The sequence below is a fragment of the Nelusetta ayraudi genome, unplaced genomic scaffold (genome assembly GCF_046127955.1).
Source record: "Nelusetta ayraudi isolate G7.1 ecotype Tasmania unplaced genomic scaffold, CSIRO-AGI_Nayr_v1 ptg000016l, whole genome shotgun sequence".
NCBI lineage: Eukaryota > Metazoa > Chordata > Actinopteri > Tetraodontiformes > Monacanthidae > Nelusetta > Nelusetta ayraudi.
The window spans coordinates 3,935,053-4,076,709 of NW_027466066.1; the positions used below are offsets into that span (position 1 = coordinate 3,935,053).

At 46.8% G+C, this 141,657-nt stretch overlaps 5 protein-coding genes across 28 annotated transcripts; 3 read left to right on the plus strand and 2 right to left on the minus strand.

Annotated features, from left to right (window-relative positions):
• Positions 1-1,789: 1,789 nt before the first annotated feature.
• Positions 1,790-85,884, minus strand: cacna1aa (calcium channel, voltage-dependent, P/Q type, alpha 1A subunit, a). Of its 23 annotated transcripts, none has more exons than XM_076023966.1 (49): positions 83,887-85,877; positions 67,248-67,353; positions 66,545-66,684; positions 59,542-59,633; positions 58,433-58,585; positions 57,518-57,705; positions 54,741-54,844; positions 54,373-54,488; positions 53,383-53,427; positions 53,148-53,231; positions 52,493-52,699; positions 51,643-51,755; positions 51,419-51,531; positions 50,372-50,503; positions 49,973-50,045; positions 49,568-49,685; positions 48,786-48,853; positions 48,504-48,610; positions 44,630-44,680; positions 43,622-43,760; positions 42,685-43,388; positions 42,040-42,392; positions 41,460-41,595; positions 41,066-41,195; positions 40,569-40,628; positions 40,275-40,381; positions 34,550-34,649; positions 34,169-34,329; positions 33,585-33,725; positions 33,294-33,495; positions 33,007-33,171; positions 32,766-32,876; positions 30,567-30,650; positions 26,737-26,853; positions 26,473-26,538; positions 26,145-26,242; positions 25,879-26,029; positions 24,666-24,793; positions 23,060-23,156; positions 17,708-17,822; positions 16,363-16,470; positions 15,237-15,340; positions 13,146-13,255; positions 12,897-13,020; positions 10,652-10,765; positions 8,906-8,944; positions 5,370-5,586; positions 4,777-5,054; positions 1,790-2,992 (listed from the first exon to the last, which is right to left on the minus strand). In XM_076023966.1, the coding sequence occupies exons 1-49, from the start codon at positions 84,219-84,221 to the stop codon at positions 2,177-2,179; spliced, it is 7,620 nt and encodes a 2,539-aa protein (XP_075880081.1). In that variant the 5' UTR covers positions 84,222-85,877; the 3' UTR covers positions 1,790-2,176. The 23 variants fall into 23 exon arrangements, with proteins under 23 accessions (XP_075880081.1, XP_075880078.1, XP_075880076.1 ...); XM_076023963.1 differs by lacking the exon at positions 23,060-23,156 and adding an exon at positions 21,828-21,924 and having other exon boundaries at positions 15,237-15,337; positions 17,717-17,822; positions 43,592-43,760; XM_076023961.1 differs by lacking the exon at positions 23,060-23,156 and adding an exon at positions 21,828-21,924 and having other exon boundaries at positions 17,717-17,822; positions 43,592-43,760.
• Positions 85,885-93,830: 7,946 nt separating this feature from the next.
• On the plus strand, positions 93,831-96,325 carry alkbh7 (alkB homolog 7). Its single transcript, XM_076023980.1, has 4 exons — positions 93,831-94,232; positions 95,245-95,418; positions 95,514-95,638; positions 95,826-96,325. The coding sequence occupies exons 1-4, from the start codon at positions 93,960-93,962 to the stop codon at positions 95,944-95,946; spliced, it is 693 nt and encodes a 230-aa protein (XP_075880095.1). The 5' UTR covers positions 93,831-93,959; the 3' UTR covers positions 95,947-96,325.
• A 5,998-nt stretch (positions 96,326-102,323) lies between these two features.
• LOC142886802 (GDP-L-fucose synthase-like) lies at positions 102,324-108,812 on the plus strand. The gene is made up of 10 exons (XM_076023984.1): positions 102,324-102,515; positions 102,670-102,784; positions 102,856-102,984; positions 105,227-105,300; positions 105,537-105,670; positions 105,763-105,827; positions 105,954-106,020; positions 106,133-106,212; positions 106,515-106,614; positions 108,414-108,812. The coding sequence occupies exons 1-10, from the start codon at positions 102,361-102,363 to the stop codon at positions 108,467-108,469; spliced, it is 975 nt and encodes a 324-aa protein (XP_075880099.1). The 5' UTR covers positions 102,324-102,360; the 3' UTR covers positions 108,470-108,812.
• gtf2f1 (general transcription factor IIF, polypeptide 1) lies at positions 108,660-112,763 on the minus strand. Of its 2 annotated transcripts, none has more exons than XM_076023981.1 (14): positions 112,654-112,763; positions 112,172-112,249; positions 112,017-112,063; positions 111,798-111,870; positions 111,518-111,711; positions 111,215-111,385; positions 110,937-111,145; positions 110,703-110,853; positions 110,558-110,610; positions 110,272-110,403; positions 110,108-110,178; positions 109,852-110,005; positions 109,605-109,743; positions 108,660-109,288 (listed from the first exon to the last, which is right to left on the minus strand). In XM_076023981.1, the coding sequence occupies exons 2-14, from the start codon at positions 112,181-112,183 to the stop codon at positions 109,084-109,086; spliced, it is 1,611 nt and encodes a 536-aa protein (XP_075880096.1). In that variant the 5' UTR covers positions 112,184-112,249; positions 112,654-112,763; the 3' UTR covers positions 108,660-109,083. The 2 variants fall into 2 exon arrangements, with proteins under 2 accessions (XP_075880096.1, XP_075880097.1); XM_076023982.1 differs by having other exon boundaries at positions 112,674-112,739.
• Positions 112,764-114,581: 1,818 nt separating this feature from the next.
• LOC142886569 (adhesion G protein-coupled receptor E1-like) lies at positions 114,582-125,493 on the plus strand. The gene is made up of 23 exons (XM_076023580.1): positions 114,582-115,675; positions 116,035-116,070; positions 116,147-116,518; positions 116,678-116,809; positions 117,245-117,424; positions 118,133-118,258; positions 118,361-118,504; positions 119,174-119,320; positions 119,426-119,572; positions 119,669-119,706; positions 119,902-119,982; positions 120,307-120,336; positions 120,398-120,563; positions 120,651-120,779; positions 120,848-121,023; positions 121,927-122,106; positions 122,839-123,042; positions 123,123-123,364; positions 123,480-123,546; positions 124,420-124,511; positions 124,612-124,771; positions 124,893-124,949; positions 125,066-125,493. Exons 1-23 carry the CDS (start codon positions 115,645-115,647, stop codon positions 125,114-125,116), a joined length of 2,988 nt encoding a protein of 995 aa, XP_075879695.1. The 5' UTR covers positions 114,582-115,644; the 3' UTR covers positions 125,117-125,493.
• Positions 125,494-141,657: the final 16,164 nt, after the last annotated feature.

Below are 141,657 nucleotides of genomic sequence, written 5' to 3' on the forward strand. Positions count from 1 at the left end.
ACGAAACCATACACGGAGAACCTGTCTCATTGTTGCGATCAAGTTTTTCATTTTACATTTTTTCATTTTTTTTTTTTCACCGTCAAACATTTTTCAGTTGATCCATTATCACATTCAATAAAGTAAACAAACAAATAAAACAACAAGAGTTTCTCTCCTTTCTCCCAAACTTTCTATTGGTCTCTTTCTCTCTGCTGCCTCTGTCAGAACCACAATGAACCCTGGAAGACGACGAGATGCTGCTGATTTGTCAAGACTTTCGTCATCGGCCTTTTTTTTTTTTTTTTTTTTCGGAAACCCTGCTTCCCCGGCGCACCGTCACGGGACTATCACTTGAATTACAAAACGAGTTCACTTCCACGAGAAAAGAACAGGAAAGGGAGGGGGGGGGGGGGTGGAAAAAAGTGCAATTCCAGCTGTATCAGTGGCAGGCATCTGGCACAGAACATACAGACAAGCAAGCAAAAAGGTAATCATTTTTGTTCCATCGAGATATAGATACAGTAACATTCCAATCTCCCTATAGCCTCTTTTTTTTTTCTTCAAAGATTTGATTTTTAGTGTAAATGAAGGTACAAACTGCAACGCCATAAAGAGGAGAGAGAAAGAGAAACAGAAAGGCATTTTTTACTAAAAAGAGAGAAACCCCCTTTAGACCAAAAACAGAAATGACCAAGTATAGTTTTTCCCCCCAGCATACAGTAGATTCTCATTGTTGCTATTATTTATTTACTCATTTGTTTTTTTTTTCCATTTTGTTTTTTTTTATTCTTTTTTTTTGTATCATTCATGCAGGATTCCACAGGGTGTAACAACTCCGCAAGTCTAAAAAACGAAGCCGTGTCGGGTGCAACAGAAGATTCAAGCTTCGATGTTTCTGAAGAAGTAGAAGGAGAGAAGCAGGAAGAAGACGCAGGAGCAGAAGAAGAAATACTGCAGAAAAACAGTTATTGGTTTGTTTTTTGTGTTTTTGTTTTTGTTTTTTTTTCTCGTTTTCCTGAAACATCTCCGCTTTTTTTTTTTTTTTCCTCTCTCTCTCGTAGGTCGTAAGGTTGAGGTTGGTCAAGACGTTTTCTTTTTTTCCGCGGGACGGGGGGGGGGGGTGTGTCAAGGTTGTCGGACGGGGATGGGGATGGGGATGGGAGTGGGTGGGGGGGGGGGAGGGGGGGGGGAGGGTAAACATTCCCAACGCGCCCGTCCTGTCCTCTACGTTTGTTTGTTTAGTTTTGGGAGGCGGGGGATTGGTCAACCCCCTGCAACACACCCCAACTCTCCCACCCACCGCTCGCCGCCGCACCTCGTACAGGCGCAGGGCTGCTTTTTTCAGTTTTGCTCTTATTTAAAAACACAGATGATAAAACTCATCAATATTCAACTGGTGGCTGGGAGGGTTGGATTCGATTGGGTTTTTTTTTTTTTTTTTCCTTGTTTGTTTTGTTTTCCGAAGCCGACTGGCGTCGGCTCCCGAGAGGCAAGAGATAAATAAATAAATAGAAAATAAATAAAACTGTGGTTGTAGTTTTTTTTTCTTTTTTTTCTCATTTTTCTTTTTGTCTCTGACTGCAAAGTGTCTTTTTGTCGAGTCGCAACTCTTGACATCTTGTAAGTGGCTGTAGCTAATTGCAAGAGGCATCATTTTTAAGACACAGAGAGAGACTCGTGTCCCGCCGCGTCCTCCTCCGCCTCGCATCCCAACACGACGCAGTTCTGAGGTGGGGTCTCATTTGGCATCGAGAGATGAATGCAACAACAGTGCAAGCAGAACGTGAAGGTGTCTCGGTCCCCCCCCCCCCCCCCGCCGCCTCTCGCACCGCTCGCTCGCTCGCTCGTCCGTCCCTCCGGTTCCTGCCTTCCGCCATTTCTTTTGTTTGTCTATTTTTTCCCCCATTTTCCTTTCCATCCTTCCCCTTTCTTCCCGTCTCCTGTCCTCTTTTATGTATTTTTTCTTTCCCCAACCAGCCCATTGTCTGTGGGACATGCGGAGCGGCGAAGGAGAGGAAATAAATTAGCGGACGGGAAGGAAAGAAAGAAAGAAGGAAAGAACCGTGGCGCTCCTGTGGCAGTCGCGGTGGCTCCGTGTCAGAGCTCCCCAAGCGTCGTCTTTTCTTCCTTCTTTTTTCGTCTGTCGATCCGTTTCCCCCCCTCACTCACTCACCCCCCCCCCGTCCCCCGGAGGCTAGCACCAGTCGTCGTCCTCCGTCTCGCTGTAGGGTTCATGCAGGCCCTTGCGAGGGGCCCGGGGGTGACCGCCGGGAGGGGGCGCCTTGTGCAGCCCCGTGTGCGGGGGTCCGTGGAGGTGCGTGGACGGCGACGACGAGCGGTAGCCGTTGGGCAGGCGGCGCTGGGCGGCGCCGGGCGGCATCTGGCCCTGCAGGGGCCCGGTGAGGGCAGTGGTGGGCGGCGGCGGCGGCGGCACGTGGTGGACGGTCCTGGGCGAGGTGCGGCTCGGCTGCAGCGGCGCCATGGGGTGCGGGTGCGGGTGCGGGTTGCCGACGGGGTGCGGCGGCGGCAGCGGGTGCGGGTGCGGGTTGTGGGGCTGCGGGGGCGGCGGCAGCGGGTGGTTGGCCAGGGCGTGCGGGTGGGGGTTGACCACTTGCATGGGCGTCTGCTCGTAGGCGGGCGGCTCGTGGTGCGGGTCGAAGTCCTGGTACTCCTGGTTGTAGAAGCAGCCGTCGCCCTCCAGGGAGCCGCCGCCGCCGCCCGGCTCCCCCCAGCGGGGCGGCCCGTGCTGGCCGTGGCGCGGAGCGCCGTGGTGGGTCATGGGAAGGCCCAGGCCCGGGCCCGGCGGCGGCTCGGGGGAGAAGTGGCGCGGGGCCGGGACCGGCGGTCGGCTCCCCCCGGGCGGCGTGGGCATGGCCTTGCGGACCACGGGGGAGTAGGTGACGTGGGGTCGAGGCGTGGCGGGGGTCTGGGGCAACTGTCGGCGGCCGCGGCGCGGCGTGCTGGTCCCCGACGTGGAGGGGACGGGGCTGCCGCTGACCGAACTACTGCCCTACACGAAAAGTGAAATAAAGCAAATAAAAAGAACGAACCACGGAGTTCGACGACAGAACATGTAGGATGAGGGAGAGGATGTGGAGGGGGCGGGGTTTGGGGGAGAGGGAGGGGGAGGGGCGGGCAGAGCGCCCAACACAAAGGCAGAGAGGTGGGATATAGGAGTGGGAGGAGGAGGAGGAGGAGGAGGAGGAGGAGAACCGCCACAGGAGCAATACAGGAACAGAGCAGCGACCGGCCATGGTTGTGCGTGGAGAGGCAAAAGTATAAGAGTAATCAAAGTAAAGAAATCAAAGGGCATCGGAAAGGAACAGAGCAAAACGGGATGTGGGTGAGGAAAGAAAATGAGATTCCAAACGGCACCATACACAGAGAAGCGACATGTCACGCAGAGGAGAGAAAAACAAAAGACGACAGGGGAAAAGAAGAAGGGCAAAGGGTTGATTTCTGGAGCAACCAGTGTGGCAACAGGGTCAGTTCATGGCGACTAGAACGTACAGTGTGCACAAAAAGTGTATTCGCATGCAACTTTAGACTTCTTTTTTTTTTTGGGAACATAAAAAAAGAAGACACAGGATGGGGGGAATTCTGGGTCTTTGGAGGGTTTTTGCTGATCCAGCGTTTGTTTAACAGAATTAGAGGTATGTAGAGATCAATTCCCCACCCCCTCCTATTATACCAAATGTTACAAATAAAATGTTTCAGGGGGGAGAGTGATGCCGGAAAAAGGGGGAGGGCAGTGCAAGGGGGACAGGAGCGAGTGTGGGCAGTTTGAAAAAGAAGGAAGGTCAATAGGGCAGCAATCAGCTACTCAAATATACATGTTTCTGATGTATATTTGTGTGGGCTTTGGAAACGGGGTTGTAACAATAATCATGCAGACAATAAATGGCCAAGGATGTTTGTGTGCGTGTCGTCGAAGACGTGTAAACAAATGCACAGAGTGGGCCTGAATCACCTGCTGACATTTTCATTTTTCAAAAGGAGCATCAAATTCATTAAAAGTTAAACAAAGAAAAACACAAAAATAGACACATCCAAGCCTCTAATTTGAGCCCGGAATCTGGCAGCAGAAGCCTTGCGCAGCAGCTGCTGCGAAATTTTCATTCATCAGCCCTGCCAAACTCCGACAAAGAGCGTTTTTAATCGGAAACTTTCACGGATTCCAAAAGTGATTGCCTTTTTTTTTTTTTTTTCAATATAAACGAAGAGGCAGGGATGTGAAAGATTAACCTGGGTTGAAGAGAAGCTACTGTTGCTAAAAAAAAAAAAAAAAAAAGAATTAGCTTGGATGATGTTCCGGCCTTATGGACAAAAACTAGCGGTGAAGGCTTTTCTCGGGCCGAGCAGCCAGCCAGGGATGTTGGCTGACGGCCAGTGCCATCTGCCACCGCAGGAGCCCTCAAGCTGAAGCAACCTGGCGGAAGAAAATCCAATTGATCTACTTGAGTGTGACTGACAGAAAGTTCGGCCAATCACCCTCAAACTTTGCCTACGTTTTTTTTTTTCTTCTGAATTAATGGAATTTTCCATCTTTTTTTGCACTATACTGTTGCTGAAATCATGCACATTTCCCCACTGTGGGATTAATAAAGGCATTCTATTGTATTCTATTCTATTGTATTCTATTGGTCAAATTTTTATTCAAACCCCGCCTCCTGCAGGATCTCGACTGGTGATCCCTGAAAGACCCTGCGGGTGAATCAAACCAGAGGCTCGTGTCGCACGTCCCGAGTGCGCCTTGCAAGGCGCGCCACGTACGCGTGGCACCCAGACGCCCACCTGTCTGTGCGGCATGCAGTCGCGGCCCTCGCTGGGCGAGCGCGACCAACGCCGATCCCTCTCCCGCTCCTTCTCGCGGTCGTGCTCCCTGTCGCGGGAGTGCCTGTGTCCGTAGTCCCGCTCGGCCGCATAGCGCTCCTTGTCCACAGACCCGTGGTGGTGGTGGTGGTGGTGGTGGTGCTTGCGGTCTTTGGACCGGCCCCGGTCCCTGTCCCGGTCCCGGTCTTTGCACGGCAGGTCACCTGATTGGGCGGTCGGGCTCAGGTCAGTGCAGAGGCCTGAGACGGCAGTGTTATATGGAGAAACTGCTGAGGTTACGAGTGGTCGAGAGGCTTAAAGGTCCCATGTTGTGTGTTTTTTTTCTCGCATGATTAAGCATGCAAAAAAAAAAAAGAAGTTAGCCTTCTGTTTTTAGCCACCGACAAGAAAACAGCAGGATGTAGCTTCCTGCTAAAACTAATAATTGTGACGGAAAAAACGCAGCTAGTGCTAGGAAATAGTAGTAAAGTGAATTTTGCAACAATGGGACCTTTAAGATCACTGTGCCACTGAAAAAAAACAGAGTCTGCATGACTTCAGCCGCCCTTCCCCACCTGTGTCGGCCTCGTTGTAGCGACAGAGGGACCTCTCGGACGCCCGGTGGCCGCGGTCTTTTCGCCGGTGGCCGTGCCTGGAGCTCCGCCCCTCCTCGGGTATGACGCGCTCCAGGTTGTACTCGCCCATCCCGCCTCGGTCTCGGTGGCCGCGTCCGGACCTGCTGTGGCCGAGCGACGAGGCCGAGCGCTTCATGGGGCTGCTGTCGTTGATGGTCTGTGAGGGAGACGGATTGAGAGAGAGAGGGAGAGAGAGAGAGAGAGAGAGAGAGAGAGGGAGAGAAGAAGAGACACGGTGGATTTCTTTGGAGTTTACAGGTGGGGTTTCTCCGCTCTGGCTTACGAGAGACACTGTGCACGTGTGCGTCCGTGTGATTGCATGTTTGGGTGCGTGTGTGCATGCACTTGAAGGGACGGGCTCTGTTGTTGGGGGTCTCTTTGGTGAGTGATGGAATCCTACTCTTGACGACCCATTGTCATACGCTACCAAAATATTAGCAGTAACGGAATATAATGGCTGGGGTCAGTTCACAGGGGTCAAAGGTCGGCACATGTTGCCCCCTGCGGCCAAATCTGGCCAATATCAACACTGCCAAGATGATCTACCCCCCCGTGCATCTCATGTAGAATTTTCTTTTTGATGGAAATCACATTTAATCAATTCTGTCTACTTAAATTAAGCATCAGTCCTCGTACAGTAGCACGCAGTTGTCTCCTTGGACTGAGTGGAATAAAGGTTGCCAGATACTTTATAAAATGATTCAATATTTCGTTATTAGCAACCAAGTACATGGCCTGGCTTCAGGCGTACGACGCCACGCTCTGACTTCCCAAGGGTGGATCGATGTGTTTGTTTGTGATTTAGCCTTTAGCATGTGCCTTCACTGTGAAGGAAAGCTAACTGATGGGGGGGCGCATAATAGAATAGAAATAGAAACAAAAAAAATAGATACATAATAGAAACCAAAGAAAAGAGGACAGAAGAGAGTAAGAGGCAAACGGCCATGCCTTCCATGCGTCCGTCACTTGGAGAAAAAAATAAAGGAAACCAGGGGAGGGGGCAGGGGGGCGGGGCATCCATCCTCGCCGTAGACCCCAACCCCCCCCCCTCGCCCGCGCCCCCAAAAGTGGCACATGCCAGGCTGCGGTAAAATCCTCCAGTCCGCCCCCCCCGCCCCAACCCACCCCACCCCCTGCTTCAGCGTGCTTCTCCTTCAGCCATGCAGGAACGCAGGCGCTGCCCCGGACCCCCTGCTCTCCGGCAGGGTGCGCGGGGGAGGGGGGCGGAGCCTACGATGCCACAAGTTTCTGACTTGAGACCGTTGAGTTCTCCTTCAGTGCTACGTCCTCGAGGCCGTGGCTCCGGTTTTCCCTTTTGTCCGGTTAGGTTCGGGTTTTTTTTTGGGGGGGGGGGGGGGTTTCCTCCCCTGAATCGGGTCATTTGTCGAATTTTAATTTGAAATTTTGAAAGGCCTCGCACTGTCGGAGCAGCACCGAGAGATCCTCGCGACACGTTCATTCACGCGGCGCAACGCGTGGCGATCGCCCTGTTCCCTCTTGGGAGTTGTTGCACACACCCACGACGCAAAATAAAAAGAAGAAAGAAAGGAAGGACAGAAGGAAGAAGGGAAGGAAGGGAGGAAGGAACGGACAGTCTGGACAGGTTTCTCTCATGCCGGTGGGCAGTAGGATGAGGTGGGGCAACACTGAGCACGTCCGTAGAGGCGAGCGCACATGAATGAGGAGGTGGCCGACAACAAAGCACAAGCAGCAGCAGCAGCAGCAGCTGAAAGAGAGAGAGAGAGAGAGAGAGAGAGAGAGCGCGGGAGAGGAGGAGGGGAGACGGACGCCAGGGGACAGAGTGGCGTCACTCAGTACGTTGACATGCACACCGATGTTCCGCTGTTTTTCCAAATACGGGGCCACGCAAACAGAACATTGTGTCCAAAATTAGGCCTTTGTTCCAAATTTAGCATTTTCCCCATTGACCTACGTGGGATATTTTCGAGATGGCATTTCATGTAATTGGTGGAGCTGGAAAATTGCCTTTCATCTGTCTCACTCAGTCTACCGCATCCTCTGCATCTTCTCCTCTCTCACCCAGTGACTTCACTTCCTCCGTCACTCCATCCGTCTGTCGCCCCTGGGCTCCTCCTCCAGCAACCCGGCAGCGTCCCTCTCCCTTTCATCCCCTCATCTGGACACGTCCAAACCATCTCAGCCTGGCCTCTCTGGTTTTATCTCCAAAACATTTTCTGTCCCTCTGATGTCCTCATTCCTGAGCCTGTCCGTCCTGGTCGCTCCCAAAGAGAAGCTCGACATTTGGTTCTCTGCTCCCTCCAGCTCCGCTGCATGTCCTTCCCTCACTGCCACTAGCTGCGTTTCCACTACAGTTTTTCGCAAAGTAAACGCGATATTTCTAAAATTTCGACAAAGTGCAATTGCGATTTGCAGGTGTTTCCATTGAATGGTGTGAAGCGCATAAAAAAAGCGCTGTAATTCTCGCAAAATCTCGTCCCGCAAGGTTAACGAGAATTAAGTTTGCTTTCGTTTTTTTTTTACGATTGTTTGCTGTCGAGAATGTATTGTTGTATTTTTCTCTTTGATTACTTGTAAAAAAAAAAAGTATTCCGTCTGCGCCTCTGTGAAAACATAACGCACCATTTTCACCTGAGGTGAACTGGTCACGTGACCCCCCTAGGTCATGTCTGGCGACGTTTTTTTTTCTCAAAATGTAGGTGTTTCCATTACGACTTTTTTTTATTGCGATATTTAGGTTTTGTGCAATTGTAGGGGTCATGGAAACGCAGCTGGTGTCTCTAAATCGTACTACATCGCTAATCTCACTGCCGTGGAGGATAACTTTCCTTTAAATCTTGCTTTAATCACGTCTGACACTTCATTCAATTGTTTTTTTTTTTTCGTGGCACATTTGACAGTTTTCTCTCTTTATTCCTCATCTCTGAACTCAGATTTCAAGATTCTCTGTCTCTCTCACTCCCTCTCTCTCTCTCTCTCCTCTCCACCCGTCTTCGTTACAAATGCAAACACACGTCCAGAATCTCAGCACATTAAAGGCAGCAATTTTGCAGAAGAATAGAGAAGAAAACCACAGCGGAAGGTGATCAACATCCACATACAGTGGATTTTTTTTGTAATAATAAGGCGCCATCGAAACAGCAAATCGAATCTCCATGTGCATGTGAACGTAGCAACTGCTGAGAATGACAGGAGGGCGGCGTCGTGCAGAGTTCAGTTCAATTCTGTCTCATTTGGAGGGGGGGGGGTTCAGGATGCCGGGGTCAGTTTGGGGGCGGTTGGCATCTGGACTTGGTCATGCCAACGGAAAAGGAGATATGAAATGCAGTCCTGGTAAAGTCTGGAGCAGCCCCCTGCCGCAGGTGGACAAGGCATCGCGAGACACGGCAGATGGGGAGGAGGAAGAGGGGGAGGGGCCAGAAAGACAGCGAGAGGGAGAGAGAGAGAGAGAGAGAGAGAGAGAGAGAGAGTGGAGACAGGAAAGACAGGGTACATACACTGAGGGTACTGCAACGTTGTTTCCCTCTCCTCCGCTGCTGTATTAAGCACAGAGAAGACACACACACGCACACACACAAACACACAAAGTGCCACAAAACACACCAAAATTGTGGTCACAAACAAAACCAGGAAGGAGGGGGAGGTGGAAGGAGGCGGAAGATGGATATTTACACCATGGAAGGGGTAAAAAAGGGGGGAGACAGAGAGACAAAAGAAAAAAAGAGAGAAAATTCGGTGGAAAATGGATTTTAAAAAAGAAGTTGGGGGAGGGCGGGGTGTGTGGGGGGGGTCACGGTGGAGAGAAAAATACAGATAGAAGGAGAAGGAGGGACAGAGAGAGAGAGAGAGAGAGAGAGAGAGAGAGAGAGAGAGAGAGAGAGAGAGAGAGTCCGATTAGACACCGAAGCAGCAGTGAAGGTGGAAGAAAAGCACTTACCACTGACAGTGTGTGTGTGTGTGTGTGTGTGTGTGTGTGTAGGAGAGGGAGGAGGTAGTGGAGGTGGCGGGTGCCCAAACTGGGGGGGGGTTACACAGTAAAGACAAAGTCACCATGAATGTGCTGAAAACGGTGTAACGACAGCAGATGATGACAGTCGGCATAAAAAGGAAAAAAAATAAAAAAGGCACGTCTACAAATGGGCTGTGCCTCGTCACAGTCACGCACGCGCGCACTTAATGACGGTGGGACACAACAGCGCGACGGGAACAGTGTGAACCGCCGAGGACAGCGGGAGCAAAAAAAATAAAAAAAAAATAAAAAAAAAGGGGGGGGGGGAGAAAAAAAACCCAGCAGCGCACAAAAATTCAAAGAGGCCCCACAAAATTCAAACAGCTCGGCGGCGCAGCGAGACCTTTGGCGGGAAGGAAGAGACAGTTTAGTTCCAGGAAGAAGAAGAAGAAGAAGAAGAAGAAGAAGAAGGAAGGAGGAAAAAAAGGGCAGAGAAGTGTAGGCACGTAGACGAGGATCTTGAGGAAAAAGAAGATAAAGGAAAAAAAATAAACAACAATGGGAGGCAGAGGAGGAGTGTGTGAGCTCTGCGTGCGTGCGTGTCACGTGTCCAACGTACTGTACTGGCCTGGGCATGTCGATGTGCAATGTGACAACCAGGGGGTTATGAGACACTCCGAGGAATGGATGAGTGTGACGGACGTGAGTGGGGGGAGGAGGGGGAGGAGAGGGAGGGCGGGGCAACCACAGCCAAAATCGGGAAAATCTGACAACAACAACAAAAAGAAGAAAAAAACAAAAAACCCTACGTGCAGATGAGAGATGAGGAGGACAAATGGAAAAGAGGAGTGCGCAGGGTCTGACTCCACGCCGCCCACGGGCTTTAAAACAACAAAGTGTCTCATTGGAACACGGTGTCGCCAATTCGTTTTTTTTCGATCCACGTTTGCCTCTTCCCCACAGTTACATCACCGCCGTTGCCACGGCGACACGCCGGCCTCCGTCAGTGCTTGGCTTGCCGAGCGCAAGCCACCGGGGGGGCAGCGGCGCTGACGTCCGCGGGGCGAGTCAGACCCTCCGGTGGCGCGGCCCTTCCACAAAGAAAAAAACGACAACAAAAAAGAAAAAAAGAACACAAAAAAAAAACAGGGGGAGGGGGGTGGTGGTGGTGGTGGTCGGACGGAGGGGGACAGAGACGATGGAGGGGTGGGGGTGGGGTTGAGGGTGGGAGGAGAAGGGGGAAGGAGGGGGGAGCAAGGAGATAGAGTAGTGGAAAGGTGAGAATGCTGCTCACTTGGTTGTCGCCTGGTAGGCGGGGCATGGAAGCGGCCCTGCCGTGGCCTTCCATTGGTGGAAAGTGCTCAGTATCCGAGTAACCATCCTGCCCCATCTTTCTCATCTCTACCGTCTGTAAACATAGCAGGAGAGCAGGAGAGGGTGTAACGGCTGCCATGACAACTGACAGGGTGGGGTGGGTGGGAGGGGGGGGGGGGGGTAGGGAGAGGAAGAGGGGAGGAGGGAGGGGCGACACTGCTTCATCCGACGGGGACGACAGAAGTGAAAGGAGTCGTCGGCGTAGAGCGTCACCCGGCCGTTTAGGAGGAGTCGCAGCGGACGGAGAAGAGGGAGGGCGGGTTTGTTTGGAAAAAAATTTAAAAAAATCATACATATGTATATACTCTATAGATCTCCTGATAGAGGTGCGTTTTAGCCTTCTGTTTGCAGCCGGCAGCGGAAAAAAAAACAACCTTCGATATTAGCTTGCCTGCTACACCGCCGGGCAGGTGCGCTGTGACATCACAGGGATTAATTATAGGCACTTGTGTGTTTTAAAAGAAAAGTCAACGCCAAAGAAGCTTTTTCGGAAATTTTTAATTTCTGGGGTGCAATGCGCCACTTTATACACTTTTTTCAAATGAGATCCTTTTTTTCCTGCAAAAGCTGCCATTAAGAGTTTCAAATGTAAAGATTCTACGCCGGACCTCCCGACGAGTCGGTCTCTTCTGTGACTATAAAAACCTTGGTCAGACAAAATCTTCTCATCCTCTTTATTTTACAGACAATTTGAGTTGATTTATATCCCAGTAACGTCGCTTAAAAAGTCCAACTCGGCTCTCAAAGCTAGTGGCTGGACCGGCTCTTCACTTCTATCCCGCTCAACCTCTGCGGGCCAGGCGGGGAACACGCGACTGAGCAGCTGAGCTACAGGGCCGGCCGATACCGCTAGGGAGTTTGGCGGGGCGGGGCGGGGTGGGGTGGGGGAAGGGGAGGGGTTTTTCACAAGCAGAAAGGTTTCAACAGCATGACGACAGAGAAATGAACCGCCACGAAAAGACAGAGACCAGCCTCTGGGTGAAATGTGAAAACATCCGGTGAGGAAAGAAATTCACAAAGAGGAGACGGGATTGAGAGATGGGAGTAATTAAAGGGAGGCTAACGACATGTGTAAGTTGTCAGAGTCTGGGGCTTGGAGGATGGAATACGGACCTGCTGAGTGGAATAAGATAGAGGAAGAGCCATTGGGATGCTCGCGCTGAGGTGGCTTTGGTTTTTGGTGTGGTTGCACGTCGACTTTGAAGAGAGCGGCGATTGTTTTGGCCAGATAACACTCGTCGCAGTGGAATATTAAACAGAGAGCAGGGAGAATTTAGTTGCCCTTCTCCACATGAGCCTCAGTTATGACTGAAAGCCGGTGGGGAACAAAGACCTTGCCCACGCGTGGAGGGTATTTTTAAAAAAACACAACATTGTGCTTCCACCATCGGTTCAACAGAACAATCCTCGGATAGGCAGCAGCTGCATTTTGGACGCAGCACTACAAACCTGGACTGGCCATCCTATCCCAGAAAAAAGGTCTTTATTTTGAGTTTTCAAATGTAAACTAAAAACTTCAGAATAAACTAAGGGCAAAGCATTCAGAATTATAAACACAATGCCAGCATGAAGGGCCAACATTAATCCTCAAATTGCCTTTTCTTTTTTTTCTTGGATTTATTTTGCTCAAACATCTATGGGTTGAGCGATTTCTAAACAGTGTTACACCAGAATATAAAGTTAATAATAATAAAATTCAAAAAAATGCAATTCGCTTCCTTTTCGATCCTAATGAAGTTGGACTATAAAGGCACTTTATCAAGTCACATGGAAAAAGTCTGGCTGGACAACTTCAAATGGGCACTCCTTTGGTCGTGTCTGCCAACAGGCTGCTATAACTAGACCAGGGAGCACCAAAAATGGACAACAGAGGTTGAAAAAAGAAAAATGCCTGCTTTCTTTCGGAGTTTTCTCGAGACTCTCGTGGCTGCACCACGGCGGGGGGTTCATGTGGGAGCGATGGCAATGAGGTAGGAACTGATGTAGAATGGAGAAGTGTATGGCGACACTCTGGTGTGGAAATGTCTTTCTTCACGATTTCTTTCTTTTCTCCTCACGTGTACGTGTGCGTGCGTGTGCTCTTGTGCCGCTTTCTGGGTGTGTGTGTGTGTGTGTGTGAGTGTGTGTGTGTGCGCGCGCACGCGGGCGACAGGCCCTTTTTCTACCTGGGAGTTGGTGATGCTGCCATCCTCGGGATGGCCCTCCGGACTCCAGCCCACCTTCTGGGAAATCTCCTGCGCTCGGGGCGTCACCCAGGAGTGGCTCTCTGGGATGCCTCCCTCCACAGGCCTGCATGGACACGCGCAGTCATACAAAAAATGCTGTTCCCACTCCCTTTGCCCCCCACCCCCGACCTCGACGACGAAAGAAACCCTCTTTGGGGGGGCAGCGGAGAAAAAAAAAAAGTATCTCACAGGCCGTTGACGTCGTCAGCCATGTCGGGAGGAGGGAGGGCGTTGTTGAGTCCCGGACCTCCATCTTGGGACACCGGCTCCACGCGCTGAAACAGTAATGGCGTTCGATTCTGTGTGAGATATACAACATAGCGGTCGCCAGCTATCAGGCAGACTGATAGGAGAATGGAGGGAAAAGCGGCAGTGCAGGAACAGAGTGCATGTAACGGAGGGAGGCCGAGGGCGGGAAAAAATAAGGAGGGTAATGGAGGAGGGAGAAACACGGCCGGCGATGCTCGGGGGGGAGGAGGCTGCAGTGCACTCTGGGAACTGGCAACCACAAATGATGTGTTCCAACTCACATACTTTTGTAGTTAAATACTACATTTTTAATAGGGATTACACGTATGAAGACAGCTCAACCAAGGTCATGTCATTGGTGTGCTTGTATGAAAAGGTGGGTGGAGCTTCAGGAATCAAAAAAGAGGGAGGACCAAAAACCTGCATTCTATCATTTGGCCAGCAGGAACCTTTGGCTTGGCATCTGTTGTCTTTACTCTCTACCAACTGTTTGCAATTCGCCATTACAGGGGGAAAACGAAGAAGTGGCGATTAAAGGAGCAACAGGCAATATTGTTTCGCTCCTAGATGTTACAGTTTGCCACCACAACACACTGATTCCCTGCGCCCTCTGGTGTAGCGAGGACAAGGACATAAGGACCATTACAGCGCGGTGGACATAGTAGAGTGACAGAGTAAGTAAACAATATTTATGAGTGAGCACATATCCCTCTTGGTGTTTCTCCTTTGTCATATATTTTCATCTATGCTATGATTTGCCTTGGAGGTTGGGGGGGTATGCTGTTTGTTGACATGGCGTCAGAGTCAAACAAGCTGAATGTTGTATTTAGCTATTTTAAGACATTCGCCGCCACTTCCTGTAGGTGGAGAGCATGAGTGGGGAATAAACACAGTGAACGTAGTGCTCGACAGAAGTATGCAGTTTGGAACACAGCTGAATCTTCCTTCCAGCCACTTTCGCATCGTCAGCGCCAAGATTGAATCCATCCATCCATCCAACCGTCCATCCATCCATCCATCCATCCATCCATCCATCCATCACACCACTTATCTTATCCAGGTTTGATGGGTGCTGGAGCTGGAACCCCAGCGGAGGCATCAGGCAACAGGGAGGGCAACACCCTCGACAGGTCGCCATTTCCTCTCGGTCGGCCACACACACACAAAGAACCACTCTCCCAATTTGGAATAACCAATTGGGCCCCAATAAAGAAAATAAAAACAAAACAAAAACAAGGACACAAAGGCAGAAGCTTCCAGCTGTTTGGGTGACAGCGAACCCCAACGTATCAGGGTACTTTTTTGGGGGCGGAGGGGGAGTGGGCGGGTCACTGACATAGTCATCAAATCAATATAATGTTCAGGGCTATGAGAAGGGATGAAGGTAGGATGAATCCAGGATAATGTTGGCAGGCAAGATGCAGATAAAATCAAAGCGATGGCTCGTGCTGAGCAGCGACCCGAGGGACGAAAGGGATCCGCAACACTAACAAAAGGAAAAAAGAAAGAGGGAGGCTGACTGGTGACTGTCAGGGTGACCTGCTGATGATGTCTTATATGGATAATTTTATTATTTTTTTTTTATAAATCTATAATCTGAATTTTAGAGCAAAACACACCAATTATCTTAAAATCCTCAAAGACCGAATGGTTGCACAGAAGAAAAATAAACACGTGTGCAATTTGTTCCGCTGACTAACTGCAGTTTTCATTTGGTGAATCGTGTTTGCGTCATACCTGGCAGGCAAACACAGTAAAAGGGGAGACGGAAAACTCTCACTCTGCCCAGCTGAGGGCAGCATTGCGTCTTGAGAGGCGAGCCTGATTTGTAGAAATGTTTTTGTCTCCCCCTGCAGGCCTTTCCCCCCCCCCACCCACCCAGGTAAAACGAGGGCTCTTTCTTGGAAGAGGACCAGAGTGGCGGCAACTCAAAACGGCCAGCAGTCTTCGGGGCTGTGCGTCGGCCAGTGCTTCACTTTAAAAGGGTCGGATGCAGGTAGAGACTGAGTGCAACCCGGCGGACAGCAATACCTGCTCGTCGCGGAGGGCCTGCGAGCGCTTGATTTTGCTCTGCCGGTAGTACTCCATGATCATCATGGCCGCGTAGATTTTTCCCACCGTCAGGTCTGTCGCTGCTGAGAGAATGACAAGTTAACCTGCAAAGATTAGACCCTTTTGGAATGGACCCTGAGCGCAAGGAATGGGAGAAAGGGGTGAGGCATGCAAACACAGGAACAGAGAAACACACTTAAACACTCTTACAACACAGAAACACTGAGCAAATAGTCTTTTCACAAACAGATTCTTTTTTCTCTCTCTCTCTCTTAAATACATATAAATATATATGTAGCAGTGCAAGCTAACTTAGCCCTTTACTCTGTCTAAAAACGTGAAATCAGAATGTCTTATTTTGCTTGAGGTAAAGCAAAATAAGGTGGCTTGAATAATCTAGAATATTCTAATGGCAAAATAGCTAAATTTATGATTAAGAATAAACGGCGGGGTCTGATATGGACCTCGCCGGACTTCAAAACTTATCGCTAATGCTAACGTACATAGAATATTGCTTGCTCCTGGCCATTTTGACAGCATCTCTCATGCGTTCTACAGTAATTTAATTGAGGAAAGAAAAACAAAACCAAGAAGTGTCGTAATGCCACCAGTGTGTTAACGCCTGGGCATAAATGGGCTAAATAAATCATTTTTCTGCCGATCACCAATCGACAACACAGCCAGCCATCGACATGTCAAAGTTTTGACTGGAGTGAAAAGACGTCTATAGAGAGTTGATCTATAGTGGGGCACCCTCTGATCCCAGGTACGTGGAGTGTGTGTGTGTGTGTGTGTGTGTGTGTGTGTGTGTGTTTGTGCGTTTGTGTTCAGCCTCTGTTTGGTCCAGTTTCCTGTTGTGCGTGTGATTTGAGAGGATGTGTGGGGAGGTTTTTTTTTTTAGCTGTGCAGCGCTGCGGTGCCAGCTGTATCAGAGGGTGCAGCAGTGACAAGAGACTGGCTGAGAGAAGCGGTCCTTAGGTGGCGTGAAGAGAAACAACATCCGAGCACCGGGCGGAGCGCACGGTGGCGGCGGCGGCGGCGGCGGCGGCTGCGGCTTGCGTCCGGGTCCGAGCCGCCGCGCCTGTACCTACGCTCTGCAACTTACACTTGTGCGGCGTGACCAGCAAGTCCAGGGTCTTCTGGGAGAGATTGGGCCAGATTGCCATCATCTCCTTGCGCAGCTCGGCGTCCATCTGGTGCTTGTCGATGCCACCTGCGCAGACCAAGTGCATGCCGACACGCACGGGGCGGAAGCAACGTCCGCGCGGAACGTGCACGTGCAAAAATTGGCACACACGCGCACAGACAGACAGACAGACAGGCGCGCGCACAAGCGCACCACAGCCATCCAAGTTTGCACGTGATAACACAGAAAACAAAGAGCAGAAGAAGTCATTTCATTAGTGAGGTTTGCAAAAGTGCCAGCGATCAAAGTCAGAGCTGCACCATAAACTGTGTTCAGTCTGGAAGCCATAAAGGTGACAGTGACTCGTGCCGGCTGCGCACTGCACTGGTTCGTCCCGACTGGCAGCAGCTCCCTCCTGCTCACCGTTGTTTGCCTGCACCCTCCCACTAACACTCTGTCCAGTCGGAAGCGTTCGGCTTCGCTGCCAACAAAGGAGGTGGAGCCTCCCCGGACTTGATCATAAATACTAAATATCTTAGTCCGGCGACAACAAATAAGAAGAGAGCAGCCCAGGTATTGTGTACGTTCACAGCTGCAAACAAGGCAGCAAAGAAAAACAGAAGAGATTGTAAATCAGCATTATTCAAGTTATTGTTATCATTAGGGATGCATCTGCATTGTTGTATTGTGTCAGCACATGGGTCTGTGGCATTGTGAACCTTTTCCAAATTCATCAAGTTAAGAAGCCCACATTTCTAACAAACATCAACCCTTTTAAGACAAACGTCAAAACCACAAGATGTCACGAGTTGAAATGTGTTCCACTCGTTCACTTGGTCAACTTCCTTCTTCGTCAGCTTTTCTCTACTTGGCCATTTTGGGATTGTTTGTGGGTGTTTTTACGATGTCCACGCGTCGGAAAAAGGCCAAAGCAGATGTGGAAACTCTAGAATCTGGACGCTGTGGGTGGGCCTGGTGGGAGCCGGCGTACAATTCAGAGTGTGGTGTGTGGTTGTCTCGATTTATTTCGAGACAACCGCACAACCCAACAACGCTTGCCAGCTGGACAGACTGAGGCGGTGGGATTGACTCAGGTCTCACGCCACCTTCTACGCCAGGGCTTGGCCCTCAAGGCATTGATCGTTCTCCATATTTGTTTTTCTGAAGTCAGGCTTGACCATGTGATCAAGCCGACTGCAGCTCAAACTGCAGCGGGAGAAGCGTCGCAAAGGAACCCTGAAGGCTTTTCAAAGCTATGGGGCTAAACTACGTAATGAGGCGAATGTGAAAAGCGGTTTGAGAGGAAGAAGGAGGGATTCCAAACCTTCCGTACCCTTGGCGATCTTGATGTCCAACGCCGTGCGGATCAAGGCCATGAGGGTGGAGTTGAAGTGGACCGTGTTGTCGTCGGCCACGGGGAGGTCCATACGGAGCAGCCTCTGAGGGAGTCAACCAGGGCGAGCGGTGAGAAGAATTAGCGGGCGAGCAGGAGAGCCAAGGCATGTGGAACCTCCAGGTGACTAAAGGGGGCGCAGCAGGTCGTTGGGGGAACTGGAGGGATGTGGGGTTTTGGATAAAGGGCCTTACGGGGGCTGCACACAGCAAGTGTAGCAGTTGGTCTGTCAGCCAGTGACGGACGGCTCAGGCTCAGCTTCATTGTTAAAATCATTTAGGACCTGGCTTGGTGGCAGATTTTTCACATAAAGAACCTGTGAGTGCAACATCTTTATTTTTATTAAACTATAAAGCAAATTTAGTATTAGTTTTTAGGACGATCAAAAGACATGATCTGATTGAATTGAAAATCAAATTGCTAAAGGTCAACCCTGCATGTCTGTGCATGTGGAAAAGACCTCACAGGTTTGTTGAGACGGCAATCATCGGCCTTTAACAATGAAACCAAAGGGAAGGCAGAGGGAGGACAGGCTGAGCAGCGGCTACCATTATCCAGAGCTCCCCCTAGAGGTTTGGAGGTTCGCAGTAAAAACAACAAGGGCCTGGCGGACAAACCAATAAACCAAAAACGTAATAATAATAATAACAATAATAATAATAAAAAAAAAAAACAACCCATGGACTTTGAGGAAAAGGGAACATTTTGGCTTTTTTTTTTGTCCCGTTTATTGGTTTTATCCTTTTGAGGCCTTGTTGCTTTACGGTCAAAAGAGTCGGAGAGACACACACCAACACACACGGTGGCGCGTTCGTGTGTGTTCGGTGACAGGAGACGGCGACACACCCAGACATGCAGAACATCATGCCTCCCACCCACATCTGGATTAAAAGCCTTTCCTTTAATCCGTCTTTCAGCTGTTGTTGTCTTTTTTTTTTTTCCTTTACCCCCCAAAACCCGCCTTGCAGAACCCCAACCCCCATGCAACATGCTGTGCACACGCAATATGCCTCACAGGACAAGCAGCTGCGCAGCCTTACACAGAAAGCATCCTCTGTTGGCGACGTTAAAATGAGTTTTGTGAGTTTTTTTTTTTTTTTTTTTTTTTTTTAACGTGGCTGTTGCTGGGCGGAATAAGAGAGTCTGTACACAATGGGGTTAAGGCTGAGATGATAGAGCCGCTTGCTCTATCGCTACTTATCTGATGTCTATGTGTGATAAATGGGCACAGACTTGGAGGGTTAATAGGTGAGAGAGAGCAGCATATAATGAAGCGAGAGAGAGAGAGAGTGAGAGAGAGAGAGAGAGCAAGAGAGAGAGAGAGAGAGGGAACAAAAGGAAATGGCCACGATGAAAGTGCCGTTCATGGTGCGGCGGAACTGGATGGGCGCTTGCGTGGACATAATCCAGCTGTATGAATAAAAAATATGATGGCGGGTGAGGAGTTGGGAGAAAGGAGGGGGTATTTAAACTGTTTGAAAAAGCGGGGGGTAAAAAGACAAAACAAAAACGAAGGAGCTGAGAGGGAGAAAAAGTATCACGGCGGAACAGAGTGAAGCGTGTAGAGAGGAAAAAATAAATAAACTGGAAAGAAGCAAAGAGGAGACATGAACGCGCTCCGTTGGCAGCTGTCTGTGGGAAAGTGCCGCAGCCTGAAGGGCTCTGCTGCTTCTCTCAGGGGCGGCGGAAGGTTAAAGTTAGCGGAGCAGGGTGGGCCGCGGAGTCAAAACGCGAGGTTTCGGACTCCTCTGGGCGCTCTCGGGGGAGCGAGCTAAGAGAGCGAGGAGGGTGAAGTCAACACCTGTGGCAAATTATTCACAAGCTCCTTTAAGACGTCAGGGGAGTGGGGGATAGTTGGGGTTTGGGGGGCGGCGCTGGATATTTAGCAGTTAAATTCAGGGAGGAAGTGTCTGACCCCCCATTTCACACCAGAAGCGTCTGCAGTTAGTTAGTGCGTTAGCAGAACGCAGCCATTGAAGACAGCGTGCAGGCGCGGTGCGGCCGAGTTTCATAAGCGTCCCAGAAGCGTAAAAACGCGACGCCCTGGTCAAGAACAGCGTTGTTTATTTTTTGATGCTTCGCGGTGGGCCATCGCCTCAATCGAACGCACTGCTGACGCTTCTGGTGTGAACTGGGGCAGGGGTTGAAGGGTCTTACTCTTTGTTTGAAGGGCCGCGACAAATCAAAATCAACGTGGGGAGGACGGACGGGGGGGGGGTCAGGGCAGGAAGGCTGGCGTTTGGTTTGGAAGATGAATATGGTTTATTTAAGTGAAACAAAAAATAAAATGAGCGAAACACCAAAGTGAAGTGACAAACACCTGGGGGTCAATTAACACTTTGTGGGGGTCATCAATCAAGTTGCATTGAAAGACTAAATTGATACTGCACGAGCTGACGAGCTCTGACGACCCAGAGTCCAGTGTCGGGCTTGACCCCCAAGGTGGGTTTTTTTTTAGAGAGATAGAGAGAGATAGATAGATAGATAGAGAGACAGAGAGAGAGAGAGAGAGAGATGGGAACTGATGGGTGCTGATGATCTCCTGTGTCCGCAGGCTGTTTGGCTGGATGCCCCCCGAGGCACACAGTGATCCGCCGGTGACGCGTCGCTCACGAGGCGCTACTGGTGGTGGAGGGGGAGGTGGTCGGGGGTGGGAGGGTGGTCGGAGAGGTGTGTGTGGGGGTGGGGGGTTTGGGGTGTTGGTATTCCGATGACTTTTCTTTTTTTTTTTACTTTTTTTCTAGGCGCTGAGTGTTTGGCGTCAGGCGAGGACCTGGCGGTGAGTTAGTGGCGGAGGGGGAGGGGCCATGCAGGTGTCGCGTGATAGGTGGTAGAGGGGTGAGGGGAGGTGGTCGTGGGCGTGGCTAGCAATATGCAGAGATGAGGACGGGGGAGGAGGAGGAGGAGGTGGTGGTGGAGGGGGCGGGGCTGGAAACAGAATAGAACTGCATTGACAACAGAACCAAAGGACAAAGAGAAGATAGATAGATAGATAGATAGATAGATAGATAGATAGATAGGACTCGCAGATAGAGAAAGCCTGCTCGGAGGAAGGGGGGTAAGGGGGCGGGGGGAGGGGGGGAGGCTGCTATGTGAAGGGTAACGGAACAATAAAAGAAAAAAGAAAGAAAAGGAATTTTGCTTTATGGCAACCAAGGGCTCTCGGAGGAAAACACATCACTGACACAAGCTCTTCTGCTCTCTCTACCGTTGGAAGTAGCAAAGAATCTGTTGGTTGGTTGTCAGGGTGCACGTGTGTGCGTGCGTGTGCGTGTGCGTGCGTCTTTCCCCATCCACATGACGGAACGACTCCGAGGACTGAAGTCTAGCGGACCTTCCAAGCCCTGCTGCACACGCATGGTTCAGGTGCACCAGTGTGTGTGTGTGTGTGTGTGTGTGTGTGTGTGTGTGTGTGGTATTTGTGTGTTATGTGTGTGTTTGTGCTTGTTCAAATGAATGAAGCAGATATTGTGTAAGGGTGTGAGGTGTCGCTAATGGTCGTATTCACTTCCTGCCAGAATTTTATTTTGGTGATTCTGCTCATGTTGCGTGTTGCTCTGGTGTGTTTCCATGTGTGTGCATGTATGTATGTGTGCGTGCGTTTGTGCGTTAACACGGCGCAAACGAGCTGAGAAGGTCCCTCGTTCTCGTCCCCTCCTGTGGATACACACCTGGCCCCGCCCCCGCCCCGCCCCCAACCCCCGCCCCCGGCACCCCCCGCCGCATGTCCGCCCTGGGTTGATGTCTTGCTATGGCTCCACCCACCAAATCCCACAACCACCACCACCACCACCACCACCACCAGCACCACCACACAACGCCACAACACCAAAAAAAAACAGCCCACCCTCACTGGACCACCACGAAGGGAAAGAAAGAAAGAAAGAAACGGGAACAGGAACGAAAGAAACGGCGACACTGGAGTTTTACACCAGGGTGAGCGCTCAGAACCGCTGCCCCCCCCCACCCCCCCTCGAAAACGAACCCCTCCCCCGACCCCCGGCACCCGGCTGGGGGATACTCAGGTGACGGTGTGGGCGTCCTTTCTGACCTTGTAGGCCACCCGTGCTGGACACCTCTTCCCGAGGCCTAGTGGAGGACACATGTGCCTCAGCATGTCATACATTTCCCTGCAACTGATCCTGCCACTGCAACACCGGGCCAGTCAGTGCCACCACCACCACCCCGGTTAACAAAGGGGGCACATCGAGTGGGGACAGGCAGAGGAGGAGGAGGAGAAGGGAGGGGGGTGGGGGGTGGGGGGGAGGAGGTGGGAGAAGAAAAACAAAAAGATGAGCAATGAGGAGACAGTCGAATCGAGGAAACAGCAGAGACCGAGAGGAGGAGGAGGAGAGGGAGGAGAAAACAAACAAAGTGAAGGAAGAAAACAACAGGAAGACAAGGTTATATCCCCCCCCCCACCCCACCCCTCCCCCATCCCATCGGAAGACCCGTGGCCATGTGGCTTTCCTGTACTGTCGGCACAGTTTACCCAAAAATAACTAAAACGAAACAAATCAGAACACAGGGGTCAACGACAGAGGGAGCCATGAGGAAGGCGGGTCGGGCCCTGAACTAGGACGACTCGGCAACAGAGGGGGCGTGGCCGACTGGTGCTCGTGGCGCAAAGAGCAGGTTAGGATGACGACGGCGGAGCCCGCCGCCGCTGCCGCCCAGGCAGGTTGGTGGAGGGAGGGAGGGGGGAGGAGGAGGAGGATGGGGTGGGGGGGGGGAGTCAATGCAGTTTCTGTCTTTTCCCCCGACCCCCAAAAAAAACCAAAGAACAATGCAACACTACAGTTGGCGAACCGTAGCTTGCCACACCATAGCCACGGCTCCACAGCAAGCAAAACGTCAGTGACAAAAAGAAAAAAAGAAAAAAAATTCGGGAAAAGGAAAAAAAAAAGATCAAACAAAAAGTAAAAATTAAAAGAACTGAATTTACAGCGTGGCAGAAACATTTCAATGTGTCGTTGCTGTTTTTTTTTTTCATCATTTTTTTCCCCCCATTTCACGTAGTGCATTTCACATGCTTCTCTGGGTGTCTGCATTGTCCCGCACATTCTCTCAGCAGTTCAGAATGCAAGTCGATAATGGAGGAAAAGAAGTCGTAAAAAAAAAAAAAAATTTGAAATGAAAAAAAGAAATAAGACAGAGAGAAAAGAAATACGGAGAGAAAAAAAATATATAGATAGAGAGAGAAAAGCAGCATTCACTGCATTCCTTGGATGCTGTGGCTAGCACGTGTGATTTAAGAAGATTCAGTCTGAATGTAAGTCAAACCTTGCAGGCCACCCTATGGGGACATTTCTTGCCTAAGCCGAGAGGCGGGTCGATAACTCGCAATAAACTGTACATGTCCTTATAATGAATGCGCCCGCTGCAAGAAGAATACAAGGGGAGTTAAGAAACACACGCACACACACACACAGGAAAAAAACACACACACACACACACACACAGATCACACAGAAAGAAGAGAGAACATTGGGAGGGTAAGAGCACAGCAAGTGACACAGTAACACCGCATCTGAAAAACACTTGTTCTTCTTTTGGTTTTGTTTTTACAGCAGGTTGGATGTCAACGACACGCACACGACGAGAGAGAAGAAAAAAAAAAACAACGGAAACAAAATGGACGGGAGGAAAAAAAAAAAAAATCTCTTGGCACAGCTACACCCGAGTGCGCCGCGACACGCACGACACACAACTTGCCTGCATGCCGCACGTCCTTTAAACGTTGCTCCTCTCATCCCTCCTAGCGCTGGCTGGCTAGCTGGCTGGCTGGCTGTCTCCTCAGCTTGCCCCCCCCCCCCTCTTCCTTCCCTCCGCCCCCCCCCCCTCCTCTCCCCTCACTGTGTGTAATTAACGGACTTGACTGCAAGAGTGTGTGTTTGCCAGAGCGCCTAAATAGTTTAATAGCCGCCTGCCGCCGAGTCCCGCCTTTTAAAATGGCTGTTCGGCGAGAAAAAAACTAAACAAAAAATGCTGCGTCTCTCGTTTTTTGTTTGTTTGTTTGTTTGTTTGTTTGCTCCTACTACTCCCCCCCTCCAGCCCCACCTTTCTGTCGTGCCTGCGTGACAGCAGGCGATATGCGATGCTACCGAACGCGTAGCCTAGCATTTAGCGCTTCGCAAATACAAGTATTCTCGTCCCGCTAATGTGCCTCTCCTTTCCCTGAACGCTTCCTTTCCTTCCTTCCTTCCTTCCTCCCCCACTACTTACCACACTTCGAGCAGTCCATTTAGAGTCTACGGGGCAGCAAGGGGCAACAACACAGGCACTGGAATACAGATACCGTGAAACGTAGCATGTCCAGCAGCGGACATCGAGGCTACGTGGGGGAGGGGTTGTTGGGACTTCGGGGAGCGTCAGACGCTGCCCCGCTAGGTTGCTTTGAGCCAGTATGCAGATTCCAGGGGAGTCGGGGGGGGAGTCAAGGGGTTTGGGTGGGTATCGGGGACGGGGGGCTACAGAGAAAATGGGTGGAGGTAGATGTGGGAGGGAGGGGCTGTACGGCAAGAGGGAGGGAGATAACCAGATGCCTGATGAGGTTATGCTCCGGTCCGTAACAGCCCCTATGTTGCACAGTTGGCCGGGCCTGGCTGTTTGTTTCACACCATCAGAGGAAACAGCATTTGATGCTATTTTTCCTTTTTTTTCTTTGCACTTTCCTTCAAACCTAAACCGCATCCCCGGGCGAGCGCACCTAGAAGAACGGCTGACCTGCTCCGTCTCGGCAAACGCGCCAGTGAAGCTCCCTTTCATTCGCACTCATTAGCTGGCTGTTGTTATTTTTTTGCACACGGTTAAACAGTTTGTCAGGTGCAACGTGTTGGCATTGCGTGGTTTTGTCTGTCCGCGTGCTTGCGGGTATGTTACCACTCACCAGGCGGCGGGATCATACTCCGCCCATATCCTGACATACTCATCCAGGTGGTGAGGTCCCAGTATGGATGAATCTCGAGTCAGGTACTCAAAGTTGTCCATGATGACGGCGACAAAGAGATTCAGCATCTGAATGAACCCAAATGTGGACACGCAAAAAGGTTAAACATTGTCAGTAGCAAAAAAAATTATATAATTATAAAATGATAAATAAAAATAATAAATTCACACATCAATTAATAATAATAAATTGTCGAAGAGGATCAAATCTGAAACTGTATATATGATTTGTTTTATTTTTTGGGGTTTCAAATCAGGTTCTCAAGTCATTTGAGTCAGTGAGTGTGCGGAAATCCACATGCGTACAGAGTCTCCACCCACTCAAAGGACTCTCTATTTTTTGCTCAGGACCGGGACACCGTGAGCAATGGAGTGATTCATCCGTTCACGGCTGAGCCGGGAGGTAAAAGGGGAGGAGTTGAAACGAGAAACTGGAGTTGTTGCTTTTCCCAGCAGGCTGATGCAGCCATTCCCTCTGCATTCTTAACAAGCGCAGTATGAATTGGCAGTCGCGCAATGCAGACACGTTGCCCAGTATCCTTCTCGCTGTTAGCTAGCTAGCAGGAACAAATCAGTTTTACGAGTTGACGAGGAATCGTGACTTGGTAAAATGCAGTGTTGTAGTCAATACCGCACCAACCCGAGACGAAGACATTAGCTGCGTTTCCATTACAGTTTTTCGCAGAATAAAGGCGATACCTCTAAAATTTCGACAAAGTACAATTGCGATTTGCAGGTTTTTCTGTTGAATGGTGTGAAGCGCCTGAGCTGTAATTCTCGTAAAATCTCAACCCGCGAGAATGATAAGAATTCCAGAGTGATGTAATTCTCGTAAAATCTCATCCCATGAGATTTACCATAATTATTTTTGCGTTTTTTTGTTTCCCGCCACTTTCTATATTGTCATTTCCTTCCACAGATGTAATGAGCTCTCATTGGATTTCGTCTCTGGCAGACATTTTTGCCTCGTTTTTATTCGTTGACGAAATTGTCAATACACCTCGTCTTCGCCTTGGTCCTGTGAATGAATTTCTGTTCAGTTATCGATACAATCTACGATAACTATGACGAAAATTTTTCGTCAACAAAAAAAAATAACACCGGTGGGCGGAGCCTAGAACCGAGAGGCGCTCATGGGACGTCTGGCCACTCACCAAGAAGGAACAGAAGAAGATGAAGGAGACGAAGTAGAGGTAGGCAAACTGGCTGCCGCACTCTGGCTCCGTGTTCCCTGACATGGGGTCGCAGGGCTTCCCGCCCAGGCACGCCAGCATGATGTCGTGCCACGCCTCTCCCGTGGCGCTCCTGGGGGGAGACGGGAGGCCACATCTCAGTTCAAGTGTGCAATTTTTTTTTTTATTTTCAGACTCATTTGCACTCGGGATCAAGTCGCGGACAGGACTGCTGTGCGTGCGGTCACCTGAAGAGAAGCATGAGGGCCTGGATGAAGGTCTGAAAGTTGTTGTGTCCATTGATGGCAGGCTCCCCCTCCTCGTCCAGGGCGATGTTTCCGAACAGCTGCGGAGAGGCAACCACAGCCGCTCATTATTGACCTCTCTGTCCTTACACTCCATCCGCCCCCCCTCCCCCCCACACCCATCCCAGAACCAAACGCTGGCTACTATTACCGCCATCGCTCACATCCTCCCTCTCATCATCATCCTGACGCCATAAAAACTTTTTTAATGCATCCCGAAAGCACTATGATGAGGATTTTTTTTTTTTCCTAGCTTAAGGCTTTCACCCACCTGCATTCCGATGATGGCGTAGATGAAGAACAGCATGGCTATGAGGAGGCACACATAAGGCAGCGCCTGAGGGGAGACACATCCATCGTTCGGTGTGAGATTAAAACAGCAAAAACAACAACGAAAGAAAATAACGGAAAACTCATTTTTGCGCGCTACATGTTTTAGCATTGCGTCTTCATACATATTAGATTAGCGTTTTCATCATCCGATACAAGAGACAATTTCCGAGATGTGTGAGATGTGGTACAATTGTGTGCAAACCTTAAAGGACTGAACGAAGGTCCACAGCAAGATGCGGATGGTTTCTCCCTGCCTCAGTAGCTTGATGAGACGAGCTGCCCTGAACAGCCTCAGGAAACTTAGGTTGATGAAATTATTCTACAGCGCAGCCACAGCGTGAGTGCAGTGAGGGGAAGGCGGGGGTCGGGGGTGGCAGAGGGGATTAGGTAAAATGGGAGAAGGTTAGTGGGGAGTGGGAGGAGCGGGGAGAAAAGGGATTTGGGGTTTAAAAATAGAGGAAGAGATTCAGTGTTAGAGCCAAGTGTGCAAACTCATTTCCTTTTTTTGTCAAACAATAAGTAATCATGAGGAAAAAAAAAACAAAAATCGGTCAAACTCAGGAGAAGAAGGGAGATTCAAACTCAAACACAAATGAAACAAACAAACCAAAATCATAGGAAGAGTAAAGGTCAAACAAAGAGCCAGACCAGTCAAAGCAAACCAAACTCAAAATCAGCAAGGCTCCGACAAGCTTTTCATATCCATCAGGTTAGAGGAAAACCAAACCAGACTACACAGAGGAGAGGACATCATCCAAGTCTAAACTAGTTTCATCCAATTGGGTTGCTTAGTAATAAATTGTGGCAGGAATGGTGAGTAGTTAAAGTGCAGGGATGTCAAGACGCGTCCCAGGGAAAGACAACCAAATGCACTAATTCTCTCAAGGCAAAAAAAAAAAAAAAAAAAAAAAAGGGGGGGGGGGATTACAATACTTCGTCATGAAGCAAGCACAACGCATGCAAGATGTGCACTTTCTTTCGTTCTTTATTTTCTTCCAGAGAAACCAGGACACCTAAGTGGCTGGCGTTGCACCATCCAACAGGATTGGCTGCAAAAGTTCACGTGACATCCTGATGTGATGTCACAGCCATGTAAGTAGAAGGTGGATGGTTGAAGGACCAGTGAATAGGAGACTTGTGGCCACGTGACCCCGAGACTGCTTGGGATCACAGTTGTCGTTGACTCTGCCCTGCATGTCTGTCTGTCTGTCTGTCGGTCTGTCTGTCATTTGTAGTGCGAGTACCACGAACCAACCTGCATGCAGTGAATACAAACTTCCTTTCACGGGACAATAAAATAAAGCACTGCTTCAAATTAAAGGCATGTGGTTTAATCTTTATCAAGTTTACTTTGTCTAGTAGTAGTAGTAGTAGTAGTAGCAATTTTTTTTTCTTTCTACCGTCATATAAATGGGTTTCGACGTCAGCCGTCCACAGTTCTTCAACCATGTACCGGATTAAAGTAAAAAGGTTACGGTTGAAAATGCAATTAAAGTGACACGCAGGTGTTCCAAAAGGGACTGGCAGCAGTCACATGCAGGTTCCGTCGACAACAGAGAATGTGCTACATTGCTCTTTGTGCACGTGCACGTGCATTGTGTCAATGATTTTTTTGTTGTTGTTGTTCTTTCTCTCGTTGTTAAGCCATGCAAGGGGCTGCATGCGTCACTCGTTTCTCACAGCCAAGGGCAAAGCTTTGGATTTACTGTTTACTGTGTTTTGGTGGCAACACTCTCCCAGTCACTGTCACACATCCGGATGTGTCTACATACGTGTGTACACACACACACAATGGGCGGCTATAACATCCATGGATAGATATGGCAATCTATTCCCGTTTCAACACATCGGCCCTTTACAAAACCAACACTAGAGTTCTCGGTAAAGGATGTGTGCGGCATGGAATTTAATGGCGGATTGCAATTTTATAGATGAACAGTGACTGGTGGAAAGGTTGGTCAATAGCGAAAAAATAAATTCAAAATAAATTAAAAAATCTAGAGCCCTGTCATAGACTGTGGGGGTCATGCAGAAAAAAAAACCACATGCACATTGCGTTTAAAACAAATGCAGTAAAATAAGATCTCCAAAATATTACAAACCATCTACATGTAGATGTTGCAGACATATGGTTTATAGCAGCAAAATTTTGGGATTTTTGGTTGGTTTGAAGAGCAACCAGAGAGATTGACCAAGCCAGTTGTCATGGGTGGACACAGAGGATTCATAGTGCATTTTGATTGGACGAGATTGCAGGAGGTAGTAGTAGTAGTAGGAGGAGGAGTAGTAGACGTTGTGGGGGAGAAAAGGGTTGGACCAAGTGGATTACAGTAGAGCACCATTAGGTTTGTGGACGATTTAAAGAAAGCATGTAAAAAGATAAAAAACAAGAAAGAAATAAACAATCAATACAGAGGTAAGTTAGCATAACACAGCAAGTTTGTCTCTGCACAGGTTGTACAATCACAGTGCAGGTATAGCCATGATCAAAACAGCAGAAGATTGTTAATCAAGTGGAAAAAAACAGAGCAAAATTGTCAATGATCAAATCAAAAACAAAAATGAATGAGCACCAAAGGCGACACCAGGCGGTGGGGGATGTAACGGCATCGTCACGCTCGCGGCGTCTCGGCTGTCGGCAGGTGATGCTTTTCAATTACAGGACTTCCAGGGAAACGCAGATCAACGCTGAACCCCACTCGCTCATTAAGAGGGAAGTGGATCGGGGCAGCGGGGTATCACCAAAACGTGGACAGTTGGTGGCACCTTTCAACCCTGAAAGTTCAACGGTTGTTCGGACGTCCATTTCGCTCGTTTCTACAAATCTTTATTTGTCTTTTAAGAAAATAAACAGAAGAGCCACAGCGCAGAGGTGTTACTGTGCCATGACATTTCGATAGCGTTACATCCCCTTTAGCCAGCAGATGAAACATTTACAAGAATCTGTTTGAAGCATCAATTTAGAGGCTGCAAGACTTTGAGTCAGTGGTATTTCTCCATTTTAGTGTGAGCGCGACAGCTGGCTCTGCACAAGTGGAACGCATGTGAAATTATTTATGAAAAGTAGTCCGGTTTTCATTCGTATTTAGTTTTGTAATTAATAGTTTCATTCGTGCAAGAAGCTACAAACTGTTCAATGAGTGTATTAAGAGAAAAAACAACCTTATTATATTATATATATTTTGGTGATCTGAAGTGACGTGAAGTTTAAAGGTGGAAGTACGCCGTTTGTTGCGCAGCAATCGTTGCATTGTAGCTTTGCTAGCAAACCAACTTAGCGCTTGCTGCAAATCGTCGATGCAACTCGCAATGCAACCTTTGGCTGCAACTCATTCGAATTCCAATCGCATTATCTGGGTGTCTTAAGCAGAGATCTCCACCTCCAATTTTAGTCAGACTAACGCGTTTACATGCACTTCAGTTGCCCTATCATAGTTGGACTAAGACCATAATACGCTTTCCTCGAGTGTCATGTAAACGTAGCGACTGTGCTAATTATCATTCAAACGGCTCCAGTTGTTTTAGTTTTAGTGAGCAGTCTGCCGCTGCTGCTGCTGCCGCCGCTGCTGCTGCTGCTGCTGCTGCTGGCCAAGGCCTCAATGCGCAACACGCGACGCAATTTAACGATCCGATTGGTTAACAGCCGCCGCAGTCTGCTTCCTGCCTCGCAGTCAAGACGGCTCAGCGCAGGCCAGCTGGAGTCTGGTCCCTCCACGTCCCACCAACTGGGACAATTATATAAGACTTTCAGGGCACGTTCACGCATGACTGAACCGGTGGAAGACTCTAAACTCATGCTTTTCCCTCCCTGCCTCATCTCGACTGCTGCATGTCGCTGAGACAATGGCACAGAAGTACGAAAAAGGAAAACAAAGGAAAAGGAAAAGGAAAAGCCACACGCGCTTCAGATAATCTTAAAATGATGCTAAGCAAAACCATGTCAGCCTGCACAGTCTTTACTTGACAGTATAGATTTCTTTTTTTTTTTCCTTTTTTTAAAATGCAAATAAAAATAAACAAGGTTGTACTTACCCCAAGCTCCGTCACAAGGATGTCAGTAATGCTGCCCAGAACTGTCACACAGTCAAAAATATTCCAGGCATCTTTGAAATAATTCTGTTTGGTTTGCGTGGAAGTGAAGAAAAGGGCGGGGACAATAGAGCAATGGAGAGAATCAGGGAGAGGATGAGTAAGTTAGGATGACAGGGAAGTGAAATGAGGATAAAAAAGAGCAAAAAAGTGAGGGTAATGAGAAGAGGAAATGAGACGGGACCGGCAGGGGGGAGAGAGAGGGAAGCGAGACAGAGACAAAGAAGAGGGACGTCAGTTTTTGTGCTTTTCAACAGGGACCTGAGCAGTGATGACGTGATGGGCGGATGCCCGCCTGCGAGTTCGGCGAGAACTTTGCCAAACAGCAAACGGCCGCGGTCGACTTTTTTTTAGCCCCCCTGGTCGCACCGCCCGCAGGACAAACTGTGCATTACACAGGCGGGGAGCAGAAGGTGGGCGGCGACTATTAAAGTGAACCACTTTGACTGACAGATCACCCTTAGTGTCGGTCCGTCCGCGGGCGCGAGCGAAGACTTTCCGCAGGTTCAAAATCCCAGGCTGCCTAATCTCCGCCCTCTTTGTAATCTTCGATTAAGGTCCCGTATCCGCTCATGCTCCGCTAATTACTGTATTACCGTCCACCTCGTCTCCCCTGCAAAACCCCGACGACGTTTATCCCAAACCACCCCTCCTCTGATTCACCCCTCCGCAGTTCTATCCTCTCGCTCTCTGTGACAACTTGACCGACTTCTGGAAACTTCAGATAAAAGTTTATTTCATGAGCTTTCCCTATTAAATATGATTGGTCTAAGGATGTTAACAATTAATCGATGATAGATTAATTGTCGATAAAGAATTTAATCGATTAAATTAAATTCATCGATTAAACATTTTTTTAATCGATTAAACATTTTTTACACAGGTAGTTAATATCATGATAACAGTGTGGAGGAAAGAGCAATTCACCTGTAGATACTGTGATGATCATAATATACCTAGAGCAAATTACTTTTAAACAAGTTGAAATGTGACCCAATACAAGTCAACTTAAAGTCAGAGGACAAATGTGTTTTTTCTGTTCTCTAATGTAAAAATGGGTCACATTGGACCCTCAACATTATTTAAGGGTTAAATAATGTCATTGTGAAATGTAGGTTCTGAGGAAAAATCGCAGCTTATCACTTAATCGGGGGCGACACGGTGGCGCAGTGGTTAGTGCTGCCGCCTCACAGCAAGAAGGTCGTGGGTTAGATTCCGGGGCCTGGACCTGGGACCTTTCTGTGTGGAGTTTGCATGTTCTCCCCGTGTCTGCGTGGGTTCTCTCCGGGTTCTCCGGCTTCCTCCCACACTCCAAAAACATGCATGTGAGGTCAATTGAACATTCTAAATTGTCTGTAGGTGTGCATGTGAGTGTGAATGGTTGTCTGTTTCTACGTGGCCCTGCGATGAACTGGCGATTTGTCCAGGGTGTCCCCTGCCTTCGCCCTATGACAGCTGGGATAGGCTCCAGCAGACCCCCGTGACCCTGACCTCGGGACTAAGCGGGTATGGAAAATGGATGGATGGATCACTTAATCGTTAATCGATCGATAAGGTCAACCAACTAACGATGAACAAATTAATTGATCATTTGCATCCCTAGATTGGTCCGATTTGCATGACAGAAAAACAAAAAATCATCAATGACAGGTGCGGCGAGAGTCTGATGGAAGGAATCGTTCAGAACGCGTGAGTCACGATGCCTTGTGAATGCCCCTTTCGTGAATAAACAAATCACTTTGAAGCCGCAGCAGTGGGCAAGATGGAAGCAGATGGATTCGCGCACATTCTGGGTGACTGACTCCGTGACTCAAATGACTCAAAAACCCGATCTTCTGATTGGCCGAGTGACTCATATAGACTTGAGTCACTAAAAAAAAACACACTGGGTTAGTTTCATCAGATTCTTCATATTGCTTATTGTCTCGATATTGATTTGTTTGCTGTCCCTTTTTCACAGCTAACCCTAAGCCAAACCTAAGTTTGCGTTCACCCAAAAGTTGTTTCACAAAGTGGCGACCAGCCAAAATGTCACACTGGCCCAACATCGATTTAAACACCGCCGACTCCGTCGGCGAGACATGCATTGTGGTCCCCGCCGCATCATATTCACAGCAGTAAACAAAACATACGTTCACTCACCAGTGCTCCGAAGGCAATAATCTTGAGTACACACTCCATTGAGAAGAGGGAAGTAAACACTATGTTCAGGTTGGCTAACACTCCTTCATAGGCTTGGGTAGCCCCATCGTACTATAAAGCAAACAAACAGAGTGGGAGACGACAGAATGGGACAGTGAGTGAGTACTGCGTCAGTGGCGACCCCGCCATTTTCCAAGCGGAAATAGCAACAGTGTGTAGGGAGGGGACGTTCAAGCGTTACCTTCATCATCAGCACGATGGTGTTGAGCGCGATCATCGCCATGATTGTGTACTCAAACGGTGGCGACACCACAAACTCCCACATTTTGTACTGAAAGCTCTGCTTGTTCTGCGGCATGTGCCGTGTCAGGGGCCTGGCGTTGATGGCGAAGTCTATACAGGCTCTCTGCAAAGACACACACACAAACACACACACACACAAAGTGAGACGTTTGACACCGCTGCGATTTCCCCCCGGCAATCCGCTCTCTGCCGCCGTCGTCCTGCCCTCGGATTCTTGGTCCTCACCTCGTTCTTTTCTAAACTGTAGTCCTCCATCATCTTGTCGCCTTGCTCCTGGAAGGTGATGATGATGAGAGCCACGAAGATGTTGACGAAGAAGAAGGGGAAGACGACAAAGTACACCACGTAAAAGATGGACATCTCCATCCTGTAGCCTGGGCTCGGACCCTGGTTCTCGTAGGTCGCATCGACTGAATGCTTCAGCACCCTGACGGCAAAGAGGAAGAGGAGGAGAGAAGGCGGAGGGTCAGAAGAGGTTCGTCCGAGAGGTACGATTGCGCTTGAAAGTGAACTTACTGTGGCCACCCCTCTCCAGTGGAAACAGTGAAGAGGGTGAGAAGGGCCCAAGCCACGTTGTCATAGTGAAAATCGCGCTTCCTCCACTCTCGTTTCTGCGCCTTTACTTCGGTATCGCGTTCGTAGACTAGAAACTCGCCCCTGGAACACGAGAATCAGCAGGATGTGAATGAAATCAGACACGAACAGTGACGTAGAATATTACGCCTCTGTCAGTGTAGTTAAATGCACTCCACCTCAATGCAGTGCACTTGCTATGTGGCGCATTGTGGCCTCATCTTAATGTTCCGCTGGATATAAGCTAAACCAGCACAATTGTGACTGATTGGCTGATTGACATATCCATGTTAGCTAGCTAGCTAGCCAGCGAGAAATTCTGATGCTAGCCGGCAAACTACTAACATGTCTATCATTCCTCTTTCAATTTTGGACTGTTTTGACTGCATATACAATGCCTTTCTGGCATGCTTTTCAGTGTTAATTTGCACATTTTCCATTTCTGGACAAACGCACACGACCTTGAACACATCCAGCTTCACTATTTAGCGTTACTCAATCGGGGGGGGGGGGCATCAGTCGCTGACCTGCAGTCGCGCTCAAACTCTTTGGATTCGTCAGTGCAGAAAAAGAAGCGGCCCTTGAAGAGCTGCACGGCCACCACGGCGAAGATGAACATGAAGAGCAAGTAGACGATCAGGATGTTGAGCACATTCTTCAGAGAGTTCACCACGCAGTCAAACACAGCCTGAGGGGATGGCGCAAAGAGAAAAACGGAAGGCAAACGGCATTCAGATCCAAGAAAGGCTTTTTTTTTGTTGCAGATACACGTGTGGTTTAGCATCCAAGGCAATTTTCACTGTCTGCTAGTAGCTAAAGAATCCGCTAAAAAAAATATGACAACCACATTGAACGCTAAACCTCTTTTTTGGCCACGATTTGGACATTGGACAAAAAAAATAACATACCTTGAGTTTGGGAAGACGCTTGATGGTCTTAAGAGGTCGCAACACCCTCAGTACCCTCAGAGATTTGATGGTGCTAATGTCTTTTCCCTTGCTGCTCCCCCTACACACCGGCCACACACACAAACACGCAAAAAAAAGGACACACATGCACAAACATACATGGTCAGAGGGTTCAGGCAAACGCGTCAGGCTCGGTCCTTTTGGTTCCACAATGGCAGTGGGCAGCCATTCCTTGATGATATTTGTGTCCGAGTTAACTCAGAGCGAGTAACTGCGTCTGGATCAAAATACATAGCAACACATGCGGTATTGCTATCATATTACGCTTCAGCCTAATTTCTAGGTGTGAGCGTCGTAGCTACATGCTAGAGCTAGGTGGCATTTTTACTACATGCTATGGGAACAACTGATGCCATTCTGGTTAGGAGTACTACCTGAGTAGCTACGCTCGTTTCAACACTCTGTCACGCGTTTCAATGCCAGCGATGAAAGGTCTTCATGCGTCATTGAAACGTTGGTTTGCTGCGACATTTTTTTTTTTTTTTTTTTTCGGTCTCTTTTGTGCAGCAGTTTTAAGAGAGGCATTGGCAGAGAGAGTTTAGTCGTGGCGTAAACAAGCCCACAAATGTTGTGTTTGCGGCTAACTGAGAGCCTGGTGATGGCGTGCTGAGGTGCCCGCCTGTGTGTTTGTGAACATTGTCAGATCGCCGTCAGATTTTGTGCACATGTCACAATGTGCACTTGGGGTAAAAAAAAACAAACTAAAACTAAACTCTCTCTTTTGATGACTCAACCAGTGAAGGCCTGGAAACTACATTTAGGGTAAGCTGCATTTTACAGCATTGTTCAAACAGCATGGAATCTTGTCTTGTGTTGGTAAAGACAATGATACTTCAGCTTGCCTTTTCTGGCTAAACCCTGGGCCTGACCTCTTTGGTACTTCTGTCACTATTGCTTTTTTATAATCTAAGTAAATTAAGAAAAAAGAAGAAACTTCTTATTTTATGCCCGGTCCACACATAGACAGATATCTTTCTAAAGAAACATCTTTTTGCTCTTAGGTTTGTCTGGTCTGCAAAAGAGCGACTGACAAAAGAAATGCTTTCAGAAGTCCACCAGAAGTTCAATACTTACAGCATTTTTAGGAGCTACAAATTATTTTTTATTGTGTCGAGTTAAAGAGTTTTTTGGCTTTTTGCAAATACTTCCTATTTGCTCCCGTCTACAAGCATTTTTTTTGGAGAACAAAAAATACATGTATATGTGTGGATGTGGCCCAAGTTTCATTTTACTCAAGGAAAAGAATAATTTCCCAACAATATTATAGGCATTTCAGCTTAATACCATCTTTTATCTTTAAATGTCACCTATGTTTGCAGTCTAGCCTGAAGGCCTGGGTGAACATTACCAGGTCAAAGGTCACCGAGGGTGATCTTAGAAGGAAGCTGTACGTGCAGCTGGTTTTTCTCTTGCAGCTGCTGTGCCAGATGGCGGACTGCAGGTGGCTGCGTGCACATAGACTCGCCTGCAGGTGCGCACGTCCGCTCAGCTTATCGCTGTGTGTTGTTGTGCGCCTATGTGCGCATCTGTCTTTTTGTGCGTCTAGTCAATCCCACTGCATCCAAACTTCTTGGCAAAATCAGAAAGTTTGCCTGTGGCTTCTGTCTAGATAGTTTTTACATATACATATACATATACATATATACAAATACATATATATACACATACCCATATGTATACATATATATATAAATCAATGTGTATCTTGGCGATTTAGCTAATTCTGAACACGTAATTAGGTTGCGTTTGAGACAGAGCTGTTCCATGGTGAACAATGGCAAAAAAAAGGAGAAGAACAGACAAGTACAGGAGTCAACTGTGATGAGGGATGGCTTGGCAAGGAAAGAGTGACCAGAAGAACAGGCGCCGAGTGTGCAGAGGCAGAAAAATGAGGAGGAAAAGAGAGAGAACTTTACCCGCCGCCGCTGTTGGTGGTCCAAACGGAGTAATGAGAAAGGGGTGAGAGACAGTGAGACAGACAGAGATAGACATGGACACAGAGAGAGGGAGAGAGCGAGACAGGAGAGAGAGAGAGAGAGAGAGAGAGAGAGAGAGAGAGAGGAGGGATTTCCGAGGAGGAAAACATCCATATGAGAGAAAGAGAGAAAAAGAGAGAACACAAGGCCTGACTGTTGTTAGATCATTTCCTTAACTGGTCAACTTATTCAGTCTAGCACACACAAGCATATAAATGCACAGGAAAAGCTGATTTTCTTATTTTTAAAACTGGAGCGATCCCCAATAAATGTACTAAAAACTAAACCGTCTTTCACTGCAATCTTACACGTACGCCGGTGTCCATACTGGCTAATAAGCTGAAGCTTGATGAATAACGCTGTAAGAAAAAAAAGAAAAAAAAAAGAAAAACGTCAACAAGAACCTTTGGAGACGCACGGCCGACGAGTCTAATGTGATTTTAAACCGAGCAGAAAAGAAGCAGGCTGATGAAATAAACTGTAAATGCCAAGTTTTTTCCCTAAAAGCCAACCAAACCCATTCATGCAATGCTTAGCATGCAAGTTACTCTGCCGCCCCGAGGGGTGGGGTTGGGGCTGGGTGTGTGTGTGGGGGGGGTGCCCGTCGGCTCAGTTCTGCAACAGAAACGTGCAGGGTGTTGGGAGCAGGGATTTAAGACGATTAATTGAACTGAATGCTTGAACACACTGGCTGCAAAACTGGATAGAGGACAGAGAGGCTGCTGGCTAACGAGTTCAACTGATCCATGACACTTTGTATAATTTGCATTTGGTGCTGAGGTGGACAACCACCAGGTTTGCTTGGGTCAGGAGCAGGGGAAACGAGTGCTAGCAACACCGAGTTCAAAGACTGAACCGACAACTAATGGTAACTAATGAAGTCAACCCTCAGCAGATGACCTCGGCACTTCCTGATCCTAATCCTGAAAAACAAGCTGCTAATTTTAGCTAAAGAATCACAACACCTCCATCTCTGTCATCCTCAATCTAAAGACACATATTAGGCCTGATTAAAAGTGGCTACGGTCATTTTGACTGCTCTCACAAAAGGAATGGTGCATTTGTGTGGTAAATTAACCTCACTTCTGGCCCTGATTACCATTTCCTGGCAAAAGCACAGACTGGAGAAGACAGGAAATACATACACGTGTAAAGCTGATGCACACAGAAATATGTAGGACACAAGAGTTGAGAAGGGACAAGAGTTCAGGACAGAGGCACGGCGACAGAGGAGCACAGACAGGTTTGTGTGCACCACATACAGTACATACATCTAGAAGAGGAGGGTCAGTGAGGAAATATGTAAAGGTTATAAAGAAAAAGATGGGGCACCGCTAGAACCCTGGAGCACCCGACTCAAGTTTGCTGGACAGGATTAGCTAACATCTCCATTTTCATGCTGGCCACCTTGTAATTCTTGCCTTATTAATTACTGAAATATTCATTTATTTATTTATTTTTTATCTTCGATCTGCAGCTGTTGCTAATCTTTGAGCTCAGTCACAGAAATATGAAGGGTGGGTTAAAAGAATTTGGAAATTTGGAAATGTAAGATGAGCTAAAACTACGGGCAAAAATATGGCAGTATTATGTTAGATTGTCGGCATAAGAACGCAGATAATGTATTCTGGAAAATATGGGAATTCCAGCAGAAAACTGGTGAAAGCAATAAAAAGGGAGAAAAAAAAATCAACAACCATACTATAAATCATATCGTATTTTTCTTTCATTGCTTTGATCAAACTGATAATGTTCCAAACGAAGAAAATGGAAAAAAATGATTAGACATTAGAAGGAAGGTATATCCTCCTAGTCAGATTTTGCAAAAGACTCATATTTCTGTGCGGCTTCAAACATCTCTGTCTCAACTGTGTGAAGATCTTTTGAGGCCGGAGTGAAAAGGAGGAGGAAATAAGAGCTCCCGAGCGCTGCTATGGATGATAAAAAGAGGTGAGAGAACGGTCAAGATCAAAGCAGGAAGGGGAAAGTGGCTAAAGTCCGGCTGGCCAGAGCAGCTAGCAATTTCAATTCATTCTTCTGCACAGATTTAAATCAGAGTGTAGCGGTAGGGGTGCGGGGGCGGGGGCGGGGGAGGGGGTATACGGTCGATCATGTCAAGGTAGAAACAAAACATCACTAGAAACATGCATGTTGTTTTTTCAGAGGGTGAATCTCGGGGCCACGTCACTTGAACATGACACTAAACTCAACGGAAACGGCGTTAGCTTGTTTGCATTCGATGTCACTTCCCGGTGACACTGTGGCGCAAAAATCAGACAAAGGGCCGGAAGTGATTTTTCTACTGAGGAGGCAGCCTAACACACTCCTAAACAGTCGGCGTTGTGTTGTGTTGTTTATGCTCACTGCGATCGATCTGATCGAGACCCCAACAAGAGGTTTTAATCGTGCGTCCGCTAAAAAAAACAACACTTGGGGGGGAATAAAGGCTCTTTGACCTTCGTTTGCAGCTGGGAGAGGCTGAGAGGCAGCGCATCTGGGTCTAACCGCTTCATCAAAGGGAAACTCGTCAGAGTCCACTCTGCTACGCTGAAGTTTGAGCTCACGCGAGTCTAATTAGGGCAGCTTGTCGTTGCTGCCGTTGCCCCGGTCCTTCAAAAGGCCGTTGAGTCTTCAGAAATATTAATATAATATCACACATAATGTTTTAGCGTCCTTCACAAGCACCAAATGTAGTGCTATATTTAGCTTTGAGAGGACATTTCACAATGCACCTAACATGCCTCACTAGGTGATCTTGATTTGACTTTCTCTAATCTTGTGAATGCACATGTTCAGCTCTTTAGTGTTTCAGTGCATATTGCATAATGTTCTAACGCGGCGATTGACAGCAAAAAACAAATACGAGCGTGCCATACGCGCCTCGCCCGCTAAATGCAGATAAATAAATTGCACCCGAGGTATTTTAAACATGGCTTCCCCGTCACTTTCTGCCCTCCATCCGGATTTCGTCCTTCCAACCACGTGACTGCAAACAAGCTGCGACACATCAGGTTCAAACACGTCGGAGAACATTGACGCTAATTTCACTCTGCTTGATCCTCACGCTCATGCAGATCAAGTAAGACATCAGGTACCTGCTTCGCCTTGGAGACGGGGGCGCCGCGATTTGTGGAAGGCTGCTTGGGTTTTGGCATTTTTTTTATTTTTTTTTACTTTTACCTCTAGAACGCCCTGGGCACTAAAGGGTTACAGGTGCAAAGAGTGGTCCTCACCTCTCACCGTGAGAAGAGGAGGCGATGTGCAGGGGGGGAGGGGGGGGACTTTTCAAAATGTGGGATGGGGGGGGGACTCGAGGGGGGACTCGGGGATGGCCATGTTGAATGAGGAGAAAAGGCGATGGAAAGGGGCCACGCCTTTCCATGACTGGCTACGGCTGGCTGGTCGAGGGATTTGATGGGGAGGAGGAGGAGGGGATGAGAGGAGAGAAGTCAGAGAAATGGCAGCAGGAAGTGGATGAGAGGGTGACTTTGGCTCGGTGTTCGCACATAAGGAGGCCAGGTAGGGGATGGGGGATGGGGGGGGGGGGGGGTTGCCGTACTCCAAGGTGCCAGTGAGGCGGTAAAGAGACAGGGAAGGAAAAATAAAGAAAGAAAGAAATAAGGAGGGCAGCGAGGAGAGGAGGAGAGGAGGAGAGGAGAGGGTGGGGATGATGAGGGAGGGGAACTTACGTGAAGGCGAAGGCCACCAGAGCACCACTAACCACTATAAAGTCAAGGATGTTCCACAAGTCCCGGAAATAAGAGCCCTGGTGTAAAACCAAGCCCAAATCCACCATCTGGAGAGGGGGGGGAGAGAGAGAGAGAGAGAGGGGAGAAGAGGGGGGAAGGGAAGGAGGGACAGTTACGACCTGCGGAAGCCGGTGTGCGAAAGTGGTGAGGCATCACCACATCGTCTGACCGGACCAGCTCAGTCCGGATTCCGGTTTCTCAGCACCGCTGAGTTTCTCTCTCTCCACGGTTTACCTTGATCAGCATCTCAAAGGCGAACACGCCGGTGAAGACGTAGTCAAAGTAACGCAGCACCTGAGCAGAAGGAGAGAGGGGGGAAAAAATGTTACGCCGCGCTGCCCCTAGTGGCCAGAAAAAAACAAACAAGAAAGAGACTGGTATTTACTACGTTACAATCCATCAAATTCATCGCGTGTCACACTGTCTTGCCTTTGTGGCTCGACGTTTGTACAAAATGTCGACCACGGCAAAGAACAGAAACAAGCAGACGACGCTGCGGCGGACTCTCAACAGATTCCGCTTTCCCTTTCTGTCAGAATAATGGAATTACGGAGTATTTCATCAACTGGTTTATGCTTTATGTGATATTCATGTGACATTGCATTTCATCCATTGAAGTATCGCTCCAGATCCACGGGGGTAAAGTGATTTCAGCGATAAGCATCAGAGAAGGGGCAGCGGCCGCCGCGGGAAGACACACTGAGGTTGGCTTGGGGAATGGACTTCCTTACGTTGTTGCGAGGGGATTCGGGCCACACGGGGTCTTCGGCGGCCAGGGCGATGCTGCTCATGGCGATGACCAGCAGGATGCACATCTCAAAGTAACGCAGGGTGCAGATGTAGTGACACGCCCGACGGAACCTGGGGGCACATTGGAGCATTTTTATTTATAAATGCTTATTTTTAATGTTCCATTCACGCAAAAAAAAAAAAAAAAAAAAAATAGCAACCATTTGCAAAAAAGACAAATCCTGACTAAAACACATTTTCCATCACCAATTTTCTTCACTTAATTCCTGCATTTAAATCAATCGGGGTCAACCAAACAGAATTTCCATCAAGGTCGCGACACCATATTTCTGCTGTGCTGTAGGCCGGGTATGTGAAAGCTAGGACTCCACTCACGGGTTGGTGGTGGACAGGATGAACATGGAGCTGAAGGGAGGCATCGGCCTGGGTCCGCCTTCGCCTCCCTTGTCGTCGTCGTCGTCGTCCTTGTCCTCCTTGGCGGGCAGAGGCTCTGTGTTGGCGTTTTTATTGACTGAAGAAAAGCGGGGGATGGAAAGGGGCAATTAGAAATCACCTCTTTTACACTCAGGGATAGATAGCACCACTACTATCTATGTATTTTCCCTTTTAAACAGTGACAAGCCATAGTGCTAGATAAGATAAAGATATACAAGACAGATCTTTAATAAGAACACAATTAGTAGATCTTTGAAAATAAGTTAAAACAGCATCAAAGCCATAAAAAATGTGCATTAAACTCAACAGTGCTGTACTTATCATCCTGTTATTGCAAATGTCATTCTTTTATTTTCACTTTGCCAGCATTTCAATTGCAACTTTGATTATGTCTTGTTTTTGTTGACTCTTTGCGCTTGATTCCGCAAAAGCAAAAGTCAAATATTACAAATAAAAGAAAAATATCAGAACATAAAAAGCAAAAAAAAAAAAAAAAGCCCAGCATCAGCTCTCTGCCGACCTTGCAGTATGGCGTTGGTGGAGGGGAAAATGGGCATGTCCACTGCCATGTAGTCGGGGTGGGGCAGCCGGACCACGCTGTTAGCGCGGTGGTGCGCGATGCTGCCGTAGTTGTCCAGCGTGACCATGCTGCCATGAGTGCCGCTGGTGGCCAGGTGGAGGGCCGAGCCGAAGGCCGGCACGGCCGCCCGGTTGCCGGGCGGATTGGGGTGGAGCTCGCCGCCGGGTGGCGTGGACCCGGAGACCAGCTTGGTGTTCATGAGGTTGTCCATGTCCTCGCTGTACTGGCTGTCCTGCCTGGTCATGGTCTTCTGGATGGGCCGTGTGGTGGACAGGCCGGGGATGCTGCAGTCCCTGTGGGTGGAAGAGGGGGGGGGAAAAAAGTGATTGAAATGTAATTAAATGTAATTAGTTACATTACTTTGCTAAGGTTATTGAAATAGTTACACTACTGTAACAAATGACATTTACAAAGTATCTTCGCAACACTGCTTGTTAAAGTAAATAAAAGCACCACAGGAGGCTAAAACAACATCAACCAGACGCCCGCATGAGGACATACTGACGTTTTCATTTGCCTTTTCATTTCCGTCAAGCGAATAAAAGGGGCAAGTAAAAAATTTGAGTGAGCAAACAGTTGACTCACTTCCTCCTGTGCGGACACGTCCTCTTCCCCTCGCCGTCGGCCTGGTGGTGGCGGCTCCTCCTGGGCCTCCTCTCGCCGCCCTCGCCGCCCCCACCGCCGCCCTCCTGCTCTCCGCCCTCTCCCTCCACCCCTTTGCACCTGTGCCTCCCCGTTTTGGCCGCCGCTCCTCCGCCTCCGCCTCCGCTCTCCTCGCCCTCCTCGGCGCACTTCCTGTGCGAGCGGGACCTCCTGTGCTCCGACTGGCCGGCGCCGCCTCGGCTGCCGCTTCGCGTGTGGTGGTGGCGTCTGGCCGGCCGCTCCTCGTGGCCCGGCCCCGGGATGGCCGTGGCGTCCAGCCGGCCGTGGGAGCCGTGGTGGTGGTGGTGGTGGTGCTCGCTCTTGCGGCTCCGCCTGCTGTCCGTGGACTCGCCCCTCTCCAGCGGGGGGCGCACCTGAGCCGAGCTTCCTCCTCCTCCTGGTCCTCCACCCCCGCCTCCTCCTCCTCCGCCTCCTACTCCACCTCCCACCGCTTGGCCGCCGTGCTCGTGGAGTCGCGTTTGCCTGTGCAGCTCGTCCACCAGGTGGTTCTGGCTGAAGCAAAGGTCCGAGTTGCTGCCGGCCGTCATCTTGTTGGTGTTGTTGTTGCGGTTCTCATGCGGGTCGACCACGAGCGGCCGATCCAGGTGGGTCTTCATGTCCGGGCGGATGTGACGGGAATAGTTCACCTGCACCAGAAGGGACGGAGTGGAGGGGACCAAAAAAACCCAAAGCACATTAAACACAGTGTAGCGTGACGCCAAATTCACATGTTTACACATGAGCAGCAGGTAATTTTGGTGATTTGCGATTAATCTTTTTTGATTTGCCGTCACTTGTGTACACTGATAGCACAAGTCTAAGGGGCCGGTCGTTTTGCCTTGTCCTTTACATTGTTGTGCTCCTCCCTCCCTGTCCTTGCCTTCCAGCGGTCGTCGGGGTCCAGCTCATTGTATAGGGCCTCGCGGCTGGACACCAGCGTCTGCCTGCGGAGCTCCTTGGTGCGCTGCTCCCACACCGACTTGTTGATGCCCTTCGCGTTGTTCTTCTGCTGCTCCTTACTGCGAGAGAGAGAGAGAGGGAGAGAGAGCGAGAGAGAGAGAAAGAGAGAAAGAAAGAAAAAAAAGGCAGAGAGAGGGAAAAGAGGGCGTCAGGTCTGCTTGAAATCTGCTCCTGCTGTTGCAAATGTACACACACAAGAAGCCATGGAAATGATGCAAAAAACACCGAAAATAGAGGTATGTAAAGTAGCTGGGATGTAAAGACACACCAAAGGGGCCACAAACAATCAAGGGGACGTTTGATTGGGCCTGTGGGGCGGAGGAGGGGGCAAGGAAGCCAAACAGGTTCAGGGTGTTTATGCCGAGTACTGGAGTTTTTTTTTTGTTTTTTTTTTCAATTAGAAAAAAATTCATAACAGCCACAATTGTTTTCTTGTTTTCAAGCTTTCATGGGATATTGAATTGTCCTCTGACAGTATTTTACATATAGATTTGAACAAACAGACATGAGAGATAGCGGTGAATCCATCTAAATGGCACGAGAACAGGTGAGAAAATAACAAGAAACCTGATCGTCTCACACCGTGGACAACTTCTTGCCAGTAAATCAGAAAAAGATAAAATAAAGCAATCAAACTTGAACACCAGTTTGTTTCTCCAAATGGCGGGAAGCAGCAGCAGTAAGGCGACAAGCCCTACTGCCACCCCACAAAAAAATGGGAAGTGAGCTATTAAAATAAGCGCAGCGCACTTAATGTTTTTTTTCTTTTTTTTGGCCTGAATTTTTTCTTTTTTTTATTTCAATTTTTGAAAAAAAGTTTGGAACAAAAGTGCGAGGAGAGGATGGTGTTCTAAAGCGAAAGCAAGGGATGGCTGGAAGGTCAATTAACAGAAGGGGTTCAGAAATGAATAAACAAATAAATAAATACCAGTCCAGAAAGGGGTCGGTAGCGTTGTGACACTCACTGTGTACTTTGTTGCTGAGGAGGGAAACAGCTGGTGAGTGAGATGGCACGGAAGAACAGAAAGAGGATTTCATTCCAAAACGGGTCTTTCATTTTATTTTATTTTTTTAATTTACTTTTTCCTTTTTTTTAACGACTCTAAGCAAAGGAAGTGATCTGCCGGGATAAAAAATAAAAATTATAATAATGAAAAAAAAAATAAAATAAAGAGCCAATCCTGAAGAAAATTCTGAAGTGAAAGTCCAAAGATAAAGTTTCATTTTGGAATGCAACCCTTCACACATTCAAAAACACACACACACACACACACACACACACACACACACACACACACACACACACACACACACACACACACACACACACACACACACACCTGTATTTTGTCGCCTCTTTGAATTTAAGGCAATCACATCTATTTTCCACTGCACCCTTTGGGCAATATCACAAATTTCATCCTCTTTGCATCATTCCTGCAGATTATTCCTCTCATCTTTAATATCCTACCTCTAACGCAAAAAAAAAACAAAAATGTAAAAGAATTTTTTTCAACCGTGGTGCTGCTTTTTCTTCTGTCTCACGCTTATTTTTTTTTTTGTCCTTCTGTTCTGGTTATTCAAAATGGTCGACGGACCTCCGTTCAAAACGTGTTCCATTTGCAGCAGATTACAGCGCAGCGTTAGTTAGTTAGTCTTGACATACCGGAGCCCACTAATAAGGCGCGGGTGTTTACCGTGCTTTCAGACTCGCGCCCAGTCATTTTGAAAGCGCTGATTAGTTTTATGCGGCCCCGCGGCTGCTTCTCAAGGGCTTTCTTGGAGCTTTACACGGGAGCTTCCTCCCTGAACCTACCATGGAACATCGTCTTAAGAGATTAGTTCACGCGCCGCCGATGTTCCCGATTTTAAAATGGAAAAACTATCTTGACCGGAATTTGAAAGGGCCTTTCTTTTCTGCACCGCAGAATTCGGGCGGTTTGGATTTACATTGATCAGACATAATCTAAGAAGAAGAAGAAAAAAAAAAAGGAGGAAAAATTTTTCCCCCTAGTAAACCAGTGTTGACTTTGCTCCTTCCCTCTTTGAAGGTCCCATACGATAAATTCACTTCACATCCCTTACATGTGTAACCGGGTGGTAAACCTATTTGGTACTCAGTTATGTTTTATTACGGCGTTTATCGTTCTGCCGGGTGCGAGTCACGGAGTTCGCTGTGTTATTTTTTTCTTCTTTTGTTTTGTTTACACACGAACAAGAAAAAAAGTTTGGTCATGGACGTGCGGAATTGTGTTATGTGTTTGCCGAGTCGTGAGGATTTAAACTAAAGCCAGTACGGCCATCACGAGGTGGGGGGAAACGTTAAATATACAGGTGAGTGTGCGTTAGCCACGTGCATGAAAGCTAAAACGGCTAATCTAGGAAGCTAAGTGTGATTGAATATCACACAATATTAGTGTAGTATTTCAGTTAAAGGGGACTGTGTCGAGTGGATAAAGCATCTCAGCAAGTGATTTTGATTTAGTCAGTGTAAGTTATTTTCTTTTATTTATTGAAATATATTTGTTTCCACATTGTATGATGTGTTTGGATACTGAGTGTCTTTTCTTTGTTTTATCAATCTCAAACCCCTGTCGTATTTTTTGGTTGTACTTTTTTTTTTTCATTTTGTGTATGCTTGTATTACTCTTGATGACGCATTTTTCATTTTGTTCCCTGCCATTAAACCGCCTTAAAGAATGGACGCACACCTGTTCCCTGATTTTTTTATTTTATTTTTTGTACGCTGGTGTATGCAGCTTCCCACGGCTACAAGTGTCACTGGTGGACAGAGAAATGAGAAAAATCTATCCTTTACTTCTTTTTCTCGCTCCACCTCTCAGGAAGTGTTGGCGAGAACTCGCAATTCTGCAATCAGCCCTATATGATGTCACAAACCGCACTGATCTTCCACTGGGGTCACCGTTTAAACGGTGGGGCTGCATTTTAATGTTTTCAAAAGATCTTAAAGGGTTTCGCGGATCATTGTTCGTTTCACTGGAAAAAACAACTTCACAATCACAACTCAAGCTTGGCATTCCTTACCGAGTCTCTCTCACTAAAGCAACCACGCAGACAATGTTCAACTAATTTTACTGACACACTCAAACACAAGACTCAAACACAAAACAGGTGCAGTACATACGGTAATAGACATCTTTGAGTCGGGAAACGATGAACCCGTTGAGCTCTGAAAACTGCTGGGTGAGTCTGTGTGCTCCTCGAGCTGTGTGTGAGTGTGCGAGCGCGCGCGTGTGTGTGTATGCGTGACATTTTGTGGGCAGCGGCCAGGGTTTCCATAGAGGTAAAGGTCAGAGTTGTGTTGCGTTGCGTTGTGTGCGTGGTTCTCTGAGTGGACACCGACTCCCCGTTGAGCCATTTTTAAAGGCACCGAACACGTTGCGGTATTTGTGTGGGCATGTGTGAGTGTGCGTGTGTGTCACTCTCTCTCTTTCTCTCTATGAGTAAGTGTGCGTGAACTTTAGCGGTAGTGGAAGGAAAGACCCCTGTGTCCTCAGAGAAAAGAGATCAAAGACTCTGGCTCTCCTGACCAGAGGAGGCCTGGCCAAGATCAATGCAACCCTGGCTCCTGGCTGTGTTGCGTGTGTGCGTGCGTGTGTGTGTGTGTGTGTGTGTGTGAGGTTGAAGGGGAAGAAGGGCTTTCTCACAGTGTGGATTATTTCATGACGGACAGGGGATCATAAACTGCCATTTAAATCTCAGGTGCAGGTGAGACAACGTGGTGAATTTCCTTTATTTGCTCCATATGGAAGTTGGTGCATCAAATCGAAGCTATGCTAAACACCCAGCGTGAGGGAGGAAACACTGCACACCTTATTGTCCAAGTCATTAACCGGTAGGAATCGGGTACGTAAGTGAGCGCTGAGAAAATATGAAAAACCAAGATTCACGGGAGAAACGCTGCAACCTGATTTCAGGTGAGCCAAATGTAGGAAGCGGACTACAACGCAGGGCATTGTGGGTAGACACAACCTAAAGCCAACAGGCGCTTAGCAAAAGATGCCCTGGGTTGACCAAGCAATGAACGAGGTCTCTTTCTCACTGTTTGTCTTTGTTATCTCCTTCAGAAATTCTCGATGCATTGCCACCAAGGGGTGAGGAGGGGCATAAGTTATTCCAAACCTTACTGATACAGGCCGAAACCAACAAACCATTAATGCTCAGGGTTAGGGTTAGGGTTAGAAAAACAAAACAAATAATATTGCTGTCCATTTGAGACATTTTCAAAGATTTGTGGCATTTTTAAGACTCTTAAGATGAGGGAAAGAAGTGTGTTGACTTTCTGTTCTCTCCTAGCCAGGAGATTGATGTCACTGACGTGGAACACCTCCAACATGTGGTCACGGGATTAAGATAAAGAAATCATGCACCATATCAAATTGGAGAAAATCTGACACACAATTAGGTGGTCGACTTGCAAATGTTATACTTGGCAGCCTTTCTTAATGTTTAGTGAAGATATATTTTACACTGTTAACAATGTAAGTCTGGTTTTTGGGGAAAGGCGTGAGTCGGGTTGGGGTGAGGGTATAGTTCTGTTTTTGTTTTGATGTATATATTGAAACTGTAAACTGTAAATCAAATCAATCAAAAACAACATCTAGCACCTTTCAATGGGAACGTGTCGAGGTAAACGATGATCTGAGATCAGTTGGCTGCGGCAACTCCTCTGTGTCGAAGCAACATCTTATTTTGGGTTTTTATTCTGGACTCTTTTTCTTTTTCATCGAACAAAAATTCTCTTAAGGAGACGTCGAGACGGCGGCGGCGGCGAGACTCACGCTGCAATGGAGAGGTTGGCAGCAGACAACGGGCTGACTTCAGCCACCTCCTTGGCTTTCTGCAGGGCGATCTTCTGGCTGGCGGCCTCCTCTTCCTCCTGCTCGTCCTGCGGGGCGGGGCGGGGCGGGGGAGGGGAAGGAAAGGAAAAAGCCAGAGACGCACAGGGATGAGTCGGCTCCGGGGAAAACGGAAGGAATCCATCCAGACGAGGCGATTCACAAAAAGGAAAAAAAGAAAAAAAGATAAAAGGCACGACAGAGATTTTAAGCAAATGGAGATACCTTGGTCAGTTCCTGTGCGTTGGCCAAATTGTCCACGGCGATGGCCAAGAACACATTGAGCAGAGTGTCTGAACGCCGGGTTAAAGGAAATCCTGCAATTTAAAGGCTTATTTATTTGCAAGTGTGTGTACAGCGTGCACAGACTGCGAAACTGGCGTGCCACGCCGGAATTCTTGGCCCAGTGATTTAGCAGAATGGACGCGGCCGTTGCCAACACCATAACAAACAAAAAAAAAAAACATTGATCGCCATAAAGGTCGAGCTATAATTACCGCCGCTCGGCCATCACGCTAATTAAAGCATGGCAGGTATTCAGGCCCAAATCAGGAACTCAAACTTTAAGTTTTAAAGGTTGCATGTTTGGCATGCGGCCATTCAATTTATTGCTTTTTCACAATGTGTGCTTGCAACCCAGAAGTGAGAAAAAGTCCATTCTTGACTTTTCTTTCTTTTTTTTTTTTGCTTGCTCCATCTTGAAGAAAATGTGAAATCAGAACCCTTGTGATGTCACAGAGGGCAGCAGTAGCTCTACCATGTTGGTGATAAGATCCTCAGACAAGTGCGAGACTATCTTGATATTATTGTTATTTATTTTGCAAAAAAGCTCATAACAAAGATCACTGTATTCTGGAGATTTAGAAATAAATTGTGAGTTAGCGTAGAAATTAGACACGGGATGCAGCTTCAGCGGATTCCAGGATGGCAAATAAAGATCTGACTAATTGGGAAGTGTGTGAGTGTGTGTGTGTGTGTGTAAACGTGTTTTCACTGTGAGAGGATACAGTTGCCGAAGAGTGTAAGCACGATGAAGAAGACAGAGAAGGCCATGCCCTTGTTGACTCCTCCCTGAGATTTGATGCCATCATACATCACCATGTTCCAGTCCTCACCGGTCAGGATCTAGCACAAGCACAAGCACAAGCACAAGCACACACACACACACACACACGTGCGGTCAGACAAAGCCATAGTCGCTCATGTACGCAGGAAGAGGCGTGATGAATTACGCTCTCGACTGAGGACTTAAAAGAATTCAAAAGCAGGATTCCGTGCGTGTTATGTCACTTCCTCCTGTGCAAATCCCCCTTAGTCCGTTAATCGTTAAAGTCATAATCCAGCCCCTCATCTTCTCCCACCATTTTGCCCAGCCCCTCCCTCTACCCTCCCCTCTGTCTCCCCCTCCTCACCTGGAACACGGTCATTATTGCTGCGGGGAAGGTATCAAAGTTGGTCGGAGGAGTGCCATTTTCGAAATTAAACCTAGCAGGGGGAAGGGGGGGGGGTGTGAGAGAGCGAGAGAGAGAGGCGGGGGGGTGGAGGAGAGAGAAGTGAGATTGCAGAAGAGAGAGAGAGAGAGAGGGTGGAAAACACGCAGACAAGCACCTTTTTGAAGTAGTACTCAGAAAAAAAATGACTAAGCCAATCTGGCAGTGAGCAGAAACCAATCTCTTATTAGAAAATTAAATTAGGATTATTAAGAAGGAGGAGGAGAGGCAGGGGCAGGGAGGGAAAGGGAGAGAGGAAGGGAGAGAGGCCAAGAGAGAAAAAAAAATCGGGGAAAAAAAGAAAAAGAAAGCAGCACTGACTGTCCCCCGAAGAGCTGCATGCCCAGCAGGGCAAAGACAACTATGAAGAGGAAGAGCAGGAACAGCAAGCTGATGATGGACTTCATTGAGTTGAGGAGAGACACGACCAGGTTTCGGAGAGACGCCCAGTACCTGACGGGAACACACGCACATGTTAGACGCAGCACAGAGGACGCATCGGTCGCATTCAAGACGTCAAAGAGCTCTCGTCCAGGCATCTTGCTGAGCTCCGACAGAAAGCATTTTCTTTTTTCTTTTTTTATTTAAGGATTTCACAGCCAATCAGAGCAGCTCTTCTAGTTGGGGGGCAAAAACACTCTTATTGTGTAAGATTTGGAATCAAACACCGTAAAAGAAATTGACAAAGCATCCTTAGCATTTTTTAATATGCTAATACAATCAAAGAGCTTCCGAGGTGGTTGTCGTTTTTTTATTTTTTATTTTTTATTTTTTACCAGAGTCGAGCAGTGAGCAAACGGGGAGAAAATCCATCCAGCACAGACTTGCTATGTCACTTCCTGTGTCCAAAAGATGAGCGAGAGAGGAAGGAGGAGGAGGAGGAGGAGGAGGAGAAGAAACCGAGGACGCGGCTGCTAGCCGAGGGGGCCGCTAAAGAGATGCAGCCGTTCTATTAAAATCAGACGGCAGTTTTGCATGACAGCAACAACACTGAAGGCTTTTCTGAGCGCGCCCGCCCGCTCGCTCGCTCGCTTCACTCCCAGCTGGCTCTGGCAGGAGGTTAAACGCCGCAGCGCCGTGACTCACCACTTGACACATCACTTGCTCCGGGAGGAAGTGCTGAGCTGCTGCTCCATAATGTAACTGGCCGTGGAAATGTTTGATTGGTCTACTTCATGAGTGAAATGAAAGTTTGTCCAATGACCTCGCAAATTTTGGGTTTGCTTGTTTGCTGTTCTTCTTCTTTTTTTTTTCTTTTAAACAAAAAAATGCTTTCTGTGGGCTTTGTGGCAGATGCTTAGCCGAGGCGACTCTTCCGTCTGGCGCGCAACTGAGAAAACGCCAGAAGCCGTGATGCGCAGGACTCACTTGGTGACTTTGAAGATCCTCAATAACCTGAGAGCTCGCAAAACACTGATGCCAAACGACGTGCCTGGCTGGATGCTGGAGTACATCACTTCGAATATACTGCCACAAATCACCTGACACGGGGAGACAGGCACGCTTGTACACACCGGCTTGAGCAAAACAAAATGCTGCACACAAAACGGCTGGAGATCATTGCGCTCCGTGGTGTCGGTCCAGTGACTCACAATGCAGTCGAAGCAGTTGAAGGAGGAGTTGAGGTAGGCCTGCCGGCCCAGGCCGTACATCTTTACGCACATCTCCGTCAAGAATATCCCCAGAAAGACAAATTCAGCAAAATCTAAAGGGGGAGGAAGAAGAATTCCAGGGGAATGACATTAAGCTTCAAGTGGAATGAGACATCTGTTACTACAGCACAAATATTTAAAGTGCGGCTCCACCCACACATCCCTGTCTGTACTAATCAGCTGTGTTTGATGGTGAAATCTGAGTTTGGGCGTGCGGTTGGAATCTTCAAAATTTGAGAATGAAGAAAGAAGTTTCTATTTTTATCTACCAGTTGTTTTAGGGACTAAAGCATGAAAAATACATAAACATGAAGACATTGAAATTTCAGCCAGGTTCCGCATCAACCTTGTGACAAACCGCCACCCAGGTAGGAATGAAACAAAACGGAACGAAGGACACAATGACCTACAAATTTCAATAGCTCTCTTGTAAGCAGCTCAGACAGATGTGGAGCTTTGCAACTGCAGCAAAAAACAAACAAACTGCGAGTCGCAAAAGGAGTTTACCGTCCCCCGCTGCATGCAGTGCTCCCACTCAGCTCGCTGTGCAGGTGTGAAAAATAAGGACGAAGCCTTTGCCTGACGAATAAGAACGTTCATTCATGCCGTTCATTCAAGTCGGAGCCAAATCAGCAGTGGGGTTGAGGAACCCAGCAAAATGAGGACGTTCAGTGTGAGGAAAAGAGAGGGATCATCCAAAAATCTGTCATGCTATATGTATAAAAAGAAATTGCAGTCATGGCAACAAAGAAATACCCTGCACAAAGCCGACCGGTTCCCTCGAACTTACTTAGAAAATCCGAGAGCGGCTCGGGCTGGTCGTAGTGCACGACGGCCACACACAGCGTGTTGAGGCCCACCAAGCACAGCACGGTCCAATAGAAGGCCTGCGACTTGACGATGTGCCGGATGAAGAAGCGCAGCCGGCGCTCCCGCCTCTTGAAGGTGGATCCTTCCAGCTTGGAGCTCTTCAAGCTCGCCCGGGCGAATGGCGACCCTGGAAGGTTGAGCGAGGCACGGCGACTAGCGTTAGCTAGAATTGTAATATTTTCATTTAAAAAAAAAAAAACGGCAACAACTCCTGACAACCTCGCTTATCATGATGATAAAACACATCTGTTGTCGCCAGTCTGACCTACAGATCATTTAGTTTACCTGCAAAGGTGGATGTGGCTGCCAGAGGACGGACTATGAGACGGGGTTAATTCATTAAAGTTAACAGGGCAGGTAATTGAACAGAAAGACTGAGGGATAATTGGTGACCGAGAACGTAACAAATAACTGAGGGGAGAAGTGCCGAGTAGCCAAGGACAGCGGTAGGAAGGAAGAGGCGGGTCAGGTAATGCTGATAGGCAGGATAAGATGGAATCTTCATGTTCCCGTGCCTTGCAATCTTGTGTGTGTGTGTGTGTGTGTGTGTGTGCAGGAGGAAGTGTGTATCTTACCCACTGCCATGTCTCCCTCCCCTTCCTCCGGATTCAGTAGCTCAGCTTTGCTCTTATGGTTCTTAGTGGCTCTCCTGCGGGAGCCTGTAAGAATTAAAAATAAAAATAATAATTGAAAAAAAAAAAAAAACAGTGACAAAATTGATTTGTTTCGTGTCACCGATGTTTGTATTTTTGACATTTTATTTATGTATTGTCTGTGTGTGTGTGTGTTTAGGGGCAGCGAATCGAATACCGTCGTAGTCGTTCTCATTGTCGTCATCCGCCAAGATGACCTCTTCTGCGGAAGCACAGGGACAGAGAGAGAGAGCAGATGTAACACATAGGTGTAAAAAAAAACAAACTGCCTGTCTCTGCTTTACCGGCTGCCGCTTGTCATTTTAAATGAGACAAAAAAAATAATGACAAAAAGAAAACTGTGGTGGCGTTCGCCCTGTGCCCTCGAGCCTTCCCGTTCCGATCACACAGATTGCCTTTCCATGAAGATCAAAGGTGCGTCCTTTCCACCCGGCCCTGCTCTCCGCTCCTCCCCATTATCAGATCATCTGTTCCTCTCATCCTCCCCACATCTTTACAGCCCCTCGCTGCGGCCGGCCGGCGTCTGTCAGATTTGTTCATTAAAGCGGGGCACCGCGACCAGCTTCGCTCGTGCCGTACATCTCTCTCCAGTGAGTGAGCTGGATTTGAGAGTGGACCAGCAAAAAAAAAAAATTGCAGCGGATCACACTAAATTTCTAGTTTTTAACTTGACGAGCAGTTACAAGTTAGAGTTGAATTATTTAGGAAAAGACGGTCCAATTGTTTGCTTTTCACACATAACCATATCAAAAATTTTAATTTTAATTTTTACAGGTCGGCAGGTGCAGGTTCAGTAAAACTAATGCCGTCATGTCTAAAAATAAACCTTCAGTGGTTCAAACTGTTGTTTCTTCTGCTTGGATCTGGGATCTGCCGGCTTACAGTGGAAGAGAAAAACATACTAAATAAACATAATTATACTTCATTAACAAAGGAGGGCGGGGGAGGCATCAGTCTGCAGCCGTACTGTGCAGTGCAAGAAAGACGCAAGTTCGAGCCCGACGTTGTCTACAAGGCGCTTTCCTACCATTAGGTGCTGCTAAATCCTCCGCGGTGGGCCTTTAATTTCAATTGGAATGCGTGTCTGCTGTAAGTTTGTCGGTCACACGCCGGTTTGTGTGTTGAAAAATGAAACACAAAAACATACCAGCTTTGCAAATCCACTCCAAGTAACCATTGAGCTCTCGTTCGATCTGCTGCTGTCTTCTGAGCTTCAGGAACTCTCTCCTGTTCTCCACACGCTCTCTCTCTTTGGCAAACTCGCTGCAGACACACACACACACACACACACACACACACACACACACACACACACACACACACACACACACACACACACACACACACACACACACACACACAGAGGCAGGTGTACCATTTAACATGCAATTAACGCCATTCTGCGTCCACTTCTTTAATTAAATCAGGTCGTAAAATGGGAATAAATGTCCTATAATAAATCTTCACAGTTTTTGAGAGGGAGGGAAAAAAAAAATTCCAATTCGGGACACTTACCCTGACAACACACCCAGCACCAGGTTGAGCATGAAGAAGGAGCCGATGATGATAAGGGGGATGAAGTACATCCAGTTCCATGCACTCCCTGAGGCGTCGTTGCTCTGCAAATGCACACAAACGCAACGCACATCAGACCGACTAATCAATGTTTTCCTTATCGCCTCCCGACTCAATATATTTCCAGTCGCAGTGACCGGCAGCGTCGCTAGATTAACAGCTTTACTGGGAGGTCTGCCACCGCCCATAACAACTGAGGCACACAAACAACAAACCTAATGGAAAAGACAGTCATCTGGTAAAGAGCTCAATCTGAAGGATATATGTACGGAAGAGGATTAGGGCCATGAGAAGAGAAAAAAATATTACAGGAAGGAGATTTTTTTTTTAGGTTTTCATTTCATTCATTCAATTTTAAGTTGAAATTTTGTGAAAAAAGTCGACGTAAAAAAGACGAGATTTCGTGAATTAAATCAACGTAAAAAAGAAAAAAAAGACGAAATCTCGTGAATAAAGTCAACGTTAAAAAAAAAAAAAATTCGTGAAAAAAGTAGAAATTTAATGAATAAGGTCGACACAAATAAAGTAAAAATTTCGAGATTAATGATATGGATGGTGGATTAACCCAGTTACCCACAGTTAAAAGTAAACTGCCAAAAGCAGGTGTATCACAAGGTTCACCCACAATAATCAGGAAACCAAAGAAAATGGAAGCACTGCACTAGACTTGTGCACAGAACAGACTTTATTGTCTATATTCAACTTTGATATTTAACTTCTCATTGACATTAATTGCCAAATTTTGATTTTATTCACAAAATTTCGTCTTTTTTACGTCAACTTTATTCTTGAAATGGAAACTTGAAAAAAAATTCTATCTTAATTTTATTTCTCTTCTTGTGGCCCTCATCCTGTTCCGTATACAGTATATGAAATCCTTGTTTTGCACAAATGTGCTTTCCAACAGGATGCGGTGCAACCCAGCACGCTGCAATGACGGAACATAATCTAAAATAGGACAGCGGAAGGAATATTCCCTTGAAAAAAAACATTATTTAAAAAAAAAAAAAAGAATTGTGTTGCTCTTTGCAGGATCCCATACTATGAAATTGGATGTGTTAAACCCTAAAATGGGCTTTATACACATTTCTGGATGTGTAGCAGGAAAACTAAGATCTGAAGCACTCGTGGATGACACGCGATGATAAACAGCACGCTACTCTGTCCCATACAACAGTGACCCCCTATTTCAGGAGACCCCCATTGTTTCCATTCGAAGGAAGGCAGCGCCAGCTCCGGCACCGGCCACCGATTTTTACTCCAAAGTGCCGCCGCTGGAAGTATAAACAACAGCAGGGCCGACACGATTTTGCTTTAAGTCATCTCAATAAGTAAATGCATAGCTGCCACTCTCTCTTAGTTGCGCAGCGCAGAATAAATAATGTATGGCCGAAGCCTCCGTCTCTCCCTCGCCGTCTCTACCTTCCTGCTGCCGTCCAGACTCTCGCGCCACTTCCTTCATCCAGCTCCCACCGCCCCTTGTTATCGTCCTCCCTCCCCTGTACTGGAGCCCCTTCCTCCTCCTCCTCTTCCTCCCTCCCCCTCCTCCTCCTCTCACCATCAGCCTTGTTTGCTTTGGCTGCTTGTGCTCTTTCTGTACATCATCTTGTCCTATTTACCTTTCCTCCCCGCTCCCTTCCCTTCCTTCCTTCCCCGCACCGGACTCCTCCTCCCTGCTCCTCCATCTTGCCCTCCCACCACCCCTCCCCCACCTCCCGACAGCGAGCCCTCTCTTTTTCTCGCCCACCGTCCCCGCTTGCCTCCATCTTCCCTCCCGCCGCCACCCCTCCCCCTCCCCCCGTCACATCTAAGCCGCCACTGCCGCCGTGCACCCGGTGTACCGCAGACCCTTTTTTCTACCATTAAACTTTTATCGCTCCCCCTCCCCGGCAGCTGCAAGAATAACTTGGGCTGAACAGGCCCTTTTAAATATAGAGCAGCGCCGGGAAGGAGGGGGACGCAGGGAAGGAGAGGCGCTGAGAGGGAAGGAAGGAAGGAAGGAAGGAAAGAAGGAAGGAAAGGAGAGAGAAGGTAGGGCGGGGGGGCAGCGCAAGGAAGAGAAGAAAGAGCCATCCAGCTCTGACCTGCAAGCTGCAGCCACGGACTTAAGTTTCAATCAAATTAAAAAAAAAAATCTATATTTTGGTTACAATATATTTTGCTTAAGAAGGCTGAGATGCAATTAAAAAAAAGTTGTAATCAAGTTAAGGTAAAATGCCGCTTCGGCAAAATGAACCATTCATTCCAGAACACGAAAACTTTCCTCTGAACTCGTCCCCCATATGGAAAAGGCCTCTAAATATATTCCATTTATCTCGTGGCATCCATCTGATAAAGAGCCCACACCAAGTGTTTGTGAGGCCGAGGCTAAACCTGGATTGGAGAATCACATGCATCACGTTTGTTTCATTTGTTTTTTTCTTTTCTTAAGGGGTTGTTTAAAGACGACCAGCAGCTTCTTAATGTTCTCACGTCTGAAAGATTTTTTAATTTAGACTATTGCAATTTTAAAAAGCAACTAAAAGCATTTTCTGCTGGACATTATACATATCTACAATAATTAAGCATCTTTTTTTGTCTCTAACCAGGACCACTAAAGTACAACTATACCATAAACACTTACTTCTTCCTTCACAATATTTTATTCCCTGGTTTAAAACAAGTGTTTTTGGTTTTCTTTATTTTCAGTGTTTGCGGAGTGTTTTAGCCATGCGTACCCAGTAGAGCAGTTCAGTCCAGCCCTCCATGGTGATACACTGGAAGACAGTGAGGATGGCGAACAGGATGTTGTCAAACTGGGTGATGCCATAGTTCGGCCCCAGCCAGTAGCCCTTGCACGTGCTGTCTTCCGGACATATCCTCGACGGAGGTAGTATCCCACATGGAACCTCTTCTCGGATATCACCTGAACGTGGATCCAAAAAAGATGGCAAGTGTTTAAAAAAACAAAGGTGGAGGGGCATCAACGAGAATGTGAAAAGTCTGGGTCTAAAGGAACATCATTTAGCTTGTGGGATTTTGCCAACATTATATTTATGAATTTTGTCCCTTCTTTAGATCTTTCAGTTTCCATACAGACCTCCAATGGTCAGACAATGAATTGTCTCTATTAGCAAATGTAGCTCTCTGTTCACAGACTCCTAAAATCACTCAGTATTATCCTCCAGCTGAAACGGATGCGTCGTCTGAACTTTGACACATCAAGTCGGTGGCAAAATCAAGGGGGTCTGAGAGGGCGGAGTCAACACTTCAGCTGGGGGTGTTGTCACTAATCAGGTGGGTTGGTTAAGTGTGCCCCCAAGGTGGTTATGGGTCATTGAACATTAGAGTTTAGAGACATTAACTTGTAGATTCCAATGCCATTTTTGGCATCACAAAGAGCTGCTTGCCATAAATACGCTTTAAGCACAGATTCCCCAAGAGGTCGAGCAAGTTGGAGAAGAAAAGGAGTTTAGAAGACAGCAAGTGAAGACATTTGCAACAAATGACACCTGACGGAATCCAGAATAATACAACCTAATGCTAGAAACTTGAATTTCCTAAACCAAACCGCCTTGCTTGGGATGTAGAAATAAACGAGATCATAAATAAAGATCGTATTTACGAGAAGAAAAAGACACAAATGGCTTTACCTGTGTGATTGTCAAAGCAGGTTGTGTGGAATTTGCCCATGTAGAACTCCAGGCCGATGATGGCAAACATGAGGATGGCAAAGAAAAGGAGGAGGCCAATTTGCAGCAGGGGAATCATGGCCTTCATGATGGACTTGAGCACCACCTGTAAGCCTGCAGATTGGACACAGAGGTGACGGTTCTGGTCGAATGCAAAGTGCCATGAAAAAGGGGCAGTTCGCCCAAATCCTGAGACCTTTACTGCTCACCCGCAGTGTCGCCGCTAACCTAGGCGACTGTTTGGGGAGAGAATTGAACTCAATGACAAGACAGCAGAAGCCCGAATGGCTAATGTATGACAAGTGTAACCCCCAGGTTCAGGGGGACCACGTCCAAAGCCCAATTTGTTTCAAAATTGTGTCATTAGCAGCATCTATGTAGCCTTGCGTCACGTTAGCGTGTGAGCCAACACCAGAACTGAACACTGCTGCTGGAAACGACAGTGAGTATTTTAGTCAGAAACTAGATTGAGATTTGAGATGAATTTGACTTCCACGCCTTCTGGAAACGTAAGACGTCGCTGCATTAATTCCAGAAATTCTGTGAAACTCCGGAACTGTAGTGTGGATCTGAGAAGTCACCAGAGCAGCATTCAGCTGCGACGAATGAAGAAGCAAATATTGTGGTCCGTTGGTGAACTATTCCATCGTAATGAAGTTTCCAGTGTCCGGCGTAACATACTGCTTTAAATGTATATAAAACATGGGTATATAAGCTTTGCAGAGAGCTGAGTGACCCTGGATGAGTAAGCCTTGGTCCGCCTGTTCAGCCCTGTAGTGGCTTCCAAGCTATTTATAAAACTGCAGTGGTGCTGAACAGGACTGCCACTATAACTTTTTTAAAACAGGAGCAGCGAGTGCAAAAAAGAAAGCCTTTTTTTTTTTGTCCCGTCTTTCCCTTGCCGGAACACTTTGGGTTCATTATGCAGACGGACACGAAAAGTTTGAAAAATCTGATCCTCGACTCAAGCTGTCAGTTAGGGATGAGGGCAGTGGGGGAAAAAAAAAAAAAAAAAAGATTGTGCATTTTTGGAATTTTCATCTGTGACTGCGTTGCAGGTTTGGACTTACTGGGAATACCGGACACCAGTTTGAGGGGCCTCAACACTCGGACGGCTCGGAGGGTCCGCAAGTCGAAGTCGGAGCCCACCGTGGAGAGGATGCTGAGGAGGAGGAGAGAGAGTGCGCACAGGGCGATCAATATTTAGGCTAGTCACGCTTGTCACCGCCAAGTCACGACATGACCTGATTTCCTCCCGTTTTCTGCAAAAACTCACACAAACACACACACACACAAACACACACACACACACACACACACACACACACACACACACACACACACACACACACACACACACACAGACACCTGCCGGGTCATTAAAGGAAATCGCGTGACAACAACAAATGTCGAGCTGATCAATGGAGCAAAGTAGGACGACGAAGAAGAAGCACACCAGGGTTGGGGATAAAAAAAAAAAAAAAAAAAAAACAGAAAAAGGGATGGGCTGAAGTGGCGGAGGTAGAGAGGGGGTGATAGAGAGAGAGAGAGAGAGAGAGAGAGAGAAGGTTCGAGGCACAGGGTGGGGAGGGCAGAGGAAGAGAGAGGGGAGTCAGAACTGGCAGATGGCGAGAAGCAGAGCTGCTGACTCGCTCCTTTCTGCCCAGTTCTTTTAGTATTAGTATTATTATTATTTCGGGTGGGGTTTTTTTTCGTTTTTTTTTTTTTTGCAAAATTTGTTTTGTCTTCAAGCCATTCGCCAGACTGCGGACCCCGACGTGCGCGCGCGCGGCAGTTTGTATCAGCGCTCGCCATCTAAATAAAGACTTGCGAAGCGTGCGTGCGCCGCAGAGGGTTAAGATGTTCCCTCCTGCTGCCAGACTTCCAGTCAGTCCCTTTTGTCTGACGCACACGGTGAATCATCCGCCTTCCCACTTCTCTCTCTCTCGCCCGCCCTCCCTCCCTCTCTCTCTCTCGCCCTCTCCCTTTCTCACTCTGACACATTTCCACTTTCTTCTGTTACACTAAGAGGCCCGGTGACACAGCACAGTCTTAATCACAGGTTCCAAAAGACGTCTGGCTTCTTCACCAGCAAACATATAAGATATCTATTTATTCATTCATTTATTTCTCTCATTTTGGGGGAGGGGGGCATGGAGGTGGGGGGTGAGGGGGGCGGGGGGGGGGGGGGGGGGGCGAGCGGCATCGCCGGAGTTGGCGTCATCCCCCCGTAACGACACTGTAACCGAGGGGATCACGCGGCGACTCCAGCCGAGTGCTGCAGGTTCCCGAGGAGGAAACACCTGCTCAAAAATAACCTTTGGATTCATTGTGCCAATATAGACATTCCACTAGATGCATCCATGTCACTGAATTATAAGAAATGAAAGAAGAAAGAAATCTTTTGACTGTCTGGCGAAAATGACTATTTAGAAAATTTCTAGCAAATCCATTGCATTTGTCGACTCGTTTTTATTTATAGAACTGGCGGAGCTGAAAAAAATGTGAGACCTGCTCCCCCAACCCCCCCCCCCCCACCCCACCCACCCCCCGCTTCTGAAACGTGATGCTGAGTCGTGAGCGTTTGGGTGAAAGGCAGGCAGGTTGTCCCACCCCGTCCCACACGTGTTAGTTGGGGTTTAGGCTGGATGCAGTTTGCAACCTCGCCTCTAGTGGCCGCTAAAAATCCCACCTGAGCATTAAATCGGTCTTAAGTTTGATGCTTTAAAGCTTCATTGTCTCGTTTTTTTTGGTGTTTTTTCTTTTAAAGGAATGACATGAAAATCAGACTCTTATTAGGACGGGGCATTAAATAGTGTCAAACACACACACACACACACACACACACACACACACACACACACACACACACACACACACACACACACACACACACACACGCACACACACACACACACACACACACACATACACATACACGGCAACGTGTGCAATCCGCAGATGCCGTGAGGTGGCGCGGCAGCAGAAAACCGTGTCAAAAAGCATCACTCTGTTCTAAGAGAAAGAAGAAAACGGCGATGTGACCACCGCGACGCCGCAGACGAGGGCGGCGTCGGCAACTCGAAGGCCTTTCGCGGCGGCGCACGGCGCCATTTCAGCCTCTAAACAGCATCCACCGTCAGCGAGTCGGGCCGACGAGGCAGTTCCTTATTCACACCGTCTCCACGGTTACTGGGCCCTTTCTCATTCATAAGAGTTTCCATGGAAACAGGGACCTCGGCTCATTGATAGAATCTCAGAATCACCTTGGTAACAGGGCCAAGGGAGGAGCCTGATTGATTGTTTTATTTTTTTTTCTCCCCCTTCTCCCCACCCCCCCCCCCCCTCCCCCCCGTTTTCTCTTTAATGTAATTGTGCCGTACACTCGCTAAAAGGCGAATGCACGTGCGCGAGCGCGCAAAAAAGGAGGAGGGGAGGAGGGGGGGAGGGGGGGGCGCACGGAAATGTGACACAATGAAAAGAAAGAAAAAAAGAGGGATGAAAAAGGAAAAAAACAAAAAACACAAGCACCGGTCGAAGATCAAACGCGAGTTATTTCGCTCACGTATGCGCGGCCGGGGTAAAGTAGGTCATCCCAACGTAAGCAATGCGGGGGGGGGGGAGAAAACACCACGGCGGCAGCGGAGACACGCTTGGAAAAGGCGCAGTTTGTGCACCTGGGCTCAACACACACACACACGCACACACTCACACGCTTAATGCACACTTAGCACACGCTACAAAAGTGTTGCCTTGGAGATACACACACACACACACGCGCGCGCGCGCAAGACGAAGGAGGATCACATTAAGCAATATTGCTATTGCACAATCTCCCTGATGCCCCCCCCGCCCACCACACCCCCAATCTCCTGGGTGGACGCGGACACACAACGGCAAAGCCAACATTTGTTTGCTCTGCTCCTTCCTCCCCCTCCCCCTCCGCCTCCTCCTCCTCCTCCCCCTCCTCTTCCTCCTCTTCCTCCTCCCCTCCTCCCCCACCTCCTCCTCCTGCTGCCGCCACCTTCCTGCTGACTTCAGCTAAATGTGGCTAATTATTTCTGTCCACATCACTGACCAAATCGCTTCATCTCCTCCCCAAACCTCCCCGGCTTATCTCCCCCTTATCTCTCCTCGCCTTCCTCCATTACGGCAATCCGACTGGTGCGCGTATCTGCATAATCACAAGCGCTCGCTTGCTCGCTCAGACGCGCTCTCGCTCTACCCTTGACGGCAAAGGCGTCAATTAGATTAATATTGCGCTATTCGGGGTGGGGTGACGGGTGGGGGGAGGCGGCGGCCGATTTTGACTCGGTGTCAACATGGGAACAGGTGAGAGGGGACCTGTCTATCGCCGATCACCGCGTGCCTTATTTGCTGCCCCGCATGGAAGGCGGATGAGCTGAGCGTGGAGGAACCGTGCCAAACTCATCAACAGCTTCTCTTCGGGTTTGGGGACTGTTTTTCAGAATGGACCTGCGCGGGCGTTCGCCACCTGATCTCAATCAGAGCAGTGATTCTACGATGGTGGAGTCTCAGGACTCACAAAAAAAAAAACAAATTTATTCCACGAAAAACAGAAAAATAGCAAGAATACAAAATGTCTTTATCCAGTCTTAATCGTCATTTGAACAAAATATACATAAATATATGTATTTTGAAATCCCCTTTTTTGCCCACAAAGCCGCGACCCAACCAGAACTGCTCCACGACCCACCAGTTGAGAAATTGAATTGGGTTGGCGTCTTCCGAGGGAATGCAGACAAATGTCAGCATCCTGGGTTCGCGTTCCATCTCTCATTTTCCCGGAGCAAAAAAATCCCCATTGAAGCTGACGCCGGGGGAGAGGGAGCAAAGTGGCCCTATTTAATCAGAGCGCGGCTAAAAGATGAAGGAACGGCGGCAGATGTGAGCTGTAAACTACGGGTAATTGGACTAATAATCAATAGCGGGCAGGAAACAGCGCCAGCTTACTCCCACGGCCAAATTGTTCCGGCAGTTCACTACTCGGGGTCCAACAAGGTCACAGAGATCACAGTAAATCTGTGTGGACGCGTGACGCCTCTTTAGGGTGGGTGGAGCGCACCGCCACAATGTTCACGCAAAAAACGCATGACTACAGGTGACTCTCCGTCTTACACCTGTACGTACTGTAGGCGTACTTTCACTGCTGCTTGAAGACCTGACCACCACCCAGTACTTGCACTAGATCAGCCCAGAATAGAATGTAGCTGCACTGAAATGCCCTTACAAAAAAAAAAAGAAAAGAAAGAACAGCAGAACTCGAGGTGATTTTGTTAGTAAGGAAAATAATGTCTGTAACCGCGTCCATTTTAATGCCGCATGTAAGGATCTAATAAGGGATTTAAGATGAAGGGATGAGGAGAAGAGATTTTTTTAGAATGGGTCTTTAAACATGCAGTTTAGATTTGAATGAATATTTGACCACAGTGTTCAACACAATCAATACAAACTCTTTTTTTTTTTTTTTGCGATTTCTTGACATAGACATGTATAAATACATGTACATAAGAATTACATATGCATAAATGTTTTATGATTGTCTTTGACTTTCAAAGCAAGTGCGGGAGAAATGGCAAAGAGTTTTTGAAGTGTAAATCTGTAGGTGTGCACGACTCTGCAAGCGTGTGTGTGTGTGTGTGTGTGTGTGTGTGTGTGTGTGTGTGTGTGTGTGTGCGTGTGTGTGTGTGTGTGTGTGCATTGGTCAGCGTGGTATCAAAGGTTTTTCAGCCGGAGGTGGGTAGAAAGGCCAAGTATAGCCTTTCATCATCAAAGGGCCGCAATGCTTGGAAAAAATAATAATAAAACAAAAGCACAACCCCCATATTCATGGAGAACACCGCCACCGTGGGTGTGCGTGCGCATGTGTGTGTGTGTGTGTGAGAGAGAGAGAGAGAGAGAGAGCGAGGGAAAGAGCGTAAAACGTATTGACTCCAGTCAGTGTACATAATGCATCATGGGAATAAACAGCCCCCGTGTTGTAAACACTGCAGCATATCTGCTGTGCGTCTTGCGGCAGCTTCCTGTTTAACTGGAGCGGCGCGGCGCTGTTAGCTAGCGGACGTCAGCTAACGCTAACGCTAATGCTGAAGCTTCGATATCGGCCAACTGTCACTGTCCACGGTGATGCAAGCGTGTTGTTTTTTTTTTTAAGTTGCAGGCTGCTTGAAGCTCGTTTGGACTCATGACGTAATCCAAGAGAGGTTCGGTGAGACAGAGGCCTTCATTAGTCCGGTTTTTCCTTCCCCTCTCTCGCCTCTTCCTACTTTCTGCCCGCCTCGCCAACACTCCCCTCCTCGCTCCGCCCTTACCGTCGCTCCGTTGGGCCGAGCCGAGATGAGCTCGGCTTCATGATCACTCCTATTAAAGCAATAAGACATAATGCCAAACCAGACTGAGTGCCCAGTCACTCTCGGCGTGCGCACACGCGTGTGTGTGTGTGAGAGAGAGAGAGAGAGAGAGAGAGGGAGAGGGAGAAAGTGCGAGAAGAGGAAGGGAGAAAGGAGGGAGAGAGAGGGAGGGAGGGAGACAATCGTTCTTTTCCCAAGTGCTTTGTCAGCAAAGATTTGCAGGGTTTATGCAGGTCTCCAAATCACAACACGCACGCGGGCGGGCACACACACACACACACACACACACACACACACACACACACACACACACACACACACACACAAACATGCAGCGACCTCACAGTAACAATCCGTGCCGGCGTTCCCATGCACTCACAGCAGAGCGGAGTGATTAACTTTTACTCCTAAAATATGTAAATTAAAAAAAAATGGAATAAAAGCTATTTTCCTAAAATGCAGCATTTCTGTGGTATAAAAAAAAACAAACGACACAACACAACACAACACAACACAACACAAGGGGAAATTGTAGCGCCCACTGCTGAAGCCGCACCTTCAGTTGCGCTGAGGCAAATTATGCTGCTAATTCTTTTCTTTGAGTCAAGCTAAGCAGCTAATATTTAGCCTGTATGGTGAACGTCCAGACATTTCCGTAGGTGTGATTCCATGAAATACCAAGTGAATTTGAAGCAAATTTTAGAAGTGTAACTTTTGACGCACAACGTTGTATCACTTCACCGTCGGTCGACACCGGAATGGTGCTAATCCCATGTATTGTGTCTATGTTTGTAAACATCTGCCTTAGAACAATGGATTAAAACTAGCTTTTATGCTAACTCCGGCATCGATGCTTTTGCTGACATGTCAATCATTGTGCATTGTCCTTTTCGTTTTCCACCTTTGAAATTAAAATAACAACAATAAACCAATAAAGTCATAATAATATCCTTCAATGAACACCCTGTCCTGAATGACGAGCCAAAATACCAGCACGTCATTCAGGGATTTGTAGTGTTAGTGGTACATTTGCCGTATCATAGCGGCAGGCCAGCTCTAGCAATCATTTTGTATTGCCTGGTGGGCCAAATAAAATTACACTGTGGGCCAAATAAAATTACACTGTGGGCCAAATTTGGCCCGCAGGCCAGAGTTTGACACCTATGCACTACATCTTGCACACTGGGCCTTTAATAAAGAGGACAAAAATCATTATTATCATCCACAAAAGACCGCTCTTCCACCCTCCTCGCCATTCCTTTGCCTTCACCCTTCTTGCCGTCCCTCCTCCTCATCACCCCCCATCGCGCTGCTCCCAGTCGCCTCCCGTCTTTCATCCACCCTCCTTCCGCCGATGCGGCCCCGCTGTGCCTTCCTCCCCCTCCGCGGTACATGGCGGTGACATTTGTTCGCTACCCAGGCTGCTGGCGGCCTGCCGTTCTGCTCTGTGATCCAACGGCCGCATCCCCTCCCCACCGACCCAACCCCCCCCCGCCCACAACGTGGGGCCATTCATTAGGGCAACAGAGCAGGAGCAGGACACCCACCGAGACACACACACACACACACACACACACACACACGCGCACAAGCACACACAAAGCCTCTCCCCCCCACCCCCCTCCCCCCTCCTCCTCATATCTGATCGTGCACGTGGCTGAATCCCAAACGCACGAGCGGGCGCTCGGCCCCCGCGACTCACCCGGTGAGAACCACAACGAAGTCCATGACGTTCCATCCGTTTCTCAGGTAGGAGTTCTTGTGGAAGGCAAAGCCGAGGGCCAGGATCTTGATTCCGGACTCGAAGCAGAAGATGCCTATGAAGTACGGCTCTGTGTCATCCTGTGGGGGGTGGAGGCAGGGAAACGGGGGAGACAGGAACACATCTTACAAATGACTTTTATCTTTATGTCATGACTAATGTGATTCTGCGCCCCTGCTCGTAAAACCAGGGTCATTTTTATCCTATTTGAGTGCATCTGTCATCACTTCTGACCAGGTGCCATGAAAACATCGTGCGTCCCGCTTACCCAAGTAAATAAATCACTTGCAATGCGACTTAATGAGGAACAGAGTAAACGAGGATGTTCAGGTTTTTTATAATTGAGCTCTTCAGCAACAGAAACTATTAGATGAATGAACTATTTAGCTGAGGTTTTCAGCATCGGAAAGCCCCTGTGACATCACAAAGGGATGATTTCCGCAATTGTATGCTTGAGCACACGCCAAATAAGTAAGAAGGACGCTGTGAATTTTCGCGTAGCGCAAGACCTTTAAATCAGTCTCGGGCGATCAAACACACTCATGTGAACACACTCATGTGCAGGTTAAACAGCCACAGTGCAGTAAAGGCAGCGATGAGGACGCTGTTTGCCTGGACAGGAGCGTCGTTGGCGTGAACTCACCAGGCGCTCGGACAGTGGAGTCTTGTCCCCGTCGGGCAGATGCTGTTCCAGGGCCAGGACGATGCAGTTGGCAATGATGGTGGCGAGGATCATCCACTCAAACGGAGTGAGGAGGCTGAGTCAAGGGGTGTAACATTCTTGGCAACGAGCAAGGTCTCGGCCCCGGAACGTCCTGACACGAGCGACGGTTTCGCCGGTGTCAGGACGCGATGGCGAGACGAACGTGGCGCCGACCTTTTCGAAGCTAAAACTTTGAATCTGGAGCGGCTATGATCACAACGCCGCCAGTCTTGTAATTACACTTGTTCATTAATTAAGCTAATCCTGGCACATCACATGGACCCCCCCCCCCACCTCCCCAAACATGGAGGCTTTATTTCAAGTACCCATTAGGGATTGGGCCCATAGGAGGCGCTTGTGAAGTGAGCGGCCGTAGAAACAACAGCAACGACAACAAGAGCGACAAAACTCAGCCGATTGGATAAACGCACTTCCTTTGCATTCGCTGCAGACCAATCCGATGTATTTCCTGCCAGCTGGGCTGTTAGCTACACTATAGCTATACACACGGACACATGCGCACGCACACGCGCACGCACACGTCACTGTCCCGTGGCGCGCTGCAATGCGCCGCGCTGTTCAACCAGGCTGTTGCCAGAGCCAGTCAGGCGTAAAAGCAAAAACATGTCGTCTACGGAGAAAAGCCTTTGCTGCTCTTCTTTGTTCCTCTTTCCAAATGCAACAAATGAAATTAATTTTTGATTAAAAAAAAAAAAACAACCCCGCTACCGCCCCATCAACGCTAACCTCTTTTAGCAGCAGCGAGGCTCACTCGCCGACTTCCCGCATTTTTCCTCCTCGCTTTTCTTTTGAGGGCGTCTCACTTCTTGCTTTCGGTCGGGGCAAAACGAATGCCGATTGGCTCCTCGGAGTGGGGGGGGGCAAGGCGGGCTGAAAACGATTCCGATCGTAGGGCTCAAATCTCCCAGATCCAGTTCACTTTGAGCCTATTGATCCATCCATCCATTATGTAATCAGGGTCACAGGAGTGTGTGTGTGTGTGTGTGTGTGTGGGTGGGTGGGGGGGGGAGCTTGTGCTTCAGCCATCTGTCAGACGGTGGGGGTGTGAGGAAAGGACGGCTTCCTGGTTGCCGTTAAGCTAATCAAGGTCCCTCATTGAGAAACATCTCAGCTGTGGTGGCCGTCTGTATTTGCACGCCGTGTCTCAGGGTATCGAAATTCTGGCCCACCCCTCGTGATGAGCGCGCGCACACACACACACACACACACACACACACACACACACACACACACACACACACACACACACACGGGGTCGAGTTGAGTGTTGGCTCATGGCAACGCGACAGGGAACCAAGGTGAGATTTGTTGTGACATCACCGTTTGGCTCGGTGTAAGTGATGTTGGGGTGGGGGGGTGGGGTAGGGTACTTCTAATTGGGTTTGTCACAGAGCGTCTCTCACTCTTTATCTCTCTCTCTCGCTCGCTCTCCCTTTGCCTATGACACACAGGCACATGCGTACGCATACGCATACGCGCGCGCGCTCTGTGCCTCTCCGGTGGTGTCTTCCCAAATCAATCCCGGCGTCTCGTTAAGGTCACAAGATGAATAGTTACATTTACGGAGGGGAGGAGAGAGGAGGAGGAGGAAGGATGGATGAGCACAGATGGAAGAAGGCAGGGGGGCAGGATGGTAAAAAAAAAAAAAAAAAAAAAAAAACTCACATTCAGCCTGGACTTTCACTCATCAGACCAGTTTGCTTTGGTTTTACCGACTATTACTGTACATGAGGATAATTCAGGGGGAGTTTTTTTTTTTCTTTCGCCCAACAAAAAACATTTCCAATTCACGGGTTGGTTCACATTATAAGTTCCTTCTTTTTTTTTTTGTTTCATACCCTAATTCTTTTATACCCTCATTGCACTTTGTATGAACATTTTTTTTTTCCATCCCAGATAGCACCACTGACTCAGGCGAACAACTGGCCAAGGTGTTGCTTGTTGGGTTTGGGTGAAAACACAAGTATGTCAATTAGCAGGTGGCCATGCGAGCGTGTCCACCAAACATTTCGACCCAGTGCCATGAATGAAAAAATAAGAACGCTATAAGCCACGTGGAATTCTCCCGGCATCAATATCAAATCTCTCGCATTGTCATCTTTAGTTGGAACTGCAAAAAAATTTGTTAAATCAAAAATGAGTGGCACTCAATACACACACACACACACACATATATATATGTATATATATATATATATATATGTATATATATATATATGTATATATATATATATATATATATATATGTATATATATATATATATATATATATATATATATATATATATACATATATATATATATTTTTATTTATTTTTTTTATTCAATTGGCTGCTTGGCTAGCTTCAGCACTGATGTCCCAGTGCCGGTTGGACAAAATCCTTGTGCTAAATATAGACCTTTCATGTCTGTGGTAAATTAGGTCCCCAGCCCAGCGCTTGGTGTTTATTACATGTTATCATCCGGTGCATATGCATGAGATGGAATATCATTACACAAAGAATTGGAATATTTTAGATTGCACAGTACAGATTTATTTATTTTTTGAGTTAACAAGTTGACTTCATATTAGGGGTCTAAATATGTAGCTGGAGTGACTTTGATGTAAATTACAGGCATATCAGACCTCTGATGTGGCCCCTACGTAGCCTTGGGTAGGCTAGTTAGCCTGTTAATTAGCTCGGTCGACGGAGCTGCTAATGCTAAAGGCACGGGGTTGGTTTGGCCGAGCTGGTACGAAAAAAGAAGCGCGGAAGCACTCACACGGAAAGCGGTTTGAAGCTAAAGCTGAATTAGCGACGTGGAGCTAAAATTGAAATGATGCAACAAAAACAACAACGTCAACAACAAACAAAAAAAAAAAAATCTTTTCAACGACTGACATGTCCAGTCGACCGTCAAAACAGCGGTTAGCGCCAGTGCTAATTTCTTACTTTTGGGGATCTTATGAGGTTTTTTTTCCTCCTCCAGGTAACGCGAACAACCCACCAGTCTCTCCTCCTCCTCCTCCTCTTCCTCCTCCTCCTCACTCTCGCCATCCTATTTGTTTTTCCTGCCTCACGTTTTTTTTTTAACAACGCACAGGCTTCCTTCCTCTGAGAGCAGCCATTCCCTTAGGGAGCGAGTGTGTGTGTGGGGGGGGGGGCGTAGAAGAAATGAATGGCGCAGAGAGTGAGACAGAGAGAGAGAGAGCGAGAGAGAGAGAGAGAGAGCAAGGTGTGGTCATTAATGGAAATATACTATCTTGTGTGTGTGTGTGTGTGCGCGCGCATCTGTGTTTGTGCACAAACGTCTACGTTTACCGCGTTCGTGCGCGTGACCTTGTCCGGGCCGCAGTCCATAAGTGTGGGTGGGTGTGTGTGTGTGTGTGTGTGTGTGTGTGTGTGTGCTATCATGAGTTAGGCTACATCTTCCTTATTGTTGCTATTACTACAGCGCCCGAGGCAACGTTCAATTAGCCTGCCTTAGCACGCCCCCAGCACAGAGTGTGCGCTCGTATGCGTACGTGTGTGTGTGGCAATTTACCTTGTCCGTCACTTTCCTGCCCTCTCTCTCCTGCAGAGCCCCCTCGCCCGCCCCTCACTGATATATATTCCCCCTCCTCCTTCTCTCCACCCCTCCCTTCCTCCCTCCCATAACTCTCCCCCTTAACACCGCCGCCCTCTGTTACATCACACCGTCCCATTCTCAATTTTTTCTAATTTCTCCTCCCCCTCTCAGACATCCCCCTCCATCCAGCCCCCCACCCTCCCTCCTTTCCTCCTTTTCTTTTTTTTTTTCCCGCCGTCCCTCCCCGCGTGCGCCCATCAATCATCCCTCTCTCTATCGCGCCATCTCCGTTCAGTATCAAAATGAGATGCTGCATCAGCAAATAGGCGAGGACGCTGACAGCCAGAGAGTGGATGAGGAGTATGGCGGGAGTATAAATATATATATATATATATATATATATATATATATATATATATATATATATATATATATATATAAAATATATATATATATTTATATATATATGCAGGGAGCGGCCGAATGAGAGGCAGAGGAGGCGAGAGGGGAGGAAGGAAGGATAGAGGAACAGAGGAAAGGAGACGGGGAGGCGTGAGAGCATTGCGGTATTTTCTTCTCGTGACTGATGTGGATGCTCTGCCAAAAGTAGGTTACTGTCAGAAGACACAAGCACCGGCGCAGGCGCGCACACACAAGCACATAAAAACCGAGGGGGGAACAGCGGGGGAAAAAAGGGGAGGGGGAGAGCGAGCGAGAGAGAGAGAGAGAGAGAGAGAGAGAGAGAGAGCGAGAGTGGGCGGGAGACCATACATCATAATGTCACTTACAGTATGCGCGAGGATGTGTGTGTGTGTGTGTGTGCGTGCGCGTGCGCGCTCCTCACGTGACGCCGCCACCGCCGCCGCTCTCGCCCTTTCCCGCAGCGCCGCATGAGCATATGTGCATGTTGGTTATTTTTAATATGGCGCACATGCCTCGCAGCGGGGCGCCCTCGGAGTCGAGCCGAGGGCCAAAAATTACCACACAAAAACGCACAAAAACACACAAAAAAATAAATAAATAGCAGAGGGAGGGGAGCAGCGACAGGGCCGTGAATGCAGCAAAATACCCTCTCAGCTCCAAACCCCCCCCCCCTCCACTTTGCTCGTGTGATATATTTTCCCCCTATACGTGCACGAAGAGGTGGCCACGCATGCACACACAAACACAGATCGGTGGATACGTCGAGGGTTCGAGTGACGCTAACGGCTCGATGGCCTAATGGCTGTTGAGTGTTGGGTGCAGATGATTTTTAGGGTTTACACAGTTACGTTGTTTTTGTGTGTTTTTTTTTTTTTTTTTTTTTTAAACAAATGGAAATGATTCCCTTTTCAAGGTTAAGTCCGTAATATTTGGAGATTTTGAACGAGAAACAGCGACACCAAGCGGTTACATTTTAGATTGCAGCGTCTCTCCCTCCCCCTCCTTGGGTTGAGTTTGCCGGTGAACTACGGCGGCCTGCGCACCCAATACTGGATACCTCGTCCAGCTTCTTCTTTGTTGGTGTATTTGAACATTCAGGCAGTTAACCTAAATACGAAACGCGTATATCAGGCGGGATGGATTGTCCCCATCAGGTTTCCTTAGATGCAAGACGGCAGCTAACTGGGAGCAACACATGTAATTAGTCACTTTTATTAATCTATTTATGGGCAATATGTGAAGCTTCCACCAATCTAAAAATCATAAATCAACGTTCTTAATTTTTAGGAGAAAAATACATTAAACCCCGGTGACTCTCAGTTGTTGAAAGGTAAAACAGGACTAGAAAAACTGAGCAAATTGTATATTCGGCAATAATGAGACAGTGTTCAACCCCGGCTCGGTCCTGATTTCTGTTAAAGAAAGTACATTAAAGTAATGTACTGGAATAAAATTTGTGAATTTATAATTGATTTATTTGTGCTTTGGGTGGGACTCGACCAATCGAGATGATCAAGTTGTGTGTCCCTGCGCTTTCCTTTGGCTGCAGTCGTGCGTTTGATATTTGAAGAGGGGGAAGAGCGCCGTTGGAAACGGCTCGAAGTTGAACTCGGCTCCACTCCCTTCATATTATTTTACATTATGTCGGGGTGAACTTGCAGAGCGGCTCAAACGATTAGCTAATCTTCTTGTCACTTGTCCCCGAGAAACGACGATATGGCCAAAGAAATGGAATAGAGTAGGTGCCGCGGTCGGATTCTATTTAATTATTCTGATGATCGGGAGCCATAAAAAAAAAAAAGAAGACGCGGCTGCGGCGCTTCTGCCGTCCCGGGCACGAAGCGCAGACGTGTTGAACTGGATCTCGCACGAGAGAGTCTCATCGCGGGTTAGCGATTGGTTGGTATTTTAAACAAAATACTTGTAAATTATGATTTTAAATTTTAAAATAATTGCTTATATTGAACCACTACTCTAAAATGGATTCTGTGTTCGACCATCTAAAAAAGGATTATTGACAGGAAGTGGTCAGCGTGTGAAATGATGTCATGTGATTTTTTTTTTCCTTTTCACTCGCTGCGACTGAAACGCGACTGAAAGTCAGAATCCAGTTCATTTCCTTAACATTATTTTATGCCGCTCTGCTCGTCTGCGCGATCCCGCCTCTTGGAATCAGCCCTTTGTGATGTCACAAAACGAACCAACACCTCAACCACGATAGCTGAGAGCTATAAACAGCGGGCTGAATGCTTAGTTGTGTTTCTTTTTGTAATTTCAGGGGGGGGGGGGGATAATACATTTTGATGATTAAACCTATTGAAAAATAACACGACTATACTTTAGACCAGGTCGAAAATTAAATGTTAGACACAAAAAAAAAAACAACACACACTTTGCCTCAGAGGGGGAAAAAAAAATAAAAATCTCTGCCACAGAATAATTCGTCATTTATACCACTTGGGCACCATGTTTGACTTTGTTGCCAAACAAATGGGAGCGCCCCAAGGCCAGTTTAGCCCTGCTTGGCCTCGCTCAGCCTGATTTAGCGTCATGTGTGTATCGGCTCCACTCGCTCGCCCGCCCGCCCGCCTCTCTCCCTCCTTACGGGACGCCTCGTGTCACCATCCTCGCCCTGCCACCCGCCTTGGAAGTCACATACAGCCGACTTGTCACTTTGTGCAAGATGCTGACGGTGTTGTGTGTGTGTGTGTGTGTGTGTGCGCGCGTGCATGCGTGCGTGTGCGTGTGTGTGTGTGTGTGTGTGTGTGCGTGTGCTGCGTGCACACATTCGCACAGGCATTTGACATTTCGGTTCATCAGCTGGATTTTCAGGATGCGAGTGTCTCGGGGCTTTAGGAGGACGCCGCGGAAAAAAAACCTGCTGCGTTTTCTTTTCGCCGGCTTTTTGCGTGCATGTGCAGTGCGGCCGTGTGGATGCAACTGGCCCGGCTCGGCACGGCTTGGCACGGCACGGCTCGGCACGGCACGGCTCGGCACGGCACGGCTCGGCTCGGCACGGCACGGCCTGCAGGTGGAGCACTCGTTTCCAGCAAGGTTTTGTCTAGTAACAGCTGCAGCACATGACTAAAGAACGCGGGCGAGGGGAAGAGTGAGAGAGAGAGAGAGAGAGAGAGAGAGAAAAATCAATCCATCACAGACTCCGTCTCTGGCTCTCTATTTTTCTCTCTCTTCACGTATCCCGAATCCCCAAAATAGCTCTGCTTCACGTCACTGCAACCTACCCAACCCCCTTCCCCCACCCCTCACCAACACTCTATCTTCCTTCTCCTTCTCCTTCTCTCTCTGTCTCTCTCTCTCTCTCTCTCACACACACACACACACACACACACACACACACACACACACACACACACACACACACACACACACACACACACAATCTGAAAAAGGCGCAAGCTCGACACGCGCACGCACATCCGAGCTAGCCTGCAACTGAAACTGAATAATTCAACAGAGCCGGAATGCACAGCTAAGAGGAAGGGGGACGAGGAAGAAGAAGAAGAAGAGGGAGGGAGGAGGAGGAGGGGGGGAGGAGAGGAAGGAGAGAAAAACGCAGCTGGAAAGGAGAGAAACAAAGCAGGGAGAAGACGGGTGGACGAAGGCTCGATTCAACAGCGACGGACGGACGGACGGATGGACGGACGGACGGACGGACGACTCCCGATATTTAAAGGGCCGCTCTGGAAGATCTAGCGACGCCCAGTGGCCGACGGCAGTCTGTGATTTTCTGCCGTCTCATCCGATCTCACATCTTGCTGGCAGCAGCTGAGGCTGCGGGACACAATATGGCCGCCCCCTCGCAAGTGTGAATATCACGTTGCTCATACGAGTCGTTCGTATGAGCAAATGAAAAACCCAGCAGCTGTTAATTCTTCGTAAAACATACACTACAAATGTTTTGGGTTGTTTTTTTTGTTTTTTTTAATGCATAGGCTTTTTAAAATGAAGATTAAAAAGTCCTGAATTTTAAAGAGTAAAATTAAGAATGTTCAATGTTGAATTTTATAGTTTGTTCATTTAAGACTTCCGAATTTCTTTACCAGGATATATTTTAATTTTTTCGCTGCATTAGGGCGAGGCGCAACTGTTCTCAGTCAAGTCAGCATCGCATTGGAGATGTGTTCTTTTTTTTTACTTCTTGGTTCAACCGATTCAGCGGTTCTCTTTTTGCGTTGTTTTTTTTTATTATTATATTTCGCAGCTATCGAAAGCAATAATTCTCTTTTTTTTCTTTTTCTTTTTACGCCGACTGTCAATATGAACGCAGCGTGTTCACATTGATTTGGCTTCGGCTTCTCGCTGCCATATACGTTACATGGGCACCCATCTGCAATACATCAAAAGTCAGTCAGAGCCATGCATTTTATCAGAGCCGAGTAGATCGATGGACAATCTGAGCGGCTTGTAGCCTTTCACCTGCCCTGACGCTGCAGCGCCGCTGCTGCCCCTCAATGCCCCTCGAGGCCTCGTGTGACACAAGAAAACATTTGTCGATTTCAATTCCTAATATCGTTACCAAAACATTTTTAATTGAAGTTTTAATTTGCTTTCGGTTGAAAAATTTCAATATTTTTGCCTGGGAACTAGAATTTAAAAAATGTGCAACTGGACAAGATTTTTTTGCCAAATGTGAATCATAAATGTATGTTTATGTAAAGGGATTTCTTAAAAAAAAAAAATCTATTATAATGTTGTTGGTTGTGTTGTAGTGCTGCTAGTGTTTCTCCACCTCCGCAGAAGAACCCAGTGGGAGGACAGACATATATTTCAGTGCACACACACACGCAGAGAATCGAGGTAACAGGATTTGCTGATGATCAAGATCACAGATCAAAGATTGGAGACGGAGGAGGAAAGTTCAAAGGAAGCAGCCATTTCAGCGACAGATAATTATGTTTAACAAAGCACATAAAAGAAGTGACCCGTCCACCCTGAGCACAGAAGATACATTAATTCAAGCTTCAGAAATGTTGGAAAACAAACAAACAATTGAGACTCTTAGACATTAGCTTCTGGAGTGTGAGTGTGTGTGTGTGTGTGTGTGTGTGTGTGTGTGTGTGTGTGTGTGCGCGCTTATGCAAACCCCCATACTGAGTCTGCCTGCAGGGATTCAGGATCCAGATCAATTGACACGTTTATTACCAGACAGTCAAAGGTCTACACTGGGCAGATTAAACCCAGAGGGTGAAAACACACACACACACACACACACACACACATAAACCGAAACGTGTGTTTCTCATTTGTGAAAAAAATAAACTGATGAAAAAAAAAGAGCATAAAAACTGGAGGCCAAAATGAATGAATCCCAAAATTCTGCCTATTAGAGCTGAAAGAAAACCGTCTCAGTCAAACGGGAGACAATGTGAGTGACAGGAGAAAGAGTCACGGTGGCAAATGAGGAGAGTAGCTGACAAAACTTCACTTGGCATCAGTCAGAGTGCAAAAAAAAAAAAAAAAAAAGACACACGAGAAAGAGGAGGTACAAAAGGCACAAAATGGCAGTGGGTGCTGCCGTTGCATTTCATAGAAACTCGCCTTCTTCACATACACATTTGTCCACTAAACCACACAGTGGGGGTCTGTCGCTTTTTATATTCGTCGTTCTCACTCGACGTGAGCCAAGTCGGGCACTTTGCGTCAAAGATTTTTCTTATTCCAAGTCCCCAGATGTGGGCAAAAAAAACACCATATTGATGATTTACGAGTGTCGCGCTTGTTAGCGTTAGCATCTGCTGGCTAGCTTGCCCACCACGACCTATCTGTTTGCAACACGCTTTCAGGGCAGCCGCATTGAGAAGTAATATAGAGGTGAAGGCTAGGTTCCATTTAGTGTGCCAGAGGCTATCCAGTTAGCCAAATGCAGCAACTGGACTCCTTTTAACAAGATTGAAACCATAACCGTCATTAGCATCACTGGAGACACCTTAGCAATCCTGCCAATTTCTCTCCAAAATGGCCGCCAAAGAGGCCCATTTAGCCAAGTAGTGATAAGAGAAAAAAAAAATTGCAGAGACTTGGTGAAAATTTCTCCCAGTTTTGCTTAACATCTACTACAATCAACATTTGTGCGACAGCAAGTCAGAATTTCTGGTGAACAGCGCCCCCACTGGAAGACACTCACCCTCATGAGCGGGTAAAAAAATAAAAATAAAAAAGAAATACCCTGGAGCTAAATTCAACCGTAAATTCAACCTGCGGCTGAGCTCCTCAAAAGGTTCCTGGTTCTGAGGTAAAGCTCCAGTGCCAGCGCAAACAACCAGGATTTAACATCAACAGGGGGACATCGGTTCAAGTCCAGGAGGGCTTTTTATAAGCAGCTCCTGTTTATTTTTAGGGCCGGCCCGAGGTAAAATAGAAAAAGTCAAGGCTGAGACTGCGCCGGCGGAATTGGTGCGCCGATCGAGAGGACATGCGTGCGTTTTCACGCCGTAGAGGAAGGGAAAGAGAGAACACCCGGGATCCGATAGGCTCGCGACCGCGTAGCGGAGCACCGTTTTTTCCGCTCAAACGCAAAAAGACCGACGCAAATGCGCGCATTAAGACGGCGCAGGCGTCGAGCCTCTGTTGCCATCAGCTGACAGTTGCGAGGCTGGAGAAAGGCCAATAAATAATTTAGATTCTGCAGTGAACGCAGATCATTGACTTCCCACATCCACCTAAAAAAAAAAATATAGAACCCCCCCCCACCACCACCGCTCAGATCTCTCGCTCCTTAGCTCTCTGTCTGTGTTTCTTTCTATTTCAAGGCATGTCTCGTTTTCCCCTCCCCTCCCTGTCTGTCTGTCTTTCGCGAGAAAAAAAAAAAAACAGAATATTTGTTCAGGACAACGAGGAGACGCTGTCCTCACGCGCGCCACCGTCGTGCACACAAAATGAGTAGGAGAAAAAATAAATACGCTAAAACCCGACTTTCTCTTGCCGCGTGCCCTTTGCTGTAACGCTCGGGCTAGGACGCCCGCCGGACCGCAGCAAAAAGCAAAGGTTTACTTAAAGAGAGGACTCTAAACCCGAACGAGTGCACGCGACTTCTTCTTCGTCAGCGCCCGGCGAGAGGAAGCCGTCCTCTGGCGGTGTGCTTAGGGCACCTCCTCCATTAGCGGCTCACCGTGTCAGCGGGAAAAGCGGTGTCGCAGCTGGGCCAATGCTAATGCTTCAATGTTCCTCGGCCGAAAAAAGAGCCAGAACTCCCTCAATAGTTTCCCCCTCATTAGTCCGGAGGCGAGATGCTCTAGAGGGCACCGTGTTTGTTTGGCAGAGATGCTCACTAGGTTGCACCTGCGCAGGCAGTCTGCAGTGCCCGGTGCCTGGGGGTAAAAGGCAGGGTGCGCGGGGTTCAGTGTTCTCGGCTCTTACGGGGTCGTCCAGGTGGCAAAGCTGCGCATCGCAAATAATGGCGGAAGAATGTGAAGGAAGGAAGAGATGTTGGATTAATCCACAGGAGAACCGCAAAAGTACAAGTTAGAGACGAGCCAACGCGATTGAAAAGCAGTGACCTTATTAAAGGTCCAGCGTGTCAAATTGTTAAGGAAGCCCATCCGGCAGTGAGTTTCGTATTTAGGGCCCTGTTCCTTAAAAAAAATTGTAGCGCAAGAGGGGAGCTAACTAGGGGCAAGACCCTGTATTCCTACAAGAACCCTTTTTAAAGGTAGGAAAAGCAAATTACTTTTATTGTACTGCGAGTATACGCTTTTATTAATGCGTTTACGGGCAGTGTAATAAGCTTTTACCATTCAAAAAAAATCATAAATCAAGCCATATTTGCCACACTGGACCTTGAAGACCATGAACATTGGGTACAACATATGAGAAAATACATTTCCTACTTGCATTCTTTTTCTTTTTGCACTTTTAATATATATTATTCAATCATTTCAAAATGCGTCACACGCAGCTCACACCGAGTCTGCGGGACGAGACCCGATACGTTCGCCCAGCAAGGTCGATCGGGGAAAGGTCAGCGGGACTGCTGGAGGGGATTTTGTCCGGGTCCTATCAAATGACCCTTTTACTTTCTACTCCTCCCCCCTGCAGGATGTGATATGATGAGCCACTTTGGAACACAAGGGCACAATCACCATTAACACAAGGCGCTGTGATAGCGTAGCTTGATCTGTGACATAGCTCCAGGGGAAGACGCCTGCATTCCACCTGCTCGTAGGATTTTCAAAAATATGATGAGCAGAATTTGGATTTTAATATGTGTACATATATAAATATATATAAATAAATGCAAACATATATATGTTTACATTTATTTACATACTTTAAATACTGGATAGCATCAACTTGGATGGACAAAACGAGCATAATAAACGGCACTTTACAACTATTCTGCACTACAATACATATGCATGCAATTCTAATTAACAAACTCAGTGCCTTCCGCATCCAAATTTTGATTTGAGAGAGCAGTTATTTGCACGGCGCTCCCACGGGTCCGACGCAATTTAACCGGCACGCAAAGCTGAAGGTTGGCGGTTCTGTTGCCGGTGAAAGCCCTGACACCGGTGCTGATGGGCCGGCTGTTTTTGTTTTTGTTTTTTGTTTTTTTTCAAAGCTGTTTTAATCTTCATTCGGGGGGGGAAACAGCAGCCACTTAATCAATATGCAACTGATACGTGGTCCATTGGCTAAGGATACTAATCTGGGAGTGTATCAACATAGCAGCTATGCTTACACCTCGCTGTGCAGCGCAACAAGGATGGACACAACGTTTGCATTTAGATCTGCAAAAAAAAAGAGACCTTAAAAGGCTGTAGTATGCATGCCGGGCCAGTAGTTGGCAGTACAATTTTTGAGTTAGTCACGACATTGTCATTTCTCGTGTCTACGAGGACCGGGTTTTGTCGGTTTACATGGCGACTGCAGAATTGCCCCGTCAAAACGCCCGACGTCGTCGTGTATGAGCAAACAGACTGACGAAATACATCATTTCTGTTCCAATGTTTAAGAATTTAAAAACAGGGAGCGTACTAAAAGCTATTGCTCCAGAGCCAAGGCCAACAACAATAATTGCAGTCAGTTTAAGTAAAAACGTATTCATGAGTCATCTCTCTTCTCTTCCTCTGAAACGTTTTTTCCAGTTTAAACGCAACCCATCGTTTGGCAGCACGTCACCCGACGAAACACCGACGCGATCGCAGAGACGCAGCGAGAGCTGGCGTCACCTGAGATGACCCGGTGATTGACAGGGGCTGACTACACCGCCTCCTGCCGAGTGACGACCTCCCCAAGCCTCCCATAGCCGAGAGCACGTTGGGTCAGTTTGGAAACAATCCATCGTACAGAGATAGAATCATAAAAAAAAGAAGAAAAAAAAGAAAAGAAAGAAAACATGAATCGGGCAGAAATAACTAAAAGCTTCCAAAGGATGTAGTGGGTTTGTCATGGAAATATTGATCAAAGGGAGGTTATGAAAATCTCAGAATAGCATTTCATTATGGAATCCATTTTGCTCCTTCCTCAGGTCTCAGATTGGCTATCGCACGCCGAGCCGCGCAATATTGTCTTTATCTCAAACATATTCCAACTTCCCTTCCCTACATAGGTGCAGCTCCTCAGGAGGCAGACGGTACAACCGAGGGGCGGGGATAAAAAACAAACAAACAAACAAACAACACTCTGCTATGTTTACCTGACAATTTATAGCATCCCACCAGAAAAAACAGAACCGCAAAGCGCGGCTTCGGAAATTGAATCCACAGAGCTCGTCTCAGACAACTCGTCTGGTCTGAAAATCACACGCTTCACAAAGGCAGGAGTTTGCGTTATTGTGGTCGATGACATATGAACACAACATATGCAACATTCAGGCAAGCGGGCAGCAGAATTCAGAAATATCACCCTCATTAACGCTGCCCTCGATTTATATTCAAACTTGATTAAAGTTGTTTTCCAACACTTTGCTGAACGTACACAACAGCTCCCTATTGATCCAAATCACCGTAAAGTGACAGCCCTTCCCTATTGTAATGCCCACGCCCACATAAGAGTTTAGCCAGAAAGCTTATCTACAAATTAAAAAAGAAAGAAAATGTGCTATTTTTCCTTTGGCGTGCAACGCAATTAGTTGTTGGTTTTTTTTGTGTGAGTTGCAGGGTTTCTAGAGGTTGTCAGCTCCAGAGACGTCCAGCTCCTTTTAAATCTATAATGGAACAATTGGCAACGCCAAATTCACTGTCAGTAAATGAAAACATTTAATCTCCGCCGCAATGCCTCTCTCCAGAAACCATGACTCAGTTGATCAGCCGGCAGGTTTATGTGTCTTTTTCGTATTACCGCGCGAAAGGAGCGACTGGATGAGTGGCTAGCTAACTCAGCTAATTAAGCTAATGTTGCAGCTCAGCTGAAGAGGATGCCATTAGCCTCTTGTCATCAGTAAATGTGTGTGTGTGTGTGTGTGTGTGTGTTGCCTTCGGTGTGCTGATAGGGTCTGGCTCAGTGAGAGAAAAAAAGAGAGACGTTAAAACCGCTGACAACAAAGGATGGATTTTCTTAAACAAGCAGGTCAGGATTTCTGCAGACGGGCCCTGAGGTTTGTCCATTTTTAGCCATCTGACCACTGCAAGTGTCGGCTGCATTCCAATTTCACTGCATCTGACAGAACAGTCACTGTTGTGCGTATCTTCTCTCTCTCTCTCTCTCTCTCTCTCTCTCTTTTTTTTTTGCCGTCTCGTTTTATTTTCTAGCTTTGTTGTGAGCGCTTCCACTGAAACGACTAAACCCGGGGACCACTTGCTACAATTTGCGGACGGAATTGCGAAACCTGCTTTCCGCAGCGGCGAGCGAGTTGGTTCCGACAATAAAAACGACCACCGGCTCTCGTGGTCATTCTATTGTGTCGAACGATCACCGTGATAATGGCACTGCCCTTTCATCGGAGACCAATTCCCATTTTGTCCAGGAATGCTGCTTTTAGCCACTTCCGAGGTCTTCCGTGGATTCTTTCAGATGGACCCGGCAGTGCTCTCTCTCTCTCTCTCTCTCTCTCTCTCTCTCTCTCTCTCTCTCTCTCTCTCTCTCTCTCTCTCTCTCTCTCTCTCTCTCTCTCTCTCTCTCTCTCTCTCTCTCTCTCTCTCTCTCTCTCTCTCTCTCTCTCTCTCTCTCTCTCTCTCTCTCTCTCCTCGCCATTGAAGTCGGCAAACCAACGGAGTCGACTCAGGAGCGCTCCAGCATTTCACCACAGCGGCCCCCAATTAGCGTGTGTTATGTCACGGCTCGAGCATGAGCACGGATCAATACGACCATTACTCAAATTTCCCCTCGTGTCATTAACGCTTTCTCTCTCTCTCTCTCTCTCTCTCTCTCTCTCTCTCTCTCTCTCTCTCTCTCTCTCTCTCTCTCTCTCTAACACACACACACACACACAAAGAGAAACTTATTTCCACATGTGCACGGGACGCTGCTGGAAAATTTGGCCCCGCCACACTTCGGCGGTGGGCGGAACACACGTACGCACAAAGGAAGGAGGCGCGGCGTGTGAAATGGTCGAGCGCTGCGTGCCGGCCGTGTGATTAGAGCTGAGGCTCAGGACGGGGAGGAGGGGAGGGTGTGTGGGTAGGGGATAGGGCGAGGGAGGAGGTGGTGGTTGGGGGGGGTGGGGGGTGGGGGGGCGCAGGCCTGTGTCAGCCCACAAGTTAATAGCCGACTGTAATCACTCTGCATACCTGTCACTCCCGGCCACGCAGCGCACGGAGACACCTGCATCACGCTGATATGGGAATCTGCACACACGCACGCACACACACGCACATGCTTGTGTGTGTCCTTGCAATCAGCACACACACTCTCTCTCTCTCTCTCTCTCTCTCTCTCTCTCTCTCACTCACACACACACACACACACACACACACAGTAGCCGCTTACTTTCATCTTTCCCTCTCGGTATCCTCCACCTTTTCCTCGCTGCGCCCCCCCTCCGTACCCGCGCGAGGTGCTGGGCCTACACTGCACATGCTGACATCAGCAACCAGGGGCGCCCACTAGACACCCCCCGCCTCCCATACCACTATCACCAAACACACACACACACACACACACTAAAGAAATCTACACACGGTACACAGGAATCATATATCAAGCAACTCCCAGGCGGCTGCCGGGCCCATTGCTAACAAATCTGACCGGTTTGTGATCCACAACCTCATAGAAGGGTCGCTCGTTGTTTCATGCACCCCCACCACCACCCCACCCCCCACCGCCCCTTAATTAACTATAAATTACATGTCCTGCATTCACTGTCACCTGCCGTAGCCCCTATATCAACGCAGGGGGGGGGCTCGGCTCGCACTGACTCATCTGAAGGCAACACATTTCCCATCATAGGCTATCACAATGCCAGTAATTCACCAAATGAGGGTGTGTGTGTGTGTGTGTGTGTGTGTGGAGGGGGGAGGGCACATATAGGAAGATATCTATCGAAAGGCAATGAAGACGGGCTGGAAATAACCCATTTTTCCCTCTATGTGACGGCCTGTTTGGGCAAGGCCTCACACTATAAGCACATTTCTTTCATTTTCTTTTTTTTTTTATTACTCACTGCACACTGCCGGGTAAAGGATATGGCCATTCGGTGATCTTTTTGGCGTATTTTCTGACGAAGTTATCCTCGCTGAAGATGAACAGCGAGCGGTTGACGGTGAAGCAATTCTGGCGCACGGGGATGGGGTTGTAGAGGGCCATGGTCCGGGCTCGCTGCGCCATGGACTGCTTGTACATTCTCTGGGCCCCGGGCCCACCGGGCGGGCCGTGTCCATGGGCGCCGTGTCCGTGCCCGTGGCCGTGCCCATGGCCGTGTCCGTGGGCTCCTCCTTGCCTGCTGCCGCCGCGGCCGCCCGGTCCCCCTCCGCCGGGCCCCCCGCCGTACCTGGCCGGCACCTCATCTCCGAAGCGCGCCATTCTCTCGACGCCGAAAGCCAATCTTCACGAAGCAGCGGAGAAGGAGACCAGTGCTCAGCTGTGAGGCCACACAACATTACATCCCATCTGGATCGCGACGTCTCATAAGCACATCGGGGGGGTTGGGTTGGGATGGGTGGGGGGTATCTTGCGGGTTGTGTTTGCCGAGCACCCTACGGCAGCAGTCCAATGCTGGGGTTTTTTTTTCAACCCCCTCTCTCTCTATATATATATATTTATTTTATTTATTTATTTAGCAGACGAGGCCCATATACCGTCTTCTTCTTCTTCCTCTGCGCGTCTCAGCCGACGGGCCAACAAATTGTGCGTGTAAAGAAACGAAACGTGTGGTCGGTCGGTCGGTCCGGTCGGTCGGTCCGGTCGGCCGGCTTGGCTGACTCGGTTGCCACCCGTGCAGGCTTAGCCGCCTCGGCCGCTTCTCGTGTCCGTGTGGTGGAGCAGGCTTCGGCCCCGACGTGCAATCATGGGGGGACGACGACTGTGTGGCAGTTAACATGAATGTTTCATGTTCTCCATGGCTCGCGCGCACCTCAGAGCGCGCCACAGCCTCCTGCGCCCCTCCGCGCCGCGGTGTCTCTCTCGACGCTCGTGGCGACACGGCAACCTTTACGCATCGTCACAAAGCCCGGCCGCTAGTAAATCTCATCGGTCGAGAGAAAGAGAGAATAAAAAAAGGAGAAAACAATTCCCACCTCGCGGCCGCGGCTGTCATGGTGCCATTAAGCGTTTGGGGGGTGTGGGGGGTGGTGGAGCCGGCCGCGTCTCCGAAGACATCGGAAAAAGGTTGGAGAGAGAGAGAAAAAATACGATTATTTATTTATTTCTCTCTGGAAACATCCGCAATGTTTGGCACCAGAGAGCGGCGAAATACTGTGGCTCCCGTTGCTGTTGTTGTTTCCCCCCCTCTTCCTACACCGGCGCGCTTCGCCACAGCCTCGAGTGCAGGGTGGAGGAGGTGGAGGTGGTGGCGGTGAGGTGGTGGGAAATTCGGACGTTTAATGCGTCTTTTTCCCGTCGCTCTCTCGTCTCGAGTTCGCAATCTCGGCCGTAGCGGAGGAGGCGGGGGGGCGAAAAAATAGATGTACCGTTTTCCTTTGCGGCGCCAGGAGCGTCGCCGTCGAGCGCGCGCCACGGATCAATTCTCCCCGCGAGCGGATCCGGAGGCATCCTCCCTCGGTGGAACCGTCATCTTCTTGTCCCCGTCACCTGCGCGACCATCCGGGAGCTGGTGGAGCTGGTGGTGTAGTGGGGGGTATGGGACGAGCGTCGTCAAAGACACGGCCGCCTCTCCGCCGCCTCGCACCCTCTCATGATCTCAGCTCGGGCTGTTTTGGGAAGGAGGGAGGGAGGGAGGGAGAGAGAGCGGAGAGGAGAGGAGAGGGGGCGCGCAGCGGCAGTGCCGAGGAGGAAGTCCCTCACCATCCCCGCCCCTGATCGTCTGTACCTCCGTCCGCAGCTGATGATCCCGAATGTCCTGGCACGGCGTCCTCTCCGCCTCCTCCTTCTCCTCCTCCGTCTTCTCTCGCTTTTTCTCTATCCGCTCTCTCTCTCTCTCATTGGAGTATGGTGCGCTCCTCACGGCCTCCTCTCTCTCGCTCTTCCTCCGGCGGCCCCAAGGGGAGGAAGGCAAGAGACAGACAGACTGACGGATGGACGGACAGATGCTGAATGGAAGGAAACGCGCATTTAAAGGGGGAGGGGGTGCGTGTGTGTGTGGAGAGGAGGGGGGGGGGGGTTCTAGTTGGTGGGGTGGGGTGGGACGGGGGTGGTTATTTCCTTGGACTTTCAGGCGCGCGCGGGTGGGGCGGGGGGTTTGTGAAATGAATCGCGCTAAATCGTCACCCCCCTTTTTTTTCCCTCCCCCTCTTCCTCCTCCTCCCCCTTCTCCTTCTTTCGTGTCAGCTGTCCGATCTTTCTGCAGCCGCAGCGCGTGACGCACGCACGCACGGACGCAGCGCGCCCAACTTTCCAACGTGTGTCACGCGGACGACAGAGGGGCCGGTGGTTGGGGCTGTTTGCCTGCTGAATTGCAAAGGTGCCACATAAAGCGACTGGAACATCTGGTTTCCACCGCGCACGTCTCAGTCCAACACACACACACACACACACACACACACACACACACACACACACACACACACACACACACACACTTATATTAAACGTATTTGCCGTAAAGGAAAAGCGCGCGCGCTTTTTTTTTTTTTTCCTTTGCGCGCGCGGCTGAAAGGTGGGGTGTTGGCATCATGCAGCTAGTGCAACACCAAGCTGACGGTGGCCACGCGCGCGCGCCCGCACGCCCGAGTGAAGGCGCGCCGGTGTCGTGCAGAGATCTGCGCGCCTGTGGAGACTTGTATGCACCTCGCGGGAGCGCGCACCGCAGCAGCTTCGTCGCGCTCGAACCACACTGTCACAATATTGAGTCAGCGTCGGCGTCTCTGTTCAGACCGTTTTGGGTTGTTGTTGGGGTTTTGTTTTTTTTTGTCTTTCTCTGAGAAAGTGACATTTCTGGGGGCGACTCGTGTTTTCAGCGACACGCAAAGGTGACTGCGATGTGTCAAACATATATCGACGTGTCAAAGCTAAAGTAACAGTTGCCCAGTGCTTTGGAGTTTATTAAAGTGTAAATTTTGCAATTCCAAACATTGCCTCTGTCTTCTTAACATGAATGAATGTTTGCTCTCCGAACGCAAACTGCACCTTTCACAGAACAAACTCATATACGGCACTGGTGCTTTTTGCACAGCCCATATTATGAAAAACAATGAGCGGCACGGTAGTTAAAAGATCTCTACTGTGCAGAGTACCACCGACTTCCTTGTAAACATGGCTTTCAACAATTTATGAGGTTCCATGTGGACATTGAAGTTGAGAACGTTTTGTTTCCTGCGCCATAACGTACAACGAACCACAATATTATTTGATTTACAGGAGATGTTTGTCTTTCCAGCTATCAAACGCAATTGCTGTTTTGTTCCCCGTTACATTACTCCGTTACTCAAAAAGTAATTTAATTACAGTAGTAGATTACTTCGTAATAGATTACTCGCCAACGCCGCCTATACCACCTACTTAGGGAATTTGACAACAAACTCTCAGTAAGGACATTTCAAATCGAGCGTACACTTCCAGCGGTGTGTCAGTGTGTGCTTTATTTTTATTTTTTTTTACAACAGATCATATTTGTAGCATCAAAGTCACCTTTGCGGAATTGAAATCACCAGCGGCCACTCACAAGCACGTCACTGGTCAGAACGACGGAGTGTCAATGAAACACCGACGACTAAATACCGTGACGGTGCGTCCAAGCGTTTTAGCGGCCGTCAAAGCAACATCGTGCTCAGCGACGTGCCCGCGTGCTGCCGCTCAAGCCACGGGAGGTGTGCGCGCGCCCCCGCGAGGTGCATTCACGGATCTCGGCAGGCGCGCAGATCTCGGCGTGACACCGGCGGTTGCGCGCGCGCGGAGCGCGGCTCTGCGATTGTTTGTTAGAGAAGAAGGTGGAGGAGGGAGGCTATTCTTAGCAGCAGACATTTGGAAATTAATGGACGAAGAGAGCACCGTCCGTTCCCCCCCCCCCCCCCCTCCCTGAAACCGAGTCGAGTGTCCCTTCCTCCTCTGCTTCCACTCCTCTTCCTCCGCTGTGCTCTCCTTCCTCCTCTCATCGCTCCATCAAAACGCTGGTGCCTGTTCAGAAGGGCGACCATATGCTCTGCGCCAAAGACCACAGGTAGATCTCCTCCTCTCCCCCACCCCCCTCCCCCGCAACGTCAAAGGCAAGAGCAAACACGCGAGCAGGAGCGCCGTTGACGGACTACGAGACGAGTTAGCAACACTGGCTTTCCCCCCTTTTTCTCTCTTTTTTTTCTTTAGCTGTCGTGACCATTTTTTTTTTTTTTTTTTTTAGACACGGCAGCCTGCGATGATTCTGCGGGAATCTAAACTTCCATCACATGTAGGTGGGGGGTGAGGGGTTCTTACATCTTTTAAAATAAACCCGTTCCTTTTTCAAAACACCCTGGTCTATTGCCTTCATTTTTCCGTTGCCTTGGATTCCCCTCCCCCTCCCCCTCGATCTTTTCCGGGTTATGAAGGTGGGAAAATGGGGAGTGGTTCCACGATCGGTTTGAAAGCCACGAGTCACACAGTCGCACCGTCGAGGCAAAGGAAGGAACGACGCCTTGTTTACCGTGAACCAACCCCGGTGAGAGGGAGAGGGACGTCGAGGGGGGCCACGCACCGTCACGCGACAACATTCTATCAACTCTCTCACGTGGCCTAATTGATTGACTCCTGAAATAGCCGCCTCCCTCTCTGCGAATAGCAGAGGATCGTCCGCATGCACTTTTAAGGGTGCCCGGTAGAGTTATTCCTCCCCATCTGCGCGATTGAATCAAGGTAGAAATTTTTGCACGTTTGCAGCTAATCGATGAGTAAGCTACCTTTCAAAAACAAACAAACAAACAAAACAAACGCATGTCCGGTCTAGGCCACCGGGTGAGCGAGGGAGAAATCGTTTTGCCCTGTGTCCGTTTTAGGCACCACGAACCCAAGACAAGACAGACAGACAGACAGACAGACAGACAGACATTTGGATAGAAGGAGCCCTTGATAAAAATGGTTTTAGGCAGTAATGCTGACCAGGGCTATGCTAGGTTACATATATTTTACATATATTCTTTCACCTTGCGCTGCACTGGGGCAAATATCCTCAAACATGACCCCTCAGTTAAATTACTGTTGTCACGATACTGGGTTTCAGACTTCGATATAATATGCAGAACAACATTGTTTTTTCGATACGATTTTTGAATCGTCGCAACACGATCTCCACCTCCTCCTGCCTTGCAGGGAAGGAGGGGAGGGTGCGCTCTGAGTGCTTGTGTGTGTGTGTGTGTACATCGATACTACGGAAAAGTCATCAATATCGATATTTAATCAATATATCAATATTTTTGACAACATTAATATAAATACATATATATAGAAAAATCAGCACAAGACTACTAACAGGGAGCGTGGCCGAACGTTATTCTTCCTGCATTTGAAAGACACAAAACCTACAATTTTCACCTGGGACTTTAACGACTAAAAATAAAATTATACAAAGGATGTTTTGTGCATCGTTCTAGGCAGAGAAACGGAGAGAATCATTTCAATCTTAATGAGTGCCTGTTTCGTGATTTGATCAAATCTACGAACGAATGAGCAAACATGATGCAATAGTTTACGGCAAAACCAACATTTGCCCCCCCCCCCCCCCCCCCCCCCCACACACACACACACACACACACACACACTTTTGGAAACGTCCGTGCCTATGCATATGTTCTCAAATGTCCGTGTTTACACTGAGGTGTGATGATCTGTGAAATTATCTGTTGGCCTTCAGTGGCAGAGCCTGAGAGGAAGTAGCGGCCCTTCTGTTCAGACCTGGGGTTTTTTTCCCCCACACAGGCAGCAGCACAAGGAGCAGGGAAGAGCAACAGCTCCAAGGCCACCCATGCATAAGACATTGCTACCTCAGATGAACAAATACAGACAGAAGATAAGCTGTGTGGCTGCACAGCGCTGAGGGGTGAATATGATATGATAGTTTATACTTTTTTTAAAAAAAAAATAAAAAAAATATTTATGGTTTTTACAATTTTGTGCAGGTGTTGATGAAATAATTGCAGTGAATACGCCGTCCACTGCGGTCGATGCCGTGATCGGATGGATGAAGTGAACGGCCTGATCAAAGAGAAGCACAGAAACAACTGGGCTCCGTGTTGCTTCGGCTCTATTGGGAAAAGTGGGCTAAAAGTAGGTTTTTGATGAATTTGAATAAATAACTATAGACGGAAGAGTGGTTTCCACAGCAGATTCTACCACGCTTAGAAACTATTTGTCCCACCTCTGGAGTTCAAAGTGTCTGGATTGTTCCCCTGTTTAGTTTTTTTTGCCCCCTCCCCCCCTCTCCCTTTCAGATGTTGAAAACAGAGGGTGGCTGTGAGGCTGGTGCTCTGAGGCAAAGGCCTAAAAAGGAGTGTCGTGACTCAATGATTCATAAGGCTGAATTATTCAATGGCTGGATGCATGTAGAGCACTCCGCCCCTGCTGAACCCGGTTCTCCACAGAACCGGCGGCGCAGACTTAACGGTAAACCCCATTGCAACCATTGCACACAACGCACACACGTCATGGGTGACTGCCAAAGATCAGCGCTGGGCATAATTAACAACCTGTCCAAAAAAAAAAAAAGAAAGAAAGAAAAGAAAAAAGAAGAGGCACAACAAGACGTGGCTTGTGCAAACAGTCATGGGGCGTCAGGTAATGTGGAGATTGGAGCGTCCAGTCGTGAGAAACTGGGTCAGATGCTGCATTCCACCACTCTCTTGGCTGTATCTATCGAACGGGGCCGACGGATGCACCCAAAGCTGATGCGAGCTCAAGGGGACCAGAGCGACATATGGTCCCACAGAACGTGCGCGCATCGAGGAGCTGGCCGCCGAGTCAAATCAGGACCACGGACAGAGGCAGAGGGTGTGGGAAGCCGTGCTGCTTGTTGGCTGTGCGGCTCCTGAGGTCAACGCTCCCGTGAGCGCTGAACGCACACAAGAGATGTAGCATTATTCTGTTCCCACCCCCAGGTTTTACAGTGAATGGCAACACTTTAAAGTGACTATTATGCCATTTTATTTTATTTTTTATTATGCCTTGAAAAAGGGTGGTGGAAAATCACTGTATGCAAAATTCCCTTTTTTCATTTAATCTCTCTGTAAACTCCCCACGGAAGAAACGCTGTACTTAACTCTTTTGTTTGCTCCACTTTGCAGAGAGACTGTGTGCTAAAACACAAAGTTCTAGAGGTCGACCCTTTGGGAGATTATTCTAATGTCTAACCACCTATAGAAGGTCCAAGAAAACATTTTTCCAAAAATAAATGTTTTGAAGATTTTTGGACACTGCTCCACTAGATTTCCATATGAACATAAAGATCTGGAGCTGAGAGGAGACCTTTAAAGGGACAGACCCAACAAAATTTCTTCTGACTAACACAGTGGTTATTGGCAAGTGCCTCTCACAGCCGCACTTATCATTATTCCTTTAAAGTTACATACCAGAGTCTAAGTGCACTCCCTCAGTGCTTTCTTTCATTTATCCCTAACCCCTCCATTCCCACCTTCCTCACAAATAAAACGCGTGATTAGACAAAAAAAAAATAGCCTACGTGCACAATTTGAAATTTAAAGTGCCACTGCCGTCCACATATTTTCCAGGGATCCTTAATGCATACAAAAAAATAAATAAAATGACACGGTGGCGTTGCAGCTCCTCGCTGCTTACCATGCAGAAACAGTGGATCATTTCCACACAAGCTGTCCACGGCCAAGTCATTTTCTGCTTATTTTCAGTTTAACTGCACGATTCAACAGAAGGCATAATGATGCCTCCGGGACAGGCTGACCGGCGATAACGCAGCGAGTCGCAGAAGGCTTAAATGAGCGCACCAACTGGGAAGTGGAATGTGAACCCAAAACACTCATCATGGCTGGATGAACGTACCGCTGGGGGCGCAGCAGCATGGCATCCAACAATGAAATGGGCATCACGTCAGCGGAGCGCTGGAAGGGGAAGGGGAAGGGGAAAGGGGGGGGGTTGGTGGGTCGGGGGGGGGGGGGGGTGGCTGAGTCGGTGGCATTGTGGATGCTCACTGACCGAGACCAACAGCCGGGCTCTTAGACCAGGCATGAACAATCCTGGTGTGCATGCCATGAGTGTGCGTGCGCTCAGCGTGTGCGAGTGTTGCATGTGTGCACTCGCATGTATCAAAAGGCAAACTGAAGTGGTGCGTGTGTGCGTGTGCGCGCGCGCGTGCATGTCCGAGTGTGCTGGGTAGACCAAAGTGCCATACAGGAAATTATACCCACTTAAGAAGTTTCCAGTCTGCTGAAATAAGCACGATGCATTTTTAAACATCTAGAATTATTAACCTACTCATAAGTAGGGCATCGCAGCTGCTCCTCGATAAGCTACATCTCCCCATCGCCATCTGTTTGTCAATCTCCTGCGTGGCTCACCGATACCTTTATTGTGATTTCTTGAACAAAACAAAACAAAACAAAACAAAACAAAACACAAAAAAAATACAGCTACTTTTTTTTTTTTAATTCAATAGGCACAACGGTGTTAAATTTACCGGTGTGGCTCTCCAGCAAAGACTCTACCTGGACACCAGACAAATGCAGGAATATGAGGCAGATGGTGTAAACCTGTCCTGAACAGTATATAGGTCACTTTCTTATTCCTTCCTCTGGTGGACTCTCCAGTGAGGGTGAAGTCACTGCTGAGAACTCTCTTTTTCTCATGCTCCATTTCTTTTTCAACCCCTCAAATTTTGCATGGAATGTCCTCTCTCACCTTTCATGCAGTGTCCTCACATATATGAGAAAAGAGTTATGTGTGTGTAGCCGGCAATGGGGCACATCAAATTGATTCTGTATAATTGTCAATGTTTAAAAAGAACAGAGCTCTCAACCTTTGGTTGGTTGTTTGTTTTGTTTTGTTTTTTTCAAGGAACTAAACAAACAACACCTAAAAATAATAAGAGTGTGCAAGGCGTTCAAGTGTCTATGTGCACGAGAACGTTTCGAGGAGTCCTCTCTGAAAACCACCATGAAAATAGGGAGAAGTCATTATACTCATCGAGTCCTGGGTAAGATGTCGGTCTGAGTGTGTTCATCCAACAAGTTTGTCCACCTCACACAGTCTGAGGGCTAACTTGATAACTTCCAGGACCATGAACTGCGGAGGACCGGGACTGGCGTATCCTGCTGTCCTCAAAGCAACAGAGCCTGCAGACGACAAATGTTGTGTTTCAGTTTGAAAAGACCTCCCACAGAAAAACATCCAGAACATTGTTTTGTTTTTTTCCTTCTGAAGTTGTCAAAGTCAACCCGTGCAGCCTAACATGCATGTTTTTGGACTGTGGAAGGAAGCCAGAGAACCTGGAGAGAATGAATGAAAATGTGATCAGTGAGCCCATCATTGAGTTGAATTGATTTTTATTTGTTAAAATTGTTTTGTTGTGCATCTTTTTTAAGCCTTTGGAACTGTCGTTTTGTGATGTGAAATATCCTTTGTTAAACACTTTGTTACACATATTTGACACTATATATAAATATATATAATTACTGTTACATGCATTACTATAATTATTATAGTAGTAGTAGTAGTAGTAGTAGCAGCAGCAGCAGTTAGTTTTTTTTGACTGAGATGAGGGAGGCCACTCAAATAAGTTTGGCAAAATACATGTACAAATAATTATTTGGAATTACTGCCATCTAGTGGCGAGATTGCATAACTACAGTACTTCTGTTCTCTGCTTTCGCCGCTTGACAGTGGGATTTCCGGGCATTACCAAACAATGCAAGTTAGGACTGAAACGCCACCAGTGTTGTAGCTGTCGGTTAAGAACGGCCCTTTTAAAATTATTCTTCGGTAGGTTTATTTAACTGTTTCCTTTTTTACAGATGTATTACGGATATTCGTCATTCTTTGGACCGCAGTGATGCCGCAACGTAGTTTTGCTAGGTTGACTACACCTCCCAAAATGCACCGCGCCGAAAACATGGCGCCGTACTTGGGTGCCTGGCGGACGTCTAAACACAACCGGTAGCTGCACAACAACCAAGAGCGTATTGAACAGACAGTCGTACTGTTTTCTCCAGGAGGATGAAACGTTGGCTGACGGCAGCTGAACAACTCCAGCGGCTAGCTGTGTGCGTCGCTCAGCGGCGGTGTCTGAGCTCAGGTGCTAGCAGCGGCCCGATACCTGTTCGAGATGCGGTGCTGGTCGTCGGGTCGAGGCGGGAACTCGTGGAGAGACTCGGCTCTCAGGTGGAGGTGAGGACGGCCTTTATTAGCGAGGAGGAGGAGCAGGCTCTTCTTCGGGAGTTGGAGCCAGGCCTGAAGAAGAAACGCTACGAATTCGACCACTGGGACGATGTAGGTGTCGCTTGTTTTTTGTTTTTTAACGTGTGTCGAGTTAGTTTGACCAGTGACCTTGTGACCTGTGTGGCTCGTGAAGCTCCTGCAAGCAATTTAAGGATTCTGTGCATGTAAAGTACACTACGCTGGTCACTATATCCTTTTTTCAAAGCAATTTTCAGAATAAAGTTACGTGTCCTTTATGAATGTAAAAAAAAATAAAATAAAAAATAAGAAGAAGAAGAAGAAGAAAGAAACACAACTAAGTTACAATTGAGGAAGAAATTCAAGCAATACGGAATAATTAAAAAAAAAAAAATGTTGACAGCACAGGGTGAAAAAGTCGGAGTAGCAACAACATCAAGCATGGAACATGAGGTCACATTAATCAAGCTATATGAGACAGGATATTAGAAAGTCCACTGTGTAAAATGTTTAATGAAGCATGCCTGACAGCGCATTTCGTATTTAGGGCACAGTCAGGCAGGCTACCTAAAAAAAATAAAAAAAATAAAAAAGTTGGCTACTAACTAGGAGCAAGACCCTTGCTCTATGTATATTCTTATGAGAACCATTCTAAGTGTAGAAACCCCAAATTTTATTAATGTATTTATGGGCAGTGTTTTGATGTTTTACCAGTATACAAATTACAAGTCAAGCCAAATTGTACACACTGGACCCTTAAGCAAAAATAGCATTTCCAAAGAGGAGCTGGGCAAGGTGTACCTTGTATGTCGCACAGGTTTTTTTTTTTGTTTTTTTTTAATTGAGGTTTAACATAAAAAGAGAAAACAGCCTCCTAGTGGAATTCTGATAATGCTTCGAACACTCCCAGGAATGTTTATTTTGGGGGGAGGGCGGGGCGTGTTCGCACGCTTTAGACAGCATTCAGTAAAAGCTATTGTTATCAAATAGTTTAGAGGCATATCTTTTGGGGGTAAACCCTCAGCTTTGTAGCTACCTGTTAACAAGTGCATTGTCGAAACGTGTCAACAGTACAGGTTTGTGTTTTTCATGTCGCCGCGTTCAGGCAATTCATGGCTACCGCGAGACCGAGCGTGCGAGATGGGGGGCCGCGTGCGAGGAGGTCCTGAACCGGCTTCGATCAGTAGCGTTTCCCGAGGGTAGCCAACTCCTTGGGCCCGTGCACGTTCTGGACCTGGACAAGACCGGCTACATTAAACCCCACATTGACAGCGTAAAGGTGGGTTTTTAATTTGCGGTGCTGATGCTAATGAATGTGTATACCGCCACAGTGATTCCCTAGCTCTGCTTTCCATGTCTTTTTCTTTTTTCCAGTTCTGCGGTAGCACCATTGCTGGCTTGAGTCTGCTGTCTGACAGTGTCATGCGCCTGGTTAAGGAGGGCGCCACCGACGAATGGTTGGACCTGCTGCTGCCGCGACACTCCCTCTACATACTGAGGTCCAGGAATTTTGTGAATTTGTGATTTGCTCGAGCATTGCTTCCTTACCTCCTCGCCAAATTTGCTTTCGGGCATCGTCCATAGTCCCAGTTGGGTTTGAGAAAAGCAAAAGAGGAAAATACAAGAGTTGCTCATTTTAACAGCGGACTCATGTGATTCATTCCTGTTGTCTTCACGCCCATGCAGAGACCAGGCCAGATACAACTTTACCCATGAGATACTGAAGGATGAGGACTCGGTTTTCAATGGACTAAAAGTTCCCAGGAGTCGGCGCATCTCCGTCATCTGCCGGAACCTTCCAGCGTAAATCTGGTTTTAATGCCCGGTAGTGGTGCACAGCTCGTGGAACTAATGACGACTATTGTGACGCCACGAGTTGCTTGATATGCAAATGCAAATCATTATTTGAATGCAAGACTGAAAGAAAGCTAATAAGCAAATTACATAACCCAGAACAAAACCCAAGACTCCGCCTTGTCCAAGTTGCTGACTTCTGTTGAGGGTCTTGACAAGGGGAAAAAAAAAAAAAAAATTCATGAAATGTTCTGAATTGCACTTAACACTGGACAAATGAACGGCTGATTTAAACTGTAGTTGGTGAAATCTTGCCAAACCTTTGTTCAACAATTTATTAATGTACATTGTCCCTTTCCCTAAAAAGAATATGAATAAACAATGCATTTAAATTTTAGTATTTTCATTTCTTCACTTTCATTTTATACAGATTACTTCTCCCTTTCAGTGCCCTATTCATTCATTCATTTATTTATTTATTTATTTTTTTACTTTATATGCACCTCTTATTATGACTGTACTTTATTTCTATATTTATGTATAATATTTATTTTGTTTCCTTTACAAAATCCACGTTTTCTATTTACTTATATGATGTATTTAATTTTATCACTGTTTATTATCCCCTTTTAGAGTTTGTAATGTCATAATTTCAATAGAAAAAAAAAAACTTGCTGCGACTGCTATCGCAGCTCGGTGTTGCGAACAGTTGCGGCACTTGTTGCGACTGCCTGAAGTGTCGCAGCTTGGTGTCGCTGGAGATGCTATTATTTGTGCCACTGTTCGCTGGAAGTGACACTGTAAATGTTATAGGGATTGTACCAACCACTGACCATCTTATTTTTATTTATTTATTTATTTATTTATTTATTTTACGAAAAATCGGGATTGCTTGGAAGCAAAAATGTCCTTTAAATAATGTTAGATAACCGATCAATAGATCGATTGAGTTTAACTCCAGCCTCTCTCTCTCTCTCTCTCTCTCTCTCTCTCTCTCCCTCTGACATTTTTATATCATTTTCTCACTGTTGCCTGCCATAAGTGTTTCATAATTTTCAGGAACCTAACCCTTAACATAAAATTTTAATGTGTGTAATGAGTTGACATTTCTAGGTGATGAACTATGCCATCTTTAAAACACTGAAGTAAATCTATTTCCACCTTTGAAACACACTGACACAAAAGAGATTGGAAGTCTTTTTTGATAAACATCACTCCTCCTCAAATTTCGAAAAAACCTTGAGGTGCATCTGGTCAACAATATGTTTGTTGAATAATTCCAAGTCTTCCTTTTTTGCGAATCCACACATAAGCATTTCAGCTGATGAACATTCCTCATATCCACTCTCCCAGGATTTTAGTTCCAGACTTTGTCAGGCTTATTTGTTGCCATGGTGAATCGTAGTATCTGGGCACCATTGACAATGGCTTTTTAACTCTAAGTGTGAAACTATTAAGAGTTGATTTAATTAACTCAAATCTGCTCTCATATGTTCTGAAACTGAAAACTCAAGAGCTTTCGATCTCCGTCCAGAACTCAGAGTTCAGAGTTGAACTCAGAGTTTGTTGAACCTGCTTTGTGAAATGAACCTCTGTTAACATTAGTTAACTAAACCTCAACATCTCAATTGCAACGTTCACAAACAGCAACATCAGACATATTTCGCACAATTTTGGTAAAGGCTGTGATTTGATTTTCACAAAGAATGTATACAGGACAAAAATAGTGAGGTCGAAAATGATAATCCGCACATCATGTGTAACAACTGAATGAAAATAAGAACTGGAAGAGAACGGAATATTATTATGTATTATTTCCTGCTTCTGGAGAGGTCTTCGTGATCCCATTTAGTCATTATATGCATGAAATAGTTCGATTTAATTATTATCAGTTTTCTGTTCATTCTATTTTGTTTCTAAGATGTAATAAAAAAAAAAACAATGTCATGTCATACTGGCAATAATAATTTGACTAGAAGTTCTCACAACGCTTTTATTGAGATAATCAAAAAAAAAAAAAAAATTCCCCAGAAACAAACAAAAAATAGGTCACCAGGCTTCCGTTGGCCGTTGTGGTGGCTGTGGTGAGGTGGCCTAAAAGCTGCCACGAGCCAATGTTATTTCCGCATTCAGTCTTGTCATGCAGGAAGACTTCAATAAATATCTGAAACACAGTGACATGATGCTGTAAAGGCTGCACTCAATTTTTCCACACGAAATTGACCACCCAATTTAACTTCATTGAGTAGATGTCTATAATTTGATTTTCTCTTATATTGAACCTGATTTTACCCTGTCTTTTTAAAAAATGTATTAAAAACCCTGTTCCTTACATTTGAGACCGATGTCCAACAGTATATTAAAACTATTTGAAAATAATAGTAACATAAAAGCTATCAAGACCCTGAATCTATCTTCCTTACTACAATTATTTTTTATAGTGCAAACCGTAAAAATACTTTTATGTATGCAACCCCCTGACGATAGTTTTTGTTGCTATTGTTTTATTGAAAAAAAAGATCAACTAACCTCCGGTCTTGAGTTCCGGTGTTGAGTAACGGTATAGAAGTTATGGCGGCGCCCGTGTCCACAATTTTGTCTGCATTTGGGTGCCTCTCGTTACCTATACTAGCTGCGTAGACGGGTGTTTAGTTTTCCGGGGGAAAGGTATTTGTTTAATGTGTTGTGTTTTCTGACTTGCGTAAGTTTTCTATTTTGAGGGTGTTTTGTGCTTCCCGGTTGTGTTTTTGGTTGATGTGTTGTGTTTTTGGTTAATGTGTTGTGTTTTTGGTTAATGTGTTGTGTTTTATGATTTGGCACTGTAGATTTGGCATAGAATACAGAAACAACTTTCTCCCCTCCATTGCTGTGTCTCAATTCAGGGTCTGCATCCTTGAAGTACGCATTTTGAAAGGAAGTTGCGTCATAGCACTGCGCGAAGGCTTGTCCCATTTCCCAAGGGTGCTTAGGACACTCAAAATGCGTACACGGAAATACGCACTCGTTTTAGCCGATTCCAAGGATGCACCGCTACTATCCTTCGCGTACTTGTGTATCCCATGATGCTTTGCGTGCTGCTGCAAAGCATCGTAGGATCCTGGAAAGTCAGCTGAAATTAGCGGCATGTTCTGGCAAAGACATGACATATACATTTACGTATTGACGTTTCACATAAAGTATCCAGTTTTTAACGTAGGATTTTACTTATTTGATCATACAACGGCATTGTTAGATGGCTAACCAATGGTTAGCTTGATACTATAAAAAACGTCACTTCCGGGGTTGGCCAGCCGGAGGGAACGGCGGTGACGAAACGAGGAAATACGCCGAAGGCTAGACCATCCCGTGTGGTTACCGGGGAGGCGGGGTTTTGTCCGTCCTTCTAGGCTGGGTCCTCGAAGAATGCTTCCTTCAGACGGAGGACACTCGGTCTGAAGGGTGCAGACCCTGAATTGAGACACAGCACATATGTGAAAATGGGAAATAAATCCTTTTGTTTCCTTGAGGTTACTGGTTCTTGTTAAATCTTCTCTTTGTGACCCTCATGATGGTCATAACATAATAAACACAATGTTTACTCAAGTTTAAAACCGATTTTTATTGCACTGAGAACATACAACACCTGTTGCCTTCACTTTCACGTGTCACCCAGCGCCCTGCGCATACTTACAGCGACTACAAGTACCGGAAAGTGTCATAAAGTGTGCAATGTCAGTTAACAATCTCACTCTTCTTTCTTTAAAAGGAAAAAAATAAATATAGGCATCCAATGGAACAGTTGCATAGCACAGACAAATAAAATACAATTAGCCCATATTATCATTCTGGTCAGATTCCAAAGTCCTTCACTGAGTGTTTTTAAAAGCACAGAAGGTGATGCTCCCTTTTTTGTTAGACAGCCAATGAGTTGAGCTTTTGTCACTGACCAGGGCACCGTTTTGATTCACTTGTTTTGAATGAGCTCCTTGATACCACTTATATGTCCAACCGAAGTCTCTTCTCTGTGACCCATTTTGTGGACTTAAGGGCATCGTACCTCGAGTGATTGTCAGTCACACAGACCAACGCGGGAGCAATAAATTCAGCAGTCTCTCAGTAGTGAGCCCAAAAAAGAGTGTGGTAAAGAAGATTCAATTGTCTGTTTCGTTCGACATGGCAAGAGTGCTTTGCACCACGTGTCTGATCCTCCTGATTGCCAACAAAGAAGAGAAAACATTTGATTGCCCCCGATGAGAGTGATCAAAGTGCCCCCCATGTGGTCCTCCATCTAACAGGTTTCCAAGTGAAGCATCACTGAAAACAATCAGGTTCAAAGCGTTGTGATTACCAAAATGTTGAAATTTCAGAGTAACCTTATTGTTCTGACGTTCTCGAACTGTAACAAGCCAACAGTTCGGCAAAAGCGGTCGAGCCAGCAGGCACTCGCTTTCCGCTTGCTCTGGTTTATACAAGGTATTACGGTAATCACTGAGCACAAGCGGGAAACTAGATGGAATTGCTTTCCTCTGTACTTGGTTTCAGATTTAGATTTTTGAATCATTCTTCGCCAGTCCATTCTTCATTCTAAATAAATTTCCTCAAACAAAAATAAAGATTTATCCGTAAGCATTTATCTCAAATTTCCCGGACATTGTGCGTTTATACAGAAGCGTATTGCATTCACTGAATAATAATAATAATGATAAAAATAAAATAATAAAAAAAAAATAGGCACCAGGATCTTGTAATTATGAGATCAGGATCTTGTAATTACGAGATTTTTTCTCGTAATTACGAGATGAAATTAAAAAGAAACTTCTAAATCCGTAATCAGTAGGCAATGATGCCGCTATCGCAGTGTGACGACCAGGGGCGTCACTATGGGGCGCCGTTTGTAAAGTTTGTCATGCTTAAAATAACAGCAATATTTTGTCACATTTTGCTTCAAATCGTGTTTTTAAAAAGTTTTGTGCATTTTTGAAAGTCACTTTTTAGAACATTTAACTCTTTAAATATAAATGCTAAATACAAATGTTAAATCTAAATCTAAATGTTAAATATAGACTAAACACTAAACATTTAGCGAATATGCAAATTCAAGCTGCCGGCAACCGGAAGTACCACAATAAAAGCTCAACGATGTTGAACTCTGTTTTTAGTGTCGTTTAGTGTCACTTAGTTTTGTGCGGGACTGGCGCAGCAGAGCTCGCTGTCTTTCGATTTACGACCTGTAGCCCCTACAACCAGCCACAAGGGTGTGGCTCATGAACCTGCACCTGCCTCCATAATACGGGGTGCCGTTTGTAAAGTTTTTCATTCTTAAAATCACTTTGTCAGGTGTTGGTGGACTCAAATGCACGACAACCACTGATGCAGTTCAAAAGGTTTATTGAAGAGTCGAGGTCGGGCAATCCAGGGTCGAGAACCAGTGCGGGCGGCGAGAGAGGCAGGCGAGATCGGCGTCGGGGACGGGCGGAGGTCGATGACAGCGACAGGGTCCAGACGGGGCAGACGAGGAACATAGTCAGAGCCGAACAGGGTCGTTACTGGGGAATCGGTCCGAGGACGAGGCGGAGGCAGGGTCGGAGACGGGCTGTTGTCAACCGGGGAACGAAGGAGTACAACAAGGAGACAGGCGCTGGGCGCAGCAAAAGCAAAGCAAAACAGATAATCTGGCAACGGGGAAACACGGGAGACTGGTTAATAAAGGCAGTGCAGATCAAAGGCGAAGATTGTTGGCTATCAAGATAATAGGGGAAGATTGTTGGATCTCATAATGAAGAGATCTTTTCTCTTCATTACGAGATCCTGGTGCCTTTTTTTTTTTTTTTTTTTAAGAAATTATTATTATTATTATTATTATTATTATTATTATTATTATTATTATTATTATTATTCAGTGAATGCGCAAAAATCTATTCTTTTTCCCCCCGGCGTGCACTGGTAAGGTGGGGCCCCCAGGTAACTTCTTGCTTGGAGCCCCAAGAGACCCTAGCACCTCGGCTGCTTTAGGGCGAATTCCCACCTGCCCTGTTTGGGTCGAACTAAACCAAACATTTTGCAATGTGAAAAGGAACTGCACCAAACCAAAAAGATACATTGTATTTTGGTCCGGACCAAATAAAGCGAAGCAAATAAACGCCCTCAGTCATTGGTTTCAATAAAGGAGGAGTCAAAAGAGAGAGAGAGAGAGAGAGAGAGAGAGAGAGAGAGAGAGAGAGAGAGAGAGAGAGAGAGAGAGAGAGAGAGAGAGAGAGAGACGTGAGCTGTTAGACAGAACTGGGTTGTGCACTTAAGCAAATAGCAAAATTGTGGTTCAAAGGTCCACTGGGAGTTCAGGTAAGACGCATCGGGAATTCACCACATATATATATTTTTTTCCTTTCTCGTAAACAATTACAATGTATGGAAGAGGAATATTTATTTATACCTGGCAGGCACACGATCGATGGCATCAGAGAGAAAAACAGCACCAATGCGGGTTCTGGTGACCGGCGGGTCTGGGCTGGTGGGCAAAGCCATAGAACATGCTGTGCAGCAGGAAGGGGGGAAACTGGAGGGAGAAGAGTGGATCTTCCTCTCCACTAAGGACGCTAACCTGGTGTGAGTTTTTTTTTTTTTTTTTTTTTTAAACATTTGTTTGTTTGTTTGTTTGTTTGTTTATTGCAAGGACAAATGCTTTATAGGCCTTTAGTCTGGGAGAGTTTAACGTGTACCTTCACATTTAACCAAACGTGGTGTTTTGGATCATGAGCAGAGATGTTGGACAGACCAGAGCCGTGTTCGAGAAGCATCGCCCCACTCACGTCATCCACCTGGCCGCCAAAGTAGGAGGACTGTTCCTGCACATGAAGGAGAACCTGCACTTCTTGGTGAGACTTGACCGCCTCTCGCTATCACGATGCACAGTATCACTGTGTCACACGGTCCGTCCTACGAACAGAGGGACAACATCAAAATCAACGACAACGTTCTGCAAACTGCCCACGAGATGGGCGTCACCAAAGTTGTGTCCTGCCTGTCCAGCTGCATCTTCCCCGACAAAACCACCTACCCCATTGATGAAACCATGGTGAGATAATTAAACGTTTATTATTATTGTTACATTACAACAATAATACAATTGTATACAATAATAACATTTGTAATTATTGTAATACATTGTAATAACATTATTATTATTATTATTATTATTATTATTATTATTATTATTATTATTACTACGTTTCTTTCTCCTCATAATTTCAAGTAAATTTCGATTCGATTCCATCTCTAAATACATTAGTGAAATATTCCACGACCCTTCCTCCTTTCATCTTGACGAACACGTCTCTGCAAAATGTGGCCTCCCAAAGTCTGAGAGTGTTGAAATTTACAACAAAGAGCTCGTCGACGCACTCACTTTGGACGAGAGAGATCGACAGAAAGAAAGTTCAAAATAAACATGAATGATTGACTCCATAAAGGTCCGTGTATTTATTTGCTGAGCGCCCGGCGCCCTCTTCCGCTCTTCCTTCACCACGACCGTTGAACAACTTAACATTTGGGCTATGCACGGAGGTGGAACTGGCTTGTCGCCGTTGCCGTCTGAAGTTGTGACTGACGTTGCCCCTGGTTCAGGAGTGACTTGACAAAGACCTTTTGGGCATGTTTGCGTGCACGGACGGACTCCAGCCTCGTGTCCACCAGCCACTTGTAAAGTTCTACGCGACCAAACAGCTTCCAATCGAAATGGCTGTAATTCTTTTTCTTTTCTTTTTCTTTCTTTATTTGATTTAGATAGATAGAGACTTTATTTATTTAATTCTTTATTCGAGCATAAAAAGAAGGAAAAGAAACAAAAAGATTCAATAGTAAAAAATATGTAAGCCTATTACTCAAGGAAAACAACAACAACAACAACAACAACAACAACAACAACAACAACAACAACAACAACAACAACAACAACAACAACAACAACAACAACAAATGTCCACAACTAAAACATGCTCGAAAGGAGTAGGAAGAAGTACTTGACTTATCCAGTCCTACCCCTAATCACAACGCCCTTTAGCTGGTTCTCATAGCCATCCTCAAGAAAAAAGAAAGAAAATGAAATTTCACCAAAAACCAAAAATTTATGGTTACTGCCACACACTTCCAAGTGTGATGAGCTATTTATAATTAAAGTATGTGTATATGTTGCATGTGCAATAGAGACAGATATAATTATGTATGCATTTTTAACACTCTGAATATACCAGTTACGATATATATACACACACACACACACACACACACACACACACACACACACACACACACACACACACATAAACATAAATACATTCATAAATACTTAAACACCCAAATGATAACTTTAAACTTCATATGTCCTCTTCCCTGTATTTATTCCAAATCATTTGTTTTTAAATTGGACATTTTTTCAACTCCACGCTCAGACTGTTCCAAAGCCTCACCCCGTTGTTAGTTATGCATTTTATTTTTTTATTGTAGTTCGACATGGCTGTGTTTTAAAGTTTAACTGCTCCTTTAGATTATATCCTCCCTCTCTTTCATAAAACATTTGCTGTGATTGACTTGGTAACAAAGAAAACATTCATAAAAAAGCATGAGCTCTTCTGTTTTAACCCTCGGACGAGGGAACATATCTAGAAGCCTATTATTATTATTATTATTATTATTATTATTATTATTAATAATAATAATAATAATAATTATTATTATTATTATTAGTAGTATTATTATTATTATTATACAGTTGAGGAATGAGAAGACAATACTTAAGTTCTTAAGTCCAAAAGAAAATTAATGTTCCTTTTAAGACTATTCCCTTATTTATATATTGTTAATAGTATTGATTGATTTATTTTTTACATTTGATTAAAAAAGTATTAAATAGGCAAGGAACTGTGAATGAAAGCGGCTTTCACGCAGATTTATTTTAAAACTGAACACTCTTTAAAAGTTACTGAGGAAAAATTCTTCTTATATCCCTTCATCCCAAATAATGATAATAATAATAATAATAATAATAATAATAATAATGATAATAATAATAATAATAATAATAATAATAATAATAATAATAATAATAATAATAATAATTATTATTATTATACGGTTGAGGAATGAGAAGACAATACTAAAGTTTTTAAGTTGGCACCCCCGACAAACAGTGTTCCAAAACAATGGAAACAGGATTTACATTGTTTTACTCACACTACAGGAAATTGATAGACCCCTCAGCTGTCGTCATGGTAACACAAACTGATTGAAACTTTCCTGTTCTCACTCGTTTCCTTGTCCAGATACACAACGGCCCACCCCATGACTCAAACTTTGGATATTCACATGCTAAAAGGATGATTGATGTGCAGAACAGGTAAGTAGGTGTGCAAACAGGTGTGTGTGTGTGTGTGTGTGTGTGTGTGTGTGTGTGTGTGAACTAATCACCAGCAAAGGGCTGAAAAACAAGACGGAAAAAAAAAAGGACCTTGGTTATCTGTAAACCAAATGCACTCCAGCCTAGATAAGAAAGTCACGACAATTCTTCAACTCGGTCCTGTGATTATTTGTTCAGCAGGGTAGGGAAGCAGTAAAACTTTGCCCTTTGTACAGGGCGTATTTCCAGCAGTTTGGCCATCGCTATACCGCTGTCATCCCCACCAACGTGTTCGGGCCTTACGACAACTTCAACATAGAGAACGGACATGTACTGTCAGCACTGATTAACAAGACGCACAAGGCCAAAAGTAAGAAACACAAGTGACACTTGTATCAAAAGAGGAACTAGATAATGAGCCTGATTTTCTTCCAATTTTTTACCAACTTTTTTTTCCCCAAGCTGCTGGGACCCCTGTGAACGTCTGTGGCTCTGGAAGTCCCAGGAGACAATTCATCTATTCTCTGGTACTGTATATAATCAATCCTGTGGCTTCTCTAAATAGTGTGAGGTTACAGTATATCTGACTGGAAGAAAATACGCAGCCGTTGTCACAGACAAAGAGATGTAAAGACTTTTGTGTTTACTTTTAGGACCTGGGCCGTCTAATCATTTGGGCTCTGAGGGAATATGATGAAATTGAGCCGCTTATCCTGTCCGGTAAATTCAATGATCTGGCGATCAGCCACTCAGATCAGGTTAGCCCTGTAAAACCTGTAGGTCTTCCATCACCTCTATGTTTAATGTTTGTCTGCTGTTAAACCCTTTCCAGTTGCGGAGGAGGATGAAGTCTCGATCAAAGATGCAGTGCACATGATTGCAGACGCGCTGGACTTCAAGGGCAAAGTTCACGTATCCTGTCAGTAATCCAGCACCCAAAACTATAAATTGAAAGTCCCGACATCGAGTAGTATTCACTTTACTAATGTTTTTGTCAAAATAATGCGTCTTAGGCCTTTCATTGGTCCCCTCATTACTCATTTCACATGCTCCACTTTTCAGAAAGTGAGTTAAAAAAAAAAAATCCAAATCAACCCTTTGTGACATCATAAAGTGTGCACATGCATCTCTTCCATGATGTCATGAGAACAATGACCTGGAAGGTTCAGGAGAACACACACAAAGTCTGTTTTCCCCCTTGACCACACCATCAGTTTGACACCAGCATGTCGGACGGCCAGTTGAAGAAGACGGCCAGCAATGCCAAACTGAGACGCTACCTTCCAGACTTCACTTTCACTCCCCTTCAGAAAGGTCTGTTTATCTTACACGTCAAAAGCCCATAAAAGAGTTTGTCTTGCTTCTGTGCTGCAAGGGAAGCCTCCTATCATAAATACAGGTTAGATGAGTGCACTGCGTGCACAATTATTAGGCAAATAACTATTTTGACTATATCATCATTTTATCCTTAATTTCCCGCCCCAAGCTGTATAAACTTGAATGCTAAGAGGATATGATGCATATTAGATGATGTGTATTTGTGTAACAAGGGAGGGTGTGGCCGAAGGAGATCAACGCCCTATATCAAGGTGTGCATAATTATTAGGCAGATTCTTCTCCTCAGGAAAAATGGGCCAAAAGAGAGATTTGACTGACTCTGAAAAGTCCAAAATTGTAAAAAAGTCTTTCAGAGGGATGCAGCACACTTGAAATATCTAAGATATTGGGGCGTGATCACAGAACCATCAAACGTTTTGTAGCAAATGGTAAACAGGGTTGCAAGAAACGTGTTGAGAAGAAAAGATGCAAATTAACCGCAAAAAATTGAGAAGAATCAAACTTGAAGCCACCAGGAACCCATTATCGTCCAGTTCTGCAATATTTCAGAACTGCAACCTACCTGGAGTGTCAAGAAGTACAAGGTATTTAGTTCTCAGAGACATGGCCAAGGTAAGAAAGGCTGAAACCCGACCACCTCTGAACAAGACACACAAGTTGAAACGTCAAGAATGGGCCAAGAAATATCTGAAGACAGATTCTTCAAAGGTTTTGTGGACTGATGAGATGAGAGTGACTTTTGATGGACCAGATGGATGGGCCCGTGGTTGGATCGGTAATGGAAACAGAGCTCCACTTCGACTCAGATGCCAGCAAGATGGGGGTGGGGTACTGGTAAGGGCAGGTATTGTTAAAGATGAGCTAGTTGGACCTTTTTGGGTTGAAAATGGACTCAAAATCAACTCTCAGACCTACTGCCAATTTTTAGAAGACACTTTTTTCAAGCAGTGGTACAGGAAAAAGTCTGCATCTTTCAAGAAGACTTTGATTTTATGCAAGACAATGCTCCATCCCATGCATCAAAGTATTCCACTGTGTGGCTGGCCAGTAAATGCCTTAAAGATGAAAAATTAATGACATGGCCCCCCTTTTCACCTGACTTAAACCCTATTGAGAACTTTTGGGCCCTTCCTAAGCAGGAAATTTACAGTAAAGGTGAACAGTACACCTCTCTGAACAGTGTTTCGGTGGCTGCACAAAAAGTTGATTCTGACCAGATCAAGAAACTGACTAACTCCGCAAATGGAAGGCTTGTGAATGTTATTGAAAAGAAGGGTGGCTATACTGGTGACTGGGTTCTTTTTATTTTATTATTATTCGGGACTGAGCCTCAGCGAAAGCCTGCTCTCATCATTATTATTTATTTATTTATTTATTTTTAATTTCTGAAATGTTTATTTGTTAATTTTTTTTTTTATTATTTTCACTTTAACAGATAAAAATAAACAAGTGAGATGCGGAAATCTTTGTTTTTCATTTAGTTGCCTAATAACTGTTCACACTAATAGTTGCCGAATAATGGTGTACAAAAAGATATTCTCACAAGAAAGCCAGAACTTCACTTTTACTACTTAAATGTTCAGGTTTGATGGTTTGTTCACATTTTGGATAGACCAAAAGCACTCTAGATGTACAATAGCAAAATTAATCCTCAAAAATACAACTTGCCTAATAATTGTGCACACGGTGTATATATGATATCCTAGATCGCCTTTAAATGAGCCTCTTAATTCATTGGTGCTCATCTTTTCATTCTCCGTTACCGTTTCCTCCAGGAATCCAGATGACCTGTGACTGGTTCATTGCCAACTACGATATCGCCCGCACCTGAGGCGCCTCAGTGATCTGATATCATGCTTGGATGGCGCTGTGATCTGGAAACAGTTGCTCTATGAAGTCCTCTTTGACACAATGATTGACTGTGATGACTGTAACTGCTGTTACTGAAGAAACATATTCAATCTGTGAAATAATTGATACATTACCTAGAACTCAAAAAAAAGGTCTGAGGTCTGCATCTATTTGGTTCCAAATTGTTTTAATGCTTGAGGTTTTTCATTGATCCGATGCTGTTCGTTTGGTTTAATATTTAAAAAAAAATCACGTTAATGAGGTGTACAATTACAACAGGGGGATATATTGTGCAATAAAATCAAACTATGTGATGCACTGGATTGATGTTTTATTATTATTGTCATTATTATTTTATTGTATTAAAAAAAAAAAAAGTGTCTACAAAAGAAAACAAGCTGGAGCCTTTTTTTATTTTAATTTACCAAGATCTTAATCTGACACTTGCCACCACTCAGCATGAACAACCCGATCTGCGGTGAGTTCTAAGAGTGTGCAAGTGAATCCCGGGATGACTGACACTATTTTAATCTGTACACACTTCTGCCGTCAGGCTTTCCCAGAAGAAAAAAAACACCCGCTGCTCGTCCGCTGCTACTCTGTGAGGTAGAAATGCATTTTGTCGTTGACGTTCTTGCGCTCCGGGTTGAGGCGCTTCAGGATCTGCGCCAGAACGTTGACCGTCTGCTCGCTGCTCAGACCGGTGCGCTTGGTCTGGAACTTCTTCAGCAGGTCTTTGGTGGTCATCGGTTTACGGATGAGGTAGCGCCGCACTGCTTCCTCCGTCAGTTGCACGTCACTGCAGAGGAGAAAAAAAACAAAACACAAAGAGCTTCACCGGCTAATTTCAGTCCAATTTCTTTCTGTCTCCCATATCTCCCATGTTATAACGTGAGAACGAAAAAAACAACAAAAAAAAAACAGCCAGCAATGCTCAAGTGTCCATCTCAAAAATAATCTCACTCGTAAACATTTTTGAGATGGACACTTGAGTGTTTTTCATTTTTTTTGGATCGAACTGCTTGGGCCTTCTTTAATATTAACTTTATTTGGAGAGTCCATGTTGCCATCTATTTTTTTATTTTTATTTTTGAATAACTTAAGAATGAACATACCTTGCACAAGGGGTGGATTTGCCTGATTGGGGCTGAGGTGTGCTCTTCCCAGAAGGACCAGGACTCTGACTGCTGGGCTCCATCTTTAGCCTTTTAGCAGCCGGAGACTCAGTGGCAGGACCCTGAGCCTGCCTTTTGCCTTTAACAAGAAAAAATAAAAGCACAAATGTCCAAGTTTAATCAACTCCACGCTCTCACTCGCGCCTCCCAAGTCTACGTCGGCGCGTGTTAACTGTGATGCAGGCACCTTGTTCCAACTTGCTGGCAGCGGCGCGCAGTGTGTTGGAGGTGGAGGCGGGGTCGATGGACGGCGTCCCGGGACGACTTCCTGTCCTGGAGCTGCCCGCTGATCCTCGGCCGCCGCCGCCGCCGCCGCCACGTTTAGGAGGCGTTCGCTTTTTCTGACAGGCGGGAGAGAGGGGTTAAAAGAAAAAAAAAAATGAAGACATGCAAGAAGCAAATTGAGCTGCAAAATGGGACTGATGCAGAGACACAGTAATTACCATGAAGAGGGCGGAGGCCGTCTCTTTCTCAATGTCACTGTCGTCCGAGCTTTCCGACTCTCCGCTGCTGTCTGCGGCAACAAATGCAACACAACTCAGTGAGCGGGAGGCGAGTCGTTTACTCCTGGAGAGCCTGCAGCAACGGGCCCGGATGTGGAGCTCACCTTTCTTCTTCTTCTTCTCAAACTGAACCGGGGTTTTCTTTCCTTCCTCCTCCTCCTCGTCTTCCTTGGCCTCTTCCTCGTTCTGCTTCTCCTCCTCGCTCTCCTCCTCGCTCTCCGACGCCTCGTCGATCCCTGCGAAAGGTTGACACCCGGAATGGTGCAAATGTTGTGAAAAAACACACGCGCAGAAAAGCCAAGTGAATCTGTCGCCGACTGACTCCAAGCCCAGATTTTTATTATTCCACGTGTACTATAAATCAGGGTGGTTTCACGGAGATCTTCTAACCTTTGGGGTGTTCCTCTTTGCTGGGTTTTCCCTTTTCTGGTTCTTCTTCTGAGCTGCGTTTCAGGGAGGACAAAATCGGTTTGCTAAAGGAGCAACACAGCCGGAGGCAACGAGTGCAGAGTGTGTTTGTGCGCGCGGCTCTGACCTGCTTTCGTCTGACATGTAGTCCACCTCCAGACCCTCGTAGTCGCCGTCATCACTGTCCTCAAGCGCCTCCTCGCTGTTCTTTCTTTTCTTCTTCTTCTTTCCTTTCCCCTTGCTTGTGTCACTCTTAGTCTTGACCTTGGCCTCGCCGTCTTTTCAACAGAGGAGGCGGAGTGTCAAAATGACTTCATCTGATGCGAGGATGCCGCGGTGAACCGTTGCGACTCGTCCGTACCTTCCCCCATGCTACTGTCGCTGTCATTGCTGCTCATCTCCAGGTCGTCCTCCAGGTCGTGAATGCGCAGGTCGCCGCCTCTTCCGCCGCTCTTCTTCTTCTTCTTCTTCCCCTGCTTATCCGTCTCATCGTCATCGTCATCTCCGCGATCTTGCTCCCGGAAGCGTTTCTGCAGCATAATGCTGAAGTGATTCACCACCTTGTTCCTCCTGTGAAAAGGCCAACCATGAGTTCAACCAGGTTGGGATTCCCTCCCCCCCTACACACGGCTCTCCTACCTGCCCCACTCCTCTTCAGCCTCTTCTGCAGTGAGAGTCCTGTGCTTTGCCAGCGGGGTGAAGTTGTACCAGCCGTGGACGGGGAAGGCCTCAAAAGCACCGTCAGGACACTGCGTGAAGATGTAGTAGGAAGCATTTTCTGTGACGCCACCCTTCTTTTGGCCTTTGAACCTGAGAAAAAGAGAGCGCTAAGAAAAGTCAGCGTGCGCGATTTAAATTTGGACAGTAACATGAAAAATATTTGGTTTTGTTTGGTCAAAAACAACATGAAAGCAGAGCAGCATCAAGCCTTTTCGTCGCCACCTTTTGCCAGCCTTGCCGTTGATCTTCAGAAGCCACGGCTGGTCCTCCACTTTGAATTCGCGTGTAACGATACCAAATTTCTTCCGCCGCGCCTCCTCCCGCTGCTTTTTGCCAAACTCACTGCCAGCTCCACCTTCAGGGGTCTCCTCCTCCCCATATATCCGTCGGGCACTCATGTCTCTTTCCATACGAGCCTGAGAGTGGAGAGCGGAGCAGTTTTTATTTTTGCCAGACTCTGCGATACGCCGCAGTTAAGATGATGCACAGACTTGAATCTGACCTGCGTCCAGGTTGAGCAGTTAACTTTGTCTCCTGCATTGAATGCCATGATGTTGTATTTCTTGCTCGTGTTTCTAAGAAAAAAAATAAGTGTTGCAAACAAAAGTAATAACTTTAGATATAGTTTTCCCGTAGCATCCAATTCTAGTTTGACTGCAAATCCGGCTCATAAATCTGCCTTAAATGCTTTGGAATAATATGCACAATATATTTTACTCACTTGGGGACGCGCACAGTGTATTCAGTGGTTGAGGAACTGCTGTTCCCCTGTGGAAAACACAAGAGGAGAGTGACACGGTCGCCCACAAAGGCAAAGCAGTACCAAAAGGTAACTTCAAGGTAACTTGAAGGGGCAAGTGCTGTAGTCCAACTTACCAAAGAAGCCATGGTTACTTGACTGGGAAGCTTCTCACCAGGTAAATGGCTGCTTCAGTTCAAGTTACACGGTTTACGCTTTGAAAATCAGAGAAACGAGAAGGTTATCTCTCCCGGCTAATAACGCGCCGACAGAAGAATTTAAGAATTTGCGCTAGAATGCTGGAAAAACAACAAATATAATGACAAATATTGCCAAATTCCGCCGAATGTCAGTATGTAAAAAAAGAAAAAAGAAAAAAGAAAAAAAGAGTTTAATAAAGTCTATAGAAAATGATACAATATGACAGAATACAAGTTCGTGTAGCTCTATATTTACATTAAAGCTAGGCTACTGCTAATAATTAATACCGTACACATCCATTACGGATTAGGAAAATCAGCGCAACAAAAACACAGTCAAACGTGCTTATATTTACTAATGTTTACTGTGCAGAAACAGAATCTTGAATGCGTCTAGAAATAATTTAATTTCAATTTACCATAGATCGTTTTTATTTACCGGCGAACGCACTCTTGCGTGCTAGTTCCGTTAGTTTAGAAATCCGGCAGAAACTCGACTCTGAAAAGAAATGTTCCTAGCAGCTGAAAGGTCCCCAACTTCCGGTCGGCCATATTTTGAAGCTATTTTTTTAACTGGATATATCATTAAGGAAAACAGACCACAGCTTTCAAATTGCACTGTGATTCTTCGTATCATGTCCCATGGTGAGGCAGGCATTATTTCTTCATGGATTTTAGTTGTCATTTTGGTACTTTTTAATTTCTATTTAATCTATTTATTTATTTATTTATTTATTTATTTTTAGAAACTATGCATTGACTTAGATTGTGTGGTGAATTATGTTCCTTTTCAGGGTAAGGCTTGCACTCTCAACTCTGTCATGTTGCTATGTGGGTTTGGTTAATGTTAATGACTCCATGCACCTGAATAACTCCTCCAGTTTGAATGGCTTAGCTGCAACACGTGTGCTGCGCAAGCCATAGCTGCAAGTGTAGTGACCTGAGGATGAGTTGCATGCCTACATTTGTGTAAAACATAATCTAAATAATTTGCTAAATGAATTACGAATGAATTTAGCTAATAATTTGCTCCGTACTACATATGTGTATACGCCTTCACTGCTGACTGTGGTTCTCGCTGTCCCAAACTTTTTTATCTCTGTTGTTGGGGGGTAAAAATTCATTCAAAAAAAGAAAATACATTAATCAACCACTTTAAAGTATTATTACTCGTGCAGCACAGCAGTCCTTCCACGCAGCAGCCCTGCAGCACTGCTGATCATTAACAGCTGTCTGCAGGTAATAGGTAAGCGCTCATGAGTCCAGACAGTGGTCAATAAAGCTAAGAAAGGCAGTAGCCAATGAGGTAAGTAAGAGACAATGGTCACTTAAACAGAGGGCACTGATCTGAGTGCTCAGTGTTTGAGAAGAGTAAATGGTTAAAACGAAGCTCACTCTTCTTCCTCCTCCAAGACATCAGTAGGCAGGGCAGTTTATCTTTGAGTTTGTTCTATTCCTGTCCAGGTGCTATTCCATCTTCCTTCTTCCTCATCATCATTCAATTTGGACTGCTCCTCTGGCCAAACAATGCGGAATCCATGTACATGCCTGCTTGTTTTTTTCAATATTAAATCTTCTAGAACTTAGCACTTGTGTACAAACTCTTCTTGGACAAATGAACACACCACACTGTCCTATTTCCCCCCCCTTAGTCATATCCTCCATCAGTAGGGTTGTTCTTGTGTTTGTCAGTCAAGTGCTTTGGGGGTGTAATGGTTTTCTGTAATGTAATGGTTGCTACATCAGTGCGTGGAAGTTATTTAATGAAAATATTTGAATATTATTATTCTTTTTTTTTTGTTTTACTATTACAAAAAGCAGAAGAAATAGTGGACCACATCGCTATTTTAAGTTGTGCACCATACTTTTTTTTTTTTATTTCAGCCCACAAATTATGTTTGAAATGTTTATAGCAGTTTGTACACATTACGTGTGTGATGTCCAGGCTCCGACGTCGTCACTCCCAGCAACTGGTAAGCGTAAGGATTGTGAGGAGTGGTGAGAAAACACACACACCCCAGAGCCTCCGGTTGAGTGCTAGGGTGGACACGAAAGAACAGGTGATGTATTGGTCGGGCTGTTCAAATAGATTGCCAAATTAAGCGACTGTGTTTGATCGGTGATCCCTTTTGGGCAAACAAACGCAGCTTGTCTGGCAGGAAAGTAAAGGGTCTGGCCTATCTGGCGCAGCTGCCTTTGCCTTCCCACACAGAGAGGTCAGACTATTGGATCAGTTGTTCAAACTTTACCACATGGAGAAAGCGTCGGGCTCACGTTACATTTTCAATATTTTCTTGAATCCCGTTGTCCCGTTTTTATCATCGTGTTAAAAATAAGATTTTGTCTTCTAACTTCTGGTGGACTATTAATCTTCACGCTGGCCATTTTTATGTTCATCTTCTGTTGTGACCTCTAATTTGACACCGCAAGTGCATCAAACTTGCCTTATCTCATCTGAAGTGACTCCATCGATTACAACTTGACAGCAATGCATCCTTTTTATAAAACAAACAAACAAACAAACAAACAACAACAACAAAAACCCTACAAGTCCCCTGTGCCTTGAACGCCCGAGCTGTTGTTGAAGGATTTGTATGGATGCTGTTGGAGGCACCACAGTGCCCCCTATTGGTGTAAAAGGCCTCTTCTTTTCGACCACATTGGCAACAATGCTCTGTTTACAATTGTGCGAATTGGACGTAGAGCTACTGATTGGTGCCATTCATTTGCTAATTTATCCCCGACAGCTTCAAAGTATCCACCTTGTTCTGTTTGGTTGTTCAGGTGCTGTCATTCTGTAAAGCAATTTTTTTGAGTGTGTGGCATCTTATCAATTGTCCCCCCGCACATTTGATGGAAATTCAGAGGCTCGTTTGGCATCCCGCCGCAGCCAAGGCTCTTTCAATCTCCTGCTGCCGGAGATCAATAATCTCTGATGCATCTAGCGGCGTAATCAAGCTTCTCTGAGGTGCAGGGGTGAAAGTAATTACACAAGTGTATCAGAGTGATTTGAATCACTACAAAAGCAGATGTTTATTTATGGCAAGACGCAGAGAAATTTGCCTGATGCAGTCGGAGGCCAAGAAGTGACTCAAGTAAACTTTTGTCCTGCCATTGTACAAAACTAAAGGGGCGTCCCGGCGTCTGCGATGTATCACAGTCTCCAAGTGCAATTTCTTTTAGTGTACTCCCTCAGCACGTGAGCTGTTACTTCCTTCCTTCCTTTCCCTCTTTTTTTCCTTCCTTCACTCAAACATTTAAGAGGCCCCTCCAACACCCAGGGCTCAATTCATTTGCATGTTTTTTTGCATTGACAGCAAATCCTTTTAAAAACAATTTTTGGTTTGTTGCAAATCTCCGAGCGTAAGGTCGGGATAGTCGGAACCCATGGCCAGAATTGACGAGTCACGATGAACGGCTGGACGCGGAACCTGCTGCTGGGTAAGTGATTTTCCCAAGATCCGGTTCGTGTTTTGAGCTTGATGGACTTTTGTTAGATTACAATCTGGTTTTAAAAGAAAAAAAATCATTAGAATTCACGAAAGAATGAACAAATAGATAGATATAAAAATAGATAGATAGATAGAAACTTTATTAATCCCAAGAGGGAATCTCTTGAGGGAAAATTCCCTCAAATTCAATTAATGTCTGTCATACAGGACAATAATTGAACTTGATTGTCTGAAATGAAGAGAAGACTTTTGCTGCTTCCACTTAAATATCCCACTTTCAAGATAAAATGACAAACATTTGGGATACTGAGAACTGCTCTCATGCGACATTGTGTCTCATTCAACCAGGCCTCCTCCTGCCTGTTACCAGCTGCCATGCATCCGGTGAGCATTTTCTTTTCTTGTTCTCCCCTCAAACAAATTTAATCTCCAAATGTTTTCCTAATGCTTCCTTTGGCAGGCGCCTGTGACGGATACCAAACCATAACCGAGCCGTGGCGCAACAAGGACTTCAAGTCAACGTCCTTCCCCGGCTTCCCCCAAAACGACTCGCACCTGGTGAATTCCTGGAGCCGCTTCACGGGAATCGGGGGAGACCGGGTCGTAAGGAGCTGCACAGAGAACGATCGTGGCGGCACGGCCAACGTGCTCTACGTTCCGCTTGAGTGTCCGACCACTGGCAATGACACAGAGGTCACCGGGACGGCGTATAGCATGGTATTGGGGTTTTGTGAGGCGATTGAGGTGGAGGTCAGCATGGCTTGCTGCCCCGGAGGATTCTATGTGTATAAACGTGGTGCTCATAGAGCCGCTGACGTGGCCTTCGTCACCTGTGAGTAGCAACCAGATGGAATAAGCGTCAATACTGTATATGTGTATCAGATTTTATAGCAAGGCAAGTCGCCTGTAGCCACTAAAAATTACATATACTGTATATTCAATCCAATTTTTTGCTGTGTAACTTTGAATGATAGTGTATTTCTTCTTTCAGATCACTCTAACTGTACTGAAGGCTCCTGCGGGCCGCGAGCTGAGTGCTCAGAGGAGGGAGGTTGTGTCTGCCAGAAGGGATACGTGCTCCTCCCGACACACCTGCCCACTGATGATTCATACGGCTGCACTGGCAAGTATATCCTACCTTAAAGACGAGTGGAGTTTCATTGTGCTGTTTTTTTTTTTCCACGTACACATAAATATTTAGCGGTGTTCCCCCCCCCCAAAAAAAAATGGATAGATTCGTCATCAGTTTTTTGAACCTTAGGGTGCCTGAAGAACTCAAGAAACATCGGGAGATGCAACATTTCTAGTTTTAAAATGGCCCCTTTTGCTTTTCTGCAGTTTCTCACTAGAAGTTGCCTTTGTCTCGAAAAAACAAATCAAGTTCAAAGTTCTCTTTTTTTCATGCTTGAACATGGCAAAAAAGCACCAAGTTGCTGCCAGGTGATGATGATGTCTAGAGCTTTGCATGGGTTAATGTGCAGGTGTATCTAATAAAGTGGCTGATTAGCAATCATGGACTTGGACTGGACCATTTCCTTGTGGGTTCTCCATTAAATCATTAAGCCTGTATTATGTGGGTGTTTGCTCTCGCCAGACGTTGACGAGTGCCTTGACAAACTAATTTGCGGAGCGCACGCCACTTGCAAAAACACTGTGGGGGCATTCCTGTGTCCCTGTCACGACGGCTACAACGCATCCGGTCCAGGACTGGCGCCTGGAGGCTTGTTGGCGTGCGTAGGTACGTATGAAAGGCTCGGCCTTCTGTCTCCTCTGACTGTCATGCAGAGGTGGCAAAAATATATTTACACTCTGTACTTAAGTAAAAGTAGAATACTTGTGTAAAAAAAAAAAAAAAAAGTAAAAGTACTGATTCAACTCCTTTACTTTACTTTAAGTAAAAGTAAGAATCTACAGGTTCTGGAATGAACTGAAGTAAAGAGTAAAAATCATTATTTTTTGCCATTAATGAAAAAATACATTCATTGATAGAAAAATGAAAAAAGACATTTTAACTGCTTTGGTACTCTTAATATACTATAAAATACTAGTTAGGATATTGACACTTTTAATAACAATAACCAATGTTATTTTCTGCGTTCTCTGTACAGAAAATGTACTGAACAGTGACCCCCCCAAAGCCAAATATCCCTCAAGAATATGATTGACTTGGACTACATTGAACAACATAGCATACCACATAATAATTGGTTTACTTTGAACAGAATTTTTTACAAGTTCAAATGCAAAAGTAACAAGCAGGTTTTACCAATGTAAGGAGTTAAAAGCACAGATTTCTTTTTGTACAAATGTATGGGGTAAAAGTTAAGTCATCAGGACAATAAATTCTCATGCAAAATACAGATACCTGTAAAATCTACTCATGACACTGTCATGTCATACCGGGCCAAGTGACACGGGATTTGCCCCTATTGTCGACTGCCTGCAGATGTTGACGAATGCCTCAAGGATGTCTGTGCACACAACGGAACGTGCACCAACAACGTGGGGAGCTTCCACTGCGAATGCGCCACAGGATTCCAGCCCGACATGAGTCTCCGGCCCGTTTGCCAAGGTCTGCGCTCAAGTTGCTGTCGCAAGTTGTGTCGCGGGGTGAGCGGCAGTGGTGCACTGTAGCACGTGTGTTCTTAATCGTACTCAATTTCCCCCTCCTCAGACATTGATGAGTGTTACAACTCGACTGTGTGCGGCCCCGAATCTGAATGCCACAACACTCTGGGCTCGTACACCTGCACGTGCAACGTGGGTTACGCGGCAACCGACCGAGAGATAGAACCCTCGGAGGACAACATCTGCATAGGTACGTGTGTGCTTTGCGCCCACAGGCTTCATCCTCTGGCTCAGTCAAGCTCCGACTGGAACACATGGTGGTGCTGCAGAGGTCCCATATTTCACCCAATATCAGTCCCCCCGCCCCCAATCCTCTGGGGAAAGGTCGTCGTTTCTCGAGGGTTCCAGAAGACATTGCAACTGCTCCACACAAAAAAGCGGGAATTTCTCCAGCTGGGCTTAATGTCAGAGAAATTAAACCTCTGTAAATGTACCTTGGCAGTTGGCGCGGCTATTTTCATGGCAATAAACCTGCTGAAATTTAGAGCGCCCTCTGCCCTGCTCCTCGGATTGACTTTGAAAAGCTCTCTCAGTAGGAATGTGCCCCTCAGCGTCAGAATTTCAGGACACATTGCTTGAAAGCTGAAATGAAAAAGCCTGATGGAGTAGAATTGGGACACTTTGTAACATCACAAAGGGTTGCATTTCAGAAGTGGGGGACTTTTGGCCACTCTCTCTAAAAAATATTCAAAAGATGGAAACGTCAGATGTTGATTTTTGTCAAATGTGGGACCTTTAAGTGCTCTTTTACCACTCGCAAACATTTTAATGCGCCCTGCTGACTTATGAAATGCTGTGTGTGTCTCCTCTTGCTTCCGACTGCAAAAACACTTTTAAAAAATTGCATTTCCGTGGGAAGACGTTGGTGAATGCACAGAAGAAGATACTATCTGCGGACCTCACTCCAACTGCACCAATGCAATCGGCTCGTACTTCTGCGACTGCATCAAAGGGTATCGGCTGAACAACTTTGACGTGATAGCGAGCGCCACCAACCCCTGCACAGGTGCGCGCCCTCTCGGTCGCACGCGTGCATAAATCCTGATCTGTCCGCGGCATTTGAGCAACTCAGAAGAAGACCGTGTCCTCCCGTGGGTTTTTTCCCTCACAGATATTGACGAGTGCTACGAGGAACCGGGCATTTGTGGCCTCAACACCGTGTGCACCAACGTGCCAGGGACCTTCTTCTGCTCTTGCCCCGATGGATATTACCCCTCCACCGGAATCTTCTGGATAGTTGGGACGTCGTTTTGCCAATGTGAGCAAAGCCGGGTTTGAAGATTAAGCAACTTGTGTGACTCAATGTTGTAGATTATCATTCACAATGTGTCCATCCAATTATTTTCTTTTTCAGATCTCGACGACGTTGTCGGTAAAATAGTACCTAAACAGGTAAAGCCCACATTTTCTTCCTCCAGGCTCAGAGATTAAAAACAGATCAAAGCACCACCCCACAAATAAATTCTGTCGAGAGGGGTGGGGAGGGTATTAAGAGACATGAGCAGTTACCGGCCCCGTTCAATAATTCTGCTTTTTGAAAAATGGAACTGCGCCTCTCTTTTACACGTGCTGTGCTTTGATTTGCAGGGTGAGACTAAAGAAAGAGCTTTTCTCGGAAACATGGACGACGAACTTAGGAACAACTCTGAGGCCTTCCTGCCAGATGCGGTGAGTTAAAAAACAATATTTTATTTTATAATACTGTTTAAGTCAAAACAAGGACCTGCAAGAACAAAGAAAGATAGAAATATAAAGATTTGTGATTGTACAAATGGATCAGTTGCTGACCACCACTCCTAAAAATTAAAAATTGATTTTTTTGAAAGCAGTCTCATTACCGTTTTTGCTTTTATTGACCAAATCCCAGTTGTTTTAAGTAAGCTTTATAAATAAAGTGCCAAACAGAACTGAAGAAGCAACCCATGTAATGAAAGTTGCCTGATGTACCGCTGTTAATATTTGATCTCGTTCCTCTTTTTTTTTTTTCCACAGACGGTGACAAACTTCTGGTCTGCAACGATGGTAATTGACTGCACATTTATTTTCTGGCGCTGTCAATTATTAACCGGGTTCTTCCCCACAGCAAGTGTCTGGCGTCGGCCCACGCGCCACGGCGATCCGGGTGAGCAGCGAAGGAGACGGCAAAACCGGCAGCTTCATACTGGAGATCTCAGACCGGCTCGTGTCTACGATGCTGCACTCGTCGCCCAATAACGGAAGCAAGAAATCACTGCAGACCAAAACCGTCGGTAAGAGGAGCTCCCGCATGTTTGGAAGGGTTGACTGTCCAGAGAAATATCGATTCCACGTGAGTTATTTTTTTTTTCTCTTTTAAGATTTGAGCCTGCACACCATCAACCCTGACAACGAGGAAGACTCTGAGCAAGAGGGCAACACCGTCGCCCTCTCGGCGAAGGGACAGACGCTGGACATGAACTTGCAGGCTCTAGCCAGCGCCAACAATGGTGAGGCAGCGGTCGGTGCAAGAATCTGCTCTGGTCCCAGGCGTCTGACATCCAACCGTGTGGCTCAGGTTCGGCCTCGGTCGTCTTCATGACGCTGAGCGGGATGGAGAGTCTGCTGAGTCACCAGTACTTCCACACGGAGAACAAGACGGAGATGAACTCCGACGTTTTCACCGTGATGCTGCCGTCGGTGAACAACACCAACCTGACGGAGCCCGTCAACTTCACCATCCAGCACAAGAAGGTCCAACCATCCATCCATCCATCCATCCATCCATCCATCCATCATATATTGATCCATCCATCTCTGATATTAATCAATTATCCATTAATCCATGCATCCCTTCATCTATGTAGCTGTTTGACATTCATCCATCATCCATGCATCTACCTTAACAATATCTATCTATCATCCATCATTCATTATCCATTCATGCACCTGTTTATCCATTCATCTAACCTTTGTTCATCTATCCATCCATCCATCCATCCATCCATCATCCATTGTTTCATCCATCTACCTGTCCGATATTAATCCATTATCATTTATTATCCATTGATGTGCCTGTTTATCCATTCACCTAACCTTTGTTCATCCATCCATCCATCCATCCATCCATCCATCTACTTGTTCAACATCCATCCATCATCCATTATCGAGTCATTTGCCTGTCTGTCCATCCATCCATCCATCCATCCATGATATATTGTTCCATCCATCTACCTGTCTGATATTCATCCATTATCATTTATTATCCATTCATGTGCCTGTTTATCCATTCATGTAACCGTTGTTCATCCATCCATCCATCTATCCATCTATCCATCTACTTGTTCAACATCCATTATCCAGTCATTTGCCTGTCTGTCTATCCATCCATCCATCCATCCATCCATCCATTCATGTGCCTGTTTATCCATTCACGTAACCTTTGTTCATCCATCCATCCATCCATCCATCTACTTGTTCAACATCCATCCATCATCCATTATCGAGTTATTTGCCTGTCTGTCTATCCATCCCTCCATCCATCCACGTACCTGTACAACATCCATCCACTTGTCCATCATCCATTCATTCATTCATCCATTCATTCATTGACAAAAATGTATTTTTCCCCCCCAAACCATGTGGTGACACCTGCAGGCAATACCCGACAATGGAATAGTGACGTGCGTGTACTGGGAAGACAAAAACACAGAAGAAGCAGGACAGACGATGCATTGGTCCGTCGACGGCTGCTGGATTTCCTTCTCTCACGAGAACTACACCGTGTGCTCCTGCTCTCACCTTTCGACCTTTGCCCTCATCCTGCAGATTTCTGAGGTAAAAAATTCCTGCGTCCACCTTGCACATACCTTCAGCAAACCACTCCCTTGGCAGATCATGCCAACTCTTACCTGCTTACCTGCTTCATCAGGCTTGAGGGAAACTCGAGAGTGATGGGCCTCATCTGACCACAGCGTAATTTCCTCCAGCATTTTCATCAGAAACTCCATTAACAGTCTAATCTGAAGTTGTGAAGCAAATTCACGGACTTCCCCTTTGGGCCCATTGCCGGTTATTCAGATCAGCATTGGGCCATCAGAACCAAAGTGTGCTTAGTTCCACCAATTTCAGAATGCCCTTGGGGGGTGGTGACAATATTATTTGTTCAGCTCAACAGTTCATCCAGTAGAGTCCAGTGCAAAAAATGAGTGCAAGAAACTTACACTTGCTTGCACTTTTTTCACTAGTTTCCATGAACTACCGAAAAAAATCTTACCTCCGAGGTATAATGGTATGTAACCATCGTTCACACCAATCAGTAGCTGGCATAACATACAACAACAAATCCCTTTGGGTCGCTAGAACTGGACACACAACAGACGACAGAGGACAGAAGTTTTCCAAGTTTTGCCCCCGTCTTTCGAATCCCTCACTGCTCTTTGCAAAAATGACACCCTGAAAAAGTCCCATGTGACGCGCCAGACTATGACACTGCTTGCTGACGAGACCGGTTTCAACATCCGACCAGTCCAAGTAATAATAAGTACAAATAAAAGCTGTCATTCGCAGCCTCCGCCGTCCGATCCCTTCCTGGAGTGGCTAAACCGGGTGTGCGTGATCGTCGGCCTCTTCTTCTTCGGTTTGGCCATCTTCACCTTCCTGCTGTGCAGCTGGAACCCCAAGATCAACAACACGGCACGCCTTCACATGTGCCTCAACCTGGCCTTCACGCATCTGCTCCTGCTGTGGAATGACCAGTACCTCGACAGCGAGGTAACGCTAACACAACGCTAAAGAAAGAAAGGACAAAAGACGTCCAGCGTTCACATTCTCCGATCGGCCCTCTCCAACAGCTGGCCTGCACCGTCATGGCCGGCCTCCTCCACTTCCTGGTCATCGCCGGCTTCGTGTGGATGCTGCTGGAGGCCCTACAGCTCCACCTGCTAGTGCGGAGGCTCTCCAAGGTGCAGGTGATCCAGAGGGACGGCCTCCCCAGGCCTCTCCTCTACCTGATTGGCTACGGCGTTCCGTTCACCGTCGTCGGAGTGTCAGCGCTGGTCTACTCTGATGGATACGGAGCTACAGACGCCAAGGCGTGAGTCGGCCGTGGGGGAGGGGGAGGGCCTTTTGAGCAAGCGAGACCTCGTTCATCATGCTGTTTGCACATGTCCTTTTCGTTTGCATGCTGTGTGTCGACTGACGCTTGGCAGGTGCTGGCTCACCGTGAAGAGGAATTTCAACTGGGCCCTGTCGGGCCCCGTGATTGTTGTTCTTGCGGTGAGTACACCGCGCCCTAGAAACTGCACCTCATTTTAAAGCAAAGACACGATCAATCATCGGGTTGCAACGTCTGTCCCCACACACATCCCCCCTCCCAACTCCCTTTATCTTTTTACACGCCTGAGCGTGATTGAGTTGTCCCCTGGAGCATTGTAAGGTAGTAGAGGGCAGAAAACGGAGATGCAAGAAGGAGGAAGCAGATGAAAGTAGAATCTGCCTGAGCGCTGCGCTGTCGTTTGACAGGAAAAGGGAAGATGCAAGGTTGTAGTGGGTCGGGAGGTGTGGCTCGAAATAGCAGAGGGAAGCAGAGCTGCTCTGTAGGAAGAAGCTCCGATAATGAATGTGTGTGTGGACTAACCTCGTTATTCTTTAACCTTTTACAAACAAAGGCCCCCTGACAGATTTGATTTTTCAGTCCAGTCCGACAATCCCCCTGAAATTCACTTTAATTAATTTTGTTATGAAGTGATGTATAGATGGGAGTAAAAAAAATATGACATTTGATCACTTGTTTTGTTAGGGGTAGTTGGGGGTAGGATTGGATCCTGGGAGCCCATTTTAACCTAGTTCTCAATTTTACTAACTTTATTAACTTATTGCCTGGTGGTGTCTGTCCACCAGGCAAAGACTACTTTTCTTTGAGTTACACCTCAAAACATGATAAAATAGAGACGGCTGCTCCGTTCTGTCTTCATTGGTACAAAAAACACAAAACTGGCTTCTCATGACTGACTTGCAGAACATCAACACACAGCGTGACAGCACACAATGTCACGAGGCTTCTATAGTTTTTTCTTTTCTTCCTTTGTGATTTTTTTTTCTCTGTTTCCTCTTACTCGTTAATCTTGGCTCATCTTTTTGTTCTCGCAGCTTAACTGGATTTTGTTCTGTGCAACCTTGTGGAGTCTTCGGCCGACTCTGGCCAACATGAAAAGTGACGTTTCGCAGTCCAAGGACACCCGGTATACATTTGTCTTCTCACAACCAGTGAATGAATCATCAATACTTGCAGTATTTTGAACTTTAATTAACTAATTTTTCTCCCTTTTTTTTCTTCTGCAGAGTGATTTTGTTCAAGATCGTGGCCCAGTTCGTCATACTGGGCTGCACCTGGATTCTGGGTCTGTACCAGACTAATCTCTTCTTCCAGGTGCTCTTCATCATCCTCAACTCCCAGCAGGGCACCTTCCTCTTCATTGTCCACTGTCTGCTGAACAAAGAGGTACACGTCAAAAAATCTGCCTCTGTCCCCTCAGCGTGGTGTGCGTACGTGTGTGTGTGTGTTTTTTGTTAAACAAAAACGAGGCCACGCGCTTCTTTGATTGTTTGCGTTTGTCCCACAGGTGCGAGACGAATACATCCGCTGGCTGACATGTACTTGTGGGAAACATTTAACCACGGTGGGTCCCGGTGCACGACTCAACATTATTTTTTTCCCCGCGTATTGGTAGGACAGCTGATGCTTTATGGGTTTCTGCTGTGAATAGTTTTACAAACTCATTCAAACGTGTTTTAGGAGAAAGATGCTCCCTCGATGACGGAGGATTTTGACAAGGCTGAAAACTGACAGAGGAGGGAAGAGACAACGACTACTGATCCCATTCAAGAGAGCATAGGGGAATAAAAGAGCAGCAGAGTACAAACTAAATGTGATTTGACAATGATGGTTGTGATTATTGTTGTTATAATGTTTTGTTTTGTTTTAGTTTTACAACCTAACATAGTATCATTTACTCCCAACAAAACGTGGAATGTCTTCACTTATATTTTTTCACCGACTGTCCCTATTCAAATTGTCCAGACTTAACTAACACAGTACAGTAACACACCCAGTGTCTCAAAACTACACTGTCTGAATCCTTATATGACGACATAGCTGAATATTCTTGCAATACTACCTATTTTTGTAATTTACTAAATAAAAAACCTTAAAAAAAAAGCAGATTCTTGTATGGTTAAAAGAATAGAGAAACCCCTGAATAGGGGTGGCGCCACTCCTCGCATTCATTTGCTTGGGAGTGGTGGCCTTCACAAAACATGTCACTCTTCACATCCTTAGTCAGCCGCCGTCGAGAGAAAACAAACCCCCCCAAGAGTCAAACCACGAGGCCTCTGTTGTTTTTTCCCCCTGCCTCCATTTGTGTGGATTTACACTTTCATTTGTCTGCATTTACAACTGTGGTGGCGCCAGACTTTCCAAGACAAATTGGAGGGAGAGGCGAGGCTCGCTGACGTTCGCATTGTTTGGGTATAACTTGTGTCCAGGCTTGCAGTGACATTTTGAACTTTTGCTTCTAAAGGCACCATATGTAAGGTTTGGCGGCATCTAGTGGTGGCATAAGAGCATTGCAAACAACGTTAATTGTTAATCCCCGTTTTCTGGTGTCTGACGTTCCGCTTCATCTCACTCTACATACTCTGATGTCGGGATAGAATTGTGAAACCCCGGACAGATCCACCCCCTGGGTTACCGACGATACGTAGATTCGTCCTTACAGGGAAACCCTCTTTGTCATGGATATGGAAATGATTGTGGTGAACGAATGAAAACAGTGATTGTTTCTTTTTAGTGTCTTTGTCCAACTTAAAGTATTTGTGGATTTTCAAAATTCCATTCCATTCTAATGGATCCTTATTCATTTTCCATGTTCGTCCATTAGCTTACTTCATCAACGCGGGAGACATAGTGGGGGGAAAAAAAGGCAGCCGAAGGCTGAGCGAGTAGCAACACTCTTGCCAGAGAGTAATTGTTAAAAATTTTTAAATTGTTAAAGGTCCCACGATGCCATTTTACTTCTGTGATCCAAAAGCCGCTGTGTGACAAAGATCCGTGCTGACTTCTTTTGTCTGTGCCAACTTTCAGAGAGACATGGGGGTTCTGGAAGTCAGCCCTTTATGACATCACAACAAAGGGCGTAACTCCTGAGATCACCTTGTTGTCTCCTTCCAAACATGTGAAGGACCCAACAAAGCATCAGGTTTCAGCAGGATGCTATAATTGCACCTTTTCTTTTGTCTGAAGACTGCAAACAGAGGGCTAAATTAGAATTAGCTGCTTTCTGCAGTTCTGTAGGGTTTCTTGGAAAATTATCCATGTGGGGTTTCTTCTTTGTATGATGAGTATTTTGTGACAAGTCAAGCTGCAAAGAAATTATTTTTTAATCCTGCGCCAGTGTGGCAGCATTCACAAATGTGTAGTCCAGCCTGGACTTGTTTATCACCAAGGTCCTTGTAGGACAATCCCCGGCACGATTCGCAGCTCACAAATCGCACTGCAACAAACTCGACCAAGTCGTTTTGACATTACAAGGCGACCGAGAAGGTAAAAAAAAAGGCCTTCATCCACCACCTGCAAAAGCGCGGTGAGCGTTCGTCCTCCAAGACCGCAGCATGCACGACGTTCTGACATATTGAAATGACAGCAACCAGCAACCCGCGCGAGGAACACAACCCCATGCCAGCGCGACCACGCTGTGCGAGAGCGAGCGATGACGTCATCGGCGGGATGGATGGAGAATTCCCCGAATCCTTTTGTAATTGTTTTTATTGCTTTTTGCAATCAATGGGAGCACAGACTGCTGACCAAGCAGAGGAGCAATTATTGGAAATAGCTTGCGACTCCGGAGCCCGTAAGAAACTTCTCGGGGCCTGTCAATTTTAGTGGATAATGAGAACGGGCCAATTACCCAATAGGAATGAAGTGCAGTGACCAGGGCCACGGATCCCCGGGAGCGGCTGGAATCCCCTGTGGAAATCACGAGGACTAGGAAGGACTTCGCTCCCCCCCCCACCCCCCCCACCGACCACCAGCTGTCAGTTAGAGACGGTGCTGCAGCTTGAGACGCCAATTAGACGCCTGGTCGTCACGTTAAAATCTGACACGGCATCATTTTCCTAGGTTTTTTTTTTTTTTTTGTATAGCTTCCATCCCATTGGTGAAGTCGACATTAAAAGGCCTCCACGCTTAACAAATCTTCCCTTACCGACGCCTCCCAAGGACGATCATCCGTCGGTGAGCTCCCCATGCAGTGAGAGGAATCCCTCTTACTTTTCTTTCTTTGGCCAGGGTGTCGCATTACAAAAAATTGCCCTGTTGTGATGTCACAAAGGACCTATGTCTGTTGCAGCCTCGTAGCTTTTGCCACCCACCCGTCTAAACACACGAGTTCACCTCAGATAACTTTTTGCTGAAGGCTGCAAAGCAGGGATGGGTGGAGGTGACTATTAGCCACGTATGTACTTTATAATATCCTGGTTTAAATGCCATATTTTTATTACTTTTGGAAGGGACGCCGCAATGTATAGAAAACACAGGGCGCCACCCACAAAACGTTCTCACCGCCACTAGGTGGGAGTAAAGTGCCATCTTGAACCGGCTGTAGTTTAGCTCTTGTGACGGGTGGGAAAATTATGCTGCTGCTGCCGCTGCTGCTGCCGCTGCCGCTTCTGTCAACCTCTGCCCAAGTCCCCCCCCCCTCCCTCCTCTCCCCAAGCCCCCCGAACCCTCTCTCTACCGGGTGACTGTTGTCTGCCTCCTTATCTATGCATCGACTTGCGCTGACGTAATCCACCTGACACACGACAGCGCCGCTGAAAATCAGCCGAAAACGACTCCGAGCATCCTGAGAGCTACCACACACACGCGGAGCAAAACAGGGCAGGAGTGTCCGGCTCTGACGAAACTAGTCTACGATGCTCAGCCTCGCACTTACATCCTTGCTCTCTCTCTCTCTCTCTCTCTCTCTCTCTCTCTCTCTCTGAAATCACTGTATATTTATATGCACTTTGATTATTTCCGTGTTAGTCAGCAGGAAGGATGTCAGAAACAAACATTTTTCCTTTTTAATTTTTTTTTTAATATTCCCATTAATATGATGATAAGATTGTATATGTCTCTATATGTTTATATGTATGACTTGGTTTCATATCAGCATAACAGAAAGCCTCTCTTTTCATACACCAAGCTTGATAAATGCTAATTAGCAGAACAATCTGGATGTTAAAAATGTCAGGGTGAGAAAAAAATAAACAAACCTAACGCTGTTAGTGGTGAGTTCATGTCCCCCCCTCCCCCGAATCACTTGAACTACCAAACGGCCTGACATGCGCCACCCAGCCGTCTGAGCATGTGCACCGACCGGGCTGAGAGAACGCCACTTACGGCGCTTCTCTCGGGCAAATAGCCACTCGGTGCCGAGACAAATGTTTATTCATCTGCTCCATGATGCAAGAAAGACCAAATTAGGCAAAGAACACGTCTGCCCTGACACACTCCCGCCTGATAACGCTGTTGACCGCTTTTGGGGACGCCTAGCTAACTACCTTAGCGCGAGACGATGAGCGCATCGCACTTCCTCGCAGCGTTGGCGTGACAGCCTGTGGCGTTGCGCCCGTTCTTTGTTTCCGTGTCCCAACTGTTCTCTCACGCGCAGGTTCCTATTCTACGTTTAATGTCGGCCGCATTCAAACCTGCGCGTGTACGCAAATCTTGTAGCCGCGCAACTCTTAGCTGCGGCTAATGATGCGTGGCCTCTGTCGAGGATCAGCTGGAACTGGCTGTCCTGTCCACTCGAGCGTTAATTGCTTCGGCTACGCCCCTCGACTGTCCAGGAGTGAGGCCAGACGTGCGAAGTCCACTATAGGTCGGCGGCTGCGATTCGCGGGCCGGTAATCTATCGCTCACAGCGCAGGGGGTTTTCGGTTTTGACGCGCAAATCCCTCCTTTGTTGATCTCCTAAAATTTGGCGGCACAGCTCGGAAGCAGACACGTCGGATCGCCGACCCTTATCCCAAAGTACTCATTGCATGCTTTGTCATGTAGATCCACTCGCTATGTGTGTGTGTGTTTGTGCGCGCGCTTCCTTAACGCATACCCAATTGGAGTCGAGCCGTGTCGAACAACCCAACGGGCTGCAGAAATTTAGTTTTTGTTTTTTTTCTGAATCAATAACGAGCAGAAGCTGCGGAAGACGGGAGGAAAAGGGATTGAAGCAGGAGCGGCGTGCGTGTAAATATTGCAAATGTTATAATTTTTTTCTGGAGGTGGGGTGAGGGGTGGGGGTGGGGGGTTCAAAGAGGCCACCGTGGTGCTGGAGTCGAAGGTGCCTTGGCCAGAAAGCGGACGAGAAGCCGAGGCGAGCTTTAGTCCCTCTCCCTCCCTCTCTCTCTCTTTCTCTCTCTCTTGCTCTTTCTCTCCCGCTCCTCTTTGCAGGACTACACTTAGTTGCCATGGAAACGGGCTCGAAGCGTACGAGTCGTGAGGGCCGGCTCGGCGGAGATACCTCGTCTGGGAAGCCGTCCTGCGCTCCGGCGGGAGTGGCGCCCCGCATTCCAGCTTGTCAAAAAAAGAACACCAAAAAACCAAACACATTCTACATTTGAGGAGGGTCACAGCCCCTCCCAGAAAGGACGCGCGATAAACGTCGGCCGTGGCACTCTCAGAGGACGTGGACGCGGCTGCGGTGGCTGTGCTGCAAAGGCTGCTGGGGGATCGATAAACCATTTTCTACGTTTGTGCCGTAAAGAGCCATTAAACGCAGGTATTAGCGAGATTTGCAGGGAGCGCGGTAAATCAGCGTTTCAAACCCCGAGGCTGCCGGGGGTTGGTGGGCGGGGTGCCGCTAAAGAGGCGGCTGCGGCAAGCTAGGGCTCAGAGAGAGATGCCTTTAAGTTTGACGGACGCCGCGTGCATTGACGGCGCTCCTCAAGTGAAGCTCCCGCAAAATAAAGGTGGGAGCGGCGGCGGCGGCGGCGGAGGCTCCTCCTGAAGCCAGGAGTCGACTTTGCACCCCCAGAGGGAGAGAAACATCCACTCTGCTCTCCAATTAAGCTCTGCAAACCGTGAGGAGGAGGGAGGGTAGGGGGGAATAAAAAAGAAGGAGGAAGAAGAAGAAGGCTCGTGGCAAAGCTTATGTAAATGTAATTTATGGCACCGTTAGACTTCTGCTAGACCGCCCCATTAGCGTAGCATCGCTGCGCACCTCCTGTTGTGCGCGGAGGGAGGGGAGGGAGGAGGGAGGAGGGGGTGGGGGTGGGGGGGTGTTGATCCGACAGCAGCGGAAAAAAAGAGAGCAAAAAAACACTGGACTGGAGCAAGTCATTATTTTTTTCTGAAAAACACGTTGCGTGGACTCGGCAACACCCGGCGACGGTCGGCCTCGACATTTTCTAAGTTTCCGCCTCAGCCCCTGTGGTGAATCCAGGACAGCTTAGCAGCAACAAACACAAATATCAACTCACAAGGCGAATTGCGGTTGTGACTCGCAATTCACTTGCTGGATCCAACCTTGAACAATGTTATTTCTATTTTCCTTTCGCATTTCAAGTCCGCGCTTGCTAAGTATAGACACACACTCTTGTTGCCACAATGGCCACTTCTTTTTTTCCCCCTTCTTCTTTTTTCTTCTTCTCTCACTTCTCAGACTGCTGCTGTGTCTCAGCTCAAGGGCTCGACCTCTCGAGGGGCCGCGGTTGTTGGCCATTTAACTGCCACGTTCGGCAAAAAAAAGGCCCGTCGCAGTTTGAAGACACTTTAAAACGCAGCCGACAAATGAGCGAAGGCCTCCAAAACTTGAGTTTGGATTCTTCTGGAGAAGGAGGAGATTGGGGGGCCAACGGTATCCCCAAAAATCCCCCAAACCCTCTCCCACTAGGGGCTGATGGTGCGACAGTGGGCGAGGGCCAGGCTGTCGGCCAATCCGGTGCCAGCTAAGGCGGGGCCGGCTGATGACGCAGATGGACGTCCACCCCGACAGTCTTGCTGTTCCGACTGCTGTGAACCAGCGAGGACGCAGCCTCGAGCCCTGAAGGCCACCGGGCCAGGATGTCGGGGCGCGCAACACTCATTTTGTGCGAGAGATTCAGTCCAGTTCAGTGGCTGCGCACAGCTGCTCTCATTCTCCTCTATCAGTGCCATCAGCCTGCACACCTGACGTCTGTCCACCTGCAGCAGTAAATCTCTGCTCCCTCACGGTCGCGCCGTCAAGAAGGACACAGTTGATAAAATCTGTGGGGATTAAAGTTTCTTGTTGCTATGTCGCCGTAGCAATTCGTATACTTTTATCTGAAAGCCGCCTTTTGCACTGTGTGTATGTGTGTTTGTGTGCGTGTGTCTTGACATTGACCAATAGGACAGGATACTACTCAGAGGCAGAGGTGTCAAAAGTATTCACATTCTGTCCTTAGAAGTAAAAGTAATACTATGGTAAAAGTACAAGTACTGCGTCACCTCATTTACTCAAGTAACCAGAGACCTTGAAGAGCATCTGGCTCTTCAAACAGCTTTGCTACACTCAGTACTATAGATTTTATTTTCCCTTTCAGCTGCAGCACAACCAAGCTGTAATCAGCGACAGTTATGACCTTTGATGTTTATAGTTTAATAACAATAACCAATGTTTTTTTTCTACGCTTATATTTTTGTCTGTACTTGAAAACGCACTGAACAGCGACAGGAAGGCCGAGGTGCTCTAAAATAACCTCCCAATATAATATGGTCCACTTCTATATTTTACTACACAGCAGAGCTCAGATAGCTCCATGTCAAGCAGCAACAATCACAATAAATGATAAGTGATTTACTTTGAACAGAATTTCCATCTTCAGTCGGAAAAGTACCCAGCATGTTTTTCCAATGTAAAGAATAGAAAGCACATATATTTGTGTACAAATGCGGAGAGTAAAAGTCTTTAGAAAAATAAATACTCAAGTAAAGTGTTCATATGCACTCTGCATGTCAAACCCCCCTCTTTTTGAAAAGTTGTGCAGCCTGGTGTAATGAAGTTCTCTGTCCAGAATCACAGCACTACACCGGGACTTCCGGAGGTTTTTTTTTTTTTTTTGTGTGTGTGTGAGGATGATTATACTCCCCTGATTGAAAACTAGTAGGCAATCAGCAGCCTCGCACCAGCTGGACAGTAGATATCATTATGTGCTGCGCCGAAGGTGAGGACAGTTTATTGTGCTTCGGCGGGAGCCAAAAAAAACCCAAAACAAAACAAAACGTGCAAATCTACAAAAATAATGCAGCAGTCCAGCATGAAACTGGCAACTTTTCATATCACTTTTCATTAACTGTGCGGCGATAATGAGCCAAGCGGTGCTCAATTTTGTTTTTTTTAACTTTAACATTTTTTGTCCTGTTGACAAATTCACAGATTCTAAACACAAAGAGCGTATAGACTGCATTTTTTCACAACCCAGTGTATGTGTGCGTACACACACAAACATTCACTGTCCCAAAGAAAGCACACGTGTCCTTCAAATTTTATTTCTAAGCAATGTGTAACAAAAATGGGCGTTAGTGTGTCCACGTGCGCAGTTATGTCCTGCGACCAACGATGACAACGTCAACAGCAACTTGTCATCGCATGGAAACGTAAAGAGCACAATGAATAATGTCCCCAGATGGCGAAATGCACGAGTAGCCGAGCGTTTTATTGCACACGTTTAAGTGCTCGGCGTATGTTGCGCGACACCCTGTAGCATATTTTGCACATGCAGACGTGCGCACGTTTTTGCATGCACAATCACGTGAGCGCACATGCACAGATGACAACATCTGCTTTATTTTTGGGATTTTTTTTTTCTGGAGAGAAGTTTTGATGTAACCAAGCTTTTAATTGATTGCTAAGTTAATTAGTAGCTGGCACATCTTGAATGCTGCTGGGTTCCAAGTCTGGAATGTTGAGCGTGAAAACTCTGCCAGTCCAAGGCCGATTTCTCCAAACGGGACGAGGGGATGACCTGTAGGAGGCGCTCTAGTTGAGAGATCAGGGTCTTGTTTCTTGACTGTCACGGTTGCAGCACTTGGTCAGGTTCCCTTTGCTCGAACAGTTGTTTTCGCTTCAGGAATGACAGAATCTTTGCATTTCTGTCGAGCTTGTTGAACTTTGGCACTCGGCACTCAGCCGACGTTACACCTCTCAGTGCAGCCGAGCAGGTAGAGTGGAAAGGAGGACTTGAGTCATAGGAATAGTTTTAATGATGAAATAAAAAGTAAAAAAAAAAAACAACCACATTTTTATTGGTATCATCATTCATTGTTGTGTGTGTCTATTTTTGTTTCAATTTCGGTTTGTAAAATGGAAGAATCCGTATTTGAGAGCTGCTGCGGAAACGCAGCCATTGAAAACACGACGTGTTTCCCATCTGGCTTTATTGTGTGAGCAAGCGAGAATGCAGCCAGAGTCTGTTTGCAGGTAAAATGATCCGCTCACAGGCCACCGAATAAACATGGAAATCCAAGTGCAAATGTTACCTCGGTCCAGTTACACGCCACTGTTTAAAAACAAACAAACAAACAAACAAACAAGCAAAAAAAATAAATAAAAAAATTGTTCATCTTTTCAGCGCCTCTGTCCAAAACCTACATAACTGGCCGGCCAAATCCTCCATCCCCTTAAAAATTAAATAAATAAAATCATGGGAAAAACAACAGTTATGAATACACAAAAGAAAAAATTTTTACCAAAATGGACTTTGGATTGGAAAAACAGATGGAGATGAGAAGTTATGCCAAAAGCGTATTCCCGGCGAAAGTTGAATTATTATGATGATAATAATAATACTAACAATAAAAAAAAAATGAGAGTAAAAATCCAGCGTGGGCTGCGTCCAGCTGGCAGACAGTCAAAGACGGGGGGGTGCGTAGGCGTTGGGGTGGGGGCGGGCCGGGGGTAGTACCTGTAATGAGATTGCGTTTTTATTTATTTATTTTTCCGAAGGGAGCAACCGACAGCGAGTCCTCAGACCCCCCGAGAGGCCGCACGGAGCTGCGGCACCATGACAGGCCTCCTCTTCTTCCCGCTAATAGGTAGCCTCGTAAGGACGATCCGAAATGAAAGTACCCCGCCCCCCCCAGCAGTGCCCCGCGAAGGAGAGGAGCGCGCGCTAATTATTTGGCAGCCAGGAAAAAGAGAAAAGAGTCCCTTGTTTCGGGGAGTGATTTGTATGTGCGGGTGATGAAAAGAGTGGGGGGAGCGTTTATAACCAGACAGCTGGACGGGACGCAATTAGACAGATCAGCGGCTGTAGGGGCCGCCGAGACGCTTCAAGTGGGTGGCCGGGGGGAACCCCCACCCACCAGCATGTTCCCACCATGGTCAGACTAATTGATGAGTTTGCCGTGGCGTCGCCCCTGCCGCTAATGACGCCGCAACCTTTGACAAGAGCCAATCAGCCTGACCCCTTGTGTCCAACACAAGACGGAGTGCCGGGCATTGCCGTGCATTTGTGGGGACCACCGACCTGGCTGTCGGTATGCGACTACTTTGGCAGTGCTTGCTTTTTTTCTGTGTTGTACACTGTGCCAGTGTGTTGTTTTTGTGTACCTCAAAATGACCAGTGCCTCTTCTGCTAGGACTGGACTTTTTACTATTTGCGTCTTGCCAGTTCCGAAATAATCGTTCGTTTTTACTGTACTTTGCTGTACTGTACACCTCACCGCCTCCACTCTTTGACACGCTAAAACGACCAGGGCCTCTTCTGCTTGGACTTTTCACTATTTGCGTTTCGCAAGTCCTGAACGAATTGTTCAAAACTAAATTCATTTTTACTTCCATGTTACCGCTAGCTAGCTGTATATAAAGGACCGGACAGCATGATGCTATTTTGCGACCCCTATTCAACAGCTCTGTTGCATTTCGTTTCACCTCCCCTCCCACTTCCACTGCTTTGCACACTAAAACGACCAGGGCCTCTTCTCTTCCATTTGGGCTTTGACAATATTCGCGTTTTTGCGAGTCCTGAATGAGCCGTTCAAATCACGAGTCATTTTTACTTCCCTGCTAGTACAATCTATTTAGCTAGCCGGAAAAAGAAAGACCAGTCAGCGTGTTGCTATTGTGCGAAAGCAATTCTAACCACATTTGTCTATATATCAGTTAAATGGTAGCATTAGCCCTGCGATAAAAGCAAAAACTTTTTTGTGTTTTGGATCCTCCTACCCCCTGCTCTTCTGTTGTATACGCTGCGCGCGCGCGCGCGTGTGTGTGTGTGTGTGTGTGTGTGTGTGTGTGTGTGTGACCAGGGCCTCTTCTGTTTGGACTTCTCACTATTTGCATTTTGTGAGCCCAGATCAAATTGCTAAAAACTGAAAGACCGGTCAGCATGTCGCAAATGTGCGACCGCTATTCTAACCGCATTTGTATAAACAAGTCAATTAATTGGTTGCATTCGCCCCCGTGATAAAAGCTACCGCTCTGTTGTTTTCAACTCTCTCCCAACCCCCTGCCTGTCGTGAGGCTGAGCTGCGAACGAAAAAAATGACTCAGTCACTCAGACAGCAGCAGACAAACACACACACACACACACGCGCGCGCGTCTCTTCAGGCAGATAATGTGACACACAGATTGCTGGTGTCACATTATTTAGGTGTCGTTGGGTTTTGTCACCTTGCTTGAGCAGGCTAACGCTACACGTTCGCATGGACGACGTCCGCCTGCCTGCGTGTCGGGGACACGTCAGGATGGGTCAAAGCATCTTCCAGACCACCTCGGAAGGCGTTTTTCGGTGATCCAGCACACCCGTTGTTGCTCGGGTTCAGCGGAGTGAACCTAATGACGACAGGTGCCAAAGAGACAACGATAGGTTTGTAGCTGCTGCGGCTGCAGGTGAAAGCATGCGTTGAGTTTGTTTTTTTTTATTACTAGATGCAGAACGAATGGCATCTTAGAGAAGCACATTCACGGGTGAGCCGGAGCTAACGGTCATTAGCACGCCAGGGTTACTACATTTTTACTGGTCCAACAAATACCATGCTGATTATTATCTACGGCAATCTGTCAAGTTACTTTATATTCATATACAGTTGTGCTCATAAGTTTACATACCCTAGCGGAATTTATGATTTCTTCGCCATTTTTCAGAGAATATGAATGGTAACACAAAAACCTTTCTTTCACTCATGATTAGTGCTTAGGTGAAGCCATTTATTATCAGACAATCGTTTTTACTCTTTTTAGATCATAATGACAACAGAAATTACACAAATGACCCTGATCAAAAGTTTACATACCCTTGAGATTTTGAGCTACAAAGGCACGGGAAACTTGGTTAAAATTGATGGCAAGATGAATGCAGCAGGTTATCAAAAAATACTAGAGGAAAATTTGCACTCAGCAGCCCGGAAGCTGCGCATGGGGTGTACTTGGATATTCCAACATGATAATGATCCAAAACACAAAGCCAAGTCAACCTGTCATTGGCTAGAGCAGAATAAAGTGAAGGTTCTGGTGTGGCCATCTCAGTCTCCTGACCTCAGTATCATTGAGCCACTCTGGGGAGATCTCAAGCGTGCAGTTCATAGAAGACAGCCCAAGAATTTACAGGAACTGGAGGCCTTTTGCCAAGAAAAATGGGCAGCTTTACCATCCGAGAAAATAAAGCGTCTCATTCCACAACTACCACAAAAGACTCCAAGCTGTCATTGATGTTAAAGGGGGCAATATGTTGTATTAAACACTGGGGTATGTAAACTTTTGATCAGGGTCATTTGTGTAATTTCTGTTGTCATTATGATTTAAAAAGAGTAAACACGGTTGTTTGATAATAAATGGCATCACCTAAGCACTAACCATGAGTGAAAGAAAAGTTTTTGTGTTATCATTCATATTCTCTGAAAGATGGCAAAGAAATCATAAATTCTGCCAGGGGATGTAAACTTATGAGCACAACTGTCAATGTATTTGTCTGACGGCGTTTAGGATGTTTTGCCTTTCCTGTCACCAATGCGATGGTTGGACTCATTACCCGCGCTGAAGCTTCTTTGCGCGCTCGTGCACTCAAAATATAAAGCAGAAGTTAAGCAACGTAGTCCACACCTGAGAAAGTGTTTTTTTTCCCGAAACAGTACCGTTGACATGCAACGGTGAGTTTGCAAAAAGCGGGAGATGTTAATTTTAAGAAAATCCAGTCCGAACAAGATAATCCGGCGACAGCGGAAGACGAGGCCTTAGAAATATATGCAAAGACTCTGAGAAATGGATGACAGGTGATCATCCGCGCCGAGACGAGCTATCTGCTACCTTTGAGCCAGCGGATAAACGCGGCAATCTGCTCGTCGTCTGATTGAGACGTTTGATTTTTTTTTTTTTTTTTTTATCCCCCGCCATCGGAATTAACGACTTATACCCCCTTAGAGCTGGCTTGCAGCGGAGGCCCGCGTAGCACGGATAGTCTTTAATTAGTGAGGCCACTCCTGAGGTTGCGTCGCAAAAGTGTTCGCACGACTCCGAATTTAAAAGCGAACAAAAAAATTGCTCAAAGAAGGTTCAACGTTTTAGTTCAACGCGCAGAAGAGGGTCGTCCCCCGATTTGCTCAGAGTTTCAGACACTCATGTCTCATCGCACACGGCCGTGTGTCCTTGCAGCAGCTGGAGGTGGACAACTAGTTTGTTCAGCATCGGGGCCAAGGCGAAGCTTTTGTGCTACTCATCTCGCGGAGAAAATATTGACGAGGGGGCCCTCGGCTCGTGCGTCACTCTCCAGGGTTGCTGCGTGCTCGAGTGCAGCTCCCGCTGTTGAATGAGAAAGACAGAGAGAGAAAAAAGTCGGCGATGGAGAGCGTTAACGAGACGTCGGGTCCGCGCTCGCCTGCCTGCCTGCCTGCCTGCCTGCCTGAGAGGACGGACGGAGGGGAAGGTGAGGTGAGGGGGTTGGGAGGTGCGGGGGAGGGAGTGAGAAACGGGAGGAGTGGGGAGTGTTAATTGAGTACGATCACACCTCCGACATGTTCCTTCCAGCGACAAACGGGCAGATTCATCCACTCTGCCCACACACACACTCACAGACTCCGACGTTAGCATCAATTACGGCTCCGAGACTTGAATCGACTCAATGATCCTCAAACAGCAAGCTTCTTTTTTGTAAAAAAAAAAAAAAGAAGAAAAAAAAAAACTTTATTAAACTCAAGCTTAAATTGATTCTGAAGTGGGAGCGATATGCCTCCCACCCCGATCCGAAAAAGAGATTCACGTTTCATCGCTCTTTTTTTGATTGACCCACATCTGTGCGGCGTGCTTGCAACGCGTGAGGCCTTTGTGCGTGGATGCTTTAATAATTCACCTCTCGGTTTTCTGACTGGCTCAGTCAGAGTGGAGCTTCGTTATGAAAAAAGACGGGATTTATTGGCCGTCTTGGTTGTGGCTTTTTTTTTGACGATTCATCTCGTGCGTCCATCTGTTAAAGAGCCAGTGGAAAGCATTTGAGAGGAGGAGGCGACACGTGGAATGTGGTAATTGGATCATTTTCTTGTTCAACTAAACAGCAGCAGCCAGTTTGGCTTCCTTTTAGTTGTGTTTTATCACAACTCCCCACAAAACACCTTCAAGGCTCAAACAAAGTGTTGCATCCACGCTAATCTCCTTTAGCCACAGGTAGACTTACAAATGCTTTCTATGTTTCTTCTTCTTCTTCTTCTTCTTCTTCTTCTTCTTCTTCTTCTTCTTCTTCTTCTTCTTCTTCTTCCTTTCACATGGCAGCTTGCACTAGTTGCTTACTGGTTTTTGTTGTGGCCAAATCCCATCTGATCGGTTGCGGTGTCCCAAGAACAAAAAAAGAACAAATGCTTTCAATTGGAAATTGTCCAGATGGACTCAGTTGCTGCACCAGTTTATTTTGTATCTGTTTTAAATAATGATGCAATATTATTGGTGGGACTTGACTGAAAGAAGCCTTTGTAATTAATTAATCATAATTAATCGTATTTTAATCGATTCTAGAGTCATCGATATTTGAGTTGGTGACTCTGCTTGGTTGATTCAGTGCTTTGGCGTTATTGTTAGCTGCGGTGCTCGTACATGTTTTGCATTTAGATGGCACCTGGAGGCTCGAATACCTGCGGCGGAATGCAAACTGTTTGTTGCACAGTTTGCACAGAACAGTGCTCTTATCCAGGCTTCCATCCCAGCGTTTTTTAAATGTAAATTTCCCATCCACCGAGCTAAACAAAGTGGTGTCAATCTTTGTCGTCCATCACGTTTGTTGTTGTTGGCATAGGTACTGTAGCTAGTTAGCCCAACCACTACTGCGGCTTGGTGGTTGGGCGTTGCTTTATTCTCTATGCCAACAACTTGTGCACTGTTATGCACAATTTAGTATCATTTTTTTTCCGTGTATAAAGTATATATATATATATATATATATATATATATATATATATATATATATATATATATATATATATATATATATATATATATATATATATATATATATAAATTAATGCTGTGATTTTTTTGAATGTTAATTATCGAATTAACACAATAAAGTCCCAGCCCCAAGGAAAATCCTTCAAAGCAGTTTCCTAACAGTCTGTATCCACTCTGAATTCTCCAATCAAATGAGAAAAGTGTCACTTTTTACAGGAAGCTGTGTTGAAGCTAGTGTGGTTGTTTTTTGTTTAAGGCTGTAAACAGAGGGCTATGTCGCTAAAACACTGTTTTCTGTAGGTCTACAGAGTTTTTTCTTTTTCTTTTCTTTTCTCGGATAATCTTGTGGAATGGGGAAAAAAAACAAAAAACAAACTCCAAACCAAAACACATAAACGTGTGTAAAATGCTGCAGTGGAAGCGGGGCTGAGCTCCATGAAGTCGGCCGTGTGCTCTCCTCCTCGGCTGTGGTGACAACAGGTCGCTCACTGTGTGTCACTGCAGCTGTAGGTATTCACTAACATGCGTGGAGGCAGAACCGCGCCGCAGTTCAACTCTACGCAGAGGTCTGTGCATCATCCACCTCTCTCTCTCTCTCTCTCTCTCTCTCTCTCTCTCTCTCTCTCTCTCTCCCTCGCTATCTCACCCCCTCCCCTCCTCTCTCCTCCCTCTCTCGCTTCATCCCCGCCACGGCGCTGCCAAGCCTGCGACGTCGGACCGCGGACGAGGAAAAAAAAAGAAAAGAAAAGAAAAGGAAAGACAGAAAGAAAAGAAAGAAATCTCTCCCTCTCGCACACACGCACCTTTATCTCGCCGAGTGAGTGACGCGCACCGCGGAAGGGGGGAAAACACGAGCGAAGGTACTGTACGGCGGAGAGAGAGAGAGAGAGAGAAAGAGAGAGAGAGAGAGAAAGATCGAGCATCTCTGTTTCACGTGATCGCGAATGCAACTTGTCATTATTGTTGTTGTTGTTGTCGTCTGTTTCGTTGAAAATGCCGTGTGAATGTGTGACGCGCGCGGATTGATGGATGGATGGATGCACAGCGGGGCGGACGTGCGGCCGGATCACGCACCTGCACGCGCTATACACTGACTCCCCGCGCTCGGCTCGGTCCTCTCTTGGTGCAATAGGAAGCTCGCCCGTGCGCGAGCGAAGACGGTGTTACCCCGTGCCGCCGCCGCCGCCGCCGCCGCTAGTGTTGTGCCGCGCGGCTGACTTGTGATGCGGGAACATGTTGTTGCGTGCGTGTGCGGAATACGAGTCCCATCTGCGGGGCTGTTCATTCTGAATGTCTCCGCGCGCGCACACGCGCAAACCCCTCTCTCCCCCTTCTTTGCCTCACAGCTGTTGTCGCACAGCAGATCCCACCTCCCCTGAACCCCACCTGCTCGCTTTAGCCTGATGTGAGGCGGTGATGAATATGGAAGAAGCCATGGCGGGCTGTGCGCGTGTGCGTGTGTTCATGAGCGCGGACTGGAGCCTGAGCGCCACGGACAGATGTGCAAGGAGGGGATTTAGTATCGAGGGAGGAATCAGGCAGGGGTGGGCGGGGAGTGGAGGGTGGGGTAGGGGGGGGGATAAAACCCGGCCGCGCACTCGCCCCTCTGTGCGTGCGCGCGAACGGCTCAGCGCCCCCCCCCCCTACTCCCCACCCCCGGCAGCGTTGGCCACTCTCTCCCGTCTCTCCCGCGGTAGGAGGAGGCACCGACCGCACTTCACCTGCAGTGAATGGGTGGTGGTGATGGAGTTGGTGGTGGTGGTGGTGGTGGTGGTGGTGCTGTTTTTTTTTTTTTGTGGGGGGGGGCTTTGCCGGGTAAGAGTAAAGCCTGCTGTCCGCCGCCGTGCCCGTGCTCAAAGGGAGAAGAGACAGGGAGTGCGTGTGTGTGAGAGAGATTTCCTGCCAGCAGCAGCAGCAGCAGCACCAGCAGCAGCAGCAGCAGCGGCAGCAGCAGCAGCA

Excerpts from the sequence above, each read along its gene's own strand:
- gtf2f1 (XM_076023981.1), bottom strand. Across the intron at positions 111,386-111,517 it reads AACGGCAAGGCTGGCAAAAG|GTTCAAAGGCCAAAAGAAGG; the intron begins GTGGCGACGAAA and ends TCTTTTTCTCAG. Across the intron at positions 109,289-109,604 it reads AAATCCACCCCTTGTGCAAG|TGACGTGCAACTGACGGAGG; the intron begins GTATGTTCATTC and ends TCTCCTCTGCAG.
- alkbh7 (XM_076023980.1), top strand. The coding sequence starts at position 93,960 with ATGAAACGTTGGCTGACGGCAGCTGAACAACTCCAGCGGCTAGCTGTG. Across the intron at positions 94,233-95,244 it reads AATTCGACCACTGGGACGAT|GCAATTCATGGCTACCGCGA; the intron begins GTAGGTGTCGCT and ends CGCCGCGTTCAG. Across the intron at positions 95,419-95,513 it reads CCCACATTGACAGCGTAAAG|TTCTGCGGTAGCACCATTGC; the intron begins GTGGGTTTTTAA and ends TCTTTTTTCCAG.
- cacna1aa (XM_076023956.1), bottom strand. The coding sequence starts at position 84,221 with ATGGCGCGCTTCGGAGATGAGGTGCCGGCCAGGTACGGCGGGGGGCCC. Across the intron at positions 26,854-30,566 it reads TCCTTGTGACGGAGCTTGGG|AATAATTTCATCAACCTAAG; the intron begins GTAAGTACAACC and ends GCTGCGCTGTAG. Across the intron at positions 26,539-26,736 it reads CCTTCGTTCAGTCCTTTAAG|GCGCTGCCTTATGTGTGCCT; the intron begins GTTTGCACACAA and ends GTCTCCCCTCAG.
- LOC142886802 (XM_076023984.1), top strand. The coding sequence starts at position 102,361 with ATGGCATCAGAGAGAAAAACAGCACCAATGCGGGTTCTGGTGACCGGC. Across the intron at positions 105,671-105,762 it reads CAAGACGCACAAGGCCAAAA|CTGCTGGGACCCCTGTGAAC; the intron begins GTAAGAAACACA and ends TTTTTCCCCAAG. Across the intron at positions 106,021-106,132 it reads TGAGCCGCTTATCCTGTCCG|TTGCGGAGGAGGATGAAGTC; the intron begins GTAAATTCAATG and ends AACCCTTTCCAG.
- LOC142886569 (XM_076023580.1), top strand. The coding sequence starts at position 115,645 with ATGAACGGCTGGACGCGGAACCTGCTGCTGG. Across the intron at positions 116,071-116,146 it reads TACCAGCTGCCATGCATCCG|GCGCCTGTGACGGATACCAA; the intron begins GTGAGCATTTTC and ends TTCCTTTGGCAG. Across the intron at positions 123,365-123,479 it reads GGAGCTACAGACGCCAAGGC|GTGCTGGCTCACCGTGAAGA; the intron begins GTGAGTCGGCCG and ends GACGCTTGGCAG.